Here is a 130,761-nt window from a genome sequence, read left to right on the forward strand (position 1 = left end):
TCCTTTCTGCCTAGTCACCCCCTGCCCGCCCCCGTCCCCACCTCCAGCCTACCAGGTTCTCCTTCCCATCTGCTAGAATGCACCAGGCATCTCCATTCTACTCAGGTCTGGGCAAACCCCGCCTTCAAGGGAATACCACTAGCCAGTTAAGTGATTAGAGATTCAGAATTAACGGTTTGCTGAATGAACACCTACTCTGGTCTAGGGACTTGGAAATTAACTAGAAACTAACTACATTCAGATTCTCAAGGACAGCTCACCCCTGTTAAGTTTTTCAGCTGAGGAAGCTGAGACAGAAGGCGATTTACCCGGGTCATATGGCCAGTAAAATACAAAACTGAAGGGCTTCCCTGGTGGCGCAGTGGTTGAGAGTCTGCCTGCCAATGCAGGGGACATGGGTTCGAGCCCTGGTCTGGGAGGATCCCGCATGCTGCGGAGCGACTAGGCCCGTGAGCCACAGCTACTGAGCCTGCGCGTCTGGAGCCTGTGCTCCGCAGCGGGAGAGGCCACAACAGTGAGAGGCCCGCGCACCGCGACGAAGAGTGGCCCCCGCTTGCCACAGCTGGAGAAAGCCCTTGCACAGAAACGAAGACCAACACAGCCATAAATAGATAAATAAATAAAGTAAAAAGGGAGATGGGTCACACACACAAAAAAAATACAGAACTGGAATCCAAACTCAGATTTCCTGATCACAAGTTCACTGCTGCATCTCCCAGTGAGAGCTGATGTCTACCTAATGTTGCTGCGGGGGATGTGGGGGAATGGGGAGGGGCTAACCGGGAGAGGCCCCAGAACTGTGGGATCTCTTTGGATTTTACAACATAGTGACCACAGCACCCTGGAGACAATGCCCACTCCACAGTCTAACCAGTGGTGTCAAATTTGCCACGCAGCCCCATCTGTAAAGGTTTAAAACTCCATACCTATGTTAACTAAGAAATTGTACATAATTTTTTAAATCAATTCACTAATATCTTACATCCCAACAAACTCTAAAGTCAAGAAGCACTGTGAACAAACTGGACGGAGGTCCCTATTTCAAATCAATAATTTTTATTTTGAGCCAACTTGTCAGATTTCATAAAATCATTATTTTTAAGCTCATACTATACCCACAGAACTCACACCAAAAGTGTCAGCTCTGCCAACTGTTGTTTACTCATATCTGCATTATTAGAATTTCAACCCAGGTTTCTTGGCAGAAATTTGTTAGGCCACTTTTCTCTGTTGAGGGTTGCATTCATTAAGACTAGACACAATAGGGCTTCCCTGGTGGCGCAGTGGTTGAGAGTCCGCCTGCCGATGCAGGGGACACGGGTTCGTGCCCCGGTCCGGGAAGATCCCACATGCCGCAGAGCGGCTGGGCCCGTGAGCCATGGCCGCTGAGCCTGCGCGTCCGGAGCCTGTGCTCCGCAACGGGAGAGGCCGCAACAGCGAGAGGCCCGCGTACCGCAAAAAAAAAAAAAAAAAAAAGACTAGACACAATAACTTATAAGTCCACTTAACTCACACAGACAAACTGCAACATGTTGGCATTCACTGCGAGTGAGTGAAGCAGTCCAGTGAAGGTGGCCTTCCTCCAGCTTTGCAGCTCCCGTCCTCCCATCTGGAAAGTCTCAATCTACACACAACCTCCTGACACACAGGGAAGGTGCAGCATCCAACCAAACATCAATTTCAATAGAGCTCAGTTTTCATATAAATTGGAGTCCTAATGTTTTCTTTATATACCTTTATATATGAGATGTCTTGGGCACCTGACTGGATCTGGGGATCTCAGACCAGAGAGAGTGCAGAGCATCCCACAGTGGCCATCGTAGGCTTGCCAGATTTAGCAAAGGAAAATACAGGGTGCCCAGTTAAATTGGAATTTCAGATAAACAACTTTTTTTTTTTTTACTGTAAGTATATCACAAATATCACACAGACTTACTTAGGCCAAAAAAACCCCTTTTTGTTGTTCATCTAAAGTCCAAATTTAACTAGGCATCCTGTATTTTATCCACTGAGCCTACAATCAGGGGAAGGTGTCAGGCAGTGGACTTGTTTGAGAACTCCAGCATGCAGCTCAGGCAGCTAACTACTCCAAGGCAGGCAAACCCTCTCCTTTGTGCCAGATAAGCTGTCGAGGCCTCCCCTTTCTAAGGGCATGCTAGCACAGTCCTGGGCACCAGGTGCAGAGTCATGAAGGAGAAAAGCAGTCCTTGCAGGGAGCTTACAGCCTAGCTGGGAATGAGGACAAGCTTCGGGGAGTCCATGCTGTTCCCAAACTTTGCGAAGTCATGCATTTTTACACTGAGAGGGTACATCATAACTTCCAGCTGATTATCAACGTGATCCTCACTCCCCAGTCAAGAGCCACTGACCTGAAGTTCATCCCAGCGCCCTTATCATTGCCTATTGAAGGATCACGTGACAAGGGTCTGTTTCCCACAGTGGGTGACAAAGTGTTTTCTCATCTGTAAAATCTGCCTTGCTAGAGAATGGACTTGAGGATATGGGGAGCGGGAAGGGTAAGCTCTGACAAAGCGAGAGAGAGGGATGGACATATATACGCTACCAAACGTAAAATAGATAGCTAGTGGGAAGCAGCCGCATAGCACAGGGAGATCAGCTCGGTGCTGCGTTGTGACCACCTGGAGGGGTGGGGTAGGGAGGGTGGGAGGGAGGGAGACGCAAGAGGGAAGAGATATGGGAACATATGTATATGTATAACTGATTCACTTTGTTGTAAAGCAGAAACTAACACACCATTGTAAAGCAATTATACTCCAATAAAGATGTAAAAAAAAAAATCTGCCTTGCTGCAATGGATGAATACATTTACATAAACCAGCATCTGGAGGCATTTTACGGCACTTGGTGAGGATCAGCATTTATGTTCCATCCTAACCCCCACCAGAGACCCCGGAAGTACCTCATGGTCATGGTGATTCGGCGCTTGGTCACCTCGGAGGCCAGGTCTCTGTAGGGGAGGTTAATGCTCTTGCCCATGGAGCCTTTCTCTGCCATGGCCTTGCACTCAGAGGATTTAGATTCACCGCACCTGTGAATCTAAAACAAAAGCACCAGCAAACATGCTTCAGGGGTTGGGACTGCTCTGCCTGGGTCCAACATGGCAGAGGACTTTTTTTTTGCAGAGGACTTTCACTGCCATGTTCTCAGTGGGTCCTCCTTACAGCCCACCACCCCCCCCATTCCCCAGTCCCACCCCTGTCACGAGGCAGACATTTTCTCATTCAAATACCTGCTGTGAGGTAAGAGCAAGGTCCTCCCCACCTTAGATAGAACAGGTATTATTAACCCAATCTTGTGATATGGAAACCAAGGGCAGCTATGGTTTCCCCCAGGGAACAGCTGGGGAAACGGAGGCCCAGAGAGGTGAACTGTCTCTCCCCAGGTTGCACAGCTGGGCCCTGTCGGTGCTGCTTCCCCTCTAACGAGTTCCACTTCCATGGAGCCCTTCTCTCATAGGGCTGTTTGGCATCACTGACACACGCAGAGCCGCCCTCTTCCTGGAGCACTTACCTTCTCAAGAACAGGAAAGGGACATAGGATTGACAAGGCTACTTATTCAGATATGCACCTGGCAGAGATACTGGAGGCTTGATATTGAGAAGAAAAATAACAGCAGTGGGACCTCTTTAGTGTCGGATGTAGGATATCCTTTTACAGTATTCTGTTTGGTAACCACAGTAACTCTGCAAGGTAAGTTATTATGATCCCCATTGAGCCAATGGGGAAACTGAGCAGCAGAGAAATTAGGTAGCTTCCCCAGGGGGCATAGATGTAGAATCTCAACCTACGTCTGCCTGGCTTCAAAGACTCCAGTACAGAGTCAAGTGACCCTCCAGTTCTGCCTCGGTGCCAAGCCATTTCCAAAGGAGTAAGGGATGAGTCTTCATTCCTGGATACCTGGTCACACTTACGGGGTGACATGGCCGTTCTCAGAACGTGAGTTGCAATGGCCTGAGCTCGCCAGCCTGGTCTGCTGGCTGGAAAGGTTTGTTCTTAGGAGGAAGCCCAAATGACTCACCTTTTGATTCCAGATCAGCTCAGGATATGACCCTTTCCACACCTCAGCTCATGGTCTTTGAAGAAATGCCCTCATTCTGTGCAGCCTCTGTTCCCACACGTCAGTTACTCCACCGTCTCAGAGAAGGAAAAGTCTAAAACCACCACTACTGCCGCCAACTGCCTCCCAGACTTTTTTAATCCTCCTGTAGTCAATCTCTCTCAAGAGCTTGAGTTAATTGATTGATTTTTGCCCTTCAAAGGTAGCAGCTGGGACTTTCCTGGTGGTACAGTGGTTAAGGCTCTGAGCTCCCAATGCAGGGGGCCTGGGTTCCATCCCTGGTCAGGGAACTAGATCACACATGCGTGCCGCAACTAAGAGTTCACATGCTGGAGCTCAGGAGATCGCGAGCTGCAACTAAGGAGTCCACCTGTTGCAACTAAGACCCAGTGCAACTAAATAAATAAATAAGTTAGCAGCTGACACAGATTTTCCCTGCAGAATTGACCTTGATGAGAAATCCCCAAAGATGTTGCGGGGGGGGGAGATGGGTCTTGAGCGCAAAGCAGGGCAAGAGCCTTGGGCGACATGAGCAACGAGGAAGCACACAAAGAGGCTGGAAAGCATGACCTGTTACTACTGACTACATTTAAAAAGCTAATTCATGTACAGCCATCCTCCCAGCAGCATCATAACAATTGATCCCACTCCTTCCTGATGACTCAGCACTTCTGCTGAGGCGGCAGGTGCTTTGACTTTGAAATAAAAGGTATTGACTGATTTCATGACTTTCACTTTTGAGATGGATAATCTTGGGCAAGTAATTTAACTTCTATAAGCCTCGGTTTTCCTACCCGTAAAAGAGGAGTAATACTCATAGCAGTACTATTCACAATAGCCAAGATATGAAAACAACCTAAATGTCCGTCGACAGACGAATGGATAAAGAAGAAGATGTGGTGTACACACACACACACACACAAATACACACAATGGAATACTACTCAGCCATAGAAAAGAATGAAATAATGCCATTTGCAGCAACATGGATGGACTTAGAGATTATCATACTAAGTCAGTCAGAACGAAAAAGACAAATACCATATGATATCGCTTACATGTGGAATCTAAACTATGACACAAATGAACCTATCTATGAAACAGAAACAGACTCACAGACATAGAGAACAGACTTGTGGTTGCCAGTGAAGGGGGAGTGGGGGAGGGATGGAGTGGGAGTTTGGGATTAGCAGATGCAAACCATTATATATAGAATGGATAAAAAACAGGGTCCTACTGTATAGCACAGGGAACTATATTCAATATCCTGTGATAAACCATAATGGAAAAGAATTTTTAAAGAATGTATATATATATATATATAATTGAATCACTTTGCTGTACAGCAGAAATTAACACAACATTGTAAATCAATTATACTTCAATTACAAAAAGAAGTAATAATCTCTACAAGGGCAGTTGTGAGGATTGAGAAAATATTTGCAAAAATCCTTAATTTAACCTTTTTTGGGCTTTTAAAATGTTTAAATTCGTGTTTATATACACATACACACACACATATATATATACATATATATACATTTAGCCCAGGATGAATATGAATATGTGTGTGTACTGCCCTTGATGTAATAACATGAATGTAAGCCTTTTCCTCACAAACTCAATTATATACTTTTTGAAAGTAGAAGCCCTATTTTTTTTAAATTAATTTATTTTATTTATTTATTTTTGGCTGTGTTGGGTCTTCATTGCTGCGTGCAGGCTTTCTCTAGTTGTGGTGAGCGGGGGCTACTCTTTGTTGCAATGCACGAGCTTCTCATGGGGGTGGCTTGTCTTGTTGCAGAGCACGAGTTCTAGGCACGTGGGCTCAGCAGTTGTGGCTTGCAGGCTCTAGAGCGCAGGCTCAGTAGCTGTGGCGCATGGGCTTAGTTGTTACGCGTCACGTGGATCTTCTCGGACCAGGGCTTGAACCCATGCCCCCTGAATTGGCAGGCAGATTTTTAACTACTGTGCCACCAGGGAAGCCCAGGAGCCCTATTTTTTCCCTCCCTCCTAACCCAGGCTTGGCACAGTGTTGAGTTCCTAGTGGGAACCCAACAATTACTTAAATTAAATCGGAAACTGCAATAGCATTGTTGTTCCCATCTGTCTCCTTTAGCCATGTGATTACCAAAGTCTAACATAATCAAATTTCTCTATTGTGTTTGAATATGTCAGAAACAATTATTGGTTTGTTTGGTGGTGTTTTGGCCCAACGACTTTGGAGAACGAAGTCTGAGCTCTTAAGTAGGAACCCTTGGGAAGTTTGCTGTCGTCAGATATATCTGAATGATTAACAGCAATACAAACCTGGAAAAACCCCTACCTCCTATACTAGCCATCCTTTATGATATTCCATACAAATCTAAAACATGTTTCTGAACCCTGACATCCAAACGTGAAGTTGACACTTCAGATGTGTAAGAAGAAGCCCTGGTAATAGAGCAGTTTGGCGGTAAGAGAGTCTGTATTTCTCTCCATTAACTATAATGAAATCACATTAGAAATTAGCTGCTACTTGTGAGATAACGTGTTAAAGCTGGGGTTCACGAGGGGCAGGACCAGAATAAAGACACAGAGGTAGAGAATGGACTTGAGGACACGGGGAGGGGCAGGGTGAGCTGGGACTACGTGAGAGAGTAGCACTGACATATATACACTACCAAATGTAAAATAGCTAGCTAGTGGGAAGCAGCCGCATAACACAGGGAGATCAGCTCGGTGCTTTGTGACCACCTAGAGGGGTGGGATAGGAAGGGTGGGAGGGAGACGCAAGAGAGAGGGGATATGGGGATATATGTATGCATATAGCTGATTCACTTTGTTATACAGCAGAAACTAACACAACATTGTAAAGCAATTACACTCCAATAAAGATGTTAAAAAAAAAAAAGCTGGGCTTCAAAACATGGTCTACCTAACACCCAAGTTCACATATTTAATGACTGCGGTTTTCCACTCACAAAATAGAATAAAATGAAAACATGTATTCTCTAAAAAACAATAGAAAACTATACAACTACCAATATTACTAATTTTACAATAGGGGAACTGAAACTTCTCTCTTAGGCTCTCTCAGCTATGTGGAACAAAGACCAAGGGATAGGGATTGTTGGGAGGATATGCAGGCAAAAGAGGGACAGGAATCCTCCTGGAAGAACAGGATGGGTCACCCTGCTGTGCCTCCCAGGAAGACTTGAACTGGGAAAGCCAAAGTGGAGACACCTCTAGGGACTATATTATCTTGCCATCCCTACAGCTACAAAAATTTATGGCTCTAGCACTCTACCCTGAACGGGATTCAGTTATTCTCAATCTCTGCAAGATGTATAAGCCGGGTATAATTTTTATAGGCATAGATGCCTAGCTGAGGTAACAGGATAATTAGCACTAACACAGGTGTGTGAGTACCTCAAGTCTACTCTCAGCTCCCTTGACCCCCTCTCTAGTCTGCATTTGCTTGGCTGAGTGCCAACCTAAGTTACATTCACCTCTCTACCCCTTGACACTACAACACACACCTTGATGACTACTCACTTGAAATTCATGACTACAAACTTCAACTGGGTACTTATCTCAGGCCTAGAAACCTTCTCATCTCTTCCCAAACCTCCAACCCTTCTTCCTAATTCTCATTTTCAGCTGAGGAAAACAGACAATCAAGAGAACTTCCACAAGTACCCACCACCCACCCATCTACCCACCTTCCAGCTTTTGCGCCATATTGTTTACCTCTTCTCCCGTTACTATCGATGCCTTTTCAGAGACCAACGCTTGCACTCGGACACCTGACCCCATCCTCTCTCATCCACATCAGGTCTTCACTCCAGTAATCCTCTCCTCTTGAATATCAAATGTCCCCTCTCTACTGGATCTTTCCCATCAGTGTTCAAACATTATTTCTCCCATCTTAAAACTCTGTCTTGAATCCAGTTTTCCCCACCGCAAAACAAGTCAACAAAAATTTCTTGAAGGAGAGTTGTTTGTATTCATTGTCTCCAATTGCTTTCCTTCCATCCTCTATCAAATCCACGCCAGTGGTGAATTACCAAAACATCGTTCCTCTCACTCAGCCATCAGTAGTGTTTGAAACAGTAAATCACTCCCTCCCCCTTGAAACATTTCCTCATTGGCTTCCAGGACACCACACGTCTCCTGCCCCAACCTCACTGGTTACTCTTTCTTAGTTCCCTTTGCTTGTTTCTTTTCATCTTCCTAAACTCTTAACATTAGAGCATCCAAGGCTCGGTCCTTGAATCTCTTCTCTACTCTCATTTCTCTGTTGATCTCATTTAGTCACATCATTAAATTCCATCTCTAGGATGATGACATCCTGTCTGTCTCTCCAGATCTCTCTCCTGAACTACAGACTGATACATCAACTGTCCACTTGACATCTCCATTTTACTAATAAACACTTAACTCAAAACGCCTAAGAATGAACTCTTGATCAACTCCTTCAAACCTGCTCTACCTGCTGTCTTCCCCATTTCTGCTAATGGCAACCCCATCCATTCAGCTGCTTGAGCCTCAAATCTAGAAGTCATCTTTGTCTTATATCTCTCTCTCTCTCAAACTCACATTCAGTCCATCAACAGATGGATTTTGAGCTCAACTTTTCAAGTTATATCCAGAATCCAGCCACTTCTCACCACCCTCACTGTTACCTGCCCTTGTCTGCAACTCATCATTATCCTTGGCATGAATAATTGCAAAAGCCTCCTAACTGGCCTGCCTGTTTTCATCCTTGTCCCTCCTTCAACACACAGCCAGAGCAATCCTTTAAAAATATGTCATGTTTCTCCTCTGCTCCAAACCCTCCAATGGCTTTCCATTTTTACTCAGAGTAAAAGCCAAAAACCCTTGCAATGGCCTTCAGAGCTTATTACAATTTGCCTCCTTCCCTCACTCCCAATTTCTCTGACCTCGACAATTGTTACTCTCCCTTTTTCTCACTCTGGCTTCCTCGTGTTCCTGAACACCCAGGGACACTCCCTCTTCAAGCCAGGCTTTGCACTTGCTGTTGCCTCTGCCTGGAACACGCGGCCCCAAATATCTACATACCTTGTTTCCTCTGTTCCTTCAAGTCTTTGTTCAATTTTGCCTGCACAGTGATGCCTTCCTCGTGTACTCCACTTAAAATATAGAAAAAAACCACAGGTTTTTGCCTGCTATACTCCCTGCTGTATCTCAACACCTGAAACAACATCCAGCGCATCGTAGCTGATGCTGTGGCACGTCATCCAGATCCTCTTTCTGGCTGAGGCACTCATTTCCCCAGATGCTAGGAGTGTTGGTGGCTGATGGCTTTCAGGTGAGTCCCTCTCCAGGCATTGCTTTCAGCTGAAGACAGTTGCCTCAGCCCCTCCCCTAGAGACAAATGATAGACCTCATCCAATGACTGACGAGTGTAGGGGTATGAATGCCCAGACCCATCCTACCTCAGGAGCTGCCTATAGAATCAACCGAGGCCTTTGTTGTAATTATTGATACATCGCAATTCAGCTTCTCTCTCCCATGGCTACTGATGCAGAGGGCACTCCCCCAATGAGCTTCCTGCACATAAATCTACATTTCAGTGTGTTTCCCAGGAAACTCAATCTAGCACAGCGGGTGCCAGCAGTGGTCTAAGGAAGACGACTCTAAAAAGAGATTTTGGCTGTGGGTTACCAGGCAAAGAGAACCTTATCACTGATGGTATGTGGAGCATTAGCAGTCCCTGGCAAGCTGTAATGGCCAGTGGTTAAAATTTTCATTGATGTGCAAGAGGGAGGGAATACGGGGATATAGGTATACATATAGCTGATTCACTTTGTTATACAGCAGAAACTAACAACATTGTAAAGCAATTATATTCCAAAAATTTTTTTTCATTGATGGTGAATTGGGATGGGATTGTGTTGGAAGAGGATGAACTGGAAGGTCTAATATCTCAAGCTTTTGAGAGGCTCAGGGGAAGAACCAATTATAAGTACGATGCCTCTTTCTGAGAAAGATGATGAAAGATTGGGGTCATTAATCAGCAGTTGAAGGTGAAGTGAGAAAGTCAGAGGCCTCTTAGGCAACAGCTTAGTTTCTGCAGCCAAAGGACAGAAGACGTTGAGGATAAGGCTGAGGACGTAATTATAAAAGTAGCATTCCATGGGCTTCCCTGGTGGCGCAGTGGTGGAGAGTCCGCCTGCCGATGCAGGGGACACGGGTTCGTGCCCCGGTCCGGGAGGATCCCACATGCCGCGGAGCGGCTGGGCCCGTGAGCCATGGCCGCTGAGCCTGCGCGTCCGGAGCCTGTGCTCCATGGTGGGAGAGGCCACGACAGTGACAGGCCAGTGTACCGCAAAAAAAAAAAAAAAAAAAGTAGTATTACAGAGGAGGCTGACTTCTTAGTTCCAGCAAGGCTGGGAAAAAACAGGATCCTGAGACTTGGGATGAAGAAAATCCTCAGAGGGCTTCCCTGGTGGCGCAGTGGTTAAGAATCTGTCTTCCAATGCAGAGGACACAGGTTTGAGCCCTGGTCTGGGAAGATCCCACATGCCACGGACCAACTAAGCACGTGCACCACAACTACTGAGCCTGTGCTCTAGAGCCCGCGAGCCACAACTACTGAGCCCACATGCCGCAACTACTGAAGTCCGAGCACCTAGAGCCTGTGCTCTGTAACAAGAGAAGCCACTGCAATGAGAAGTCCGGGCACCGTAACAAAGAGTAGCCCGCTCTCGCCGCAACTAGAGAAAGCCTGCACGCAGCAACGAAGACCCAACGCAGCCAAAAATAAATAAGTAAATTTATAAGAAAATCCTCAGGGCCTGCCGAGATGGTTTAGTCCTCCCTATTGGAGACTAGCACTCCTCTTGATTAAAGATGCTGCAGAGGCCTCTGTGTTGTAGGGTAACACACACACCCTTCAGGATCTCCATTCTGGCTGCCAGACCAATACCTAGAGTCAAGTCACCACATAGCCTGCCAGGAAACTGCTAAGGGACCAAAGGGACTATAGGAAGAAACAGCTACAGCACTCGGCTAACCTGTACCAGCTGGGCCTGGTATTAATCTACATTTGAGACCGGATCCTGTGAATGCCGGCTCAAGGGGGGTTTAGGAGAGCTCTGTCCTGCGATACATGTTTTAACTCCCCAGCAAGGGCCCTGGGAGACAGTGCTCACCGGCTGCTATGATGGCTCTTGGAAGCTGGCAGTAAGAGATGGCCCATGTCAAATGAAGTACAAATTCCAGGATGGATGGTGGAAGGTAACACAAGGCTCAGAGAAATGGGCATTCTAGACTGGATATACTGTGTAGGGCAGAAAACCCAGTTGAGTAGGCTCTGGGGATGCACATGGCGGACATTCCCTTTACCAAAGGAACAAAGAATGTATTGCACAAAAGGGCTCCAGTGTCATTAGGAAGCCCAGGGGTGGCTGTCCTCTGTAGGCAAGGGCTGACAGTGGGAGATGCTATGACTGGAATTGGCCTCACGTATAGCAGCAAGCATAATAGATACTAAAATAAGAGAGGTCAGGTGGTTAAAGATCAGGAACAGGTGGATAATGTTATCATAACCAGCAGCAAAACCAGAGTGGCAGCTGGGTGGTTTGGCCCCCACACAACTATAGAAGTGGTTCATAGAACACAGCCTTCCCAGGAATGGTGAAGAGTCAGCAAGTATTGCTCAGTTTCTACAATCAAATCAGTGCTGGATGATGAGGCCGAGGGCAGCCACCTTAATAACCCACAGTCACTAAAAGAGAAATCAGGAATTTCCCTGTTGGTCCAGTGGTTAAGACTCCATCTTCCCAATGCAGGGCACACGGGTTCGATCCCTGATCATGCATGCTGCACAGAGTGGCCAAAAAAAGAAATGAATTACGTACAAATCAATAAATAAAAGAGAAATCAAGTTCTAGGAGGAGGTCCTTGCAATACCCTGGTCGAGTGTATGATAATGATTCCTCATGGGGATCTAGGGCCATTTACCCAAGTAACCATACACTGGGAATTACCTACACATTTCGAAGATTTTTGGATGCAGGATTCAAGTTGCCGTTGATATTTAAAGTGCCAGCATGGTCCTTCTGTTAGAGTTGGGAACACATGGAGTCCAGGGATAGAGTCCTGGCCCAGGTTTGAATCACAGTGAGTCCACTGGGTCCAGGACCTACCCAGTGGTCCTTTCCACATGCTTTCCATATGCTTTTTATGATTGGAACAGACGTACTTGGAAGTCGGCAGTCCTCTCCCATTGTGCCTGGGCCTGAGGTAGGAGCTGTTGTTGTGGGAAATACTAAGTTGCTAAATGAAAGTCTCTGAAACTGTCTCCTCCCAGTCAATATAGTAAATCAAATATCTTGTGCTGGGTGGTTATCGCCCTGATGGGTACCACCCTTAGAAATCTAAAGGGCGCAGAGATACTGGCTCCCATAATATCCCCATTTAATTCGCTCCTCTGGCCCTCTACAATAAACCAGACTGAAGATTACTGCAAACTCAACCCAGCTGTAGCCCTAACGGTCGCTGCTGAGTCAAGTAATACATTTGTTAGAGCAGGTCGATGTGGGTCTGCCCCATCAGTGAAGTTTTTAGGGATCCAGAGATCTGGGGTCATGCCGTTCCATCACCTCCAAATTAAAGGACAAAATATTGCACCTTACACCTCTCACAAAAGCACAATTGTTGGATTCTGAGGCAGCATATTCCATACTTGGGAGTACTGAGTGACATGAAAGTCTGCCAAACTTGAGCAGGTTCTAGAGCAGGAAAGGCCTCTGCAGGTACAGACAGTGAGGCAAGTGTACTCACTTGCCACTTGGTTGATGACTGACTAGAAGACCCCATCAAAGGTACTGATGACGGGAAAAAGAGCTCTGTGGCAAGATACAGTAGGAAAATTACAATGCAAGACCATCTGCAATGGAGTTTTATGTATACAAGGCTCCTGGGAGAAACAGAACACCTGACCTCAGGACGTGAAGTGAGCAAATGGCCAGGACTGTTCATCTTGAGCAGCTCTGTTAGGCCCTCAGGGTCGTACGTTGAGCAGGCCCAGCAGCAATCTATCATAAGCTATGTATCTAGAACTGGCATAAGTAGGGCCCATGCTACAAGCAGGTGGCCCAGACCCCCATATCTTTCATTAATATCGCACAGCACCTCTCCCTCAGATCATCCCTACGTTTGCATGAAGTGTCCCTTATGGTCAGCCTAGAAAGAAGGGGAAAACTCAGGTTTGGTCCCGTCAATCTAATACGTGGATGCAAGCCAAAACTGGATGGCTGCTGTGCTGTACCTCTTGTTAGTCGTGGCCCTAAATGATAGGGACAAGGGAAAATTGTCCCAGTAGAGTTTTGGGCAATTCATCTGGCCATTTACTCTGTGTGGAAAGAGAAGGGGCCCAAGCCAAGAATATCTGCAAACTCATGAGCAATGGGAGAAGACTTGGCTTGTTGGTCAGGAGCTTGGAAGGAAAAATGACTGGAAGACCATCCAACCCTTTGGTGACTGGAACTGACCCATTCTGTATATGGGTTTGCCTTCACTGCCTGCAGGACCTCAACTGGCACCATCAGAGAGCTTACAGAATGTGTGTTCTCCCCTCAAGGGTTCCTACCTCTCTTTGAACAAAGGAGCCCACCTTACCTCAAAGGAGATGTGGCAATGGACGCATAACCATAGAGTCCACTGTCCTATTGCATACTGTACCACCTAGAAGCTGCCACCCCGATAGTGCAATGGAATGGCCTTTTGAAGATACAATTGAGGCACCATCTTGGAGATAATACCTGCAAAGAATGCATGGGAGAAATATGCCAACATGAAAATAGCAAAGGAATGAATCAGCAGTTTGCAGATGTAAAGAGAAATATAAAGAGAAAATGTGCCAATGGAAACAGTTGAAATGTTCTGATAATTACCCACAATTTCCATATGCTAGGTCCACTGCCCACTCTTATCACAGACACCATTGAATTTATTTATTTATTCAGAAAATTCCTCAATATTTATTTTTATTTTTTAAAATTATTTAATTAATTGTCTGTGTTGGGTCTTTGTTGCTGTGCACGGGCTTCCTCTAGTTGTGGCAAGTGCAGGCTACTCTTCGTTGCGATGCACGGGCTTCTCATTGTGGTGGCTTCTCCTGTTGCACAGCACGGGCTCTAGGCACACGGGCTTCAGTAGTTGTGGTGCACGGGCTCAGTAGTTGTGGCTCGCAGGCTCCAGAGCGCAGTCTCAGTAGTTGTGGCACACGGGCTTAGTTGCTCCGTGGCATGTGGCATCTTCTCAGACCAGGGCTCAAACCCGTGTCCCCTGCATTGGCAGGTGGATTCTTAACCACTGCGCCACCAGGGAAGTCCCTCCTCAATATTTATTAAAGGAAGCACGGTATGAAATAATTCTTGAGTAAAGGGGGAAATACAACCTGAAATTCCTGTTGTTGTTGTTTTTTTAATTGGGGTATAGTTATTTTACAATGTTGTGTTAGTTTCTTCTGTAGAGCAAAGTGGAGTTCCCTGTGCTATACGGCAGGTTCTCATTAGTTATCTATTTTATACATATTAGTGTATATATATTAGTCCCAATCTCACAATTCATCCCACTCCCCCTTTCCCCCCTTGGTGTCCATACGTTTGTTCTCTACATCCGTGTCTCTATTTCTGCCTTGCAAACCAGTTCATCTGTACCATTTTTCTAGATTCCACAAATGTGCATTAATATAGAATATTTTTCTCTTTCTGACTTACTTCACTCTGCATGACAGTCTCTAGGTCCATCCACGTCTCTACAAATGACCCAATTTTGTTCCTCTTTATGGCTAATATTCCAGTGTATATATGTACCACATCTTCTTTATCCATTCGTCTGTCAGAGGACATTTAGGTTGCTTCCATGACCTGGCTATTGTAAATTGTGCTGCAATGAACATTGGGGTGTCTGTGTATTTTTGAATTATGGTTTTCTCTGGGTATATGCCCAGTAGTGGGATTGCTGGGTCATATGGTAATTCTATATTTTGTTTTTTTAAAGGAACTTCCATACCGTTCTCCATAGCGGCTGTATCAATTTGCATTCCCAGCAACAGTGCAAGAGTGTTCCATTTTCTCCACACCCTCTCCAGCATTTACTGCGCGTAGATTTTTTAATGATGGCCATTCTGACCAGTGTGAGGTGGTACCTCACTGTAGTTTTGATTTACATTTCTGTAATAATTAGTGCTGTTGAGCATCTTTTCATGTGCCTCTTATCCATCTGTATGTCTTCTTTGGAGAAATGTCTATTTAGATCTTCTGCCCATTTTTTGATTAGGTTGTTTGTTTTTTTGATATTGAGCTGCATGAGCTCTTTGTATATTTTGGAGATTAATCCTTTGTCCATTGATTAATTTGCAAATATTTTCTCCTATTCTGAGGGTTGTCTTTTCGTCTTGTTTATGGTTTCCTTTGCTGTGCAAAAGCTTTTAAGTTTCATTAGGCCCCATTTGTTTATTTTTGGTTTTATTTCCATTACTCTAGTAGGTGGGTCAAAAAAGATCTTGCTGTGATTTATGTCCAAGAGTGTTCTTCCTATGTTTTCCTATAAGAGGCAATTTTTTCCTCTGCATTTGTTTTTCCTCTGCAATTTTTGGGAATAGTTTCAGAAGGATAGGTGTTAACTCTTCTCTAAATGTTTGATGGAATTCACCTATGAAGCCATCTGGTCCTGGACTTTTGCTTGTTGCAAGCTTTTAAATTACTGATTCAACTTCAGTACTTGTAATTGGTCTGAACATACTTTCTGTCTCTTCATGGTTCAGTCTTGGGAGACTGTACCTTTCTACGAATTTGTCCATTTCTTCTAGGTTGTCCATTTTATTGGCATATATTTGCTTGTAGTAGTCTCTTAAGATCCTTTGTATTTCTGTGGTGTTGGTTGTGATGTCTCCTTTTGGATTTGTTTTTATAGGTCTTTTTTTCCTCCTTTCTTCTTTTGTTCTCTTCTCTTGTGATTTGATGATTATCTTTAGTGTTATGTTTGGATTCCTTTTTCTTTTTTTGTGTGTATATCTATTATAGATTTTTGTTTTGCTTTTACCATGAGGTTCTTGTATAGCAGTCTATATATATATGCACTTGTTTTAAGTTGCTGATCTCTTAATTTCAACTCCATTTTAGATACCCTGCATTTATACTCCCATCTCCTCATAATTACTGTTTTTGGTATATTTTCCATCTAATTGTTCTGTGTATCCCTTAATTGCTTACTGTGGATACAAGTGATTTTTACTACTTTTGTCTTTTAACCTCCCTGCTAGCTTTGTGTGTGGATGATTTCCTACCTTTACTGTGTTTGCCTTTACTAGTGAGCTTTTCCTTTTTGTAATTTTCTTGTTTCTAATTGTGGCCTTTTTTTTTTTCCACCTAGAGAAATTCCTTTAGCATTTGTTGTAAAGCTGGTTTGGTGGTGCTGAATTCTCTTAGCTTTTGCTTGTCTGTAGAGCTTTTGATTTCTCCATCAAATTTGAACGGCAGCCTTTCTGGGTAGAGTATTCTGGTCATAGGTTTTTCTCTTTTGTCACTTTATCATGCCACTCCCTTCTGGCCTGTAGAGTTTCTGCTGAAAAATCAGCTGATAACCTTATGAGAATTCCCATGTATGTTATTTCTTTTCCCTTGTTGCTTTTAATATTCTCTCTTTAATTTTCGTCATTTTGATTACAATGTGTCTTGGTGTGTTCTAATGTGGGTTAATCCAGTATGGGACTCCCTGCACTCTCTGGACTTGGGTGAGTGTTTCCTTTCCCACATTAGGGAAGTTTTCAACTGTTATCTCTTCGAGTATTTTCTCAGGCTCTTTCTCTCTCTCTTCTCCTTCTGGGACCCCTACAATGTGAAGATTAGTGCATTTGGTGTTGTCCCAGCAGTCTCTTAAACTGTCCTTATTTCTTTTCATTCTTTTTTCTTTATTCTGTTCAGTGGCAGTGATTCCCACTACTGTCTTCCAGCTCACTGATCAGTTCTTATGCTTCATTTAGTCTACTATTGATTCCTTACAGTGTATTTTTCATTTCAGTTATTGTATTCTTCAATTGTTTTTTTGTTCTTTATATTTTCTAATTCTTTGTTAAAAACTTTTATTTCTCACTCTGTGCATCCATTCTTCTCCTGAGTTACTTGACCATCTTAACGATCATTACTCAACTCTTTCTCAGGTGGATTACCTACCTCCACATCACTTAGTTCTTCTTCTAGGGTTTATCTTGTTCCTTCATCTGAAACATATTCTGCTGTTACTTCATTTTGTCTAAATTGCTACTCGCATTTTTATGTATGTGGTAGGTTAGTTACATTTCTCGACCTTGGAGAAGTGGCCCTCTGTAGGGGACATCCTATGTGTCCCAGCAGTGCACTCCCTTATTACCACCCAAGGGCCAAGGGCCAGCTGGTCCCAGGGTAGGGTCTGGCCTGCGTTTGCCGACTCTGTCTGCAGGCCGCAGAACTGTAGTTTTCTTGCTTCTGTTTGTCCCCTGGTGGGTGGGGCTGGTCTAGAGGCTTGTGCAGGCTTCCTGGTGGGAGGGGCCTCTATTGCCCCTTGGTGGATGGTGCTGGGTCTTGGTCTTCTAGAGATGGTGGGCAGAGCCATGTCTAAGGACGTGTGTAGAGGTGGCTGTGCTCACGAAGACTTTAGGCAGCCTGTCTGCTGACGGGTGGGGCCGTGTTCCTGCCCTGATGGTTGGTTGGCCTGAGGCATCCCAACACTGAAGCCTACAGGCTGTTGGGTGGGGCCAGGTCTTGGTTCCAAAATGACAGCCTCCAGGAGAGCTCACACGGATGAATCCTCCCTGATATGTCTGCCACCAGTGTCTATGTCCCCAGGGTGAGCCACAGCTGCCCCCCACCTCCCCAAGAGACCCTCCAAGACCAGCAGGCAGGTCCAACCCAGGCTCCTATTGAATTATTGCTTTTGCCCTTGGTCCCAGTGCACGTGAGAATTTATGTGCACCCTTTAAGAGTGAAGTCTGTATTTCCCACAATCCTATGGAGCTCCTGCAATCAAGCCCTGCTGGCCTTCAAATCCAGATACTCTGGAGGCTCCTCTTCCCAGTGCCAGACTCCTGGGCTGGGGAGCCTGATGTGGGGCTCAGAACTCTCCCTCCTATGAGAGAACCTCTGTAATATAATTATTCTCCAGTTTGTGGGTCACCCACCTCGGGGGTATGGATTTGATTGTATCGTCAGTCTGCCCCTCCTACTGGTCTCCTTGTGGTTCCTTCTTTATGTCTTTAGTTGTAGAAGATCTTTTCTGGAAGGTTTTAGTCTTTTTCAGTGATGGTCGTTCTGCAGACTGTTGTGATTTTGGTCTGCTCGTGAGAGGAGGTGAACTTAGGGTCCTTCTACTCTGCCATCTTGGCAGCTCTTCTATAACTTATCTAGTTCTGGAGGCTGAGGTCAGGGTACCAGCGTGGTCAGGTAAGTGTCCTCTTCTGAGATGCAGACTTATTTTATGCTCACATAGTGGAAGGGCTAGAAATTCCAGTTTTCTGAAGAGCACAGATACTAGTTTAGATTAAGCTATGTGGATTTAGCAAGGCATGAATCACTTTATTGCAACCTGCCAATCACCAGGCATAGTGTGTGTGGATGTATATATATTTTATTTCATTTAATCAAAACCTGTGAGGAAGACTGAATCATTTCCATTTTAGAGCTGGAGAAACACACATAAGAGTTGTGATTTTCTTAGTAACTTCAAGTCCAGTGCTTTCATAGCAGTTCAGCTCAGTAGTTAAGAGCTTGTGCTTTGAGAATCAGAGACTTCCTGGACCAAATCCTGGCTCCTACACTTACTGCATATCCTTGGGCAAGTTATCTATGCCTCATTCTCCTCAAGTATAAATGAGAATAAAAATACCTTTTAAGGGTATTGGGAGGCATCAGTTGATACATGGTAATTAGGACAGTCCCTGGCACACTGGCATTTTCTGTTTCCTACTTTTATGCAGACATAGCAGGAGGACTAAGGAAGAAGCTAGTTTTGGACACGTGTGGCCAGAGAGTGTTACTCTTTGTGTTACCACTTTTCCCTGTGTTCTCTGGTCAAAACGTACTTGGGAGAAGCCTTTGTACTATGGATGTGGATGGGAACTTTAGGAGTATGAGCATGGTCTGGCACTGGTGGCTAGGTCCTGTCCCTTCAGTAACCTAAACCACCAGGGAAGTACCACTACTGTTTGGTCACACTGTCTCTTAAACTGTGAGCTTCTTGGAGGGTGGAATCATGCCTTTGGCTTTAAACATTTAGGACCTAGCAAGGATGATGCTTCCCATGTGTTAGGTGCTGCACAAATGTTTCTGGAATAAATAGGAGTGCCCGTGTGCCTTTCTCTATGGTTAGGAATAGGATTGCTTTATGTGGGAGGCCTACTTGGCCAGGAGGGTTAAAACAAAACTCAAGCACCTGAACTATGCCCTGATTCTGGGCTGCTGAGGAAAAAAAGGTGGTAATGTCTATGAGAATTGTTTTTCCCCCATGAGGCTTTAAGCTGGATATAAAATTCTGGTAACTGAGTTGTGTAAGAGGGAACTTTATAACATCCATTTCTATTCCCAGGTTATAGAAATTCAAGACCCAATCAACCCCCCCAGTGGGTATCAGCTTCTGTGGGAAGTGTGGCTTTACTCTTGGTACAATCGTCTTTTTGGCTTCTCATATTAAAGAGTTTGAGAGGGCAGCTCCCCTCTGGAATCAATTAACCTTATTCATGTTAATGCTTGTGTTTTGTAGCAGATGAATCCCTTGGCCAAAATTTTCAAGTAAAACTGCTTCAGTTGAACAGTATGTGTACTTGCAATTTGAAAACCACAACCCTAAGTCAGTAAACCATGTATCATTCCACACCTAACAGTGTGAAATTAACTGAAATTGAACACTTCCAAATCTAACCCCAGAGGGCCAAGATACATCTGTCCATCCTTTTTCTGTCCCTCTACATCATCCTTGAACCTGAACCTAAATTCATCTGGAACCTCAGGCCTGATTAATGAAATTTCCTCACTCTAATTCTCCACTGAATATTAACTCATTTAGGGACTCCCTTTTCATCTCAGATGAACAAATCGTTGACTTCGCTTTTTCTGCTCAGAAACCAGTAAGACCAGAATTTACATATAATTCTACTACTTACTACCTAGTGTATCAAGAAATGGTAAGAAACAAGACCAGATTAGTATTACCTAAATACTTTTAGAAGGTTTTAATCATACTTAGAAGTTAAGCAGTATGGATATATGGCAGGGGAAGGGAGAGATTGACTGGAAGAAGACGGCTTGAGGGACCCAGGAAATAGAGGTCAGGTATCAGTGATGGCAACCTGAAAGACCTCAAGCTACCACTAGACTATGTTGAGGTAAGAACTGTCTTCTATATTCCCAGCACCTGACACATACGTAGTTGATACTTGACTCCTTGCCTAATTATAACAGAGCCTCATCGCTTGCTTAAACTCTCCAGTGCAAGTAAAATTTCCTTCTCCTTTGGTATGATATTTCCCTGTCCAGGGAAATGTGTGTTTTTGACAATAATTCTTTGGAGTAATTCCATGTTGGAATATGGAGTTAAGTTGGTGAATCTTACCCAAACTTTTTAAACCATTCCTCGATAACAGCCTACTAGCAATGGGCATTAGTCAATATGTGTTGTCTATATTGCTTGATATCTACCAATTTTCACTGTAAAAAATTCCTGTCAAATTAGGTGTGGAAAAAACTGATGGAAAGTATCTGTAAAAATTCAAAGAAATTCTGTATTCGCCATATGTAAAAGACTCTGGCAGACATGTCAAAGAAACGGCATAGGCTTTGTCAAAAGGTTGGATGGAAAATAAATGTACACCTAAAATCATGCAATTAAAGTATCCATATTTTCTGATTTCCCACTCTAAACAGCCCCCAGTTAAGAAAGATAGATCTGAGGGCTTCTATTAAGAATCTAAGTGATGCCATGTCACGGTCACCCTACCACAGAAATAAGCTTTTACCTATTATAACTCAAGAAAGGCTGAAAATCAATAGCACTCTTGGCTTAACATCTGTTGCCACCATCTTCTGGATATTCTAGGAAAACCAGTCACTGATTTGAGCACCAACAGCAGACCCAGCCCTACACCTGAGGGTGTGAGGACCAGCACACAGAGGAAGGAAAGGGGCCAAGGAACCATTTCCCTTTGGCAACGTAAAAGAAACATGCAAATGCTAAGATAGCCAGTGTAACATTAAGATATCTTTGTCTAGTTCTTTTGTTTCATTTCACAAGCAGAAATTTTATGGCTCAAGTTTCTTAAAGCACCTAAAGTAGAATTAAGATGCTTTTCACAAATAGGTCAACTGTGGTTAACTGCTGACTATGATTGGAATGGAAAAGTGAAAACACTGAAAATGCCAAGAAGCAATGAAATATGATACAGTGGCAGCATAAAAAAAATCACTGATGGGGACTTCCCTGGTGGTCCAATGGTTAAGAATCCGCCTTCCAACACAGGGGATGCGGGTTCAATCCCTGATCGGGGAACTAAGATCCCACATGCCACAGGGCAACTATGCCTGCACGCTGCAACTACTGAACCCGTGCACCACAACTACAGAGCCCATGTGCTCTTTAGCCCACGTGTCACAACTAGAGAGAAGCCCGCGTGCTGCAACTAAGAGACCAGACGCAGCCAAAAAATAAAAATAAATATTAAAAAATAAAATGGATTATTTGCCTTAAAAAAAATCACCGATGACCTGTTAGAAAAGACATACCTCATATATTTAGGTTCTGACCATCTACTCTCAACTTTTTTAAACCTATGATATACTCTGATCCTACCTTCTACATCTTGCCCCCAACCAAGAGTATGTTGGAGATTTGCTTTCTGTAATTTATACTGTGAAAGCAAGTAAATTGAATGCCTTTTCAGACTATACTCATCTCATTCCCCAACATAGCCCCTGATCATTTTTCTATCATAGAGCACAATTTGTATTAACTAAGGACAAAATCATGCCCCTTCCCCCTTACCAGAAGGGCTGAAGGGGCAGAAGGTTATGTGACCAAGTCTACTGTCAACCACTAACTGCAACATCTTTTGGGTTATTGTGTCCTATGTTGGAGAAGCCAGAGATAAGATTTATATGACCAAACTGTGGAGAAGCACTTATACAAATATCTTTCTTTCATTGGCTATACTTTCATTGTCATTTTTTCCACTGTAGATCCTAGCTAATAAAGGGCCTAAGGTATTAATGGTTTCAAATTAACACAACCAACTGAACAGCACATACTTGGTGGCTTGTAAGTGAAGACGGTGCAAACTATACAGCTGGTTGGTCACTCTGTAAGTCCTAGAAGTCCTAAAATTTAGGAGGACTGAACTTAAGGATGAGAATATGAAAGAGTGGTAATGGAAGTGAGTGAGAAGGCACATATGTGAAGCAGTGACTACAGCATTTTGGTAGAGGCTTGTGTTCCCAGCCTTCTCCATCATACCAAATTAGAGCACATTTAGAGAAAAACCTGAGACTGGAAAGCGTGGACATCAAGGTAGGGTTTATTAGTACTTGCATATTTTCAATGTTTAAGAATCACAGCATCTATGAGTAAAGAAGGCACACAGGTTATTAGTAACTGAATTTACTAGTTTTCCTAAAGCTGGATCTGGAAGCCACACGTTCTGGATACAGGATTTTAGGCAATTGAAATCCCTCAGTACTTCACTTCACAAATTGAGTGAATGATAAAACAAACTCCCTTACTGTCTGCTTGTGTGGGTGATAATGGCTATGAATGTGCTAGCAAAAATAAGAAAAATACAAATATAAGTACTGAGATCTATTTTGGGTCCTTCCATTTCCAGCCAGAAGCATGACGGTTCTATTTTCTACATTCAGCACTTTGCATCATCAAGAAAGACTTCTCTTCTCCTCCTCCTTGGCAGACTGCTTTCAACAGGAGTATGGCTACCTTGAGAACAGGAGCCATAAACATTATCCTCTGAAACAATCTTTACTTTGATTGAATAAGCTTTATAGTTTTTGAAAGTTAGAAATCAAGTCTTGGGATGATGACTTTTTTCCTAGAGCATAATGTAGTCTTGATCACTCTTTTTGGTATGTGACAAGCCTTCTTGCTTCAGATTTTAGGAATGGATAAGAAGCTCCAAGACTCATTATTTAGAGAATACTTTATTAGTTTCTGTAATCAAACCCATGTAGATAAGACCTTACATATTTAATACAGTGCGTTACCCCTGTACAAATGGAAAAAATTATGTTTAATGTTTCTAGACCAATATGGCTGTTGATTTCTGTACAATGCCAACCCAACACGGTACAACTGGGATACTTCTCCAAAGTTGACAGCACAGCTAAAGTTTCCAAAAATTCAAATTATATATATATGTATATATATATAGATAGATTTATTTATTTATATAAAAAGACCAATAGCAGTATGTTATGCATCAGTAGCAGCAACAGCTTTTCCAGGTTCTGCAGTCATCTGAACAAAATTAGAGAGACATCCAGCGCACTCCATTAAAAAAAAAAGTAAAAAACAAAACCTCAGAAAACAGCAAATTCTGTTACTGTTGTGGTACCTGGCACCATTTTTTTTTTTTTAATTAGCTTCTCAATTATCATCTGGAAAGAAAACATTCTAGAATAACGTCATTAAAAACAGATCTGATAAAGCACGGTCACTACTACGTATCATAAAGCAGGTACAAGATATTTTACATTCACAGAGGTATGATACAGTACGGTCCTACATCTATAATACTAGAGGATATAATTAAAAAGGCATTATTTGAGACTTGATTCTACTTTTCCAGCAGAGGGCCCAAAGGATGGTTATAACACAGCTCTGGTGCAGAAATGCACCTTCTTAGATAGGATTTCCTTTCTTTAGTGGCACAGTTCTAGGTACTCACTGATCTTCATGAACATCAGCTAAAAACCGTTTTAAAAAATAAAAAAAACTACTGGATTCATACAAAGATGACTGAGTAGAGGCAAGCAAGATTCAACCTAACTAGTATTTGACCAACTCTGTTGTATCTGAACCGTAAGAGCTCCACGGAAGAAAGAAAACGCCAAGTAGCACATCAAACCTTTGGGCCACAACCAAAACACAGCATCTTTTCAAACAGAAGCAGTAGCCAAACACTGCCCACCTGGATATGTTCAAGGATGCTGAGGACAATATTTCATCATCTGCTCACTCATTCAGGAAGAAGGGGACATCAGTTACTGTACTTTGATTGTATTCAACTCAATCACCACGTTACAAAAATAGCAAGCTGCCATAATAAAAAATAAGGCTCCTCTATCCAGCACCAGTTATCTTCTGTTCTTCACCACCAAGCCTATAAATGCTATAACCATATCCAAAGAACATAACGGAGCAAAGAAACCACATCTGATGTCTTAGCTAGGATCATTGCATTGTTCAGGCTGAGCTATTCCTCTGTGATGTTACTGCCCTCATATTTCTGGTGTTTCATCTAACCATAAGGATTTTAGTTCTAAATTATATGCACTCAAGGAATGTGTGCACGTATTCGTATATAAATTTCTGACTGAAGATGCATGGCCATCAACAGAGTGCATGTTATATAGTAGGTGCAAGCTGGCAAAGCCTCATTTTTACTGGTGCAGCAGCTGTGTGTCAGTGTAAATTGCTCCTATGTCCCTTGTGCACCTCCAAGCTCTGGACAGGATAATGTCAGAGACCATTTTACCCCTTTGGCTGCTGGCATTATCTGACTTCATCCTCCCTCTTTCCCCTCTCCCTTCCCCCAACCCCCTGCAACAGCCCACAGCCTTTAGGATTTTGTTTCTTCGGTTTTGATTGCCTGAGGTTTGATTGGTCCAGTTCTAACAGGTTTGGTGGCTATGGTGGGTGCAGGGGGTGGCTTTTCTTCTACTTTTTCCTGACAGACACCAGGAGGGTCGGTCAGTGTTTCAGGAGGTTTACTTGAATCACTGTCCACTTTCTGGGCTTTGCCTCCTATCTGTTTGTTCTGTTGCTGTTCAGAGAAGAACCGCTGCGTGGACTGAAGAACCTCTGCTCTCTGCTTTGCCTTAAAAAATGAGAAACAACAACTGAAAATGCTACAGTATTACCAAAGCTTGTCAATCAAGCTCAGTTCAAATTCTTTTACCAATCACAAATCAGTTTTCCCCATGTTGGTTTGGCCCCAAAGTACCTCACTGATCTTTTGGCTTTTAATGGATAGATTTCTTCCTGTTTTTGAAAACATTCCATGTGATTTTAAAAAATAATAAAAAAAAATATAAAAAGAACAGGACCACCTCCCACCATCTTTTCAAAGTTTGCCCTTTTATAAAATAATAAAATAGAAATTGTTGTTGGTTTGTATCTTTTCTGGAACAAAGCTTATTGATATTAAATTTTATTTAGGGAGGCTGCTTGCAAATTTGAAAACATATATGTAATACTTAAAACTTCTAGTTATCAATATGTGGTCTACAATAAAATGAAAAGGAAGCACTTATATTGTGGCATTACCAACACCTAGGACCAAATGTCTTGTGGCTGAGTCCTCTTCCCACAGCTCTCTTCTGCAGGGGAAGAGCATCAGAAATTAGTAACTACAACTTCACTTGATCACTAAGTTCTGATAGCTCCTACCATATTCTGAGCTGGTAAAATAATTTCCTAGTTTTATTGACTCTGCCCCCACAGAATATACTTACGTCAATCTGTAAATTATACCATTGTATAACATACACAATTAAAACTAAAGTTTCTACGCCTCTTGCATATAACAAAAGCCCTTCATGTTCTATAGGTAACCTGTACTATATTCAAAGATCTGAAGCAATTTTCATGAAATCTGTATCCTTCCCCAGCCCATTCATTATTAAGCTCCAATGTCATTTCCAACATGGGGATGTATGAAAATCAAGTGCCAAGAAGGCAAGAGAACTGGAAACCAAGGCCAAATGGTTTCCAAAGATTTCTACACATACTAGTATTTTTAATAGTTATGAATGGATGGAAATCCTAGGCACATAGCCTATTTAAAAATGGATAACATTTAAGAAGCATTTCACTGCAGGGCAGTCTTTAAATTTGATTACTCAGCATCAGAAACAAGGGATATCCACCCAGAAAGAAACTTTACTCAGTCAACCGAATTTTCTAACAGGATTGTCACAAACATGTTTCTAATTCAGAGTAAAGCATTTACTATGGACATTTCCCATTTGAAAGCAGTAAGCTTTTCTTTGTTCTTGTCTGACCTGATATATAAAGTGACAAAATTGGCAAAATTATTAAGACCTCTGAAGTTAAGTGTAGAAACAGAAATAAACTGATTCAGCTAGCTGTACAGGCAGACAGGTAAGGTTTATGCTATAAAAACTGTCCCCACACAGACTCCTAAAGGCACCCTTCTGCATTAGCAAACCTCAAGTTTATCAGCGCCTTTTATCACGAAGGATCCCAAAGTGCTTTTTGAGTTCTTCATCTACAACTATACAATCTGTTGTGGAATATGGCTGCCTCAGGTGGCAGGCAAAAAAAAGGGTATGAAACCAGTTTGAGAAGAAAACTATACTTGGATGACTCATGAAGGAAGAAAAATCAAGATAGGTAAATGCCTCACTCATTCCAGAGTTTTCACATAACCATGATTTATATCTTGGGATGGGGGGGATGGGGGTGGGGGTGGAAAGGGAGGAAAAAAAAAAAGAAAATGGGGAAGCCTATAATTATTCATATTACTTATTTGCTCTTCCAAAATATGTAGTAGCTAAACTTAGATCTCCCTCAAATATTTATTTTGTAAGCAATTCATTTGGCCACAGAGTTTAAAATGTTAACTTGTTTGCTGGCTATAGCTGCAAAAAACAAAAAACAACAAAAACATTAAAAAAAAGAAAGAAAAAAGTGTGGGGAGGGTAGGGAGAAAAAAAAGAAATTAAAAAAGGGGGGCGGGGTAGGATGAATAAAAGTAGTTAGTTTGGTTAAAAGTCTGCTAAGACAATGAATGCCTGGATATGCAGTTACGGGTCCAGAGGCATCTTAAGACATGGTTCAGAGATAGATTCTTGCTCTGTTGGCTGTTAACACTGTACTAACCTTCATGTCTTGTTCAGCCTTCAACGCAGCCTGGGCCTGATTACCTCTGACTCCAGATAGTGATCCACAAGGACCCCTGGCTACATGTGGCAAACGAGCATGGCTCATGAGGCCTGTGGTCAGCGGAGGAGGCATCTGACTGGCCAGTGCCATTGGTGGCCTCTGAACAGGCGCTGGGAAGGTGTTAGTATGTGGGGCTCTTACCAATGGAGGGACCAGGTTAGGCTGAGAGAGAATCTGAGTGAAAAAAACAAAACATACAACATTGAACTGTTAAAAAAAGAAAAAATTTGCCAACTAGACCAGGTTGGCTTATCCCAGAGTAAATCTGTGCCCATTCTGTCAGTGAAAGGAAGTGTATGGGTTTGTGCCATTCTATTATAAGGACCAAGAACAAATGGGCCATGCTTGGAGAATCTAACAGAAAAATTAGACAAAGCATGCTATGGCACTTCAGTTGGTTCTAGCATTTCAGCTACAAATTCTGAAGGGGAGACAGAAAGGCTATTAATTAGGATATCTTTAAAAAAAGATATAACTGCAGAAAAGGCACATACCTATACCAAATATAATCTGAAGATAAATGAAAATAATACTAATTCAACAAATATATGAGAGTGCTTATTAACTTTCGTTAGTCCTTCCATATGATTAGCAAAGGGAAGCCAACATTTTTACACATACAATAGAACACCTTTTTGAATTTCCAGCTCAACTACATATAGTTATCTTAAAAAACCAAAAACCAACCCCCCAACCCCCCAACTTTAAAACTAGAAAACGTTAAGCACTGGGACCCTTCTCTGAAAAGTCATCTTCAAAAAGATAAAAGGATCAGGACTGAAATGAATGATCAGAGCTGTGTGGGGAATCTTTTGACTATATTTCAATTGTCTGCTTTAGAACTATATGGTTACTACTTGTGTCTAGCTAAAAATTGTAGAGAATATATCTGAATGTCATAAATTCACTAAAAACTGTTTCTAAACTGGTTATAATACGGCAAGATTATTAAATCAGAGAATTAGCCAGGTTAGCAATCATCTGCAAGTAAATAATACTCATTTCTCACTTATATCTGCCCACCTGGGGTGCAAACTGTGTAGGAAAAGGTTGTGTCATTCTCACAGTGGCAGGGGCTGACTGGAACTGCTTCTGATAGACAATGCTGTTCATTTTGCTGGACTGGCTGTTCGGACTTGTGGAAGTAGCCCTTGGAAAGAAGCCATCACTGGTCAGTACGGTAGTGCCACATAAATGATGCTGTTAGATTTTTAGAGACATTGCTCTTGGTAGATTCATCATACTTGGTAGTTGATGCAAATTTACGAAGGTGAGTTATCAAACATTATGGTGGTAATGAAGAGACACTGGAGGTGCAGATGTGAGAAAGCACACTAGCTAGATTTTCCCTGGGTTAAATTTTTTTTTCTTAAAATAGAGTACAGCAAATACATTCTTAAAAATTTAATAGCTTAACATTTTGGTAAAACTATCAGAATGTCTTATACTTACTATAGGAAAAGTGGCATTAAGTATCTAACAAACAAATGGTGCTCAGTTATTCGGATATTCTATAAGCAAATTTAAAGGCCCATTTTACCGGAAAGGACTAGACGTTGGTGTGGTGCTTCTACCGCTGATTGGAGGTGTGCCTGGTTTTATATCAATGCCACTTCCAAAGGCTTTTAGTTCCATTTCAGACATCTGAGAAAGAGCATAAAGTAAACTTAATATTTCTGCAATTCCATAAACTAAAGTGCTGTGTTTAGTATTCTATATATGATAATTTCATCTGGCAAAGTGCAAAGAACCTTAGTACAAAATTCCTCCACAAAATTTATGAATTCTTTGTTATTAGGTAAAAACCAGAGGGGACCAAACACATTAACAGAGAGTAGTAAAAAATAAGTATATTGAGTTTGACATTTCTTGGAGGGTGGTAAAAACTGATGCATTTTATTTTTATATACTACACAGATGCATATCTAAACTCATGGCCTTAAATTCTCAAAGAAACTGTGTAAATTTCTCTTCACTTACTTTTCCTGTGGTTGCGATCATGCTGTGCTGTGTTCCAGCAGGGATTAATCCCCTGAAAGGCTGGCTTACTTGTGCAGGACGACTCATGCTCTGGGCCTGCGCTTGTGGGGTGGTATGCTGTAATGGGGGCTGAAGAGTCTGAGGCAGGGCAATTAAAGGCTGCCCGGTGGATCCAAAATTAGGCAAGGAAAGCTGGGAGGCTGGTAAAGGTACTGTAACCTAGAAAATAAGCAAACAGAAACTGTAACAATTTGCTTAGACCTGTTGTATATCCCTTTTACTATATATTATACATGACTCTTCAAATACTTTTGAGTAATGTTTTAAACAGAATACTTCAATCTATTACTATATTTCACATATAAATAGTTTGCTTAGTGACTATCTCCATTCTTTTATTAAATGTGCAACAATAAAACAGATTAGCAGTAGAGAAACTATACATATAAAATAATTATGACTATCTTTGAATTAACCCATAGTACATGCCTAATAACCACAAAATACAATAAAATTATGAATATACAATTTAAGAAAGCAGTTACAACTTTCATTTTTATAACAGACATTTTTATACTGTTTTCAGGTGTGGTCAAAATGAGCTTTGACAAAAAAATAGTCTTTCAGTTTTCATACAAATAATATTTAATTTGAACGTCAATGTGGTGATATTTTTTGAATTCTCACCCCTTAAAATAGCCACCAAAAATAGTTATGAGAAAATGACTAATGGCTTGCCTCTCTCCTCCAGCCCTCTACCAACTTTCAAAGAGTAAGCTGATTAATGACATTGCCAGAGGAGATAGTTTCATAAAAATATACATTTTTCACTGAAAATTATTATTACATTCATATACTTAAGAAATGTGTTTGTCATTTTTACTGTCATAACTCTGCCACACAGTCCTATGTATTATATTAACCGGTGTGGTGGTCTTCAGGGTCTTCCTTCACCTCTAGCACGAATGGGTAAAGCATTTATCACACTTACATGTAACTGCATATCCTGGACAATGGTTTTCAAATTTTTACATTTGTGGAATCTTTTGTTAAAATAAATGATTACACAGAAATCCATTTTAAAAAGAGGTAAAAAGCATAATGGATTGAAGTGGGGGTGAGAAGAGGAGTGGTATAGGACTGAAACATGTCCCACTACTAGTGGACCCCATGGAATTCCGAGACATCTCAGAGAGAAGTCTGAAACCACTGCACCACTTCCCCATCTTGGTTCTATTTAAATTCCCCAACAATAACAAAAGCAACAGCAACAGCAGCAACAACAACAATAATAGTAAAGAAAATTGAGGAAATTTACCATGCCATAGTTTACCTGCTGGAGAGCACTTGGTGACTGGGCAGTGTTATAAAAATTTGTCTGACCAGGCTGTTGTACTTGTCCAGAATAAAGATTTGAGGCCTGGGTAAGATTCGCTCTAGCCTAGAAAATATTTTGTAAGAAGTAAGATTGAAATATTTTTCAATTCAGATATCAAGAGCATGACTTCAAAGTAATCTCTCTTAAGAATTTTAGCATTAGATAGAAAGGAAGATCTTGTTTTTTCCACTGCGCCATTTAACATTTTTTCTTTCAAAACTGTTTTCTTAAATAATTTGCTACATAGGAATACAAAGACAGTGCATGATTCTAGCTCCTGCCTTACCTGGAGAAGATGTGTATCAATCAGTTGGGAACCCCCTAGTCCTGATGCCTGACCCAGCTGATGTTCATACAGTATAGGAATAGGCTGAGTATTTGAAGTTTGCTGAAAGGCAAGACCCGACTGTGCCTTGGCAAGTTCCTGGTGTTGGACAGCTGGGAAGTTGTGGATGGCAGTACCAGAAAGTACCACAGATGGCTGGGATAGACTGCTTTGCATGAAGGCTGGCTGAGATCTACAGAAGTATTAAAGAGAAAAGGCTTGTGTTAGAAGTTAATTCTATCTGGAATCTTAAGAATGAGTATCTCAAATGACCAAATACTCTAATCAGCACAGTTAAAGAGGCAGAGTGTGTCTAAAGCACTTGTTTCAAGATTTAGAGCCCTGTATACAGCAAAGCTCCTCATGTAAAAGTTCTGGGAAAAGGCTTGCTCTTCCTGAGGAAATGGTAAGATTTCCTTCTCTTTAACAATGAGAATAATTCTCTTTTCCTGTGTTCATTAGCTAGCTCAGAACCAAATCTGCTATTTTTCTCTTTGGTATGGCATTCTATTCAAATTTATAGACCCAATAGTTCTGACTTTCGTTATTTGTATTTCATTACTTCCACATATATGTGTGTGTATATACATACATACATATACATGTATATATATTTTTCCTCTAAGAGGTCTCAAGACCTCTATGGAATGAAGCAGAGTAGTAGTTAGCAACAGGATTACCCACAAAATTTTGTTTTGTTAATTGAGGTATAAGGGACTTATAACATTACACTAGTTTCGGGTGTACAACATAATGATTTGGTATTTGTATATATGCAAAATGATCACAATGAGTCTAGTTAACATCTGTCACCACACAGTTACACATTTTTTTTTCCTTGTGATGAGAACTTTCTAAGATCTGTTCTCTTAGCAATGTTCAGATATGCAACACACTATTATGGTCAAAGGGTATAAACCTCCCATTATAAAATAAGTCATGGGGATGTAATGTACAGCATGGTGACTATAGTTAATAATACTGTACTGCACATTTGAAAGGTTTCAAAAAAAATACAATGCTGAAATCTAACCTCAGACTGCCCTATTATTTCTGGGATGGAGGTGTCCAATCTTTACACATGTGACAGGAACAAAACCCATTAAGCAGGAGCACTAGTCTAGGGTCACAAGTATTCTTTACAATGTCCACTTATAATCTGTTTCAAATATAAAATGTAAAACATAAGCATACTGTTAAAACTACCCCGGTCCTGGCAGAAATTAATTCAAGGATTCCCTGTTAATAAACACTATGCTAGTTACGTTCAGAACAAGAAACAGCAGAATGATGCGGTAGGGATACAAACAACTACTTTCAAAGTTGAAACTGGTGCCTTCCAAGTACCCATTTGCCACAATTACATATACAGCTTATATTTCTATTGAACAGGTCTGGTCTTAAAAAGTACATCTTCTGGGGCTTCCCTGGTGGCACAGTGGTTGGGAGTCCGCCTGCCAATGCAGGGGGACATGGGTTCGTGCCCCGGTCTGGGAAGATCCCACATGCCGTGGAGCGGCTGGGCCCGTGAGCCATGGCTGCTGAGCCTGCGCGTCCGGAGCCTGTGCTCCGCAACGGGAGGGGCCCCAACAGTAAGAGGCCCACGTACTGGAAAAAAAAAAAAAAAAAAAAAGTACATCTTCCAAGGCAATTGTTAAAATGGGGGTTACAAATACAGAATTGCATTGCTAATCCATCTCCCATGGCTATGGAAGACATTACTATTAATTACTAAACTCTTTTTAACAGAGCTGAAAAGTTGCAAACTTTTCAACAATGTTTCAAACAGCCAGTACCAATTAAAAGGAGATTAGTTCTGAGATTAAATCTATTTGCTATTTCTAAATCTACTGAAGTTTTAAAATTTTAATTTTTTTTAAAAAAATAAATTTATTTATTTATTTTTGGCTGTGTTGGGTCTTCGTTTCCGTGCGAGGGCTTTCTCCAGTTGCGGAGAGCAGGGGCCACTCTTCATCGCGGTGCACGGGCCTCTCACTGTCACAGCCTCTCCCGTTGCGGAGCACAGGCTCCAGACGCGCAGGCTCAGTAGTTGTGGTTCACAGGCTTAGTTGCTCCACGACATGTGGGATCTTCCCAGACCAGGGCTCGAACCCACGTCCCCTGCACTGACAGGCAGATTCTCAACCACTGCGCCACCAGGGAAGCCTTAAAATTTTAATTTTTACCACAAATTTCAAGATAACCTCAAATTTAATAACATGAAAGGGACTGCCTACAATTCCAGTTGGGGTAAATAATTTTACTTGTAGTGAGAGAGAATTTCTTGGAATAACCAAACCCAAACTGTCATACTATACCATTACTCTGGTATGACAGAATAATACCAGAAAATAAAACATACTATATAATTATACAGATGTACTAAATTCTACTGAATAATCTTTAATAAAAAATGAAGTGAGAGCCACATTTATTAAGTTTACTAATAACTCCGTTCCTTTGAGAAAGTTTGATTAGCTGAGCCTAGCTTCTTTAGGAGTAAAACGTGATCTGAAAGAAATGAGCTGTATCAATTGATGCCAAGTTTAATCTATAAAGTATGGAAATTCTACCTGAACCACTTTAAATGCAAAATTCCAAAAGGAAATGCCTAGTTTTGCAACCTTCTTTACAGTAAATGTCCTGAAAAGATTTTTTTTTTTAAAATATTTACTTATATATTTATTTGGTTGCACCAGGTCTTAGTTGCAGAAGGCAGGCTCCTTATTTGCAGCTCATGGGCTCCTTAGTTGCGGCAGGCGGGCTCCTTAGTTGTGTCATGCGAACTCTTAGTTGCAGCATGCATGTGGAATCTACCTCCCTGACCAGGGATTGAACCCGGGCCCCTGCACTGGGAGCGTGGAGTCTTATCCACTGCGCCACCAGGGAAGTCCCTTATTTTTCTTTTTGATGGTTTAGGGCCATTACCATGAGTATCAATGACAGGTATACCATGATGATGACTGAGTTATGCCATGATCACTGCTGTCATTCAACTCTTACCCCACCCTTCCACTCTCATTAAGTTGGAGATGAGAGACACCTGGGTTAAATCCAGGCTCTGCCACTTATTTGCAGTGTAACATTAGGATAAAATACCAAAGAATCCAAAAACAAAACAAAAAAAACCCCCACAACTTCTTCGAATGTCAAATGGGGATGACTTAATCTACCTTATATGGTTTTGTGAAAACTAAATAAGTTAGTGTATGTAAAGGGCTGAATAACTATCATATATAAAAAAGTTCAATAAAGATCAGTTTTCATTGCTTGCTTAACTGCAAAGATAACTTACAGTAGTGAATCTTTCAAAACAATGGTTTCTTCTACATTACAGAGCATCACCACTCATCACCACTACTTCTATTCTTTGACACTCTACTCTCTTGCTTTTATTATATTTCACCTTGGCCTCTGCCCCCTTACATACTGTAATGATATCTGCCATGCCTCAGCTCTTACACAGAGCAGGTCTGGATTTAGAGTTGTTAGCAGCGAGATGGCACTCAAACTTTCAGGTCCTTTAGTAGCTATTTTCTGTGATTTCTAATTGTTATAGGACTGCTGTTAGCCTCTTCTTCAAGACGCTTTGACGATTCATTTTGTTCAATAAAGACTGACAGAAATTACCTGAGGCTGAAGTTCATGACACATACTCAACACAATTATTTAATGTAGTTTATAAGAGGGTCACTGAGTTTTGGAGGGGAAGGAGGGAGTAGAAAGGATATGGCAAGAAGGCTCAGCAATTACATTGTTTCCAACATCACAGACATAATTTTAAAGCTTTTACCTATATGGTTGAAGTGAAGAACTGAATAGTTCCTGAGCCTGGGAAACAGCAGGTCCAGCACCCAAACTTAGCTGGGCTTGATGCTGCCCTTGCAGTGGTGCATAAATAGGGATTGGAATCTGCTGAACTGAAGTTGGCTGCAATGCAATGAAAAAAACAATATATGAACACCATATACACAAATGACAACACCTGGAAAATAAACATTCGAGATATGAAACAAAAGATTAATGCTATGTATCAGTTCCATTTTAAAACAAAATGTAAACATCTAAAATTTCTTTTCAATACATTACTAGTTCTACATTGAGCCCCCAAATACTATCACACCACAAAATGCAAAGAAACAAATATAGAATGGAAGAAGCCTGTGATACTTACCTGAGAGAGGCCTGGTTGGAAGCCTTGTTGCTGAGCCAAGGATGGTGGAGCCAATCGTGCATGTTGGGTATTGAATAAATGACTTGTGTCCATATAGAAAGCTGGGATTTGAGCTACAGATTGGCAGGAAAAACAAGCAGCAATGAGTGTCTAAACTTCAGAATTTTCCAAATAGTAACAGAAAACCCAAAAAGCGGATTTCAAATAAAGTGAGCCCTCTGAAAATTAATACAGCCAAGGAAAAACTAGAAATGTGGAAAGATACAAATGCAAAAAGATGTAAAACTTCTTTCAGACAGGTATATGCAAAAGTAAAACAATGAAACTCTAGAACTTGTGAAGGCAGACGAAAATAGACACTCTCATACAGTGCCGCTACTGGAGTATAAACTAGTAAAATTTTACATAATCCACTAAAACTGAACCTACCTGTTTACCAGCAAATCCACTCCAATTTTAAATCTACCAACTAGAATTTAGCAAAATATTTCAAAAGAATTGACATTTAATAATTGAAAGAATTTGGTATAGATTCTTAACAGATTTCTTCTCTATGTTTATACTCACTACTTTATATTATGCTGTTTCTATATAATAGTATGTTTGGGAGAACTTCCCATGTTGTTTTTAATTTATTATCATTATAAACAATACTGCAATGAATGAACACCCTGATACATATATCTCTGATTAATAAGTAAGTTTACCAGTACAATAAGATTCCCAACTATGAAACTGCTACTACAGTGACTATGTACACATAAAATATTCTGAGATACTTTTCTAAAAGAATTCTGCCAATTCATATGCTCACTAGCAATGTACTTTTTTTTATTATTATTTTTAATTTTTTTTGCGGTACGCGGGCCTCTTACTGTTGTGGCCTCTCCCGTTGCAGAGCACAGGCTCCGGACCTGCAGGCTCAGCGGCCATGGCTCACGGGCCCAGCCGCTCTGCGGCATGTGGGATCTTCCCGGACCGGGGCACAAACCCGTGTCCCCTGCATCGGCAGGCGGACTCTCAACCACTGCGCCACCAGGGAAGCCCAGCAATGTACTTTTAAGAGCCTATTAATAATACCTGTGGATCCTTATCGATAGTGGGTATTAAATATGCTGGGTATTATCAATCTTCCTAATATTTCCCACATGGAAAGACAAAAAATAGCCTCACTGTCCTTTTACTTTGAATTTAAATCATTAGTGAGCTTGAATATTTTTCAATTGCTTATTTACTATTTAACTCAGATTAACATTGTGACATTTAGTAGGACAAGTTACCCCCTGCCAATAAATATTTTTTTCTCTTCTTTGCTGTTCTTAGGTTTATTCTTCCTCATGAACTTTATCATCAATTTGTCAGGTTTCAGATAACAAACTCCGGTTATGTGTAGAGGGTTGGTTCTAGGACCACCCCCCAGATACCAAAACCTGCAAATGTAAAATGGGGTATATCATTTGCATATAACCTAAGCACATCCTCTCATATACTTTATTTTTTAATTATTTCCAATTTGTTTATTTATTTTTGGCTGCACTGGGTCTTTGTTGCTGCACGCAGGCTTTCTCTAGTTGCAGTGAGCAGGGGCTACTCTTTGTTGTGGTGCGTGGGCTTCTCATTGCAGTGGCTTCTCTTGTCGCGGAGCACGGGTTCTAGGCGCATGGGCTCTAGAGCACAGGCTCAGTAGTTGTGGCACACGGGCTTCGTTGTTCCGCGGCATGTGGGATCTTCCTGGACCAGGGCAGGCAGATTCTTAACCACTGTGCCACCAGGGAAGTCCCCTCTCATATACTTTAAATCATCTCTAGATTACTTATAATACCTAATACAATGTTAGTGCTGTGTAAATAGTTACCTGTGTGCAGAAAATACAAGTTTTGTTTTTTAGAACTCTGTGAACATTTTTTTCGAATTACTTTCAATCCACAGTTGGTTAAATCATAGACTCGGAATCCATGGATATAGACTGTACTGGACACTAATATGTCTATTATATATGTAACATATGTGTAAGAAACAATTGCCACACACCCCAGAATGCTTGCCAAGGAGAGACAGCACTCAATTCTATGAGGAAACAAATTTGCAAAGCAGATCAAAAAATATTTAAACTTGAAAGGTAAGGGAAGAGAGAAAAAAAAGCATTAAAACGTCTTCATTTTCTAAATTCCTTATATTCAAACATCTTACCTGCTGCAGACTGAGACACATAGACTTGTGGACTCTGTTGCTGCTGGGCAATAAGGGAAGGCATACAGCTTAACTGTGAAAAATGACTTGCAGAAGGCAGGCTGCTTGTCTGTAATTGTTGGGGTTTCACTTTACAAATATTAGGAGGGTCTGACGTGGTTGTAGATTTTGTACTTAAAGAAGAGGTAGTATATGTACCAGCTCCTACATTCGGGGGAGGGATAAAATAAGGGTGAAATGTAGCATATTTTAAAGTACCACTGATGTTCACAGTAAACTCAAGCACCAACCAGAAACTGGAAAATTAATATTTATGCCCACTGTGTACTTATTAAGCGCTTATATACGGTACCTCAGACCAAAAGTGGATATGAGGGGGCTTGTAAAAGGAAGACACATTTATCAGATGCAAATAAGACTATAAAATCTGGAGAAATATAAATACAAAATTAAAATGAGGAGAAAATTTAAAAATAAACTCACAAAATATGGAGGCTGAGAGCCTACAACATTGTTATAGTTTAGCCTCAAACTAATATTTAGTTTTTTAATCATCACAAAGGATAATCAAGAGCTTCATTCATTTATGGTGAGGCATAAATATTAGCACAAAATGGGCCTTGAGAGATCACAATTGCTCCTAAAAAGTCACATAAACTTAAGGTTAGAATTTTTTTCCTCTTTTTGGCAAAATACCTTAAGGATAATCTTTAGAACTTCATTTATTTATAAATAAATATTTGAACATCTATTAAAGGCCAGGCATAGACATAAAAACACAGAAGGATAAAGTGCCTTAAGAACAATTATTAATGTAATATAAAAATTTAATGTAAATTGCTCCTAAAAAGTCTATAAGACTATTCCTGTCTCTCCTTGTATATATACCAGCAAAAACTGGTATTTAGTAATACGTTAAAAACAAGACAAACTATTAATAATACTAGAGCAAATGACAATATAGGTATTTCATTCAAAAGTGTGATGTAGTAGTTATTATTATTTTCAGATATCAAATGATGTTCTAAGAGAGGACCAAGACTGAGGTACCTCTGTTCTTGCACTTGAATCTACCAGTAGGATGACTAGCCAAGAAGGTCCTTGTTAAAAGTTTATCCTAGTTGAGGGGAATGTGGGGAAACTAGACCCAAAGGAAAGGAAGTAGTTGGGTTCCAAAGAAAAAACTAGGAACCTCCCTAGTCCCTTTATTTCCTAATCTTCCTACCATACGCTCCTCCTGGTTCCTTTATAGCCTCACCCCCTATCCACCCAAGTAGTCTGGGGCCCAAGCTGGTAAGCATAATGAAGATGCCTTGGAAATGGGTGATGGGGAGTGCCTGAAAGGGTTTAAAGAGGGAAGAAGTACACTTGGAATACTCTCTTTGATTTGAATATCTGGGCTTGTCTTAATACATATATCTGATTCCAGATAATGTCAAAATAACTATAGTACAACCTCAGTCCTTTTGGTGCTTGAAAACAGCACAGAAAGCCAGAATACTGAAAATCATTACTGCATTCATTAAATGAGAACTAGCCAAAGCAAGTAAATTCTGTGTTGTATATATTTTACATGTATTGGAAAGGAGTTTCCCGACTGTTTTGGAAACATTAGAGAGTATCAGGAAAGCTTAAAACGAATTTCTATTTTCAGTAGAAGAAACATGGTTATACATATGGTAAAAGGGTATACGTTCTTAGAGTCAAATATTTCAGAAACATCTCTGGTTCTTTAAGAATGATAAAGCCCCATATGAAATATAGTTCAATGAAAGGATTACACACTAGAAAAACATTTAAGAAAGAAAAACACCTTCTAACTTGGGATGCTGATGGACTCTCCTTTAAAAAACAAAAACAAAAACAAAACCCCGAAACTAATGGATATCATTTACTCAAATAACACAGACTGGAAATTCTCTACCTGTAACTCTTCCCCAGAAAATATGTTAAACCAACAGACTTAGGCCAAGAGCTCCTTCAAATTAGATACAGATCACATAAAACTTAAAAGCTTTGTGATTTTGTGTTATTTCCGAGTTGGTCTAATTAGCTCTATGAGTTAAATAATAAAAGTTAAAAGGTGAAATTTATAGAAAAATTTAGAGGAACAAGACAGAAAATTTCCCACCAATTCCTTACCCGTATCTGTATTGGGAGTTGGGGTGGGAAGAAGAGAGGGTCAAGCGAAGTATTTTAGTAAGCCATCATTAAATATTTGCCAAATTAAAATTGGGAGAGGGCAAGAGAGGGGAGGGAGGGAAGAAGTTTATAAACCAGCTGATAATTATCTCATGTGCAATCTTCTGTCTTTTACAAATAATACTTTGAGGGATAGTAAACAGGAACAGATCATAAGAAACTTTAAATAATTTAAGATATTTAAAGAAAAGGTACCAGACCTCTACCTGATAGTGAAGTTGTGGGAGTGACTGAAGCAACAGGAATCTGAGGCATCGATGCACTTGAGAATGAATTGTAATTAGCAGTGCTTGGTCCACTGGCACTACTGCTGACTCCACTTGCGATTGGAGGTGCTGTGGAAGTTACTGGAGATCCCTTTTCCCTAACATTTGGAGAATTTTCCCATGCCTTACGTGCAGACTCCATCTGCAACCAAATGAACATTTTTTAAAGCCAAAAAAAAAAAAAGAAAAAAGAAAATCACTATGCTAACAAAACTAATACACATATATAAACAAATATATATACATAAATGTGTTCCAACTATAACCTTTCAAAAACCACATATAAAGATTAAGACCATAAGGCTTTCAAAGCTTTCACGTTCTCCTTTATCTCTACTCCTTTACTCAAATTGGAGGCAGTGGGCTTTAATTATGTCTCTATAGAGAACTTGTTGAAAGCTTTGGCAAACAGGTCAGTGAAATATAGTCACAGCTCTTGTATCATCTAAACCTGAGTCCCTATTCCTACCAGTCAATAAGGAAATGGAAATACCATGTCCCTTTAGGACTGACATAAGGCTCTGATTCTAGTAGGAAAGACACTAAAGGCCCTCCATTAAATAAATATCCATTCTCTCCAGTCTTTCTTTTTAAACCAACAGTTCTCAAATGGCAAGTGACAGGTACCTTTTGTTTGGCTGTTTTATGCTCACAGTGTTTTAAAAGGCAGTGTAACCAGACAGGTTTTAGGCTTGGGTACAGTAGAAACACTTCTTGTTTCACCTCCAGACCCCATCAAGCATTTTGGGTTCTGACTGCCACCATTTGTATTTGTGGCTGCTGGTTTTACCTGTAGGCTTAGTTTAATCTATCTAGAGCTATTCAACAGATAGACAAATGCAAGCCACATATAATTTTAAATTTTCTCGTAGCCACACTTTAAAAAATAAAAATAAAGAGGTAAAACTAATTTGGTAACATATGTTATTCAACCCAATATATCTACAATAATAATTAAAACCTATAATCAATACAAACATTGAGATGTTTTAATTAAAAAAATTAACATTTCAGATCCACCATCTATTTAATTTTAAACTTACAGCACACACCTCAACTTGGATTAGCCACATTCAAGTGCTCAATAACTACATGTGGCTTGTGGATACTGAACTGGAGAGCACAGATGTAGATCCTCAACTATCCTGAGGCTCCTTGAACAGGAAAGGAACAAATAGAGAGATTCTGAAGTTTTTAGTTCTAGTAGTCAAAATACTGAGCTGAGAGGAAAAATCTAAGATAACCTATAAAATTCAGCTGCAATGACTTACACCAGGGTACTTTTCACAAATAAGATTTAAAAATACCACTGTTGGGAAGTTTGTAGGTCTCTGAAGTACCAACTTTAAAAATTTCAACCTGATTTTAATTTTAAGTATTTGAGAAATATCACGTATCTCCCTACTTTCCTGTTAAAACACACACTATATATAATATAACCTCTTCTTGATGGCTAATATCATTACTACAAATGCAAAACACAGGACACTTTTAGGTTTGCTTGACTCTTTCCTTTTCCTCACAATCACCTTGCTGGTTTCAAATGTATTTTATTTTAAAACAAAAGTCTTAGAGGGTAAGAAACAAAAACAAAACACCCCCACACCACCACTTAGCAAGTTAGACAAAATGCAATTTGCTTGTACAATCTGAGATTTTATAGCTTAGAGCAATGTTATAGACTACAATGCCTTTACAACCAGTTTTGTTGTATGGGAAATACATAAATTATAGGTTATCAATCTTACATAATACTTAACCCATATATGGTGGTTTCATTTCATTTCTTAAGCAGCACGAAAATTTAGATTCTAATTTTGGAAATTCAAGGAAACTAAAAAGTATAATTACTTAACTACATTCATTTTTCCTTTTGGCAAGTATACTGTTGACAATACCCATATAATAGAAATTTCCATACTTCATAAATTACTCAAATAAAGGTGTCCAAAAAAAAGTGAAAATAAATAATTGACAAGGACCTACTGTATAGCACAGGGAACTCTACTCAACATTCTGTAATAACTTATATGGGAAAAGAATCTGAAAAAGAATGGATATATGTATAGGTATAACTGAATCACTTTGCTCTACACCCAAAACTAACAAAACATTGTAAATCAACTATACTCCAATATAAAATAAAAATTAAATTAAAAAAAAGTAAAAATAAACCAGAAAAAGCCTTAAGCTAATACAATTTAATTTAAATTTACTTTAATTCAAATGCATATTATTTCTTTTTGGGGTGTTAAAAACATTAAGTGAAAGGCAATGTGGAAAGGCTTTCTGAAGGATCAAAAACTAGCCTGAAGAATAATTAATGATGATATTGTATTTGCTTATGCGAAATGAGACTGCCTTAAGCAGAATAACGGTAAAAATCACGTAAGATATAGTATGAAACACAGGTTAAGACAGTCATTCAGGTGGAAAAACAACAAAAATGGCTGAGTAGGAACTGGCAGTAAACAGTAAGAACTGGGTAAAGATGGAGATGACACAAAGCAGAAGCGGTTGTCTTGTAAAATCTTATAGTCTCAAACTTGTATTTAAGCAGCTTCTTAAAAAGAAGTTGGGGATATTAAAAAAAAGTTGGGGGGGCAAGGGGACAAGTGGTCAGGAGGCTGGAGAATCAAACAGAAAGAGTCTAGAAATAAACACTGGTCACATTACTAAAAAAACTTAGTTACTCCCTCTCCTGAAGATCATCAAAAAGATTCACTTGCAACCAGTGTAGCATTAGAAAGCCCTGCTACAGTAGAGGATAAATACTTGCCCAGGTTATGAAACTAAACAAACAGCACCAAAGAGATAAATAAATGCAGTTAAAAAAAAAAAAATCCTCACTTAATTCCACATCTGTACTTTTTAACCACTGACTAATCTTGAGGTGAACAACTGATTTAAAATACTCTCAAATAACTCAATTGTAAAATAAAGTATTAGTAACATAGCTCAAAATTATAAGCATAATAGGAGATTAAAAAAAAAAGCCTAAACTTCTTGACATCAAAAAGCATGTGTTGTGTAAAACTCTTTTGGACCATTACTCAAAAATTATCCAACAAAAATCAAATCAAAATCACTTGTATTAATCAATTACATCTTCATAAAATATTCTTAATTACTATATTACATTCATTCAATTCACACATGACTTAGAGGAAAGACAGAAAATCAGCATTCTTACCATTATCAGTACTTAGGATAAAAAAACATGCAACACCAAGTTAGTTGTTTTCTACACAACTAATGTATCCAATAATTATTAAGATCTCTAAGAGGAACTCAGTACAAACATGAAATATAAAATGCTCTCCTGTACTTTTAAGACAAAATTCACAAGCATAATACGCCTCACTTTAAATATGAGGATATCAAGTCACTGCTATGTGGTATTAGAAACTAATACAATTTTAAGGTATAATTTGACATCATTTCTTCAGCTTAGCGTTGCTGCTTTTCACACAAAACTAGTAAAAATACCAAGAGTATTGTTAACTTATGTCCCCTTGCATGCAATAATCAAGGACCTTTAGAAATGGATGTAGTACATACCTTGAAGGTGAGGCTGAAAGTAGTGGGAGGAACTGAAGTTAGGCTGGAGCTCTGCTGTATAGTCTCCCTCTTAGGGAGGGGGAGGGTGTTGGGCAGGGGCACCTGAAAAGGTAGGCAACACATATTATAATCTAACTAAGTCTGCTACAAAAGCCCCATTAAAGATAATGCTAATGTATTCTAAGGTTATTTTCATCAGAGCCAAGAGGAATATTTGACTGCTTAGTTACACTGTATTTATAGTAACTGATAATTCTGGACATCTCAGATAAAAATTCTGAGAAGAAATACTATCTGCTTATTTATGCATAAATTGACAGAAAAAGAATCTGTCGCAAACATAAGGTAAAAACTCAAAGGTCATGCTTCCTATATTTTAATATATATACAAAACACCTGGGGGTGTTGTTAAATGCAGATTCTGATTCACTTGGCCTGGGGAAGGCCTGAAATTCTGCCTTTCAAACAAGCTCCCAGGTGATGCTGATGCTACTGGTCCCTGGACCATACGCTGTATAGCAAAGCTCTAAGTAATATAATTTCCACCATTTACAGGACCCACAGGTTCTATGAGAAGCATTTAACATGATAGGGTAAGTATAAGAAATTGTTCTCTTTACAGCAACCTAGTCAACTTATAACTAGATTCAAGAACAAAAGTAATGTTGAGAGGAAAATATATAGTATCACCCCCACCTCATGACACTAACCAAATTGCTTTGCTATAGTCAGACATGATTATGGCAAGTACTGTTAGAAACTTGAAGATACTAGAAATTCACTACTCATATCTCTTTTTTTCCTCTAAGTCTCTGGATCTTGAGAGTTTATTATGTACTACTATATGATTGATTTGTACTACTACATGATGGTTCAGTCAGTTGTTTAAACATAATGACTGAGTTGTTGGGGGTGGGTTTAAGATAATCACTTTGTGGTACTATGGACAATCTAATGGAGATTATTTTATAAATCTTTAAAATAGCTGTGCCATAATAATCAAAACACCACCTGCATTTAAATCTTCAAGACATTCAAGATTCAAAACAATTGTAATATAAGGTACTACAACCAATAAATATTAGCTAAGATCCTTAAAAAGTGCGTTAAGCCTCGGGAAATAAGGCTTTTTTTCAGTTTAATTTTAATTTTTAATTTTTTGGCCACACCAGACGGCTTGTGGGATCCTAGTTCCCCAACCAGGGATCAAACCCGTGCTCCCTGCAATGGAAGTGAAGAGTCCCAACCACTGGACCACCAGGGAATTCCCCAGTTTAATTTTTAAAAAGACAAAAGTTCTATGCATAAAATGGAGCCCCCAGACTAATGAATTAGAAAGGGACATTTCAAAAGGTCCTAAAATTTTTTCCCATGTAGGACGTTTGTTTTTAACACTACGTTAAGCTCAGAATCACCACCAAACTTGGCACAAATAAGCAACACTGTGAAATCATTCCAAACTTATCACCTTTTATAATGCTCCCTGACCCAAACTGATCTTGTTTTCAAACACACTCTGGATACACTTTTAAAAATCAAATATAAACTATTTACTTAAACACAAGACTGGGTGTCTTCCCTTCAGTAGTCCTCTGTGTACAAGTCACTATGTTAATTAGCCTTGCAGATTAGACAGAAACCATTAAAATGCTCATATGGATATTTTCAATGAGTTTTAAGGGTTCTAAGAATAATGATCTTCCCTTCCATATTCATATTTTATAAATTGTATTTTTAGAAAAGAGTTGTTTGGCAGAAAGCATCATATACTTTCTGGAAAAGGTAACATACTCTACATTTTTCTAAAGTGAGAAAAGACAGCATGATTCAAGTATAATTAAACCTTACTGAAATGTTACTAATTCAATATTTGAGAATCCATGTAGTGACATCAGGAAGTAAACTGACAGAAAGTCTTTCTGCCCTTCCCAAGTTTTCTATTACTTCCTATAAGAAGTTAAATAAACCTTTCTCCAAAAGGTCAGGGGAAGAGGATTTGGCATATGAAGTGAAGCTTCATAACTAAGTTGGACAAATTACATTAATCAGCTCCAAAAGTGTTCTCTTATCACAAAGAGAAAATGTGTGTCTTCCTCCTTTCTCTCCTTTTTCCTTCAGCTGGGCTACAAAAGTTGGATTAAATGATCCCTAATGCATCTCACCTAAAAGTCTATATACCTGATGCCAGAGAGAAAAACAGAAAACATGGGAAAGACATTGTAATAAAAGATAATTGAGATTTTTATTCTAAAATAATAGAGTTAAAGCTTTTTAAGAGATCTTTAAATATATCTGTAAAGGTTATTTTTTTAAAAGAAGCCTTTGTTTAATATAGAAGGCTATATTTAAAAAAGAGACCAGATGAATTTCCACCATACCTGCTCTCCAAAACAAGAGCCATACACGTAACTTCTAAAATGCTCTTCTTCTTCCATGGGAGGTTACCTAACTTTTTTTTGGCTCACAATTTTTCACCTGTCAGTTAGTGAACTAGGCCAAATACTGGACTGTACTGGTTTTTAACAGAGTCTTGAATTATAACATGGTTGCTTTGGGATACTAGAGCTAAATTTACATAACTTACTGTCATCTTTTAACACATTTTTGAATGGAGACATATTACGGCCACAGGTGTTAGTTTCTGCAAAAATCCCCTGGTCCATAATGTGTTAATAGAGCATTTAAGGCTATATGAAGATATACATTATAGCTCAATCTTCACAAGAGGAATGAAGTTGTTAACGTTCAGTATAATTTTTTAAATTCAAAAAGAAACACATAAATCTTTGGTAATAATCTAATTGTCTTTTTAAGTGAAATGACCTTTCACTGCATTATAAAAAGGTGTCATTTAAGAACAAAATTACCAACCAAATAAATGCTGAATCTGTAGAATGTGAAAGCTAAGAACAAAAATTCTTACCAAACCAGGTTAATAGGATTAGTACTTATGAAACCAAGCCTCAGCATCACAAGCCTGTATATTAAACATAAAGCTGATGACTTTCAGGGGAAAAGCAACAACTCAGCTTTGACTATTTCCCCTAATTATATTACAGTGCTCCTAAATACAAACTTACTATCAACTTTTTCCCTGAGAAGGGTTAAATATTGGTTATAAAGTGTGTATTAGATAACAATAGCCAGGTTCCTATTCAAACTTGCCACATCTCAGGTTGATTACTTACATTATTAACCAAAGTATCCTCCATCTTTGCATTATTAGTAGCCACAGTGTTAGGCAGAGAGGAAGAAGGTGTAGTATAGTCTGTTACAGACTCCTGTGGAGTGGTAATAGAAAAAAATACGTTTTAAACTGAATTAAAGAGTCACTTTCTAATAACAGCCTAACAGTTGTAAATTTGTTTTGGAAGAAAGCAGGAGAGGAGAGCAGATCTTAAGACTCAAATCTTAAAGACCAAAAGTGGGATAAAACAAACATGGACCTACCACATTCCAACCACTGCTGGGGTCCTATACATTTAAAAAATATACTGTATAGTACTAGGAGGTTGTCAACAGTGTCAAATAGTTATTTCTATGGATTTCTAAAAGAACTCTGGGTGGTTCTTATACTCAATCTATAGCTTACTTTCAACTATTGATTTTTTATTTTCTTCAAAATAAAAAATGGATAAATGAATGTCAAGATCTTAGTTGTCACAATTAATTAGGTTTTAGGATAAACTCCTTGTTTATCATCATGAATCTCTTCTTTAAACATGGCAGAGTTAGGTCACACAAGCTTTTCACTTCTATGCACTGAGTTGTATGGCAATTAAAAAGAGAAAAATATTCAAGTAATATGAAAGATTCCATCTACCTTTCTTCTCCATGAATACATGTTCCAGAGTGAACACCAAATGGCAGATATAAATTTGCTACTCCCACAAGTGTCAGTCCCCATAAAGTCACTCAGTGTATCTTGCCTTAATGAGTATTTCTAAAGATATGCATCTTTCATTCAATGTAGTTCCTAAATGCAAGTCAACCATTCCTCTGGTGCTCAACCAATGAAACATGATCTGTTCCAACCCTGAAAGAAAACTGGCTATACTGGAGTTACTAAAAGTTTATCTTTTAGTTTATCTTTCCTGACTTCAGAATCTCACTAGTGTGCAAGATAGGAGGGGGGTCCACTGTAACTCCATTAACAAAATAAAAAGTAATATAGAGCAATTCTTTCAAAGTCTATAAACACGCTGAAAAGCATTCTAATCTTCGGTAAATATTTTTTCACTTTGAACTACTCAATAGTCCAGAATTAAGTTGCCATAGAAAAATAATTTACTGTAAGGAATTTCTTTAGATCACATATGCACACCATGAAATAAAATCTTCTCTGTAAGAAATAATAACCCTTATAAGCTATAGAATTATATGCCTCAAGAAAAAAAAAAGAAGTATTTTGTTGCTGCTTTCCCCATTCATTTTAGACGTGGTTTGCATCAACTGAACTGGTAATCACTGCACATTGCTTACCTTCACGTTAGTGCCATATTCTGGGGATGATACTGAGATCATTGTTCCTATTTCAGTAGACATTTCTGAAACTGCTTTGGTTTCCTTTGTTGCCACAGGATCTGTACTTCTGACTGTAGCAGGGCTTGATTTCTCTTGTCCTTCCGGCTCCACCTGTTGGGCATCTTTTACTTTTCTATTTTTTAATGAACGTTCCTTTCCAATAGGACCAGGTTTATGTTCTTTGTTTTCTACTGGACTCAAATCTGGAAGCTAAATTCAATGTTTATGACAAAAACACATCATGATCAAAGACATTCACTGAAAACTAATCCAATTTTGAAACTTATTTATTCTCCTTAAGTGTTAGTGGCTTTCATACAATTATATCTGGAACATGAACTATATTTACCTTCTGGGCTTTGATAGGGCCTGCCCGTGGCTGCTTCTGCCGTTGTTCTTTAGGTTCAGATATTTTGTCAGTAGTTTTTTCCGAAAGCACAGGAACAATTTCATTTTCACCCCCGTTTGAAGCTGGAGCACCAAACTGAATTGTGTCAATTCCAATTTCAACTCCACTTTCTTGACTATTCTTTGTTCCCTAGTAAGAGAACATTTAAAAACTTGCTTCAGATGTGAGAGAATGGCATGGACATGTATACACTACCAAATGTAAAACAGCTAGCTAGTAGTGGGAAGCAGCCACATAGCACAGGGAGATCAGCTCTGTGCTTTGTTACCATCTAGAGGGGTGGGATAGGGAGGGTGGGAGGGAGACGCAAGCGGGAGAAGGTATGGGGATATATGTTTATGTATAGCTGATTCACTTTGTTATACAGCAGAAACTAACACACCATTGTAAAGCAATTATACTCCAATAAAGATATTAAAAAAAAACCCTCTGGTTTTATAATGATAAAAACTTAAAAAAAAATACTTGCTTCAAAGCAGAGTTCAAATTTGACTGAATGATTTATGTAATAGCACACATTTTAAAAGTACAATAGAAGGTCTGAATCAATCTACATCCAGCTGAGATTAACTGACCTTGGTTTATGTTTTAGGAGAACACTCCCTTAACCCTACTGATCTGTATTAGAAAACAATGGATAAAATAAAAACTAGGACAAGACTTAAGTTTTAAAGTCCTGGCTTTAAGTGCCCTGGGTTGAAGGGCAAATCACAGCTTCAAGTTAAAACAAATGTAAAACATCATTTAAAACAAATGTAAAACAAATACAGAAAGGCACCACCAGCAAGAGATAAAGGAATGAATTAATGGAGGAGCAGAAAAAAGATAGGAATTCCAGTGTCACCCACTTCTGCTTTGAAAATAAAATGAATTAATATATATGAAAGTACTTCGTGATTGGTAATGGCATGCACACACATCAGAAATTCATTCATCAATTAAACTGCTAATTTATGTAATACCTTCTTTGTGCTAGGCGCTGATCCAGGCAGACACTACCAATCTAACTTGCATTATAATGGATGAAGAAAATAAACAACTAAAAAGTTAGATAAGGGATATGCAAAAATTAAAATATGGTTAAACCACTTAGAAAAAGGCCCTAGGAGGTCATACTGAAACTGAATCTAAACTATAGGATTAGTGGAAGGTGTTTCTGGCAGAGCAAACATCTAGTGTAAAGGTCAGGAATTAAAAAAAAAACAAAACACAAAAAACACAAAAAACAACTAGTGAGGCTGGAACACAGCAGGTATTAGGAACAGTGGCAGAAGATGGACAAGCAGAAGGTTAGATGACATGGGGTTTTGTAAGCCTGAGGATGTTTATAACAATGTCCCCCAGTGGACATTCAAAACCACAGACAGTACTCAAGAGTACACATACTGTGTTTTTTTCCCTATACACACATACTGATGATAAAGTTTAATTTACAAATTAAGCACAGTAAGAGAACATCCAAATTGCCAGTCACACTATTTTTGCGCTTTGGGGCCACTATTAAGTTACATAAGGGTTATGTGAACACAAGCACAGCAAAACGACCAACTTGATAACCAAGATGGCTACTAAATGACTAATGGGTGGGTGGGAACACTGGATTTCATGACGCTATTATTCAGAAGGGTGTGCGCAATTTAAAACTTATGAACTGTTTTTTCCTGTAATTTTCCATTTAATATTTTCAGGCTGTGGTTGACTGCAGTTAACTGAAACCACAAAAACTGTACTTAACCTTTTCATGGAAGAACAAACAAAAAGACAAAACTAGGGACAAAGTTAAACTTCAGGCCTTGGTCTTATAATCAAATCACTATTTCATATCATTTTTGCTAGCCCTGAATTAAGTGTGTCAATTACTGTGTAAGGTTATTGTTATACTTATCAGTATAACAATGTCAACAGTAGGAATAAGGCATGTCATCCAGATCTATTTTTAATATCTGAACATTCACTTTCAACTACAGACAAAGAGTACTGATATAACTTAGAATAAACATCTCTGTTTTAGTCAATGTTGAAATTTTCTAGTCAGTTCAATATAAATGTACAATTAATCTTAGAAGAGAGAATGGTGCAGTACTTAATAGCTGAAAGCTATTGATTTTATGTACAAAACAATTAAGAACTTATAAATAGTTAAATGAATAGGAAAATAGTTAATATAGTTAATGGGACTAGTTAAAATAGTTAATGGGACTTAGAGAACGTTAGACAATATTATATTCTTTGAAACAAAAAATGTCTATAAAATATAGATAAGACAAGGAGAGATGATAAAATCATTCTATCCAGAAAATATAAAGAACATAAAGAGGATGAAGAAAAATATGCATGAGAAAAATGAGATACCAACAAAATATCCTGGTGCTCCAAGAGGCTGAAGAAGAATGTAAGCATCCTTCTAGTATTATCAACTTGTAGTGGAATGTCTACAACAAAAATCTTGCAGCTGAGAGATTATGGTTCCTGTATTTTAATGTCAACTTAAAAACCTGGACCAAACATTTTAATAAAATTATTAAACCAGTACACTCATCCAAAACAAAAGAAACTTTCTACTCCATCCTTCTCATTAGTAATGAAAAATCAACTTTCTGTACAAGAAATGTTCTAATTAATCATAATGTCAAAACAAATAGGCAGAGGAAAAATGATTAAACTGGGCATCTCAGATACAGAATCCAGTGACTCTTAATTCTATTTTTACAAAGAGTTCTCTGTAGAACTTAAAAAAATCAAAACAGATGATGAGGCCTACTCCAGACCTAAGTCAGAAAGCTGAACTGGGGGTAGGGAACAACAGGAAGACTTCCCTGAAAGGAAAAAAGAAGAAAAACAAAATCTGTATCTTCCTTGACATTTCTCTGCTCCCCTTTAACGGCAAAACTACTCTAGGTTCTCTACACAGTCAGCCTTGCCTCAGCATCCATGGGCTCCACCGCCCCTGGATTAAAAAAACCAAAAAAACACCCGAGAAAGTTCCAAAAAGTGAAACTTGAATTTGCTGCAAACCGGCAACTATTTACATAGCATTTACATCGTATTAGGTATTACAAGTAATCTAGAGATAAATATATGCAAATACCGTGCCATTTTATACAAGAGACTTGAGTATCATTGGACTCTGGTATCTGTGGGGGATCTTAGAACCAATCCCGCTGCGATACTGAGGGACGACTGTACTCATCTTTTCTCCCATTTTCTCTTAAATTCACACTAACCAGGCTTTTGCACCAAGTGCTCCACCAACATTTTTTTTGTCAAAGTCACCAGTGATCTCCACATTGTTAATGCCAACTGTCAATTCTCAGGGTCTGTCTTACTTGACTTTCTAGCAGCATGTGACACACTTGATTTACCCCTCTTTAAACTCATCTTTCACTTGGATTCCAGGACACTTTTCTCATCACTTAGCTTCTCCATCTCTCGCAACTCCCTGAGTTGGGACTCGGTTTTTGTTTCTCTTCTCTTTTTCTAACTACTTTTAGAACTCATTCTCCCTTCGTGACCTCAACCAACGTCATCACTTAAGCACCATCTAATGACTTACAAATTTATGTAGTCAAACTAGACTATCTTCTCTGAACTACAAATTCTTTTTTTTTTTTTTTTGTGGTACGTGGGCCTCTCACTGCTGTGGCCTCTCCCACCGCAGAGCACAGGCTCCGGACGCACAGGCCCAGCGGCCATGGCCCACGGGCCCAGCCGCTCCGTGGCATGTGGGATCCTCCCGGACCGGGGCACGAACCAGTGTCCCCCGCATTGGCAGGCGGACTCCCAACCACTGTGCCACCAGGGAAGCCCTACAAATTCTTATATTCAACTACCTACTTGACATTTCCACTTAGATGTGTAATAAACATCTTAAATCTAACAAGTTCAAAACTGAATTCCCTGATCTTCTTCCCCAATGATGACTCATTTTACAGCTTCCCAATCTCAACTGATGGGAACTCTATCCCTTTTGTTGCTCAAGTCAAAAGCTTTGGAGATAACTGACTCCCTTTTCTCACATACCACATTTAATTCATCAGTAAATTTATGAGCCCTATCTTCAAATACCCAGAAACCAACCATTTCTGATCACTTTTAATGTCACTTTCCTGGTTTAAGCTATCATCATTTGATTATTGCAACAGCATCTTACCATCTATTCTTTGCTCCCACAGACTGTTCTTAACAGACTACTAAGAATAGTCTTTTAAAAAGTCAGATGCTGTCACTCTTTTTCTCAAAACTATCTACTGTCTTCCTACCATGCCCGAAGTCCCTACCAGATCCTCCACCTATTATCTTTCTAACCTCATCTGTTCTCTTTTCATCCCTTACTTCAATCCAGCCATATGGACCTCTTCAAACACACCAGGCATGCTCCTGTGTTAGGGTTTTGTATTTACTATTCTCTGAACCAGGAATTCACTTTTCCTCAGACAACTGAATAGCATGCTCTCTTACCTCCTTCAAGTCTTTAATTCAAGTGTCACCTAAGTAGCCTTTTCTGGCCACCCTATTTTAAGCTGTCTCCACACCGCCTGGGAAATTCCTTATACACCTTCCTTGCTTTTGCTTTTCTCCTCAGCACTGATCACCATTTAACATTCTATGTGTTATTTATTGTTGGTTCTCCCCAACTACAATGGAAGCCCCATGAGCACAGGGTTTTTATTCTGTTTTCACACCACCACCCACTTCTTCTAAGGCCACAGGTTAGGACAGTGCCTGATACCATCACAAGTGCTCAATAAATGTTTGTTCAATGAATGAAGAATTGCTGGCCTAAATAGTCAATTACCAATACTGCGTGTTTGAGAAATTACGTTAGAACAACTTCCCGGAAACTCTGCTTCTAGCTAACTATACTGATTATTCAAACGTGCATATCATTAAAAACATAGAACAGTCCAGAAAATAGTAATTGCACTTATACTCTCTGTGTCACAAAGCTAGAACTTTTAAAATGTTAACCTTAATATGTCTAAAGGTGAGAAGCAGCTTATAACTGTTGAGATTCAGTAGCATTAACATCACTTGGGAACTTATAAGAAATGTACTCAGGCCTTAGCCCAGAACTAATGAATCAGAAACTCTGGGCATGGGTCCCAGCAATCTACTTTAATAAGCTCTCCAGGTGATTCTGATGCATGCCAAAGTTTGAGAAACTGTTTTAAGGAAACTCTGCCACACTAACCCCACAAAATCCATTATTAAGTCTGTTCCTACCTCTGATGAAGTAGCTGATCCAAATGATGTTAGGGGCTTATTCCATGCACTGACTGAAGGTGGCTGTGGTGGACTAATGGGACCTACTGAGAAGGAGAAGCCACAGGAAATATGACCATTAAAATTTAGAGGCTAATAATCTTTAATCCATTTAACCCTTTCTTTTAATGGTAGCTAGATAATAAAACAATGACTTTTCACATGGTATATAATACTTAAAGAGATTCTTGCATACCAAAATAATCTCCTCCAAAACATTGTACCATTGTTTTATCAACAGAGTTGTGTCCATAAAATATGGCTGTTAAAAATATAACACACTTGTCTTAGAAACAAAGGTGTTAAGAAAGAAAGCTAAGAAAAGATTACTGTTACTGCTTCCTACTGAGGAAAAAGAAATGCCTAGGAAAAAACATACTGAGTATATAAATAAAATTGAAAACCCCCAATTCCCTTGCCATTTCCCACCCCTCACTTCCTGTTGCACACTTACATTTCTTAGAGATGTCATTCAACACAGCTGGTGGGGCCACCTTGTTATCCCATAATTCAGTTGTAAGAGTGCCATGTGACTGTGGGGTCTGGATGGGTTTTCCTGTGGCTACATAATCTGTGCCATTAGGTGTCTGAGCTGAAGGTAGTCTAATTGAAGGAGGTGGCTGTTTTGAAGACTGTGTTGTAGTCTGTAGTGGACTCTGGACTGGTTTGTGAGTCTGTCCCTGAGTCTGGGCTGGGGCAGTAGGGGCTGGGACTGAGACTTGGACTAGGGCAGGGGTTGGGGCTGGGGCTGGGATTGAGGCAGGGACAGTCGGGGCTGAGGTGGGGGCAGCTGGGGCTGAGGTGGCTGGAGGTGGAGCTGAAGCTGGTGATAGAGCTGAAGCAAGGATAGGAATTGAGGCTGAGGCAAGGATGGGGACAGAGGCTGGGGTGGAAGCGGAGGCAAGGATTGGGGTTGGAGCTGGAGCTGGAGAAGAGGCTGTGGCTGTAGTTGAGGTGGAGGCTGGAACTGGAGCTGAGGCTGAGGCTAAGGTTGGGAGTGGAGCTGAGGTGGAGGTAAAGACTGGGACTGCAGATGGGGCTGGAACTGGAGCCGAGGGCGATGCTAAAACTGGAGCTGGGGTTGAGGCTGGAACTGGAGCTGAGGTTGTGGCTGGACCTGGAGCTGAGGCTGAACCTGGAGCTGGAGCTGAGGCTAGAGCCAAAGCTGGAAGCTGTGCTTGCTGGGTTCCCGTAGCCTGTTTTTTGGCAAATCTTGGCGGGAGCTTAGAAGTCTGACTTCTTCCTTTTTCATTTGCATTCTTTTTATTCCAGACCTTAAAAAATTTGCAGGAATCATTTGTGTCAGTAACACAGCTGAAAGTAATAGTTCATAAATAGACATTCCAACAAAGCTATCTACTGCTAATTTAGCTCCTTTACTTTACAAAATAGCTACTTGATAGAATAAAAACATCAAGGTTGCCAATGAGATTTTAAATTACAAGATGCTATAGGGGAAAAAAAGACAAATATGTATTATATATTCTTGATATACAGGTCCACAATCTCTTTTCCACTATTCTTAAGTTAAAGAAATTAAGGAAATTCGCACTAAATTCATTTGGCAGCAAAATCTGACCCCACCTGACAAAAAATTACTGACTTCACTCAACTCATGTTTGCCACAGAAGCATTAATCCTGGGAGTGTTGCTAGGTATTATGCTATATAAAATACACACTAATGTATCTTCCTAAACAATAATAACAAATAAATGACTTCTGAAAATATCTAGTCCCAAGAATTATATTCAATTAAACTCAATATTACCAACCACATAGGATTTTTACAGTGTTTCCTGCTTTTAAGCCTCTCACCTGTTAGGGCTCTTTATCGCTATGACCTATGTGCTCTATTTATTTTTATCCTCTGTCAGCATTTAGTAAAATGGGTGTTGGGTTGATCTAAAGGAAATAATGTATCATGATTCATACTATGTATTTCAAAGAACTAATTTAGATTACAACAGAAACTTGTATAGGTCAAGAATCTGCAAGTTATTAGAGATCATGGCAGCTGTATTCATTAAGTTTCCAAGATGATTTAAAATTAACCCTAACTCTGCAATGAAGTATGATGGGGCAAACAAGATATATTTTGAAATAAAGTAAAGATGGTCTTCTCTAAGGCAAATGGTGAGCTAGTGATTACATTCTACTTAAAATTTACCTCATTCTGGTTAAAAAGTTTAAAGTTGTGAAAAATCAGGTCATTCTCAAAACTTGAATAATAACTGCAGCCCTGACCTTATAGGTGGATAGAAACCTTGACCATTTCCTAGTATATTTTGGGCAACAATCTAAATAACTAGTAACAAATTGAAACGCTATACCTGAATGATTTGTTCTTCTTTCTTTCGGCGTTCTTCATCCTGTAAACGTTTCTGTTGTTTTTTGGATACAACTTCAGTAAAACCATCATCATTCAAATTTGACTGGGGGTCTTCAACTACTGTTACTTCAGGATGGTCATCAATTATAACAACACCTACAGATATACAAAAAGATTTAAAATGATATTTTTTTGCAACTGAAGAGATAAATAGAAATGTTTAGTCCAGTAGTGATTAAAAAATAAAAGATATGGCAAAGATCTAGTTCTCATAACTCATAGTATATAACTCATTTCCCACACCATAAAATGGCCATTTAGCAGCAAAATTTGAAAAGATTTCATAGATATATGAAAAAATTTCATAAACAGGTTAAAAATAAAAGTCCTGAGACTATCTACTTTGAATGATATATTATACATCCTTTTTTCTTAAGCAATATAGTGGTAATGCCTTGTTTTTTAAAAGAAAAATCAAGGGCTTCCCTGGTGGCACAGTGGTTAAGAATCCGCCTGCCAATGCAGGGGACACAGGTTCGAGACCTGGTTCGGGAAGATCCCACATGCCGTGGAGCAACAAAGCCTGTGCTCCACAACTACTGAGCCTGCGCTCTAGAGCCTGTGAGCCACAGCTACTGAAGCCCGGGTGCCTAGAGCCCGTGCTCCGCAACAAGAGAAACCACCGCAGTGGGAAGCCCACGCACCACAACAGAGTAGCCCCCGCTCTCCGTAACTAGAGAAAGCCCGCGTGCAGCAACGAAGACCCAACGCAGCCAAAAATAAATAAATTTATAAAAAAAAAAAAAAAAAGAAAAATCAAAATTGTCTTATCGTAGTCAAATCACTTAACCTCTACCTCTCCCAGCCTCAAGATGTGTGCTGTGCTGTAAAGATCTACATAGTACTTTATCTCATTTGCATCTAACCATTCTAAGAGGTGGGTATTACTATTGTTTCCCCTTTTCAAAGGATGTAATAAGCTCTGAGAGGCTGATGTGCTAACAATGCGGTGTTGAACAACTAAGCTGGTCTTATGATTCTTAATGCCTCTAGTTTACGTAGACTATTGTCTATAATGTGGAGCTGTTAAAAACATGAAACACATGTTAAAGTTCCATGTGAATGTAAAGTGGCATAGATGTACATACATCATAATAACCCAGTGGAAGAATAATTCAAGATATACTTTCAACTCATTCTCTAACAATTATTCTGGCTATCTTGTTAAATTATTCTATATTCCAGTGAGTATAAGAAATCTAGATCCATTAACTAATACTTAGAAGAAAAATAAAAATAGTCCAGGTGATGTGATTTTGGGTTGTAGGCATAATGTTTGCACAATAAATATAAGAAAAGGGTGAGGCAATTCAAATAAATTATTTTAATTTTGCAAATATAAATATATAATATGTTCTGATCGGGAAACACATAATAAAAATAGATACTCGCTTGGGAATGATACATATACAATTCAGAATGGTGATAACTTGCAGGGCCTGGCAAGAGAATATGACCATGGAGTGGATCATAGGGAATCTACTGGCAAACAGTTCCTTTTAAATAGCTAAAAATTTGCATTTATAGAAACACTGACAGGGAAACAAAAAATAAATACTAAGACTGGCTTTCACTCTTTATAAACCTATTACTGTTACTGTTTTTCTAATAAAAGTTTAATTTCAAAGGAAAAAGCCAATTGATTCTGATTTATCTATGACGCTTCTACTTGTGTTCTAAATCCTTTAAGAAATTAACTGTGTATAACACAACACTGTAAAGCAATTATACTCCAATAAAGATGTCAAAAGAAAAAAAAAGAAATTAACTGTGTAAAATGGAGCATATGCTCATCTCAATGCAAGGTTTTAGTCCAACATTTCTAAGGATGTCATGCACTCCAGTATTTCAGACTTGTGAAGAGACCTCTTCATAATTCTAAATTCATCTCGGTTTTTCACTTAAACTAAAAAGTGTGTGTGTTTAAAGCTCATCTTCATAGTCATGCCATCACTCATTATTATTATTTTTTTTGCGGTACGCAGGCCTCTCACTTGTGGCCTCTCCCGCTGCGGGGCACAGGCTCCGGACGTGCAGGTTCAGCAGCCATGGCTCACGGGCCTAGCCGCTCCGCGGCATGTGGGATCCTCCCGGACCAGGGCACGAACCCGTGTCCCCTGCATCGGCAGGCGGACTCCCAACCACTGCGCCACCAGGGAAGCCCCATCACTCATTATTTTAATTTTCTTGCCTAAAAGCTCCGTTAGAAACCTTTTGAATAGTTCACTCAATTACATGAAGCATTTACGGACATGTGAACAATACTTTGTTCTCAACACCCTGTTCTTGCCTGGTGCTTTGCAACGTTTTGGGCTAATGGGACATTATTAGGAAGACCATTTTTAGGAAATTATAGAACATTTTTAGGAAAAGAACCTAAAGATGACTCTTAAAATTAACTTCAACAAGTTAAAACTAATAGCTCAATTTCCATTATCAATTCAGAAATAATTGACTTCTTACCTTTTTATATTGTGTTAATCCAATAATATAATACTTTGCAAAATTTCTACTCCAGAAGTTGTTTGGAAAAAGAGAGACTAGTAAACAAATATTTGAGAAATCTGCCATGTTCTGTGGACTTTTGTAATCTTCACTTATCATTTTCCAAATGTAGTGTTTAGATGGATGTTAATCTCTTCTCATGGACCACAATAAGATTAGCACCCAAGCTTCCTATGGATTTACTTTAATTGCTCTCTCTAAATCAGAACTTTCCAACTTTAGCAGTATTAACATTTTGAGCTAGCTGTCCTGTGCACGGTAGGATGTTTAGCAGCATTCCTGGCCTATACCCACTAAGATGTCAGCAGCATCCCACCAGTTTTGACACCAAAAATATCTCCAGAGATTGCCAAATGCAGAACCATTCCTGTTAAGAACCACAGTTCTAAAAATTCTTAAAACGCGCAATTAAGATAAGTTTATTTCTTTCCCACGTGAATCCTAAAATGGTAGTCTAGAATTAGCTCTCAAAAGTTTGCGTGCATCGGAATCACCTGGAGAACTTGTTAAAACACAGATTGCTTCACACTCCAAGGGTTTCTAATCCAGCAGGTCTGGGGTAGGGCCCAAGATTCTGTATTTCTCACAAATTTCCAGGTGATGTTGATGGTCTGAGGAACACGCTTTGAGAACCACTGGTCTAGAAATAATAATGCCAAAGTCCTGGGCCCAAATCAAATTTAGTATGTATAAATAAGTATTAACTAGATGAAAGAAAACTCTCATCTACATCTCTAATACTGATATAACAAAAGTACCTAACCCAAGTTTCCCATTACTACTATCTGGTCTTAACTTAGTAAATCTCTCAATCTTATTCAGTATTTCCAGCTTAAGTCTCATCTGAATGAATGGCAAATAGCACATTTTTACATGTATCAATATAAGTGTCTACTCAAGGAATCTCCTTGTTAACTTCTTCATCAAATATTTCCTTCTTGCTGTGTTATCCTTCACATTTGATATCCTATCACTCTATGGCTTTCTGAAAGCATTTATCCATAGCAACACTACCTCCCATCCTATTATTTATTCTCTATTTATCGTATCTTAGATGCCAATTTTATCAAGGTCATAACTCACTGAGGTTAATATTTCTTTCCTTTCAGACACAGAATATGTACAGATATAACTAAGCATCTTCACATTTGGTTTTCTGTGCTTCCCCACACCTGCTTAGTGGTTAATTTCCTCCTTTTTTTTTTTTTAAAGAAGAACAGTGAAACTCTGTGGATTACCTTTAACAAGAATTTTATCAAGCACTCAAGCCTATGCTAAAAGCTGGTGTTATTTCAGTTAAAGCTATATCAGTTGGTGATTCATAACCAGTCTCTATCTCTACCTTGAAGTCCAACTCTTTCTTTTTTGATGACTTCTTTATTTACAGTATCTATTTAAATGTAACAAATAGATAAACAGATAGATATATAAAAGGGACCTGAGACGCACTTGCATAGTTGTTGAGATCAAACTGTGATAGTGCATCCACTTTCTCTTTGGGTTTTTTAGGGCCTGGTTTGGGCTCTTCTCTTTTTTTCCCAGTAGAATCTTTGGAGTTCTTTTGTCCTGTACCATTAGGGGCTCCTTCCTGGTGGTGTGCAGAGCTGCCATTGACAGGATCAGCACCAGCTGTGCCTGCCGACTGGTCATCAAATGGCCTATAAAATAATAATTTGAGATTTTATTACTACCTCTACATATCCGAACAAAAGAAAAATGCTCTCAGTGGCAGTTTCTAAAGTTCAATCTAAGAAGAAATAACAGTGGGATAGAAGACCCTAACTCTAAAACCAACAAGCTTTAGTGACTTTGGTTGGGTACAACTTCACTAAGATGGAGCTTCCCAGTAAAGGAGATAAGACAAGCTCCTTAGGATTCTTTCCAGCAATTAAATTCTAGAATTCTAATTATCCTCTGAAGGTTCTTATCGTGTCTATTCTTACTGTGTCTATCATGTGATAAATGAGCTATCAACATTGTTTATAGCAGAAAATTTCTGTGATCCAAGCTAGTCCAAAGTATTCACTAGTGGATCTTCTCCACAAGAGGGCAGCATATCAAAATTTCTTTTTAAAGAATTCTATGCTTACACTACAAGTATGTTTTTTTTTAAAAGTTCAATCAGATTTATATACATGTAAACATTTTAAAAACCAGTTTTAATATGGAAACGATTCACGTCACAAAACCAAAGGTATTTCTACAGGGTGTTTTTTTTACCTAAGAGATTCTTTTCTTGGGTTCATTTTATAAAAACTTCATGAAAATACACCATGAAAAATGGCCTTACCAATTCATTTCCAGCTCAGTCTATAGTATTACTCAAGATAAAAGCTTAACAAGAGCCTGACAAAAAGCATGACCTCAAACAGGTGAAGAATGAATTCATTTCTTCTAAATGGGACTCTTGCAAAACATTCATTTCACTACAGCCAATAACTGCTATTTCTGCAGGTTCAAAGTTGTTATCATCTACATAGCACAAAAGTCTTGCTAAGTAGTTGAGATCTACAGTGCACACAAATCTGATCAATTTTTCCCTTGAGTATTATTACTTGAAATTCTAATAGTTTGGTTACAGTCAACAACTATTGATACATTGTTATTTTAACTTATATGTTATCCTATTCTTTTGACTTTTAAAGGGAGATTTAAATTCTGTGTTAAGCAGGTACTCAAACACAACTGGTAGTATTATTTCCCTGGAACTTCTTCTAACTTATCAGAAAGCAAAAACATTTTCGCTGACTGGTATAGTAACCTGAAATGCTAAGTGTCAGTAACTAACCAATGCAGATTAAGATACTTTGCCTGAATAAATTTCCTACCAGCTCAGGCTGCAAATCTGGGAATTGGTTTTTAAAAAAAAGAACAAACGGGCAGGCCATAATAATAGTTGCTTACTATATACCAGGTGTTACATTAAGTGTTCCACAAATATCATGTCACTAAATCTTCACACATTTTTATAAGTACTATTACTTTCTCCCCCTTTTACTGCTGAGGAAGCAGAGTTTATACCACTAGTAAACACCAGAGCCTAGATTTAAAACTAGGAATAACGCTACTTTATAATGTTTCCTAATACTAAACATAATAATTTACTATAACCAACATTTTAATATTTAAAAAAACAGACCAAGTTTAGCATAGCTGACAAAAATTCTTTTAAAAACACCACCAATGACATGGTATTTATGTTACTGGTGGCCTTGGTGGTTGGGCAGGACTTTGCTTTCTAGGCCTCTCTCTAAGCTGGATCATTTATTGTAGGTTTGCAACTTGAGTGAGGAATATAATTTATCCTTAAGTTTCAACATTCACTCTCTAGAAACCAGTACAGAGTGACTGTATATGGTTACAACATATTAATTTAAGTCCCAGAGGACACCTGTAAGCACCAGTTTTCCAAAGGGAAACCAAGAAATAAAGGCAGGCTGCTCATCATCAGTAAGATGATTTACCAAATGGAAGACACTGTATAGGTCCTGCCCTAGGTGTGTAGATTTTCCCAAACCTACAAATTCCTAACAGGACTCTTTTGAGAAATGTAACGTAACAACAGGCAGACTCCTGAGACACACTAACCTCTTTCTCAAGCACCCTTACACTTTTAGAATAGAAAAAAATTCTAGGAGAAGAATGTCTTGGCCCTCTATAGACTAGTTCCTTTGCACAGTTCAACCAAGAAGTATACTTTTAGCTTCGCTAAAGGTGCAAAAGTAGGGAATTCCCTGGTGGTCCAGTGGTTAGGACTCTGTGCTTTCACTGCCAAGGGCCCAGGTTCAATCCCTGGTCAGGGAACTAAGATCCCACAAGCCACATGGCGGCCAAAAAAAAAAAAGAGAAGGTGCATAATTAATTATATCTAACACAAAATACTCACCCTCGTTTTCCACTTTTTGATGGTGGGCCACTTCTTCTTTCATTCCTAGGACCTGAGAAATTCCTTCCGGATTTGGGTGGACCATTGTTGCCACGCCGATTCTGGCGATCTACGCCAGGTCTCTGACTAGAAAAACTTCTCTTTGCTATTTCCCTTTTTGGAGGTAAAACATTCTCTCCAGCCTTTACAACCACTTGTGCATTCAAATCAGCATTTTTTTTTTCATCCCTTTCGCGCCTCTCATTGAAATCACTGCTTTCAGAAGCTGTTTCCCATTCTTCATTTGCCTGATCTGAAGAGTTCTGATTAGATAAGTCTGGTGTCTTATTCCCAGAAACATCCCCAGCAGTATTAACTGGTTCTTGAACCACATTACTAACTGTGCCATTTGTGGGCACTGCCACCTCATTGGTTTTTGAAGCAGCCTCCCTCTCTCTTAGCCGTCTAAATCGGGGAGGTTTATCTTGCCTCGGTGGTCGGGTAGGACGCTGCCTTCGGGGCCTCTCTCTAGCTGGGTCAAATTTTCGCTCAAATTTTGGAGGCCGTTTATCTGCTGGCATAGGAATAAACTGCTCATGTCTTCTTGGTGGCTCTCCATCATCTGGTTTAGGAGCTTCTGCCTGCCTTGGGTTCCACTGATTGTCCCGATAAGCAGGTCTTCGTAAAGTGGAAGGGCGTGACGGGCGACCTCCAGGATCCCTTCCACCACGTCTGAATGTTCCCCCTCTGCCTCGCCTTGTAGGCTCTCCTTTAGGAAGGAAGCCTGGTTTAGATTTATCATCATCCCTTACAAAAGGTTTTTCTAGAGGTCTATTATCTATTCGGACATGATTTTCAGGCTTGAAAGAAGATGGAGGCTTTACAGGTTTTTTGTTTTCAGACCGTTCCTCTCTTTTGGGAAGTTTACCTTTGCTTAAACTATCCTTGTCACTTGCACTTTCATGAACTTCACTGTCTGTGTCAGTCTCTGAACCTCGCTGTCTTCTTCTTTTGGGAACTACTTCAAAATCAGAGCTCTCACTTCGTGTTTCACTTTCTTCTCGCTGTCTGAGGGGCCCTGGAGGCACATGCTCTGCTCGTGGCTTACTGTCTCTATACTGAGGATAGTCTCGAGTGTGTCCTCTACCACCCCGGCCACGCCCTCCATAAGAGCCTCTATAGCTTCGCCCTCTGGAGTAATATTCACCTCGGCCTCGACCTCTGTACCCTTGATCTGGAAACCAATCTCTATCTCTAGCTTCTTTCCAATAGGCCCTAGGGGGTAAAGTTGATTCTTTCTTAGCTGTTGGTCTTAAATCTGGTCGAGACCTCTCTGTAACAAGGTCTTTGCTGATGACTTTCTCAGGTTGCTTTTCTTCCTTGACTGTTGGTGCTGTGACAGTTTGCTGGTTTACAGTTTTAGCTGCAGGCTCTACCTCAACACTACTTACAGGTTCCAAAGGCTTCTCAGTATCCTGAGGTGGCTTTTGCACCAAAGTTGAAGGTGAAGTTTCTACTGAAGGAAATTTCTCTGGTTCTGGTTGAGGTGGCAGTGGAACCGACTGTGGCTGAAGCGGTGCCACAGGTGGTGGGGGTGGAGGAAGAGGCTCTTTCTTTTCTGTCTTTTCAGGTTTTGCCATTTTTTCGATGACCTTTTCTCCCTTTTCTCCTTCTTTCTCCTTCCTTTGCTCTCGTTCTTCTTTCATATCTCTAAGTATAGGTTTTTTAATAGGACCTGATCTTCTCACAGGCCTATCATTACCTTCTTCTCTTCTGTTGGAGCTAGGCCTTGGGCCCCAACGAGTTTCCGATTTAGATTTATACAGTTTTTCAGGTTTTGGTCCTTCAGAAGATCGTATAAAGCCCTCTTTCTTTGGTTTTTCCTCTGACCTTTCTGCTGGTTCTTTTGAATCAATGCATCTGCTAGTTACTTTAGGAATGCTTGCAGATGGCTCATTTCTCTGCTCCTCTGATTTTTGAGTATGGTTAGATCCATGGGAAACACTTCTTTTCCGGGCAGGCTGACTTTCTCCAGCTGAAATTCGCTCTTCTTGAATGGATACAGTCTTTTGATCAGGTACATCAAAACAAGCAGGCTGATTATTTGTGTCAGTATGATGAGGTCTAATGTCTTCCACTGATCTGCTTAAAAACTTCTGTACTTCTGTCTCACTTGATTCTCTGACAAAGTCTGCTTTTGGATGAGCCTCTAACTGACTATGTTCTACTGGATAAGCAGCAGTTATCTGTTCCTGATCCAATGGGGCTTCAGGCCTATGATAAGGAGAATTCAAAGAAATAACAGCCATGAAGGCAAAAATCTTTCTCACAGGTACATGTACCGCAAAATAACCCCTCTAATTTAAAAAGAAAAAAATGGATCCTTATCATAAAGAGCTTTATGTCTCTATAAAAAGTTTAGTGCAACATTATTCATAATAGCCAACAGATAGAAACAACCTAAATGCCTACCGACAGATGAATGGCTTAAGAAAATGTGGTAAATGCATACAATAGAATGTTGTTTAGTATTAAAAAAAGAAAGAAAATCCTGCTATATGCTATGTCATGGATGAGGACATTACACTAAGTGAAATAAACCAGTCACAGAAGGAAAAATGCTGCATGATTCCACTTATATATACTATATAATGTAATCAAACTCATCCACACAGAAGGTGATTGCCAGGGACTAAGAGGAAGGCGGAAATGAGTATGATTAAATGGGTAAAAAATTTCAGTTGTGCAAGATTAAAAAGTTCTAGAGATCTGTTGTACAACATTATGCTTATACTACACACTTAAAATTTTGATAGGAGGGCAGATATGCTATGTTTCTACCCCCACAATTAAAAACAAATGAAGCTCATTCCTTAAGAGGAAGTTTAGACCATGCTGATGTGAATTTTTAATACCGAAACTAGTCATTTCCACTTATAACGAGAGCGCACTAGAGTAGGTCCATCTTTCCCACTGAATCAGAATTTTAGAACACCATAACATACTCCTTAAAAGGGCAGAAGTTCTAACTTCATGATTATAAACTGTTAGAGATCACCAACTGTCTGACACTTCAAAGTAACTCTATAAATTAGTGTTTGTCCTTAACTCAGCCTTAGAAAACTTCCATAAGATATCGATAATTAAATGTCTACCATATTTCTCGTTAGTGGAAGAACTACATCCACACTTTAGCCACATTACATGTCAAGTACCTAATCAACAGCAGAATCTTGCCAATTTTAACATCCACCACTGAATTTCAGCATTTAACTAAGTGTACAGAACTACGTTATAAAATGCCCTAATCAATACAGAAATGCCAGAAAAAGGAAAATACGTCCTAGAATGAAATAAGGCATACTAAAATGGGAGAAAATCACATCGGTGGCTCAGTCCTAAATCAGAAAGATCTTCAGAGAGACTACACAGTTTTCGTTTCCCCACAATATTCTATTGGTCTACTAATAATTTTAATAATTACCTTATATCCTCAGGTTCTTCTGTTGCCTTGGGAGTGGTGGCCTGCTGAGGCTCAGTATGAGGATAGGGATCTGACCCCCACATCATACGAGGCTCAGAGAGGGAAATTGCATGATCTCTTGCAGAGCGAGCTATATGTTCAAATGACTCAGAGCTGCTCGGTGACCCTTCCATCTGGTCTCTTCTCATTAATGGCTTAGGAGGAATCATTCCTATACAAAAGATCAGAAAAAGATTGGGGGGTGGAGGTAGGAGAACGAAGGAAACAAAATCATTATAGAAGTAGAATCTACATTATTACTTAATTACTATTTGGACATTCTATATTTAAAACAAAGAAATACTTTTGGCAAGTAAAACTGTTTAATTCAAAAAAATAATCAGTGAAAATTATATTGAGTTTTTCTGTGAATGAGATTTTTATCGTTGCTTTTAAATAGATTTAAAAATTGAGGAAGCAAAGCAAGCAAAACCATAAGAACAGCCTATTTTACTTTAAAGGAAAGAAAAGATAATGCCTATAAAAATCAGATAACAAGCACCGTGACTCTACGCATGTTAAACATTATGAGAATTACACCAAGTGATAAATTTTCAGAAAAACATTTTCTATAGAAAATCCCATTAATCTAGTTTAGTTGATCAATATGCTATAAATTATGCCTCTTAAATTTAAAATTTACAGTGTAAATTTTAAAATAAAGATGTGATTCTTGATCATATTTTTGTCACCTCTAAATTTTCCTCTAGACTGTCTTGGTACTGGATTATCTGGATTTATTCTGATAAAGACTGCTATTTTATCTGTTTTTAGCTAAACTATTAGGAAATCCAAGTGTTAGGCTGGCAAATGATAGAGAAAATTGAAAAGCTGTAATATATAATATATGGACAAAATTCAAATGCTGAAACACCTGAAGGAATAAAAACAATGTAGCGAATAACAGATATTATAACTAAGATAGCAATTTTCCACCTGAAAATTTTAAAATAGTATTTGCAAGAGAGAAAATATATTTTCCCTTTGGTCTTACCACACTGCTGGTACAGTACCTGGCATTTAACTACTCTGTGCTGAGAGAAGACACATAACTTTATGATTAAAAAGTTCTATTTAAGTTCTTACTAGATTATAACTCTCAAAGGAATTAAGACTAAAAACGTGGGGAAAATGAAAAACTTTGAACTTGCAAAACTGCAAGTGAGCCATGAGACAATGCCAACTTAAACTTACCAGGATGAATGGGTGGAATATCCATAGCAGGTCTACCTGATATCATTCGCGGGTCCATGTATGACTGCATCATGAGCCACCTTGGATCAAAACCCATAGAAGCCAAATGCTGAGGGTGAGGCTGCATGGCCTGGTAAAGAGGTCTGTGTGGTGGTGGAGGGACAGCACCACTGGATGGCTGTGAAGGAACCGTTTGTGGAAGTACACCTTGCTGCTGCTGCTGCTGCCACTGCTGCTGTTTCATCTGTTCCTAAAAAAAGCAGGACCCTACATCTGAGACTTTAGTTCCATGTGATAAATTAATATAATCAATCAGAAAACAGGCTTTTTTGAAACCTTGAGGGAAAAGAATTCCAAACACATGTGACAGTGAGAGGTGGCAAGACAAAAGAACAAAGAATAAGTTATGACATTTTGCCTTACATGTGACTTAAGCAACTAATCACTCATTAATTATACTGCAGAAACCACTTCCTAGAAAGGAAGATGGTTTCTATAAATGAGGCAGATGGAAAAAAGGAACGACACAGAAGTTTCACAGTAAAGCCCTTATCAACAAACTTTTACTAATTTAAAAGGAGGAAATTTTTCAGGGAAAATTTGTATGCTTTGTGTATTTTGAGTTTTATGTCAAATTATTTCTTATACTACTGAACAATAAACCTTTTTAATCACACATACAAGATAAAATGTTTTTATTGTTACCTGCTGCCGCTGGAATCGTGGTGGTAAAGACTTCTGAAACTGTTTAAAATAGCCAGATAATATAGCAGGCCGAGGCTGAGACCCTGATTCTGGTTCTGTTTCATGTGCTGCTTGTGTGGTCTCTTTTTCACTGCGACTGTTATCTTGTCTACTGAAAACTGGGTCATCCTCTGCCCAAAGAAAAGGTGAAAGATAATTATACTCATCAATGACACTTGACAAATACATGTTGTTTGTACTGGAGTGAAATAATTAGATTGATATATTTAAAAAGTTAACAAGGAAGAAAGCATCCTTACTCTAAAACACTTTTGTATTTTAATATTGGTAACCATCAATGAGGTAACATTAGATTAACAAAACCCTAGACTTTCTCAAAGCTGGATTCTTAAGACAGAAATCACATGCCCAAATGCTTTACCATACAAATGTCTGTATTTGATATTTTGTGATAATAAACCATTTCAAATAAGACCTATTTTGCACTTTCACTAAATATTAACACTACTGTCAAAATTTACTTGGGGTTCTCTAGGACTTAGGTGAAAACACAAATGGCCTATAAATACTTAAAATAGAACACACTGGTTTACTTAAAAATTTTTTTGATCAGGGGATGTTATCTATAAGAAAACTAATGAATCTAAGTCTGATGACAACAGTGATCACCAGCTATCTTCAAATATATAAATCATTATTCTGTGATATATCTGAAGATAGATGGTGATCACTCTGTTGTCATCAGAGTTTAAAATCATTATTTTATGTAAAGGGTATCAATTATGATACACAAGAAGGAGAATCATACACATCCCCCCCACACAAGAAAAGTTCTCATCCCAAAGAAAACCAGAGCCATATATACATTCTAGAGAATGCCATTTGTCAGAACTACAAAGCCACGCATATTATAAATTCTTTTCTCAGATAATTTGGGGTGGATTTTAATGGGAAAGCTAATGTAATGCCAATGGTAAAATGATGCAGTAAAGAATCACAAATCACATTTTGTCTGTATTACATTCAATATTAAAAATGCTAAAAAAATAAAATATTAGAGAGAAAAGAGAGCCAAGTAGGTGCAACATTTAAAAATGAAATGGGTACATCTCATGATAAACCCAGCTAAAATTAAACTGCCACCAGAAGACATATAAAATGTGAATGAAAATAAAAGTGTCACTAAATAACGATTATTAAAAACAAAAGCATAATTAATTAAGTATATATAGTGGCTGCTGATGGTTAAATTAATTAATCAGGGTCATTACATGTATTCACTGGCAGAACTAGGACTAAAATGAATTTCCTTATTTCTAATCCATGGTCCTTTCTCATTAACTGTGAATGAGATTCCCTAAGGTTGTTCTCTTTCAGAATTCATCAATTTTAAAGTATACAAATGTTTTTCATTTCTGTGGTGAGAAATTTTACTTTACCTTTTTTAAGTGTTTTGAGCAAAGTGCTTAAGATATATTAATAAAAGCCCATTATCAATATCAACTTATCTCTAGACTGCTTAATATAAAAATTTGTGAAATCTGGTAACTAAACAAATAATCCACATGGGCTGTATCTTATTTTTTTAAAACAATTAAGATAAAACACTCTTACTCTTTTTATAGTTACATTAAGGACCAAGTTTGAAGGTAATCCAGAATATAGATAAAAACTTAAAGCAAAACTTTAAACAGCTTTATAACTTCAAGCAGCAGGGTCTTATAGAAAGAGCATGGGTTTTGAGGTAAAAAAAATTTCAGTATTTCCGTAACAGAAAATATACTGAAATAAAACTATTTCTATTTTAAATCACTGTTAACTCAAGCTATTCATTAAGACTGAATTTTACAGCAAGTTTGGAGCAAAGTTTTATTAATTAGAGTTTATAAGCTAAGTTGGGAAAGAACAAAAAAGCTGATTATAGCTAGCAAAGGCTTTGGGTTTTTTTGGGCAGCGCTGTGTGGCTTGCAGGACCTTAGCTCCCCAATCAGGGGTTGAACCCATGCCCCCTGAGGTAGAAGCGCAGATTCTTAACCACTGGACTGCCAGGGAAGTCCAGCAAAGGCTCTTTTCAAAAAGCATAATTACTGTCTGGTAAGCATATAAATGACCTATGGAAGTTTTTCTATTCCCACTGGTAGAAAAACAAATATGAAATTATGAAATTATGAAATTATGAACTGAGTACAGTCATTTAATTATGACAATCCAAAATTCCCATTAACCTCTATTCAACTTAAGTTTTAGAGGTATTAACACATGTGAACAAATGAGATTTTATTTAGTAGTTAAATGTCTTGGAATCAGAAAAGAGTAGAAGAATCAGCATCTCTTAACTATGAAGCTAATATAATTTTGCAGACAAAATAGAATTAAAGGTCATCTAACTATATGGTATCTACAATAAACTCACTTTAGATCCAAATATGTAAATAAATTGAAAATGAAAAGATGGACAAAGATAGTCCATGGAAACAGTAACCAAAAGAGAGCAGGGTGGCTACACTAACATGAGACAAAATTGACTTTATTTTTTATTTTTTTGTGGTACACGGGCCTCTCACTGTTGTGGCCTCTCCCGTTGTGGAGCACAGGCTCCGGACGTGCAGGCTCAGCGGCCATGGCGCACAGGCCCAGCCGCTCCACGGCATGTGGGATCTTCCCGGACCGGGGCACGAACCTGTGTGCCCTGCATCGGCATGCGGACTCTCAACCACTGTGCCACCAGGGAAGCCCCAAAATTGACTTTAAATCAAAGAAGTTTTACAAGAGATAAAGTCATTAAATACTAATAAAAGGTTCAATACTGCAAGATACAACAATTATAAAACACTTATACACCTAGTAACAGACCATCAAAATGTATGAGGCAAAATACTGACAGAATTAAGGGGATAAGTAGTTGCACATTAATCGTCAGAGGCTTAGGTCTTCCCTGGCGGTTCAGTGGTTAAGAATCCACCTGCCAGTGCAGGGGACACAGCTTCGAGCCCTGGTCCAGGAAGATCCCGCATGCTGCAGAGCAACTAAGCCCATGTGTCACAACTACTGAGCCTGCGCTCTAGAGCCCGTGAACCACAACTACTGAGCCCATGTGCCTAGAGCCTGTGCTCCACAACAAGAGAAGCCATCACAGTGAGAAGCCTGCACACTGCAACGAAGAGTACCCACAAGCTTGCTGCAACTAGAGAAAGCCCGTGTGCAGCAACGAAGACCCAATGCAACCAAAAATAAACAAATAAATGTATATATATAAAAAAATAGTGGCTTCAACATTCCAATCCCAATAATGGCTAAAATAGCCACACAGAAGATAAATAAGGAAAAAGAGGACTTAATAAACCAACTAGATCCAACAGACATATACAGAACACTCTACCCAAAAACAGCATACACATTTTTCTCGAGGGACATTTCCAAGACAGATCACATTAGGCCACAAATCAACTCTCAAGAGTTAAAAAGATAGACATCACATAAAATATTTTCTCTAACCACAATGGAATGAAGTTAGAAATCACCAGAAGTAAACCTGAACAATTCACAAATCTGTGGAAATTAAACAATACACTCTTTAACAGCCAAAAGATCAAAAAAGAAAGTGCAAGGGAAATTGGAAAACACCTATGAGATGAATGAAAACAAAAGCACAACATACCAAAACTTCTGGGATGCAGCAAAAGCAAAGCAAAGAGGGAAATTTATAGCTATAAATGCTTACATTAAAAAACAGGAAAGCTCTCAAATCAGTAACCTAGAGTTACGACTTAAGGAATGAGAATAAGAAGAACAAACTAAACCAAAGGTTACTAGAAGGAAATAAAAAATCACAGCAGAGATCAAGAAAATAAGAGAATAGAAAAATAGAGAAAAATCAATGAAAACAAAAGTTAGCTCGTTGACAAGATCAACAAAATTGACAAATCTTTAGCTGGGGTGGGGAGGGGGTGAACTAAGGAAAAAAGAAAACTCAAATTACTAAAATTAGAAGTGAAAATGCGGACAATATTACCAATTCTACAGAAATAAAAAGGATTATGAGAGAATTATGGACAATTGTACACCAACAAACTGGATAACCTAGATGAAATGTACAAATTCCTAAAAACAAAAAATCTACCAAGACTAAGTCACAAAGAAATAGAAAATGTGAATAGACTTTTAACTAGTAAGGAGACTGACTTGGTAATCAAAATTCGCACGACAAAGAAAAGCCCTGGACCTGATGGCTTCACTGGCGAATTCCACCAAACATTTAAACAAATAACATCAATTATTCTCAAACTTTTCCAAAAAATTGAAGAGGGAACACTTCCTAACTCATTTACAAGGCCAGCATCACCTTGATACCAAAGCCAAACAAGAACACTACAAGAAAACTACAGACAAATATCTCTTATGAACACTGATGCAAAAATTCTCGACACAATACTAGAAAACAGAATTTAGCAGTATACTGAAAGTGTTATACACCGTTTACCAAGTGGGATATATTCCTGGGATGCAAGGATGGTTTAACATACAAAAATCGATCAATATATTATACACTGACAGAATGAAGGGAAAATAACACATGATCATCACAATTAACACAGACAAGGATTCGACAAAATTCAACACATTTTTATGATAAAAATACTCAAACTAGGAACAGAAGGAAACTACCTCAACAGAATAAAATCCACTTATGAGAAACCCACAACTAATACCACACTCAATGTTGACAGACAAAGCTTTTTTTGTAGGATCAGGAACAAGACAAGGGTGCCTCCTTTTGCCACTTTTATTCAACTTAGTACTGGATAATTTTGAGGGATTCAACACTGCAGTGGAGGAAGTAACTGCAGATGTGGTGGAAACAACAAGAGAACTAGAATTAGAAGTGGAGCCTGAGATATGGCGGAATTGCTGCAATATTACAATAAAACTTGAATGGATAAGGAGCTGCTTCCAATAGATGAGCAAAGAAAGTGGTTTCTTGAGATGGAATCTACTCCTAGTGAAGATGCTGTGAAGCCTGTTGAAATGACAACCAAGGATTTAGAACATTATTACATAAACTTAGTTGGTGAAGCACTGCCAGGGTTTGAGAGGATTGACTCCAATTTTGAAAGAAGATCTACTGTGGATAAATGCTATCAAACAGAACGGATGTTACAAAGAAATCATTTGTGAAAGGAAGAGTCAATCGATGTGGCAAACTTCACTGTTGTCTTATTTTAAGACATTGCCACAGCGCCCCCACCTCAGCACCCTGATCAGTCAGCAGCCATCAACACTGAGGCAAGACCCTCCCTCAACCCCACAGCAAAAAGATCATGGCTCACTGAAGGCTCATTGATGGTTAGCATTTTTAGCAATAAAGTATTTTTAAGTTAAGGTATGTACATACAGCACATATATATTTTTAGACAGAATGCTACTGCACACTTAACAGTCTACAGAATAGTGTAAACATAACTTTTATATGCACTGGGAAACCAAAAAATTCATGTGACTTGCTTTATTGCCATATCTGCTTTATTGCAATGGTCTGGTACCTAACCTGCAACATCTCTGAGGTATGCCTGTGCTCAAAATAAATGAAAGCAGTGTCCCAAAGAGATATCTGTACACTCACAGTCACATCAGTGTTATTTAAAATAGGTAAAACATGGAATCAACCCAAGTGTCCATCAACAGATTGGGTAAGCAAAATGTGGTGTGTGTGTGTATTTATATGATGATTAGTAGCCTTAAAAAGGAAGGAAATTCTGTAATATGCTACAGTGGACGAAACTTAAGGACATTATGCTAAGCAAAAAAAGCCAGTTACAATAAGACAAATACTGTATGATTCCACTTAGATGAGGTACTGAGAATAGTCAAACTCACACAGAAAGAAAGCAGAATCACCATCCAGGGAGGGGCTGGGGAGAGTTACTGTTTAATGGATACAGAATTTCAATTTAAGAAGATGAAAAGAGGGGCTTCCCTGGTGGCGCAGTGGTTGAGAGTCCGCCTGCCGATGCAGGGGACACGGGTTCGTGCCCCGGTCCGGGAAGATCCCACATGCTGTGGAGCGGCTGGGCCCGTGAGCCATGGCCGCTGAGCCTGCGCTCCACAACAGGAGAGGCCACAACAGTGAGAGGCCCGCGTACCGCAAAAAAAAAAAAAAAAAGATGAAAAGAGTTCTCGAGATGGATGGTAGTGATGGTTCATTATGAATGTTTCTAATACCACTGAACTGTACGCCTAAAAATGGTTAAGATGCTAAACTTTATGTTACATGTATTTTATCATAATAAAAAAAATTACAGAAAAAAACATTTTAAAGTATCCAATAAAATTCAACCTTATCCAAAAAACACTAATCACTTTTATTCGGATTACATATTTTAAAAATACAAAAATATCCAATATCCACATGTAACATGAAGCCTTTTGTAAAGCTTATATAAAGACAAACAAGACTATCATACCTTTGTTACAGCTGTTTTCACTTTCTGGTTTTTCTACCATAGGCTCTAAAGTAGGTTCTTTGTGTTCAATTTTTTCCTCCACTTTCTCCCTTTCTTTCTTCTCCAACTCACATTCCTTTTCCTGTTCTTTCATCTTTTGCAGTTCTTTTTCCTTTTCTTGCTGCCGTTCTAGTTCTTTCTCTTTTTCTTGCTTTCTTTCCTTCTCCATTTCTCTCTGTATTTCCTGCTCTCGCTCCAGTTCTTTTTCCTTCTCCTGTTGCCTTTCCCTTTCTTTTTCCCGCTCCTTCTCTCGCTCCCATTCTTGTTCTTTTTCAAGTTCTTTCTCACGTTCCCGTTCCTTTTCTCGTTCTTTTTCTCGCTCCCTTTCTCTAATTTCCTCTGGAGAGGGTTGTTTGTCCACTATACCAAGCTTTTCGTCTAATCGTTTAAGCTTCTCTGCACATGCTGCTTTCCTTTGCTCTTCCATTCTTCGCTCTTCCTCTTCACGCCGTTTACGAGCACGTTCCACTGCTGCAGAAAGTTCTGACTGTTGTCTTCTTCTTTGCTTCCATATTTCATCTTCATCCGGGACCTGTTGCTTAGGGGGGAAAGGGCCTGGTCTTCCAGGTACTGCCTGTCGGTCTGGAGGAGGATGCTGAAACATTAAGATAAATTATCAGATGAGTATGACAACAAAGGATATATCATAGACACGGAGCAGGAGCAAAATTCTCCAGTGTGTCAGAAATTTTCCTGAAAAACATACACATTAAAATGTAAACAAGTAACAATGTGGGGAAAATAGTAAATCTAGTTAATTTTCGAGAATAATTAATCCAGCCATCTAATAAATATTTACTGAGTGTGTACCTATTTACTGTGCCAGACATTACTGCTCACTCAGTATTTGTTGAATAAAATTAGAAATTGTCACAACATGAATTTAATCTAAATTTAGAGACAAAGGAAATTTAGAATGTGAGTGTTTTAGCAGGAACTTCCAGAGATGGAATGCCTAAAGAGGGAGAAAAGAAGTCCATAAAGATGCAACACGGCACCACATGAGCCCTGAGAAGACTGAGATACAGTTACAAGGAAAGAGCACACAGTCAAAGATGCTAAGTGAAGGACATGGAGACATTGCTGCTGCTGACATGCCAAAGGAGAGGAAATTCTTAAAAAGCAGCTTGGGTAGAGAGAATTCTATCTTTAAACTGAAAGATCCAGAAAGGCGTATCTAGATCCCGTGGTGGAGAATGGGAGGATGACCTGAGAGGCTGAGTTTTAATGATTTAATTTTCAACTAATGTGTTCTAAAACAATTACTACAAAGCCTAAAAATGCCAGCAACTTTGCAAAGACAAGCAGGATGAAAAAAAGCACATGAAGAGCTGCAATATCAAGGAACTAAAAAATTTGTTTAAAAAATATTGATTTTGGAGACTTCTGTGGTGGCGCAGCAGCTAAGAATCCGCCTGTCAATGCAGGGGACACGGGTTTGAGCCCTGGTCTGGGAAGATCCCACATGCCATGGAGTAACTAAGCCCATGCGCCACAGCTACTGAGCTTGCGCTCTAGAGCCCACATGCCGCAACTATGAGCCCACACACCGCAACTACTGAAGTGCACGTGCTCTAGGGCCCACGTGCCACAACTACTGAGTCCATGTGCTGTAACTACTGAAGCCTGAGCACCTAGAGCCCGTTCTCCACAACAAGAGAAGCCACCGCAATGAGAAGCCCGTGCTCATCGACGCAGCCAAAAAAAAGATTTTTAATAGTATTAGTGTGAAGAAACCTTAAAAGCCATTAGTCAGAATCCCTACAAAAGAGAAAACAATGATATGGTGAAAACACTGGACTGAATACAAAACAAAAAACCGAAACAAACCATGAATCCAGACTACCATTTACTAACAGTGCTGTCTTAGGCAAACCGTTTAATCTCTCTGGTATTTAGTTACTTCATCTATAGCTTGAAAGACAAGCTGCAAAAACAAAGTAATTATATAAACACACCTAATTTACACTAAACTCACAGAGTAAGCATTTTTTAAAAAGCAACTTCACTGAAGTATAATTTACATAAAATGTGATATATATATTTTAACTGTATAGTTTGATGAGTTTGGACAAATGATAAACTTAGGTAACTACTGCCCCAATCAACATATAGAGCATTTTCATCAGTCCTCTGCCTGCATCCCTGACCTCAAGCAACCAGCAATCTAATTCTGGCAGTATAGAGTAGATCCGCCTTTCCTAAAATTTCACAAAAATGGATACATCAAGTTATATTCTGTTTTGTATCTGGCTTCTTGCATTCAGGGTAATGGTTCTGAGGTCACTGTGTGTAGCAGGAGTTTACTCCATTCTATTGCTGCATAGTATGGCATCATAGGCATATTGTTTCATCTGTGGATGAACATACGGATTGCTTCTAGTTTTTTTTGTTGTTGTTTTGTTTTTTTGCAGTACGCGGGCCTCTCACTGTTGTGGCCTCTCCAGTTGCGGAGCACAGGCTCCAGACGCGCAGGCTCAGCGGCCATGGCTCACGGGCCTAGCCGCCCCGCGGCATGTGGGATCTTCCCGGACCGGGGCATGAACCTGTGTCCCCTGCATCGGCAGGCGGACTCTCAACCACTGCGCCACCAGGGAAGCCCGCTTCTAGTTTTTTTTTAAATAGAAATAAGACAGCTATGGTCATTCATGCCTAAGTCTTTGTGTAAATGTATGTTTTCATTCCTCTTAGATGAATACCTAAGAGTGGAACTGCCAAGTCATATAGTAACTATGTGTTTCACTTTATAAGAAACTGCCAAACTGTTTTCCAAAGTGATTACAAGGTTTTACAGCTCCACGAGCAATATATGAGGGTGTCACCTGCTCTGCATCCTCCCCAATATTTGGTGTCATCAGCCTTTTAAATTCTGGATGTGTAACAAAATTTCAATGTGGTTTTACTTTCCATTTTCCTGCTGACTAAAGATATTGAACATCTTTTCATGTGCTTATTGGCCATCTGTATACCTTATTTTATGAAGTGAATGTCCAAATCATTTTGTTGGACTTTTTGTCTTATTATTGACTTGTAAGGGCTTTTAAATACACACACACCCCCCCATACAAGTTCTTCATCAGATGTATTAATATTTTTCCTGTGATATCTTTTCTTTGCCTTAGAGATGTATTTCAAAGTCCAACTGATCGATTTCCTTTTTCTTTCTAATTCTTGCATTTTTTGTCTTATCTAAGACATTTTTGTTGGCCCAAGTTCATAAAGACTTTCTTCTACATTTTCTGCTAGATGTTTTAGTTTTAGCTTCTATGTGTATAGAAATACTACAAAGAGCATTCAGTGGTTAAAAGGAAAATGACTGGTGGAGATGACAGTGATGGTGATGGTATGTGCACTGTCATTGTACAGTGATCAGGGAAGCCTGTGCATTGTTAACACCTGAGCAAAGAACTCGATCACAGCAAGAACCTCGGAAAGAGTCTTCTGGTTAGAGGCAACAGCAAATAAAATGTCTTGAGGGTAAAATTAAAACAAGAGCAATAAAGCTTGTGTGGTAAGAACAGAGAGGGAGAAAAGTAGATGAAATCAGAAAAGGAGACAGAAACTTTAAAGACCATGAAAAGAACCTGAGCAAGGAATAACTGACCTAGTGTATGTATGTATATGTGTGTGTGTGTGTGTGTGTGTGTGTGTGTGTGTGTGTGTGTGTGTGTGTGTGTGTGTATGTAAAACATATACATGTAATATAAAATATATAAATATATACATATTTAAAGTTGTATCTGCTATAGGAGAATTCGGGGTGGACGAAGTGGGTGAGAAGGCAGCAAGACAGGAAAACAAGACGACCTGTTAAGTCCAAATGAAATATATCTGGTGGCAGCAAGTACTCAGTATAGGAATATATTCTAAAGGTAGAGGTGACAATTTGCTGATAGATTAGGTTGGATGTAAGGTAAAAAAGAAGAAAGATTTAAGAGTGACTTCCATGTTTTAACCTCAGCAATGTCGTTATCTAAGATAGGGAAGACAGTAGCCGAACTGCCTAAGTGTGGGTGGGGGTTGTTATGGTTTGGACTATTAACTGTCAGATATCTACCAGAGACCCAAGTGGAAATGCTGAGCCGATTGTTGAATACATGACTTTCGAAGTCAGGATAGAGCTTTAAGGGCTCAAGATACTTACTGAGTGCCATCAGATGATCCCCCAGGGAAAGAATATAGTTAGAAAAAGAAATGAGAACACAGCCCTGAGCCCTCCGACACCCAAAGGTTTAAGTATAGGAGGTCCAAAAGGAATATAAATTTTAAAAAGAGAACAAAACAGTATGATGTCTCAAAAGCAAGTTTTCAAAAAGTTTTAAGAAGGATGGAGGGATGAAAAGATTAACTATGTCAACTGCTGCTGAGATTAAGTAAATGAATACAAGAGAACTGTATTTGGCAAGATGCAACAGTCATTACTAACCTTGATACTAACAGTTTCAAAGGTATAGTGGGGAGATGAAAGCATAACTTGAGAGGGTTAATGAGAGACAAAGTGAAGCCAGTAAGTGTAAACAGCTCACTAAAACAATTTTGCCATGAAGGGGAACAGAGATACAGGTAGGAAACTGGGGAAATGGAGTGTAGTGGGAGTTAAAGAAGGGTTGGTGTTTAAAACTTTTTTTTAAAGATGAGAGAGAATATTACTGGTAACCGATAGAAGATGGGATCCAGAGAACAAGTAGAAGGGTCGTCCTCAGGAGCAAGGGCAACAGGAAAGAAGTCAGACCAGGAAGGGTACTCAAATGGGAAGAAGAGCTGCTTCTTATTTTCTTAGAAAAATTAGGAATATGCTTATCAGCTGAGAAGGAAGAGGGACAGGCTAAAGAGGAAGACATGCAGGAGCTACAAGGTTAAAGTCAACAACTGTTTCATAAAAATTATAAATAAGAAACAGAGGACGTTTCCATTAAAACAAATAGGGCGAATAATACACACAGGCCATTAACAAGCATTTAGTTAAAATTTACCTGCTGTGCAAGCAACTTTGGAGGTGGTGGCAAGTGTGAAGATGGTCCACGTTCCTATTATAAAGAAAAGGATTTTTACAAAGTAAGATAAAAAATATCTACTTGAAATATTTCTGACTGCAATGTTTTCCAGTGAGACCAAAAGACTGCAAAAAGTAAAACATCTTTATCCTTTTCTCTTTTTAAATAAAAGTACATCAGTCTCTACAAAATAACTTTATGTTCTATACAATCACTCAGCCACTTTAATTAAGGTTACAATCTCAAATTAACTTTGTTAAGAGTAGAATCTTAGTGTACAAATTCTAGAATTTTAGCCCAGGTAATCTGGCTGTGAAGAAGTATGCCTCTAATTTCAAATTTTTATTCACATAAACCCAATATTTTTTCTAACGGCAAACTAAACCTTTCAAATTTATATAAGGAAAAGAAACATCTAAAACATTGGAAACAGATATATATAGACTATTCACTTGTTATTATACATATCAGTGTCACACGCATGCAAATCAAAACATCAAGATATGGTCTATATTTTTCTATTCTTTTATCATTCCCCATTATGCCAGTAAGTTAAAAGTCACACAAAACACAGATTTTATTTAAAAATTACTTTAAAAATCCTTCTTTTCCAGAATTCACAAATTTATTTTCCAATGGCTAACCAATGCCTTAAGAATAAAATTCAAACCTCTTGTATAGCATACAAGACTTAACAACTACTAGTTCTTACATAGCTTTCTTACTCCTCTCCCATGTCAAACTGTTGGGGACTTCTTGATTAGGCCATGCTTTACTATACTTCTCTACCCTGAACATGTTCCCACTGCTTGGAATCACCCTCTTCCCTCTGTTTACTGGCTAATTCCTGCTTCAAGTATCAAGTCTTTTGCGAAATGTTTTACATAGAATTTTCTAAGAACTATGTGCACCCTATCACGGCACTGTCAGCTACTTACTTTTACCTCCCTGAAGGCACCGATTCCTCCATCTGTTTGGTATGAATTCAACAAATACATGCTGAGTATACTATGAATTACTTAAGTAGGCTCTCTGGAAGATAGCCCTGTTAAATTCTCACTTTGCAGTGCAGTTCTTGCTACATCTTTGAGGTAGGATCAAGTGTATCTGTTGCCCACATACTTCCCCCTTTTTAACAACATTCTTCAAAATGGCTCAGACTACATAGATTTCTCTACTCCCTAGTGTGATTTCCCTACTCAGATAACATACAATTTCACACATGAATACTAACTAGGATTTACAAAGCATTCAGTAAACTATAAAGCACTTCAGTTATGTTAGTTTGGAAAAACAATTTATCCCTCCACTCTGACATGCCCAAGCTGCTCTAAGAAGGAAGAGTGAAACTTTAGTTTCTACTTGATAATTTTAGCTACTGCGTTGATAATTCCTGTTGGTATGCAATAAAATTAGGTCTAGAGCTATTTAAGAAAAAATATATAGTTCCCATTTCCTAGGTCTTTTTCCAACTAACTCTATGATTATGATTAATTCATCCTTGTCACTTGTCTGCAGTGACAAGAATCTCCATGAGTCCAACAAACCTGATTAAGTGGAGGTCCTTTCCCATAGGGACCTTTTGCTACTGATGGGTGGGCAGGTATCTGAGAAGATGACTTAGTGTTGAAAACTTCATCTGCTTCTTTTCGGTTTTCAGTGTTTACAGAGGCTTTTGAACCTTGATCCTCACTGAAGAATCAAAATCCAGGTGAAATAAAAAATAGAGTGGACAGAATGTACCATAAGTAAATGCATTTTCTCAACGTAAAAAAGACATTATTTCCATACAATTTCAGGGGGAAAATGTATCATGGAATGAGATGGTGTTGTAACCTAGCAGTGCTAATTTATTCATTCAAGAAATATATGCTATATATCTATAATGTGATGGGGCCTGGGCTTGGCCAGATTATCACCACAAGATACAAGATGCGATATAGTACTTATCAAATACGGACACTCACACTTGACACACAATATGATTCCATCATTTTCTATTACCCCCACCCAAAACTCTCATCTGAACACAACTAATATTCCAGATAATTAATTAATTAATGTATTCTAATTTGTTCTGATTTAATGGAAAAGAGAAATCAAACTACAGTATTTTAGTAGGCATCTCACAACTGATCACGAAACAGCAGTGTATTATAACACTATGGCTGAAAAATTATACCAATATGTGCACGCAAACTCCTGTTTATCTTAAGAGCCCAATTTTTATGTTACATAACCCATATATTCCTGACTCTGATGCCCCTATATTCCAGAAAAAAAGAGAAAAAGCTCCTATTTTCAAAGACCTTATTGCTCCTTGCTAAGTTTAAAAAATCAAAGACTTGAAGCAGCTGTTGTAACCCAAGTAATTTTTCTCCAATTTTATAAATATGGATCAGGTCAAGTAAGTAAAAAGTTTTAAATGGTCCCAAATACGGTTTCTCAAAATATTTCCAATTAGATGGCAAGCATCTAAATAGCTTCTCTTTAAAAATACGTATTTTCTTTAGAAACATCAAACTCTTAATTCCTTGATTATCTGTACTTTTAAAATTTGGCTCATTAATCGCCTTCCCACTCAGTAAAACTCCTTGGAGTAGAATGTAGAAATTCTATAAGCGGGGAACAAATACCTGTTAATGAAACCTCTCTGCGTAAATGGCTCATGTCACATCAACAAATTCATACTATTATTAGTAAGAGATATCACAACTTACCTGTTGTTTTCTTTAGGACTACTGCTTCCCTGCTCATCATCATCACTGAAATTCAGCTGTTCTGTATAATCTACTTCCATCTGAGCACCTATTAAATTAAGGAGAACTCAGATTGACTGTTTCAAAGCATCTAAAAACTAAAAGTGCTTAATCTTGCCTCTTACCTGCCCAACCTTCATCAGCTTCAGCATCTAGGTTATCAAATTTATCAAGCTCCTTCAGTTCTGATGCACTAAGGATGGAGGGGCGTTCAGGCTCAGAGGCCCATGAAGGAGGTGGGCCTCTTCCTCGAAGGCCTCTAACCAGTGACAGGTTATGAGAGAAAAGGATACTAAGTTTTAATGATACTAAATTAGGAAAATATTAAAAGATTGGAATTTAGTTCATTTCAATTCAGCGTTAGTTTTCTATACCGTGATATACAAAATATTTTGCACCTGACATGTATGAAGAGATTATAAAATTAACAAAGAAATTTAAGACAATACATAATTATATTTCTTATGCAGATATTTAATAGCAAAGTTTTCAAACATCTAAAATAAAACAAATATATGTTAAAGGATGATACGGCTAAGACTAATACTAATCTCAAAATACACTAAGCAAAAAAAAGAGAGAATGGGGGTTAACAACATCATGGAAGGAAGAAGGAGTAAACAAGTGCCATCCATTTTTGGGGCCACAATTTTCAGTTTTTAGAATTTTATGTCAGCTGATTTAAAGTTTTAGAAGAATAAAGTATTTTTGTTCTGTCTTACAAAAGTTAGCCAATTACTTGTTAATGGCAAATGCACCTTGAGGACAGAAAAATAAATCCCCATAATCCACTCAACCTCCAGAAAATCTTAACAAGTATACATATACCCTGCAAACTTTAATCATTTAATAGTCTTACTTGTTTGTTTCAGTTAAAGAAGGTGGAAACCTCATGGGACCATGTAAAGGAGGATAGGCCATCCTTGGATACTGCTGAAACATCTGTATAAAAGAAACAAAAATTGATAAAATCTAGCTACCCAGTTATTTTTTTTAAAAAAAGATCACCCTGACTAAGCCTGAAATTATAATTTATAGAAATGATTAAAATAAACAGTACTGTCAATAACTAATTTTATCTACTGGTATAGATGATCATTCACCCTCAATAACAAGCCATTTAAATATCTACTGCCTCCACCAAGTCATTACAAATACAGGTAATAACTAGGACACACCTTATTAAGAACTTCTGTTATCCCATTAAAATTACATAAAAATGACTGTGTACTGAAATGAAAAAGTAAAAACGACGACATGCATGCACCCAGAAAACTTCAGTTTCTTAACCAAGTTCAAATATCAATACTTGAAATGATATAATGTGAGACCTCATCCTAATGCAAGAGTAGATTTGCAGATTTGCTGATAAAGAGGAACTCAGTTCAGATAAAAGGATAGTCCATAACCCAACAGAGTTGAAGGAGGAAGTGGGTAGGGAGCTAATTGAGAGATTTTCTATGGGTGGGGCATAGGTGGATTCTGAGTCATTACACAGATAGTAATTATATACAGAGGCCCAAAGATGATGCTCTCCACGGGAACTTGGCTTTGAGAATCTGACTTTAGGAGAATTCTAAGATTATGAAGACAAATAATAACACCAAAGGATTCATCCTATGATTTGGAAGGGAAGAAGTGTCAAGGAGTGCTTGATTATTTACTATTTGCTGATATCCAGGTTAAATTATGTTTAAAAAAATGAAATTGTATTATCTTAAATACATAATTTATATCCTGAAATAGTTTAGTTTTTCTTTAAAAAAAACTGATGAGGGAATTACTTTATACTAGAAGAAAGGCTATGTTTATATGATTGTGCTGTGTAAATAAGAAATTTCTAAGCAGGGTTGGAGCAAAAGTTAATTAAGATAAGCAACAGCTGAAACACAACAGGAGACGCTTTTTGTTTGGGGAGCACTGGAGAATTTTCGGTTGCATCACACTTTACACTGAAATTAGCAAATACAATATTGGAGGCAAATGTTCATAGGATAAGTTGCATTAGATCTTTCTGATTATTTAGGCATAGATATTAATTTCATGTGGTATTAATAAATGTTTGAAATTTAGGAATTTGCCACAAAAACTGCATAAACAGGGGACTCCCCTGGTGGTGCAGTGGTTAAGAATCCGCCTGCCAATGCAGGGGACACGAGTTTGATTCCTAGTCCTGGAAGATCCCACATGCCATGGAGCAACTAAGCCCATCTGCCACAACTACTGAGCCTGCACTAGAGTTGCATACACCCCAACTTTTTAGAGCCTGTGAGCCACAACTACTGAAGCCTGCGTGCCCTAGAGCCCGCAAGCCGCAACTACTGAATCCCATGCACTCTAGGGCCCACGTGCCGCAACTACTGAAGCCTGTGCCTAGAGCCTGTGCTCCGCAACAAGCAGTGGTTAAGAATCCGCCTGCCAATGCAGGACACATGGGTTTGATTCCTAGTCTTGGAAGATCCCACATGCCACAGAGCAACTAAGCCGTGCGCCACAACCACTGAGCCTGCACTAGAGTTGCATACACCCCAACTTTTTAGAGCCTGCGAGCCACAACTACTGAAGCCTGCGTGCCCTAGAGCCCGTACGCTGCAACTACTGAGCCTGCATGCCGCAACTACTGAAGCCCATGTGCTCTAGGACCTGCATGCCGCAACTACTGAAGCCCACACGCCTAGAGCCTGTGCTCCGCAACGAGAAGCCACCCAATTAGAAGCCCACACACTGCAACAAAGAGTAGCCCATGCTCGCGCAACTAGAGAAAGCCTGCGCGTAGCAACGAAGACCCAACACAGCCAGAAAAAAAAAAAAATGCAGAAACAACTATAAGTTCTCAACACATAATAATGGTGTTTTAAATGTTTTTGTTTAGTGAAACATTTTATTTGAATAAACTCATTGATGAAATTGGGAACAAAGCTCACTTGGTCTCCCCTCTTACCTTCCCCCTTATCCCATTCCACCCCTACGCCCGGAAATTCAGGCAGGGGTCCTTGGAAGCACAATTTGAAAAATCTTAGGAGACAAGTATTTGGATGCAAATCATTATTCAAGGTCAGGTTAGCACATAAGACTGTTTTATCATACACCCCAAATTTCTAAGAAAATATTTAACAAGTAATTGTATTTAATAATTTATTTCCCTCTACCTTAGAATGGTTAAGTAATAATGATACAAAGAAAAAATAGAAAATATGGTTGGACCTTGACTACTTAGGAGTTAAGTCATAAGAAAAATAAATGTATGAACTAGATGGTTCTTTCCTTTGAGATTAATGGTTTTCTCAAAAAATGTAAAGTTATTTACTTGAGCACATGTAACTTGCCATATAATTTCACAGTAGACTGAGAGCAAACGAATGAATGAGGGCACCAAATCTAACTACTGATTTATAGGAAATATGGGGGTCAAAAGTATATATATATGTGTGTGAGTGTATATGTATGTGTGTGTGTATATATATATATTTATTTTTTAAATTTCCCCTGCCCAAGAAGCAACCACTATTAAGTTTTGTTTCTTTTTTCTTTTTTTCTTTTTGGCTGCACCGTGTGGCATGCAGGATCTTAGTTCCCTGACCAGGGATCGAACCCGTGCCTGTATTGTGAGTATGGAGTCTTAACCACTGGACCGCCAGGGAATTCCCCTCAGAAGTATATATTAAATGAAACTACAAAGATAGAATCAGCAAAATCCAGACTATGAGAAACTGTACAGGAAAACAAATAAATTGTAATAGGTATGCTCCAAAGAAAACAAGCGATAAAGGAAAAGAGGTACCCATAGGTAAGAAGATTACTAAGAAAAATATAAACCATCTCAAGAATAGATGTTACCTGGATCCTAATTATGAGATAATCAGGGAAACTAGAATATTGACTTGGTATTTTAAAAAGAATTTTCAGGGACTTCCCTGGTGGCACAGTGGTTAAGAATCCACCTGCCAATGCAGGGGACACGGGTTCGATCCCTGGTCCAAGAAGATCCCACATGCCGCGGAGCAATTAAGCCTGTGTGCCACAATTACTGAGCCTGCGCTCTAGAGCCTGCAAGCCACAACTACTGAGTTCACATGCCACAACTACTGAGCTCACATGCCGCAACTACTGAAGCCCGCAAGCCTAGAGCCTGTGTTCCACAATAAGAGAAGCCACTGCAATGAGAAGCTCATGCACCTCAACAAAGAGTAGCTCCCGCTCACCACAACTAGAGAAAGCCCGCACGCAGCAACGAAGACCCCACGCAGCCAAAAAAAAAAAAAAAAATTAAATAAATAAATAAATAAGAATTTCTTTTTAGGTGTGGTAATGGTACTGTTACCAAGCACTGTGAATGTTCCCCTAGTCTTTATCTTTTAAAATATAACCTAAAATATATATGGATGAGATGATATATCTAGGATTTTAGTAATCCCAGGTGGTGAGAAACAGGTAAAAAAGATGGACCACAAATCGATAACCACTGAAGAAAGCTCACGCTTTCTTTTATCATTTCTATTTTTGAATGTTAAAAATATTCCATTATAAAAAGATTTTTTTTAAAAATTCAAGGTATACTAATAAAAACTTTAGAACTAAAGCAGGTATTAACCTTTTCTTGTGCCATGAACAATCCCTCTGGCAGTCTGATAAATCTTACGGACCTCTTCTCACAGAAATGTTTTTAAATGTATAATTAAAAACACAGTATTACTACGGAAACAATTATACTAAAATTCTGTTACCACAATATTTAAAAAACAAATTTGTGATACAGTAATGTATGTGCTTCATTAAATAACACTAATAACTATTTTGAAGGAATGCTGAGTATAAACAATATTTGCAATACCTAAAAACAATGTAATGTGATATGAAAATACCTATGATCCCTAAGGATAAAACATGGGTACTACTGATACTTTCTGTGATTTGATTCCTAAATTCATAATCAAAGAAAATTTTAATTTTTAGTTAGATGTTAATGAAAATAAAGACTTCAACTTTTTCCCATTCCAATTCTTTCCTTGGAATCCAGATCAAAAACCTCTTATTTAACCACTTGCTGATTCAACAATACTCACGTAAGAAGGCATCATAGCTCTGTATTGGGAAGCAAGGGCAGGCTGTTGTCCATTCAGTTTAGCCTGTGGAGGACCACAAGCTATCCTCTTTTCCACCACTTTGAGGATATCATTTTGCTCTGATGTTCCAGCTGTGCTTTCATCCTGGCCAGACTTTTCATCTTGGTCAGATGTTAAAGGCGAACTAGCAGATTTACCACCATCTCTCCAACAAGCAACATCTGGTATGAAGAGAGAGAAAAAATAAGAAAAAAATCTGAAAATGGAACAGAGTGAAACCAAACTAGGCACATTTCAAGAGAAGTTAAGCAAGTAAGCATAGTGAAGGAATAGTGAAAGTCTAATCTAGGCTGTACTAGAAATTTAGACTTTGAAGGTGTTTAGGTAGTCAAGAGCAGTGGCTTCCAAAGCAGAGAGGATGTACCTCAGAGCAGTGGTCCCCAACCTTTTTGCCACCAGGGACCGGTTTCATGGAAGACAATTTTTCCACGAACGTGGGGAGGGGGGTAATGGTTCAGGTGGTAATGCGAGTGATGGGGAGCGAGTGATGGGAGATGAAGCTTCCTCACTCGCCAGCCGCTCACCTCCTGCTGTGTGGCCTGGTTCCTAACAGGCTGTGGACTGGTACTGGTCTGCAGCCCAAGGGTTGGGGACCCCTGCCTCAGAGGGTACCACCAAAAGCAAATACTGGGGTCAGGGAAGAAAATATTAGAACTTCCCTATTAAGCTTCACCAATTTTTGATACAGAGATTAAAATCACTGTTATACCTGAGGTGTCCTGAAGAAGGGCAGAGGGAGTTCCATAACCCAGAAGGATTGACAGTGATGCATGCTCTCATTCGTTTTCAGTCTACTATTGCTAGTTACATGTGCCCAAGTGAGCAGATTTAGTGACTGCATTACCTGATTCAACTACACTTAACCAAATAAAAGAGATAAATGGTTTTACAAGGAAATCTTGTTTGGTTCGAATGGTCTCTACCTCCTGCTATTCACACCCTGTGTAGTCCCCTCTCAGCAGTGTACCAGGATTGGTCTGTGTAACCTGTAGAATAAGGCAGGAGTGTTGGCTGTCTTCTCTGAGAACAGGCCATGTATGAAAGCCTAGGGGTTCCATCTCGGGTGAGAGATGTCTGTCTGTCCCTCCTTATTTTTCCTAGGGAAATCCGTTGTGAGCCGCCCACATACAAATGAGCCACCATAAGAGAGCTTAAAACAGCAGCCCTAGTCAAGTCAGCATCAGATGACAGTTTCACTGCAATTCTGTTGACAGAGAACCAAAAAGACCTGAGCTAGAACCCCCAGCTAAGTGGCTCCCAGATTCCTGACCCTCAGATACTGTGTGAAATGGTAAGCCCAGCTCAGTTTGTCTTTTTAAGCTGCCAAATTTGTTACACAGCAACAGGTAACTGGTGAAAAGAAACTAAACAAGAGAACAGTGGAGCTGACACATCTATTCCTAATACAAACTCATCAACAGCATTACAGTAATTAAAAATAAAAATTAAACAAGGTGATTTACCCAGACCTGGCAAGAAATGAGCCAAAGAGATAGAAAATGTATTAGGTTATCAAAAACATGGATTTGTAATCATTACTGTAAATAGGAACTTGTACATGGTACAGGGTTCTTTGAGATATTTGGTGACAACACTATGAATCCAATATAATTAATAAGATGTTTTAAAATCTCTCAAAGATTTTATATTTCTATTTTTAGTTTCTGCTTTATAATGTACATAATACGAGTATCTCTTACTATCCAAATTGACTGGTTCCTTGGTTTGATTTCAGAATATTAACAGAAAGCAAACGAATGGATATAAATTATAAACAAATATTTGCATATTGGGGATGTGTGCTAAAAAATTTTACTATTGTAAAAATGACCAAATATTCATGTGCAAACAAGTCACCTAGGCATCTTGTTAAAATGCTGACTTTTGATTTAGTAGGTTGGGTGTGAGGCCCAAGACATATACTTCCAACAAGTTCTCAAGTTAAACTGATGCTGTTCATGTAAAAACCATACTTGAGTGGCAAGCAACTACAGTTACTATCTGCCTTTTCAAACTAGGTGAGTCATCATACATACAACAATAGCAGACAGGAGGTTATATCACAAGATAAAACACAAATATAATCTCATTCTGTATTTTTATTAAACAGAAAGTATTCTTACTTGGTGGGCGTAAACTGGGTCCAGGTCCATAGCTGTCATCAATTGATTCTTTTTCTTTTTTTTCTTGATCCCCAGCTGCCTGCAGGCTGGGAAATTCTTGCTGAAAATGACTATTCACCTGGATTCCTATGGATATTTTTTAAAAAACATTACATGTAACTTTTATACTGAAGATAATTCAAAAACCCTCCCAGGATAGAGCTGTCTTTTTTTGATAATTTATTCCACATTTCAACGATGACTGTTTGTATCCATAAAACTTTTAAATTTATCTAGAATTAGAATCCCTTGGAAAGTTAATGAACAGCCATGAAGAAATAAAAATCTAAGAAAGGAATCTGCCAGACATTGTTCCAGTGGACTCATTAAAGATAATGAAGAAAGTAAGGAGAATTTCACTTCTGTTTCTCTTTTATTATGACTCCTTTCATTTTCAACATAAGTAAAATTCCTTTACTAATAAATAACTCTAAGAATCAGTTCAAATAATATTGCTAGAATTTATGAATCAACACAAGTATCATGGTGAGACTAAAATGCTTCATTTTAATTTATTGCGGAGATACTGATTGCACCTCACTATTCACTCATTCACCTATCTACCTACCTGCCCGCCTATTTATTTTTATACTTCCATAAATTTAAAAGAGCTGATTTTATTAGCTTGAGGGCCCAGATGGGTTTTTCCATACAATGTTTTATAGATATGTTTTGCAAGTGGGAAAATTAAGTTTTGTTGGGGATTCCAATCATTTCTAGTAGGGAGGAAAGTATTACAGCTACTGTGCTTTATGGTTACTCTCTAGGTCTACTCTACCACGGAAATCGTGAACAGCATATTTGAAACAAAAGAGGTTTAGGGGCACAGATGGAAAATAATATGGTTTCTAGCAATCAACATAACGTCTGGGTACTTTTATGTCTCAGAGCTGAAGGCACAAGATTTTTTCTGGTCATGTAGGGTAAAGACAGGGTAATGTGGGGCACAAGGTACCTTAAAGACTCCTTCTTTAATCCCTATTATTGGCTCATACATGGCTCTTAACACTGAAACTTAAGTAGCCCAAGAGAATTTTTACAAGACCCTTTTTTTCAGGGCCTGATAATATCTTTTGACAGTGTTCTCTACCCCTGCCAAAACACCATAATTCGCCCCTTACCTCCTGCATGGCTGTTCAGTAACTATCAAACCTAACCAGTTTCCCCAGCTAATGTCCACTTACCATCTCCTTGCCCACCTTGCTTGTTACTGGCCCATGATTTGGGAGCAGGTGCTACTTCTGGGGGAGCTGCAACCCCAGGTTTTGGTTGTGCTGGTGGAACTTCTGGTGCTCTTAAAAAAAATATGAATCCATTATTTCAGATATTATATGTTTAAATAAAATAAATATTGCATTTAAGCTAAATCTGTATACAAATTATTTTGGCTACATATTTACTCAGATGCACGCCACCATGTTTTCCCTCTGCAACATTCCTTTAAATTTTGTCCCCTTTCATTTCTACCCATGAATAACCCAAGGAGATAACAGCTTTGTTTTTAACTTTGGAAAGAAAAGGGGAGGAAGGGAGGGAGGGAGGAGGGGAAGAAGGAAGGAAGGAAAGAAGAGAAAGAAAGAAAGAAAGAAAGATAAAAAAGAAGCACTCATTACTGAACATAGCTACCAAAAATTTGCTTTGAAGAAGTGAACATTTATAATTAGGAATAACATTATAGTCATACATACAGTCTGGATTGGTGGGATTAACCAGGGGCTAAGGCTAAGCAAGCTCTCCATTTGGCAGTCAACAGTTTCACCACTGTACATATTACTGTTAATCAAAAGAGGTAACAGCAACCTGCCTGATGCATCCCCACAAGTAAAAGGTGTTTTAAAGGGGTCTACAGTTTTATTCAACTCTTGTAATGAGTTAAGGCTTAAAAATGAAAAAGGCAGTTAACAGGCTTAAGAAATGCAATATATTTCTGGTATACTTGGACCTAAAACTGACTTGCTACTATAAAATAATTCTATAACAACTAAGAAGTAGAGAACAATAAGTCTTTAGTAAGCTTCACCCAAGCAGTTGTATTTATTATATAAAGCTCCCCAAACCAGAATATAGAAATTTAGTAACAGATATAGGCAAAAAGCATTAAGTACTCATGTTCTTGTCTTATTTTTAAAAACTACCACTACTTAGACTGGTCATTTAATAAACCAAGAGCCCTGAATAATCCATGACACAGAATGCTAAGTATTTATTGAATGAATGATGATTAAGCGGGATATTACTAATTCCACGCCAGCTTTCTTGTGAATTCTTTATTCATTCAAATAATATTACCTGAGCACCTATGATGTGCATCAGGTATAGTTTCAATGAATCAGGCAGACAGAAGCTCTTAGCTTCATGAAAAGTAGTTAACAGAATCAACTCTTAAATCATTTTAGAAAGAGAATGCCTGATTTGGTGAAGATGGGATAGGAGGGAGCCCGACAGTGTATGATACAAGGAAAACTGTGATTAGCAATTCTGTCAACTGTTCTACCCTGACACATAAAAATACTGCCACTAAACCCACGCATAGGAAAAATTACACAAAAGTTGACTATATAAAACACTAAAGTTGATTATATAAAAAAGGGCATAGCACAACACCTAGCACGTAACGAACTCAAACATAAGTTCCCACAAAGAAAGGGGAATGATTTCATTCTTTAACAGACTTTGACTCACTTTTCTTCTTCGTGTTGCTCTTGTTTTGATGCCCATCCTGTGCCATCTTTAGGTACGATGTTCACATTAGGATCATTGCCTTTGTTTTCCGCTTTGAGACTTGGGAGGTTAGCAGGTGGAGGCATACGCCGTGAAATACCAACTTTTCCAAGACTCTGCAATCCATGTCGAGCTGCAACTAAAGATCAGTAACATCAACTTTCTTAGTAACTATTTTATTCTTAAAACAAAATAAAAAGACAAGAGGAATTAACGGAATCTTGAATTATTATTTTCTATTTTAAAATGAAAAAATTAAAACTAAGCCACAAACCTGCAACATAACCCAACGTAGAAATTATATTAAAATTAACTATCAAGCCACTGAACAGATGCTTTTAAAATTCTAATAACTGGGACTTCCCTGGCAGTCCGGTGGTTAAGACTCCACGCTTCTGGGCTTCCCTGGTGGCGCAGTGGTTAAGAATCCACCTGCCGATGCACGGGACACGGGTTCAAGCCCTGGTCCAGGAAGATCCCACATGCCGCGGAGCAACTAAGCCCATGAGCTACAACTACTGAGCCCATGCACCACAACTACTGAAGCCCGCACACCTAGAGCCCATGCTCTGCAACAAGAGAAGCCACCGCAATGAGAAGCCTGGGAACCACAATGAAGAGTAGCCCCCGCTCGCCACAACTAGAGAAAGCCCGCGTGCAGCAACAAAGACCCAAGGCAGCCAAAAATAAATAAATAAATAGAGTATACAGAAAATAAATAAAATAGAACATACATTAAAAAAAGAAAATTCTAACAACTGAACCCTATAAACTACAAAAAAGAAAACACTGACCATGCTGTTTTTTAATTTTTCCAGGGAATCGATTTTAAACTCGAAACTTCGTATGTTAAATAAACATGATATGAAACAGACTCACAGACATAGAGGACAGACTCATGGTTGCCAAGGGGGAGGGGAGTGGGGGGGGTGAACTGGGAGTTTGGGGTTAGCAGATGCAAACTATTAAATACAGAATGGATAAACAACAAGGTCCTACTGTATTCAATATCCTGTGATAAACCATAATGGAAAATAATATGAAAAGATTGTATGTATACGTATAATGGAATCACTTTTCTGTACCACAGAAATTAACACTACTGTAAATCAACTATACTTGAATAAATTTTAGAAAAGAAGAAATATGCTACCTTTATGTACATAATGAACACTGTTAATGCACCATACAGCTATCATGTGTACATGGTCCAGTTTTCACTCTTCACTGTAAACACTGGGTTCAAGGTATTAAAAAACAAAACAAAACTAAGAACCACAGGACTCTCTACTCCATAACTAAAAGTGGTAGAATAAATCCACTAATATTTATGCCTATTAATCTCATTGACCAAGTCTCCCTTTTGGAACCACATAGTTTTATTTATTTTCTGATGACAACAAACAGGAAAAAAAACATATTTTATAACATTTATAAATTTTCAACTTAAAAAAATTCATATCCCTTCAAAGATGTGTACGTATATAAAAAGCCCAATGTAAACAGGGCTGCATTAACATATGTTTGCCCTAGATCCTAATAGCAATAGCTCTAGTGTGTCATTTATAGTAATAAAACAAAACCATGAAAACTATAAAAAATATAAATGCCACTTGATTTTACTCACCTGTGGTTTTCTGAGTTTCTAATGATTTACCCTTGTAAGTATTAAATAAACTGAGTGTCGCATACTTTTTCCCATCCTTTGCTTTTGTGTTCTGGCCTGACTTCTCCGACATTTCAGTGGAAACTCATCGAGTCCAGAACGTCCTGCCACACCCCTTAAAACCAGTCTTTAAGATGCACATAAGAAAGAAAAACAAGGAGGAAAACTTTAGAATTAGTTTACTGAATGCTGTTAGTAAATTCAAATGTTCACAGAAATTCTGAAAAATAAAAACATGAGAAATTAAGTCAATCTTCAATAACTCACATCAACAATAATTTCAAGAGCCTGTTTAATACTGTAAAATTCCAACAACCAAAATGTGAGAAAATTAATCAAAATAAACTTCCATGTGCTTGGTGAGTATATTGTTTATGATTTGTAACCATTTAAGTACACTATAGAGAATAAGGGTTTCAATCCATACTGAGATGAACAGTTCAAATACAGTGAATCTATGGATAATGTCTTTCTATTTAATAAACAAATATCATTCAACTTAATAGGGTTGAGATGACTGGCATGATCAGCTTACACATACGGAATCCAAACATGACAGAAGGATAACATCGTTTCCCTATAAACTGCATGCCTGTGTTTTCAGGCAGTATGTGTCTAACAAAGATCTATTAGTTTAACAGTTTAGAACAGAAAGAACATTCTATTTTCTCGATGTTCTGCAAAGGGTAGAATACTTCTTTATAAACCCCAAGTACATAAAAACAATATTCTATTTCATGGCTATGGAGTAAGTGTTCAAGAAATGGTGTACACTTGTCAAAACAAATCTCTGTGTATATAAGAAGTTATTAGAAGTACATAGTATTTTAATGAACATTCATATACAAAGAGAATGTTAATCTTTGGAACTCATGTACCCAATTAAAAACTAGTTTAATAATAAACAGGGCAAAAGACACAAATTAGCTCTCATACTATTTTCCTTCAATTTAATGAGGTGTACATTATCAACCTTAGGAGTTGGATTTTTTCTGTTTGTTTTGTTTATTTTGTTTTCAGGGTGGACGTAGGACAGGAGGCGGTGAATTCTATCAATAAACCATCAACAGCTAAAAGCATGGGAGCTAAAGATAACACAGAGTAGTATATAATGCAAAAAGCATTCAAAGTCAAGGAATGCCTGTGTAGACCCTACCATCATAAAAATCTTTTTATGTACTGGTTTTACATTTGTCAATTGCAGAATAAGCATCACCTGCAGAGACGTGATTTTATATTCATATCACCTGCCACAATATTTATGGCGTTCCATAAAATTTATCAATAATTTTCACATCTGTTATCTCATTTCAGTCTAGTAACTTTATGATACAGTTAGTATTCTGATTTTACAGATAAGGAAACTGATGTTCACAGGTAAACAAGATTGGATTTGAAATCAAGGCTTCTGTGTCAGTCCATTTACACCATGCCGCCTCCTCCCCATGTAACTGTAATCACTTAGCTTCTCCAAGTATACATTTACGATAGACCATCTTTCCTTGAAATAAATTGTGAAAACGACTCACCTGAAACCAAAAGAACTACATTAATGAATATAAGATGGCTTACAATCATATGTGGCAGAATGTATATAACTAATTTTATCCCAAGGGTGCTAACGATGACGGTGTGAAGAGAGCTATCTATATACTCCGAGAATCTATCCTGTTGACATATTTTCACCAATAACATGGTCAAAGATATACAGGAAGAATATTCAGCTCCAGTGACAAAAGAGGACAGTGCATATTCATTAGACGACAAAACTAAGATTCAAGGAGATCTTTCTTCAGGTGAAAAAAAAGTAACTGACATATAATAAAAAGTCAACTTGTTCTTTCACCCTCATCTGATGGCAATTTTAACACCTAAGAATCCTCAAACCCCTCTTAACACTACAACTACTCATGCAGCACTCTTAGTGGAGACCCTAACGTGCCTACATCATAAACAACGCAACGTTAAGAAAGAAACTCCTTAAACTTCCTAGGGGCAAACCTACAAGCCCACCAGCATCTACATCCATCTTTCCTAAGGGTTTCCTTTCCTTCACCTACTGTTACAGTGGTTCTCAGCATCATCTAGAAACTTGTTAGAAATGCAAATTCTCAGGCTCCAACCCATACCTACTGAATCAAACTAAGGAAGGGGTCAACCACTGTGCCTTAGAAAGCCCTCCCAGTGATTCTGAAAAACACAAAAGTTCAAGATTCACTGACTTACTACAAACAAATATATGCTAAGCAGTGGTCGGTCCTTAACTCTTGCCACACATTAAAATCACCTGGGGATTTAAAACATACCAGTTTGCGACTTCCCTGGTGGTACAGTGGTTAAGGATCTGCCTGCCAATGCAGGCGACACAGGTTCGAGCCCTGGTCTGGGAATATCCCACATGCCGTGGAGCAACTAGGCCCGTGTGCCACAACTACTAAACCTGCGCTCTAGAGCCTGTGAGCCACAACTACTGAGCCTGCATGCCACAACTACTGAAGTCTGTGCGCCTAGAGCCCATACTCTGCAACAAAGAGAAGCCACTGCAATGAGAAGCCTGTGCACCACATCGAAGAGTAGCCCCTGCTTACTGCAACTAGAGAAAGCCTGCGTGCAGCAAGGAAGACCCAATGCAGCCAAAAATAAATAATTTATTAAAAAAAAAAGTTTCTAGGCATGTGAGGTGGGATCTGATCATCAATCCTTATTTTGAAAATGCTCCTCAGTCAATTCTAATATGTAAGCAGTCTTCAGAACCACTGCAATAAAGGAAGTGTATCTTTCCTCCCATTCCATCTAAGGCCAATCCTTCCTTCTGTGCTACCCATCCTGTCCTCACCTTCTTTCTCCTTCTAAATTCATCTCTGTAGGAAATCTCATCCAATTCTAAGGCTTCAACTACCAACCGATCATGCCAAATTTATATCTCCAGCCCAGAACTCTGTGTTCCTACATAATTCTACTTCCTGTTTACATTTCTCCTTTGTTTTGAATAAAGTTTCCACTTTACCTACAACACAGGCATGTATTTCACATTAAACGTTTCAGAAGCAAACCTACCGAATATTCACAAATCACGAGAGGAAAACTGTAGTTAAAAATATTAAGTTGAGAGTCAACAGGGAAAATATCTCAACATTTGACAAAATGCAAATGTTATGTAAGAAGTCAACAAATTGAAGAAAAAAACTTGCAGAAACCCAAACATTAATGCTATATGAACAAACAATTCACTATAGAGAAATACCACTAAGCAAATGTATTAAAATGTTCAATTTTATAAGTAAACAAAATTAACAAGATAGGGCAGTTCAGCTTGTCCATAGGCTTACACAAGGAAAACAAAGTTAACATAACACAATTTAACCATAGGGTGACAGAATATCTAATTCAACTCAGCCATCACAAAACGTTAGAGCCTGGAAATAATCACAAAATGAACCTTAATTTTCCTACTTGAGTTAAATAAACTAAAAAATTTCCTTTAAATTCTAAGAATTTTCCAAATACAAAAAAAAAATTCCTGTAAATATATAATAAAATTCAAGTTTGAGTAGTTCTTTTTAAGATTCAAAATTCTGTACAAAGTTTCTCCTTCCCCTATTAATAAACTACTGCCTATATGGTATGCCCTTCAGTACATGCTCTTTCACCAAACAGATTAACAAAATACATACTGGGTATATTCTGACGTAAGAAATATGGCCAGAGAGTCAGCTTCTCAGGCCATTAGAATAGAGAATAAATTTATTCTTTCATATCCTATGAGCCTCTCCAGTATAAAACCCAAGAAGGCTTTATAGTACCTACTACCCCCCTCCAAAAGTAAATCATAAATACATGATTGAAGCTAGTACAAATGCATTCAAAAGATAATTCAATCAAAGATAAGAACAAACTATCACAATGTACCTATTTCTATAAAAGATCATGCATTTCTAAAGACAAAGAATTTACAGCCATAAACAATAAGACTGGATAAATCAGAAAAGCCAATTGCACTCTAATGGTTTGCCAGTTATATGCGGGCACTTTCAGCAATCCCACCCCTGGGCCTATATGCAGAGAAATCTCTAATATGAAAAGATACATGCACCCCACCCCTATGTTCACAGCAGTACTATTTACAATAGCCAAGACATGGAAGCAACCTAAATGTCCATCGACAGATGAATGGATAAAGATGTGGTATGTATCACAATGGAATACTACTCAGTCATAAAAAAGAATGAAATAATGCCATTTGCAGCTACATGGATGGACCTGGAGATTATCATACTAAGTGAAATCAGAAAGAGAAAGACATATACCATATGATATCACTTATATGTAGAATCTAAAATGATACAAATGAACTTATTTACAAAACAGAAACAGACTCAAACATAGAGAACAAACTTGTGGTTTTACGAAAGGGGTAAGAGGGGTGGAGAGGGATAGACTAGGAGTTTGGGATGAGCAGATACAAACTACTATATATAAAATAGATAAACAACAAGGTCCTACTGTATAGCACAGGGAACTAATAAACCATAATGGAAAAGAGTAGGAAGAAGAATTTATATATATATATATATAAAACCTGAATCACTTCATACACATGCATATGTAATGTGTTTATATATACTGTCCAGTGCAGGTAGGTGTGTGTAATTTTACTTATATATAAATAAAACAAGAACTTAAGATACTGAATTGATGTGATCCCTAACAGAGAGGAAAGAAATGAAGTGAGCCCTATGGTTTCCTGAGCTTACTGCCTGGAGAGCTCCCAGGTCATGGCACTGAGAAGGGAACTCAGAATAGAATCCAAGTGGAGGCTGGGAGACTCCCTAAGTTGAAGAAATGAAGCTGGGCATTCAGGATGACCAAGGTAGCTAGGATATAACACTGGAAAGAAGAGAGGTATACAAAGAGAAAATGCTACAGATCTGCAGAGGATCTGTTCCCCCTTGTGTATTCAGCAGAGTATCAATATGTACGTGTGTGAGGAAACCACCCAAAGCCAGGAAAGAACCATCTGAAATAATCAGAGGGAACAGTGCCTGTTGCTCAGGAAGGACTGGGAATAGCACCAATTCTCACATGCTAGACTTTAAATCACACTGTTTCTGGTAACTGAGTCCCAAGCAAATCTAAAGAATGTTTATTTTAAAAATGGAAAAATATCCAGCATCCAAGAAGGCAAAATCCACACTGAACAATTTAATTAAAAACTACGTAGGCAAAGAAGCAGGAAAATATGAACCTTATTGAAGAGATGAATCAATCAACTGAAACCAATCTAGCTGACCCAGGTATCAGAATTAGTGGACAAAAATGTTAAGTTATTTTATATAACTGCATTCTATATGTTCAACAAGTAAAAAGATTAAATACAGAGACATGAAAGATAAGCCCTGAGACAGAGTTAGACAGCCTAATCTATGTGTAACTAGAGTCGCTCAAGGAGGTGGGGTGAAAGAAAAAATAATGGCCAGAATCTTACAAAATCTGATGAAAACTATAAATACAGATGCAAAAGACTCAACGAAGTCCAAGCATAAGAAATATGAACTAAACCATACCAAAGCACATCATAATAAAATTGTTCAAAACTAATGATAAAGAGAAAATCTGAAAAGCAATAAGAGAAACAAGCATAAGAGTTAGAGCAGAGGGAAATAATTCCCTGGCGGCCAGTGGTTAGGACTCTACATTTTCACTGCCAAGGGTGCGGGTTCAATCCCTGGTTTAAACTAAGAGGTTTAAAAAAAAAAAAAAAAAATTTGAGCAGAATCCTTGTTGGAAACCATGCAAGTGAGAAAATGTTGCAGCCACATACTTAGAAAGAAAAAACTGATAACATAGAATTCCATATCCAGCAAAAATACTTTCAAAAATGACCAACAAGAGTTTCTCAGCCTTAAGAAAGATGAAATAATTCATCATTAGCAGATCTACACTCTAAGAAATGTTAAGTCCTTCAAACAGGAGAAAGAAAAAAAAAAGTTACCAGACAGAAGGCTGGATCTACAGAAAAGAATGAACAGCACCAGAAATGGAACTAAGTAAGAAATGTGTGAAAAACACTTTTTTATTATTTAAATATCTTTATCCCAGGAATGCAGAGGTGGTTTAACCTTCAAAACTCAATAGAGGGCTCCCTGGTGGCGCAGTGGTTGAGAGTCCGCCTGCTGACGCAGGGGACATGGGTTCGTGCCCCGGTCCAGGAAGATCCCACATGCCACGGAGTGGCTGGGCCCGTGAGCCATGGCCGCTGAGCCTGCTCATCTGGAGCCTGTGCTCCGCAGTGGGAGAGGCCACAGTTCACCATATAGTAAACTAAAACAAACACACAATTATCTCAATATATGCAGAAAAAGTATCTCACAAAACACAACACCCATTCTTGATAAAATCTTCTCAGGAAATTAAGACTCAGCCTGATAAAGGGCATCTACTACAACCTATTTTAAAAAAATAGTCTACTAATAAAAAACAAAAATCTATAGTAACATCATACTTAATGGTAAAAGACTGAATGCTTAACCCATGCTCTAAAGAACAAAGAAAGGCTATCAACTCTCACCACTTCTGTTCAACACTGTCCTAGAATTTCTAAGCCAGTGCAGTAAGACAAGGTGGGGGGGGAAGGAAGTCAGATGGGGAAGGATGAAATAAAACTGTCTATTTGCTGACATGATCATATACGTAGAAAATCTAAGTCTAAAAAAAGCTACTAGAACTAAGAAGAGAGTTAAGCAAGGTTGTATACAAGATCAACATATAAAAATCAATTATATCAGTGCATAGTAGCAACGAACAATCAGAAACTTAAGTACAACTTATAACAGCAATTAAAACTAGGAAATACTTAGGGATGTATCTGACAAAAATTGTGCAATATTTGTATACTGAAAACTACAAAACACTAAAGAAGACCTAGATAAATGGAGATAGGCCATATCTGTGGGTCAAAAGACCCAATAATAAGATGTCAATTCTTGCCAAGTTTATCTGCAGATTCAAAGCAATCCCAAACAAAACCTCAGAGGGAGTTTTTCTACGATAAGCAAAAGAATTTTAAAAAGAAAAATAATGTTGGAGGGCCAATGTCACCTGATTTATAAAGACATAAAGCAGCAATGAAGACACTGTAATAACAGTGTAAAACAGATCAACAGAACAGAATACAGAAAGATATACAAAACTTGGGACTTCCCTGGTGGTCCAGTGGATGAGATTCCGTGCCCCCAATGCAGGGGGCCCAGGGTTCCATCCCTGTTCAGGGAACTAGATCCCACATGCCACAACAAAGATCCCACATGCCGCAACTAAGACCTAGTGCAGCTAGCTAGCTGAATGAATGAATGAATACAAAACTCAATGCAAAATGGACCATAGCAAAGGGTACAAACTTGCAGTTAGAAGATGGGGTAAGTTCTGGAGAGCTAATGTACAGTATTATGATTATGGCCAACAACACTGTATATGTATTTCGAAGCCGCTAAGATCTTTTTTTTAAAACATCTTTATTGGAGTATAATTGCTTTAAAATGGTGTGTTAGTTTCTGCTTTATAACAAAGTGAACCAGCTATACATATACATATATCCCCATATCTCCTCCCTCTTGCGTCTCCCTCCCACCCTCCCTATCCCACCCCTCTAGGTGGTCACAAAGCTCCGAGCTGATCTCCCTGTGCTATGTGGCTGCTTCCCACTAGCCATCTATTTTATATTTGGTAGTATATGTAAGTCCACGCCACTCTCACTTCGTCCCAGCTTACCCTTCCCCCTTCCGATGTCCTCAAGTCCACTCTCTACGTCTGCGTCTTTATTCCTATCCCACCTCTAAGTTCTTCAGAACCTTTTTATTTTAGATTCCATATATATGTTAGCATATGGTATTTGTTTTTCTCTTTCTTACTTCCCTCTGTATGATAGTCTCTAGGTCCATCCACCTCACTACAAATAACTCAATTTCGTTTCTTTCTGTGGCTGAGTAATATTCCATTGTATATATGTGCCACATCTTTATCCATTCATCTGTGGATGGACACTTAGGTTGCTTCCATGACCTGGCTATTGTAAACGGAACTTCAATGAACACTGTGGTACACGACTCTTTTTGAATTATGGTTTTCTCAGGGTATATGCCCAGTAGTGGGATTGCTGGGTCGTATGGTAGTTCTATTTTTAGCTTTTTAAGGAACCTCCATACTGTTCTCCATAGTGGCTGAATCAATTTACATTGCCCCCAACAGTGCAAGAGGGTTCACTTTTCTCCACACCCTCTCCAGCATTTACTGTTTGTAGATTTTTCGAGCTAAGATCTTAAATGATAATTATGCACGTGATGTGTGGAGGTTTAAGCTAATGCTTAACCTCCACACATCACGTGCATAATTGATCACACTGCAATAAATAAATGCACAAAAATACACCTTAAACTTATATGACATCATATGTTAAAAATATCTCAAATTTTTTAAAAACGACCACAGACAAAAGGTAAAACCTGAAACTATAAAAACTTCTAGAGAAACCATAGGAGAAAATCTTTGTGACCCTGGGTTAAATATAAAGACTTCTTAGATAGTACACTAAAAACACAATTCATAGGGAATTCCCGGGCAGTCCAGTGGTTAGGACTCAGAGCTTTCACTGCCAAAGGCGTGGGTTCAGTCCCTGGCTGGGGAACTAAGATCCTGCAAGCCGCATGCGGTGGGGGTGGGGGCGGGGCTCAGAATCCATAAAAGATGAAATTTTTAAACTAGACTTTTGCCTTTTGAAAGTTCTCACGGTTGACAATGAAAACACAAGCTACTGTCTGGGAAAAAACATCTGCAGATCATGTATCTGACGAAATACTTTTATCCAGAATATGTACAAAACTCTCAGAACTCAATAATAAAACACATGACCCAATTATTTTTAAAGGGCACAGGATGTGACACTTCACCAGACATACACAAGTGGCAAATAAACACGTGTAAAGATATTCAGCATTTCAGCACCATTAGTATTTGGGAAATGCAAATTTAGACCACAGTAAGATAACTCCATACTTCTACTGTATTGGCTAAAACTACGGAATAATTATACCAAGTGTCGACAAGGATGTGGAAGAAGTGGAACTCTCATAGCCTGCTCGTGGGAATGTAAAATGGTATAACCACTTGGGAAAACAGTTTGGCAGCTTCTTTAAAAGGAAAAAACATCCCCAAACCGTATAATCCCAATTCCATTCCCAATGTTTATACAAGAAAATGAAAACATATGTCCATATGAAGACTCAGACTTGTACTCTGGTTCATAGTTTTATTTGTAATAGGCAAGCACTGGAAACAACCCAACTGTTCACAAACAGGTTACTGGATAACCATATTGTGGTATATACATAAATGGAACGAATACCCAAGTAATAAAAAAGAATGAACTACTGATAAATGTAACAACATGGATAAATCTCAAAGTCATTATGGTGAAGGAAAGAAGCTAGACTCCCAACATATACACTATATACTGAATTCAACTGTGGATGAAAAATGTTGCCTCCCATATCAGTAAACAAAGGATGTTGCCGCAGGCCAACAAGCCAGTAGCTACAGCAGCCACCGCCAACTGTGCACCCTGAGGGGATCCAGGGTGGAGAAAAAGGAGGATACTGGTCCTAGAGAGTTAAGGTGCATATCAAAGGAATGATTTCAATAAGCCCAGACCCTTGCATCTTCCCATACTAGAAAAGAGCTAAATTCATTAACTTGAGACTTCTGGTTTTCTTTAATTAACCTTAACCTTTTTTGATGTTCCAACTGCCTGGGTTTTGTTGCAAAACTTCTATATATCCTGGCTCCTCCCTTACCTCTCTGGACTAGTCCCTAGGAGCTAACTGAAAGGCTAACTTCCAGGCTTAAGTCTTCAGTTTTGTCCGCCAAATAAAACGTAATTCTCAACTTTTAGGTTGTGCTTTTTTTTCAGTCGACACTACAAAATGCAAATGATCTATGGTACAGGAAGCAGATCAGTGATTGCCTATGGATAGGAACTGGGAGGAACAGAAGGAAATTTTTCTTGATATGTTCATTATCTTGACTGTGGTAAGAGTTTCATGATGTGTATATGCAAAGCATCAAATAGTATACTTTAAGTACGTGCAGTTTATTTTATGTCAATAAAAAATATTTTTAAAAAGATCAAGGACCCCCAGATTCCAAGCAAACAAGAGGGATTAGAAATGAAGTTATTACAGATATTTACACAAATTTATTGTAAGTGGAGTGTAGAATGCAAGGTATGATATTGTGATTTATAAGAAAATTATACTTGGTCTTCATCCCCACTCCTGACACAGGGCTAAAACCCTTGGAATTTCCTAAATAATAGGAGATAAAGGTATCTTTTGTTATTCATAACAAGCCCCTTACAACCACACCTGAGGATAAGTTAGTGTAGTGACTCCAGGAAGGCCTCTAGGGGTGAGGGCTGGTTGCCAGGGGAATCAACCAAGTGATTAGAGGGCTGGCACTTTCAACACCATCCTCCTCTCCTCCAGGGTAGGGAGAGGAGCTGGAGGTTGAATTAATCACCATTGGCCAAAGATTTAATTATGGCCAAAGATTTAATTATTCATGCCTCCATTAAGGCTGGGAGCACTTCCAGGAGGATGGAGTTCCATAAACTACACAGGGACAAAAACTCATGTGCTTGGGACTCTTCTGGACCTTGCCCTGTACATCTTTTCATTCACTCCCATACTTTAATATTTTTGTAATAAACCAGTAATCTAGTAAGTAAATTGTTTTCCTGAGTTCTGTGAACTGCTCTAGCAAATTAATCAAACATGATTTACAGCCAGCCAGCCAGTTAGCTAGCAGCATGGTTAACAATCGTAACAATCTGGACTTTCAACTGGCATCTGAAGTATTTGGGGGGACAGTCTTGTGGGACTGAGCCCTTATTAATCTCTGGGATATAATGCTATCTCTGGGTAGTTAGATCAGAATTGAGTTAAATTTCAGGACACCCTGATAGTGGCTGGAGAATCTAACTGCTTGGTGGGGGGAACCCCGCTCTCCACGTGGTGACCAGAAATGTCAGAAGTAAAGTAGAATATTAATATAGGAGCTATACAATAGTTTTTTTTTTTTGGTTTTTTTGGGCTGCATTTGGTCTTCGTTGCTGTGTGCGGGCTTTCTCTAGTTGAGGCGAGTGGGGGCTACTCTTTGCTGCAGTGCGTGAGCTTCTCATTCCGGTGGCTTCTCTTGCTGCGGAGCATGGGCTCTAGGTGTGCGGGCTTCAGCAGTTGGGGCTCGCAGGCTCAGTAGTTGTGGCTCGCAGGCTCCAGAGCGCAGGCTCAGCAGTTGTGGCACACAAGCTTAGTTGCTCCACGGCATGTGGGATCTTCTTGGACCAGGGATTGAACCCATGTCCCCTGAAATGGCAGGCGGATTCTTAACCACTGCCCCACCAGGGAAGTCCCTACAGTAGTGTTTTTCATTTGTACAAGGGAAGAGGGCAGGGATGGCAGGGAGGGAAACAGGCTGGCAAGATATGAAATTGGAGAAATCAGTAGCTCTGAGAAGGAATAATGAAGAACAATGTAATAATACAGCTCATACCAGAGCAGAAAAAAAAATGTCAGAACATAATAAACAAGGAATCAACAAACTGTTTTTGTTCCTGGGATTGATAAGAAAGTAGTTTAATATTCCTGTGGCTACAAAGTTAATAGACAAAACCAGAAATGTAGAAGAAAATCAACTGAAAGTGAAAAACAAACACACCTCTTATCAAACCATAAAGCGCAGAATCATATAATTCAAAGGAATGCTCTTAAGGACTTTCATTACCAGACAAAACAATATGTTTTAAAAGTTACCCAAAAAAAAGCAGAAAAGAAAAATCAAATTAAAAAAAAAAACAATAATAACTACTGATAAATTCAAGAGCTGGCTCTTTTGGAAAAAATATATATAAATTAGCTGAATCACTCTAATTTTAAGTTAACACTAAGAATGAGAAAGATGATTTAAAATACACACATGAAGAGAAGGCTTTGAAATAAGGGTTTTCTAGGAAAACAGAAATTACCAGATTTGGCTCAAAATAAACAGGTAAAAACAATGGAAAAAAAAAGTTGTCCAAAAGCTGCCCACCCCCGAAGTGTCTGGCCCAGGTGATTTCACAAGGGAATTCTGACATTAAACAGAGACAATTCACATGCTATTTACAATGAACTAAAGGCAGGCTTTGGCAAACTAAGGCCTATGGCCAAATCCAGTCTGTGGTCTGTTTTGTAAGGCTTGGGTAGAGAGCTTAGAATGGTTTAGAACCCAGCAGCATAGCTTAAAACAAAGTCTAAGAATCTATCCTAAAAAAATACTAATGCGTGCAAAATACACATACACGTAAGGATATTCACTACAATATGGTATGTGATAAAATTTATTTATAATCTATGTCAGTCATTAAGTGATCCATATTTTGAAACATTTACTGAACACCTACTATGTATGCTATTCTGTGCACTGGAGATACAAGGGATAAGAATCTGCTCTCTCGGGTCTTACTTTCTAGTTTGGTGATTCAAATAATAGGTAAATAAAATCATTTCAGATGGTGACAAATGCCATAAATAAAACCAAACAGGGCAACATGAAAGGGTGGAAACTACTTTAGAAAGGGTGGAACTACTTTAGATAAGTTGATCACTAAAGGCATCTCTGAGGAGAGAGCTTCTGACTTGGATCTAAAGGGCAAACAGGCAGCTTCAAGGTTGAAGAAAAACCAAATGCAAAGGACCTCCGGCCCTGATATGCTAACCATGTTCAAAAAAGCTGGGGAAGCAGAAGCTAGTAAGAAAGGGACAGTTGAAGGAGAGAAAGAAGGTTGGATGAGGTGGGCCTATTAGGATTAAAAACTTTATCTTTGAAACAATGTGAAACCACTGAATTCTGAGCAAAGGCTTGTCTTTGTTTTAAAAATAGCATTCTGGGAGTTCCCTGGTGGCCTAGTGGTTAAGATTCTGGGCTTTCACTGTTGTGGCCCAGGTTCAATTCCTGGTCAGGGAACTGAGAACCCTCAAGCTGTGTGGCGTGGCCAAAAAAAAAAACTCATTTTTTATATTACTACCCTGTCTACTATGTACCTAAAAAAATCTAAATCATTAAGGGCTGAGGGTCAGTCTCCAAAATAAAGCTTTTTGAATAACACATCCCCTTTCTCTGTTTAAGGAAAGAGAAAGTAAACATCTCTCTAAATTCAAGGTTCTATAACTGAGCAATGCTGGTAAGAAACTAGCATTTTTTTCACTGAAATTAGATGTAGCAAAACATGCACCTACATTTTCCGAATTTTGAATAAATATATATTACCTTTTTTGACCAAAAAAAAAAAAAGTTAAGATGGAAGAAAGGAAGAAAAAAGAAAAAAAAAAAAAAAAGGAAGCCAGTGCTTTTAAAGTCAACAGACTTTCCAAAAGGTCCAAGGGAAATTTGGAAGGCAGAAGTTTACCATAATATAAACATCAACTTTTTGAAATGAAAGAATAACAAACAGTGGTAACAAAAAGATGGTTTTCATGAAAGGATAGGTATTGTAGGTGGAAAATTTGTGGGAAAAAAAATCTGTAAGAGATTTCCACATCAAGAGGAGATTAGGTACCACCTCTAAAATTCCATCAGTGCCAAAAATTGTAAGATTCTAAGGTGACTCACCTACGATTACAAAAGAATTAGAAGTATTTGATACCAAAAATATTAAGTGATATTTAAAATCTAGTATATTTGGGGGGGAGGGAGGAACCTCATACTCTTGAAAATCACCAATTTGCAAAATTCAATTAAATGACAGAATCATAATCTTTCTGGCCTCCATGGGCTTCTATGTATCCAGCCTCTGTTTACCTCTTTCCTCCTTATTCTTATGGTGATTGTTTAGTTCCTCTGGGAAACACAGCACAATGTCCCACTCAAATTGTTAACATTAAAAAGAAACTGCAACCATTTCCAGATGAGCCTGCTGGACACATTCAACAAATGTTTTATTGAACAAATATAGGAAGAATATATACTAATAATAGTCAAGTATCACATACAAATATAAAAATAAAGAGCTTCTGTGTAAACCATTTTCACTGGTTTCTGTGACTGACATCTGCCTCATTTTTTTCTCCTATCCCTCTACATAAATGTTAGCTGCTTTTGTCAGCTCTCTTCTCTATGTGCTTACCTCTTTAGCCATCTCATCTACTGTTCACTGCTTCAGTAAGGATAATTCCCAACCAAATCCTTCCTTCAAGCTACAATCTTTAGACATTCATTTTTAATTGCGTATAGAACAAAACATCTTCACTTGAGTTTCTTGACAGAACTACACACTAAAAATGTTTAATTCCACCATCCACGCAAAAAAAATATTTACCCAGTGCCTACTAATCAGGCACTACTAGGAACAAATGAAAAAGAGACATGCCGATCTCATCAACTGAGTGGAGATTTGAGAAGGCTGGAAAAGATTTGCAAAGAACTGGGAGAAAAGACAGCCAACTAGTAAAACGAGGCATTGACAGGCAGCACTGAAACCTGAGTAGAAGCTGGAAACCAGGAATATACAGTATTCCCAAGCCTGTGCAGTTTGAAGACTGTTAACAATGTCCAGCAGCATGTCTAGAAGTAGGGAGTGGTGGGAGGCACAAAGCAGCTGGATCGAATAAGAAATTAGAGTTGCGCCAGGCAGGTGTAAAGAAAAGCAAGGGAGATGAGGATACTGCTAGGAGAATGGTTAGATTAACATTTCATGGAAGTCTAAATCAGAGACTGAAGTAAGACAAGCTGGAAAAAAATAAGGAGGAGAGGAGAAGGAACTGGAAATTTCCAAAAGATTGAATAAAAGCTCTTAACAGTAGTGATTACTGAATGCTTGCTGAGTCAAGCTTACTATGGATTGCTCTGTTCATTTAATAAAAACAGCAGGAGAAAATGTACTGAATGAAAAGTGGAGGCATAGGAGCTTGTGATTTGAATGTAACGTTTCAGGTAATGACAGCGTTTAGACCAAGACATTAAAGGTCAAGAACATATATGTGAGTGTGTGCATAGGTACATGTACACACAGAGAATGGTAAAACAAATACAGCAAACTATTAACAATCAGGGAATATGAATGAACGAATATGGAAATTCTCTGTATTATTTTTACAACATTTCTTTGAGATTAAGACTATCCAACCCCCAAAAAAGTCTAAAAGCTTATCTGCTTTCCCAAACATGTTCTTCCCAATTTCACCATAACCATTTTCCCTAACCTCTAGTTTAAAACCCTGAATAATCTTCTATATTTATTTCTCCCATTTCTAACATAAAGAGGGATCCAATGTCTATACATTCTAATTTTGTAATGTCTCTTGAAGCCAAATTTTTAAAATCTGAGCTCTAGAGATTTAGAATGTAAAAATATCAGACCGGAAATAAGAAGAGCTCAAAGCCCAAGTCACCAAAACTTACCAATGAAGAAACAACCTTAGAGAAGTAAAACTCATAAGGCTAGGAAGTGATGGAGCCAAGATTACTGTCAAAGCCAGTAACCAAGATAACCTCACCATATGAAAATCAGAACTCAATTTTCATTATAGAAGAGATAAGCATCAAACCTTTAAAATGCATAATAAATAACGTGTCATTTGAGGTTAAGAGATTTTAAAAGATTCAAGTTTTTCGTATCAAAACTTACTCTGGGGACTTCCCTGGTGGTGCAGTGGTTAAGAATCCTCCTGCCAATGCAGGGGACACGGGTTCAAGCCCTGGTCCGGGAAGATCCCACATGCCGCGGAGCAACTAAGCCAGTGTGCCACAACTACTGAGCCTATGCTCTAGAGCCCACCAGCCGCAACTACTGAGCCCACGTGCCACAACTTCTGAAGCCCGCGCACCTAGAGCCTGTGCTCCACAAGAAGAGAAGCCACCGCAATGAGAAGCCCGTGCACTGCAATGAAGAGTAGCCCCTGCTTGCTGCAACTAGAGAAAGCCCGTGAGCAGCAATGAAGACCCAACACAGGCAAAAAATTAATTAATTAAAAAAAAAACTTACTCCGTTACAATACAGAGTTGAATATCAAGGATAAAAAAATTAAAGCAACAAAACATAGTAATATCTCAATTAATGAATGTATTCCAACTGTTGTAGAAATATTATTTTGAAGTATAACAATGTAAAAAGCATAAAAATCAATGCATTATAGACTGTAAAAGGGGGGGTAAGGGGGGGTTACTATGAACTGACCTGTGTCCCCCCAAAATTCATATGTTGAAGCCCTAACTACCAATGTAATAGAAAGTATTTGGAGCTGGGACCTTTGGGAGGTAATTAGGGTTAAATGAAGTGATGAACTTGGGGCCTCATAATGGGATTAGTTCTCTTATAAGAGGAAGAGACATCAGAGCTCTACTCAGCCATGCGAGGACTCAGCTAGAAGGCATTCAGCCAAACCCGACTACACTGGCATCGTGATCTTGGACTTCCAGCCTTCAGAACTGTGAAAAATAACTTTGTTTTTTAAGCCACCTCGCCTGTGGTATTTTCTCATGGTAGCTAACAAAGATAGAGGGGATTGATGTATTAACTTCAGAAAACAGCATTTTATAACTCAAATTTTAACTAAATTTTCCATTTAAAATAAAAAGTCAAGACATTCACCACACTCCTCTGAGTTCCAGGTCAATCAGCATTCACAAAATATTACCTTTTTAAAAAAATTTTTTAAATTAATTTTTATTGGAGTATAGTTGATTTATAATGTAAAATATTACCTTTCTAAAAAGTTTACTTTTGACTAACTCCCCCCCCCGCAGTTTGACTTTAAACACATTAATCAAAGTACTAGTCTTTATACACTCCTCCTTAAATACAAATGAGGATCATATAATATTTGAGGCTGAAAATTATTTTATATTCAAGTAAGTCAATATGAAGTAATGTGACCAGAAAAACTAATATATTGGACCCTGTCCTTTTCAAAGCCTTTTGTCAAAAACTTGAATAAAGACCTGGAAAGTAGACACCACATATGACACAAACATCTGAAAGAGTAACAATGTGCTTAATGACTTTCTTAAGATTTAATGACTTTCTTGGAATGCTGGATAAAATTAAATTGGATTTAAGAATAAGTAGTGGGCTTCCCTGTTGGCGCAGTGGTTGAGAGTCCACCTGCCGATGCAGGGGACACGGGTTGGAGCCCCGGTCCGGGAAGATCCCACATGCCGCGGAGCGGCTGGGCCCGTGAGCCATGGCCACTGAGCCTGCGCATCCGGAACAGGCTCCGCAACAGGAGAGGCCACAACAGTGAGAGGCCCTCGTACCAAAAAAAAAGAATAGGTAGTTAGTCATAGCTCAAGAACTGAATTTCGTAAATACAAAATACAGACCCAGCCTGTTCATATAAAACAGGACAGTTAGTAACAGCTAGTAGTGTGACAGCACTGCTTTACAAAAATTGCTACTTTGATAGAAATCTAATGCACAAATCTAGAATTGTGACAGTTCTACTGAATCTTGTGTTTATCACATTGTTTAGAGCATTACGCTCAATTCTGGTCTTCATTAAGACAAACATTAAAAACAAACTAAATTGGATACAAAAGAAAAACTTCGTAACTGTTCAGTTTACCCATAGGTGGAAACAAGTTATATCTTAAACTCATTCTCTACTTTCACCATTAGCCAAGCAACCCGAAGAGCTGTGAAATGAAGTGATAAGTAATTTTCCTGAGGCACAAAATGCCACAATGCCATGAGGTATGTGAGAGAAGGATGCTTCTAGGAAATAAGCTTAGACATCTCTCCCTATCTCTCCTGCTGTCTCATCCCCAGAGTTTGTTTTGTTTTTTAGAGAAACAGTAACTCTCGTGAAGAGATACATAACTGTTTCTTTGTGGGGTAAAAAAGAGCTCTGAAAAGAAAGCCAAATCCTCGTGCAAATGATGGAAGCCAAGAGAAAGTGAAGAGGTTTGAATGCTATCATGGTGTTCAAATATTTGGAAATTTAGAAGATCTTAAAATGATTGTTAAAGGTTAACTACAGTGTCTTCCTGGGCACCAGATATGTTCAAGCAACAGCAAGATAAGCCTTTATCAAAAATATTTTAAAAGGTAACTTCTGCTTTGAGTGAGAGGTTGAACTGGTCAACTTCTAAGGTCACTTCCATTGCTAACTGTTATAATCACTTAGTTATTCAGAGTGACATAACACTATTTGCAGCAACATGGATGGACCTAGAGATTATCATACTAAGTGAAGTAAATCAGACAGAGAAAGACAAATATATGATATCACTTACATGTGAGATATCACTTACATGTGAGATATCACTTTCTGTGAGAAAGACTCACAGACATAGAAAACAAACATGGTTACCAACAAGGAAAGGGTGGGGGGATAAATTAGGAGTTTGGGATTAACACATACACACTACTATATATATAAGAGAAACAACAAGGATCTACTGTACAGCACAGGGAACTATATTCACCATCTTGTAATAACCCATAATGGAAAAAAATCTGAAAAAGAATGTATATATATGTGTATAACTGAGTCACTTTGCTATACACCTGAAACTAATACAACATTGTAAATCAACCACACTTCAATAAAAAATAAATTAAAAAAATAAAGTTAGAGTGACATCCAATATTTTTAAGATCTGCTATTATAATAGTAAAGCTAAGAATATCACCACGTTGACTGCCTCTACTACAAATAGCACTACAGCAAAAGCATTAAAAATTGTTATTTTTAAAAACAAAGTGTAATACCAATAAATCTGTTGCAATTTTAATCAAAATGGTAGAAGGGCTCAGACTGTTCTTTGAAACTGAAATATGTGAATTAAGTTTCTGGGGCCAAGAAAGCCTTATCAGAAAAGAAATGTAGCTATCAAATCTTCTGTATTATAAATTACTATCCCAGCAAAGTAAAGCTGCGTGTCTATCACTTACTCTATAAGGTGACTGCCAGAGCACTCTTTTGGACAACTTGTAGTATTTTAAAACTGTTCATATTACACAATTACTTCTCTTACAACAGATTCAGTTTAAATCCCAGCTCTAACATTTAGTAACTACATGTTTTTATAGCATAATTGTGGCATACACATATTTATGGCATAAGCATTTCCACAGTCATTAAATATAATCCTGAATTTTTATTTCCTCATCTGTTGGCTATATCTTCTAGTCTGCTGTGAGATTTAAGTGGGTATAAAGCTGTCAGATGGTGTCTGGTACTTAATAATGAGCTTAATAAACAGTAATAACATTTTCAAAACTTATACATAGTAAATAAAAACTAATGCATAAATAAGTTCTTAGTCAACTTTATTTTTTGAAAGGCAAGTATGTTGGATTTTATGGGAGAAAAAGAGAAGCATTCTGTTGCTCATCCAACATGATGCTCATCCAACATCATGAATTATTCTAAACCTTTCATATAACTAAAGGGCTGCCTTTAAGGGTTGGAATTGTAAGTTTAAATTTTTAAGTGTAGAGAATGGGTTAGCATCCCTCCCCACCAAGCACTGGCTCTATTCCTCTACCATTAAAATGATCTGTCTTGAGACATGTTAACCTACCCATCTCTTTCTCCTACTTTCTACTTTCATTTTTTTCCATGTTTTCAAATTTGTCATAAATATAACTATACAACCAAAGAAATTTATTTATTTAATTTTTGGTCAGGTCAGGAAATCAAGCAATCAGCACATATAAGCTATTCTTGACTTTTCAATCCTTACTCAATAGCTCTTTCTTCATCAGGAGAGATATTTTGTGTCTCCAAAATGTCAGAAGACTCTGATTCTACAGTTGGGAGATATTTCATCTTTCTACATTCTGTATCCTAATTGTGGTGTGGGCTACATGTAACTACACATATCAAAAAATCCAATTTTTCTTAATCAAAATTATAACACTTATACAGCAATATAACCAACCTTCCACATCTCTGTCAAAAGGCTTATTTCAATAACATCCTTTCCCTGCTTTTAAAATAAAATTTCTCTACCTGTCCCATTTCAGAAGTAATTCTTCATATTATGATCAATTAAAATCTACAAAGTTTAAACCTAACATTAAAAACAGTTACTTAGGGCTTCCCTGGTGGCACAGTGGTTGAGAGTCCGCCTACTGATGCAGGGGACACAGGTTCGTGCCCCGGTCCGGGAGGATCCCACATGCCGCATAGCGGCTGGGCCTGTGAGCCATGGCCGCTGGGCCTGCACGTCCGGAGCCTGTGCTCCGCGACAGGAGAGGCCACAGCAGTGAGAGGCCCGCGTACTGCAAAAACAGCAACAATGACAACAACAAAAAAAAAAACCCAGTTACTTAAAAATACAGGCCAAGGGACTTCCCTGATGGCACAGTGGTTAAGAATCCACCTGCCTGGACCTAGAGTCTGTCATACAGAGTGAAGTAAGTCAGAAAGAGAAAAACAAATACCGTATGCTAACACATATATATGGAATCTAAGGAAAAAAAAAAAAAGGTCATGAAGAACCCAGGGGTAAGACGGGAATAAAGACACACCTACTAGAGAATGGACTTGAGGATATGGGAAGGGGGAAGGGTAAGCTGTGACAAAGTGAGAGAATGGCATGGACATATATACACTACCAAACGTAAAATAGATAGCTAGTGGGAAGCAGCCGCATGGCACAGGGAGATCAGCTCGGGGCTTTGTGACCACCTAGAGGGGTGGGATAGGGAGGTTGGGAGGGAGGGAGACGCAAGAGGGAAGAGATATGGGAACATATGTATATGTATAACTGATTCACTTTGTTATAAAGCAGAAACTAACACACTGTTGTAAAGCAATTATACTCCAATAAAGATGTTTAAAAAAAAAAAAAGAAATCCACCTGTCAATGCAGGGGACACGGGTTTGATCCCTGGTCCGGGAACATCCCACATTCTGCGGAGCAACTAAGCCCGTATGCCACAACTACTGAGCCTGCGCTCTAGAGCCCATGAGCCACAGCTACTGAGCCCTCGTGCCACAACTACTGAAGCCCACGCACCTAGAGCCTGTGCTCCACAACAAGAGAAGCCACTGCAATGAGAAGCCCGCGCACCACAACGAAGAGCCTCCCGCTCGCCACAACTAGAGAAAGCCCGCACGCAGCAATGAAGACCCAACACAGCCCAAAAAAAAAGTTCAAACATCAAAATAAATAACATTAAAAGAATATATACAAATATAGGCCAAGCAACAACAGTCATATTGCCAAAAATGTAAATTGTAATTGCAACTGAAAAAGTATAAAGTGGTTTTTTGAAGATTAAAATGTTAAGTATAGTTTTATTCATATATTCTCTTTCCTCTTTGAAAGCTGATAATCTACATATGATATTTTAATAAACATTATTTGTTTCCAAATTACTAGAAACACTTAATAAGTTACAATGCCCATCTTTAAAATACACTGGATAAACTGGAATTCTGTACCTGCTGTTGGGCAACTACTTAACCCATTTTCATAATAAGTTCTAAGCTTTCTGTTCCTAGTGACCATTTCTCCAGTCTCCCAAATGTTTTTGATGTTGTTCTAAACATATCCTTAATATGTCTCCTTAAGGAGCACTGGCCTCCACAGGGCCTTTGTGCAAATAGAAAAACACACCCTCTGGGAAGATACAGGTACTCATCTTGGTGAGAGGGCTGATGTCTTGTGAGGGAGAAGAGAAGTGGAGGCACAATTTCTGCTGGAGGCCTAGCCAGGGCACAGGACTCTGAAAGCAGATCAAGGGCTAGATTTCAGTCCTTGTTGCCTCCTTCAGCCAGGCATCTTTGTGCAGTGCACAAATGGTACAACCATATACAGCAGCCCTGCACTTTCAGATTATTCATTAGGAAAGGAGGAGGAAGATCGATTATTAACCTCCCTAGACACCCATTCTCTAACTACATATGCACCATGAGGAGATCTTCCAATCTCGTTGAGAACCTATCCTCCAGTAATTCAACTTTCTACTTTTCACGTGTCCCTTTTGTTTTAAATGTGGTTAAGACTCATGTGATATCAAAGAATATTAAACTCAAAAAGTATAAGAAATACATTTAATGTGATCTTTGTAACAATCCTCTAAGATAGGAGAAACCGATATTATCCTTATTTTCCAGATGAATAGTGTATCCACAACTTGAAGAAGCCAAGTCACTTGCCCCCAAGTGACAAAAGGATTAACCCCAGATTTTCAAACTCCTAGTCCAGAGCTCATTTTGAGTATTCAACACACCTAAAAATCAAGAGGTCTCACTACTTATTCCTCCTGCTTATAACCTTTCAGCCTCATTAATTGACTTAAATTCTCTTAGGGTCACCAAGGATCACTCAAGCCAAATCCAAGAGCCCTATCTCACATATTTTTCTGAACTCTGCTACATTTGGCTGTCACAATCCTATTTTAGAGATTTTCCTTTTCCACCCTGATTTCTGTAGTGACTTCTTTCTTAAGTTATTCATTCTTGTTCTCCTTCTCTTGTCATAGATTATCTTAGACATCCTGTTACATTTCTCTGTCTAAATAAACCCACTCCACTTTGCAGTTCATCCTGGAAATGGTTGTCCCAAGTATGTAGTTAAGGCTCTAATTTATATCTCTACTCCTGTAATGCTGCCATTTCCTGTTTGATGAATCTATTCTATTTTTAGGCTTTCATCACTTCTGGCCTTCATTAATTCCAACTGCTGCCTGATCCTATGCAGTATTCATTTCTTATAGCAGTTATGTCCCAAAGGGTAGGATACAAATGAGTACTGATGGTATATTAGATGATTTTAAGTAGTCCATAGAGGAATATTTAAAATTACATGTTTAACACATGTTGGGGGTAAAAAACTCTAACACCAAATAATCACATAAATTTTTCTTTTAAACTCACTTAATTAAAAGATAGAAGCTAAATTAAACAAAAATATTGACAGATGGTTTGAAGATAAAGCAAAAATTGTGAATGACTAAAGTTTGAGAAACACTGGCCACTGGGAAATCCATGTAGTATAGAAGTTAAGCACTCAGGCTCTGGGTCAAGAATCTGAATCTCACCTACTAGCTAAGTAACTTTGAACAAATTACTACATCTCTTTAAATCCAGTTTTCTAGTTGTGTAATGGGAATAAAATAATCCACATTCTAGGCTTATTGTATGGAATGAAAGAGATAAACCTCAAAGTGTTCTTAGCTCAGTGCCTGGCATGGTAAGTGCTCACTAAATATTAATAATTACAATTATTCTTAGTCCCTCCTGGCCATCATGCCTTTACTTGTAACCAACTGGGCACTCGACCTATACTATGGACAATTTTCCATATATGAATTTTCTGCCCCAAATTTCCATTACCTGTCTGTATATCTTTATTTTTATATTCTGGTATGAATCCAAAGATCACATGATAACTTTTAATATTAATCCTTAAGACTGTGAACATCTTGGCAGTACGAACCAAAAGCCATTTTCCTCTCATGCACTGTGCCTTACAAAATTAAAAGAATCTGTAATGTTTGTTGAATAAATCTAAAAATTAGTAAGGATAATCTAATGCAAAGAAATCTCACAATGTACAGAAGATAAACACAAACTATTTGAAAGCATCTGATACTATTCTAATAGGTAAATAAAGGGGGAAAAATGACCGGGGTATTCTTTTGCTCCACTAAGGCATTTGTCAGTTGAACCTTAGTTGTGGGTCTAATCTTTCTGTTTCCTAATCTCATTTATTCAATAACATATAATAAACTCTAGATACATGCCAACCACTGTACAAAGTGATAAGACACGGAACAGTCTAGTAAAGGAAAACAGACTAATATCAGAAGGCAGACAAGAAACAGAAAACTACTATATAATGTTATGTAAATAATGCCCAGTATTGGGGCTTCCCTGGTTGGCGCAGTGGTTTAGAATATGCCTGCCAATGCAGGGGACACGGGTTCAAGCCCTAGTCCGGGAAGATCCCACATGCCGCGGAGCAACTAAGCCGCCCGTGTGCCACAACTACTGAGCCTGTGCTCTAGAGCCCGCGAGCCACAACTACTGAGCCCGCATGCCACAACTACTGAAGCCCACGTGCCCAGAGCCCATGCTCTGCAACAAGAGAAGCCACCACAATGAGAAGCCTGTGCATCGCGACGAAGAGTAGCCCCCGCTCGCCGCAACTAGAGAAAGCCCATGCTCAGCAACAAAGACCCAACGTAGCCAAAAATAAATAAATTAAAAAAAAAAACTCAATAGTGTTTTTTTTTTAATACTAGATGTGCTTCACAAATGCTGATTATGTCCTGCTCTTCTTTAATGTAGAGCACCTAGCAGCACCACACATGGGTGAGTATATTACATTAACAGTAATAATTCCACTGCTATCTTGTGTTCAACTCTAGGTATAGGCTAACCACATAAAAGTTTCTGTCAACTAGACAACTGTTGAAACTCAGTAATAGCCATTGTTCTGATTTGCCAGAAAATATGTGCACACAAAGCCCCCAAAATGTGACAGGCATTCTGTCAATCTAGAGCAAAATAATGACTAGAAATATAACTGGCAAAAAGGTCAGACTACATTTAGCCTTTGGGGAAGGGGGGAGGACACACATACAATAAAAACTTTACTGAAATCACCCTCTCTAGAGAACACTTTTACCCCCAAAGATGTCCTGACTGATGCATCAATGGCATTATTGAGAATTTTTAAATGTTATGACTCAAAACTAACTTATTAATTCTCAAGACTTCGAAGCAACAGTTAACACAGACTGAGACAAGCTTTCATTGTGTCAGCCTATTCATAAGATGACAAGGCTCGCTTTACTGAGAGTATATTAGTCATAACTCAGGCAGACACAACTTTTGGATCTCCTTCATGGTAAGAATAGGGTTCTATACCAGTTTGTGTCAACATTTTATGAATGATCAATTCGTGCCTTACACAAATATGGCATAAATAGCATCTGAAAAACGAGTTCCTCAACTGAATTACAAACTGAAGTGGTGTTTGGGGGCTGGGGGAAGAAGGAAAGCACTTGGAGGGAGAGGAGGACATAAAATAATCTTCAAAGACATTTTACCATAAGGATGGTGGGGTGGGGTAGGGGTAGAGGGGAGACAGGGACTTTGAATGAGGCAGAACTTCTGTATTTTCAGCTATGCCCAATATACTGATCACAGTGGTACTGACTCTAGAACATGAAGAAATCTTTAAGAAACAAAACCCAATATATAAGTGTAAAAAAAAAGATATTTAAGTCCAAAAAAGCCTTTAAAAAAAAAAAAAAGGAAAACTATTTCTTAAGTTCCCAAAGGTATACTCCATTCTGAGAATACGCAGGTTACCCACTGATTGGAAGAAGAGTATTTTCTTCTACCAGTATTCTGTCATTCTCCTTCCACTACTAGTTGACCTTTTACTATGTACTGAGCACAGTAATAAGCTCTTTACATACATTATCTGTGATAAACCTACAGCAAGCCTTTGAAGGAGTTACTACTATTATCATCTCCATTTTACAGATGAGGAAATATTTTATCAATAATATAGACCAGATATCAAAATTTAAAACTTATCTGTCATACCACAGCATTTGAGTTTTACTCGACTGGCTTTTCTATCCCCAGAGTAGCTATAATGTATTTTTTACACCTTGGAACACTTTAACCTTCACATGCAACCATGTTTCTATACTAAGTCAAGGAAAACAAAAACTAGGTTAATAATGCTGTATCTTATTTAGGTCCTATAGTTCGCAAAATTACAAGAAACAGGGAGGCAGTTTGACAGCTTAGAGCATCCCCTTTGCGTTTAGACAACCTGGGTTTGAATCTATACAGCACCATTAATAACTGCCGTGTGACCTTGGTCAAACTACTTTAATTTCTCAGATTTCATTTCCTCATCTGTAAAATGGGGATGATGATAGTACCTCCCTCAAAGGCTTGCTGTAGGATTAACAAAGAGAATGTCTGTAAAGAGCTTATTTATGTGCTCAGTACATGGTAAAAGGTCAACTAGTGGAGGGAAAACAGCCACATACCGAAACACAAAAGTAAAAGTAAAAAGTCTATATTCTGAAAATTCCATTATGGAAAAGGAGAGAATTACTCGTTGACTATATGCTAGAAACTCAAATTCAACCTATTCCTTTTTTTAGGGGATCAATGCATTTGAAGTGAACCAGAAAAGATGCTGCAGTGCATTTATGACACACACCTAAAAATGGCTCCAGTCTGAGCAGCATCTTAATTACCAACAGAGGAGGTTAATCTACTTCTAACAAATGCTGGAGTTGGCCTTAGTGGGCGTTTAAGTATCACCCTATCATTTTTATTTGCGGGAATAAGCTATCAAGCATTTAATCAAAAATCCCGATTCTTCTGGGGGCATTCCAAATGAAAATCTTACAGCACAGGTGCCTACTGTACAATTCTAAGTACCCTGGCGAGGTATGAATCTATGGACATAGGCTGAAGATCGGTCAATGCGGAAATCCGGCTAGCCTTAGAAGCCAGCAAACATCAGACATGTCGGAAACCTCAAAAGAATCTCAGATCAAGTCAAAACATATACACATCCCTTTAAAGGAATTAGACACGTTCCTCTCAAGGGAAGGAAGAATTTATCAGTGCTCCTATTGGCCCCCTATGCCCTTTTCTTCAAGCCCTAAAGTGGGGCCTTTACCGTAACACCAACACTAATGCTACCTCAAAGAGAGAAAGCTGCGGAGTGAGATTCACCAAGCAGGTTAGGGGATGCAGAGGCCTAGGGTGAGAAAAGACTATCCGAACCCGCCTCTGGAGTTGGGGAAGCACGTTCCTAGCGGAAGTAGGACTGGTCCTCATTCCCCGAAGAGCCTCTCACCGAGCCCGGCCTTTAACCCGGTCTCTCCCGCACACTACTCATTGCAATTTTCACCCTCACTAAACATGAAGAAGAGGTAGGCATTAAAGAGCCTAGATGAGCCTCTGAGTTGTTTGGGGGGACACATACCCACACTAGGAAAAGGGACCGCGCACCCGCCTATCCCGCGGGAAGGAAACTCCCTTCCCTTACCCGGCAACGCGCGTAATCCCCCTACAGGGCCTGAGTGGGAGGAGGTCGACGGGTCCGGAACTCCCGCTGCAGACCACATGGGGCGGGTCTGACTCCGGTTTTTCCCGCTCCCCAAGCAGGAGGCCGAGGCTCCCCCAGAAGCAGAGATGATGGTAGCCAAAGAGAAAAAGAGGATGCCCGGACCCAAGGCCCTCTCCACGCGGCTCCCTCGTCTCTGGGCGCCAGGGTCGGGGTGCGCTCCCACGCCCCGGGCCGCCCCACGCCAGCCCTCCCGGATAGGGCCCGCTTTGATCGCAGCTCCTACGCCCTCGCTTTCCTTACCGGCCAGGATGAGTGTCAAGCTGAGTGTGTCTGCGCGCTTCGAGGGGCTCCGCAGAGCTCTGATAGGGGGAAGGGGAAGGGGAAACTAGGGGTAGGGGTCGGCTGGAAGGACCCCGGGCCCCAGAGAGCCGAAGCTGCGGATGGACAAACCACCAAAGCACTTTCGCTCCTTCTCGAGAGGGAACTAGCAAGCGAGAAAAAGAAGCAAGATGGCGGCTAGCCAGCCCCTACGTACGACGTCATACGGCGGCGTACGTAAGGCAAATCCCCGCAAGACCGCCCCCCGGCGCAGAGACGGCCGGATCACGTGAGGTCTCCGTGACGACCCAACCTCGACGGAAGGAGACGGCGCCGCTTGCTGGACCGAGGGAGTTCCTGCGATCAGAGCTCAAGATGCAGGGTGAAGATTTCGCCTGAGATCTCTCCAGGAACTCTTAGAGACCTCAATTACAGGTTGTTATGCCTCACGGAAGTGAGCACTCTTGTAGGTGCTGGATAGTTGTGTGAATTGGTTAAAACAACACTTTGGCAGTGTGTATCAAAATAAAACTATGCATAATCTTTAACCTTGGTATGTGGCAGTATCGGTATTTTCTAGAAATGTACATATACAATACTCAGTATTCATAATACCAAAACCTGTTTGTTAATAAAGATACAGAGATAAATGCATTATGTTACACCAATATTATGGAATATTTGGAAGCCATTAAATTCAGGACAAGGGAATGCTTAAGCCATAATACGCTTATGCCATAAATATGCTATTAAAAACACACATATATGCTTAGTCATAGAAAAAAGAAAAAGACTTTAAAATGTACTCTGGGGCTTCCCTGGTGGCGCAGTGGTTGATGTGGCCGATGCAGGGGAGGCGGGTTCGTGACCCGGTCCGGGAAGATCCCACATGCCGCAGAGCGGCTGGTCCCGTGAGCCGTGGCCGCTGAGCCTGTCCGTCCGGAGCCTGTGCTCCACAATGGGAGAGGCCACAACAGTGAGAGGCCCGCATACCGCAAAAAAAAAAAAGTACTCTGAAATGTTTATAATGCTAAACACTTTAACAATAGTTTTCTTAGAGCCATCAGATGTTTAAAAATATTTTATGCATGGCTTTCTGTAATTTCCAGATTTTACAATCAGAAAAATTTTTGTGAGTGATAAAATTGTTATGAGAAACAAATGATAAATGTGTGTATACATATATAGTGCATACATGTGTGTATATAGTGTGCATGCTTATGTAAATATATATAGCATTGAGTTTAAGATACAAAAAGGATTACATATTTTTTAGGCTTTAAAATAAGACTCAAACAGGTATGAATGAACAGTTCTGCTAATTAATTACTATGTAGTATGGATAAGTTAACATCTCAAATTCAGTTTTCTCATTTTGTAAAATGGAGATAATAACACCTACTTCTCAAGTTTGTGTTATTGACTCACCAAATATTTATTGAGCACCTACTATATGTGCTAGGTACTGGGATACAAAGGTAAAGAAAAGTTAAGATCTTGGTCCTAATGAAACAGTGTAGTGATGCAGATCACATAGTAGATTCGGATATGTGCAGTGAAGGAAACAAACAGGATATTAAGGTAAAGAATAACTGGGAGAAAAAGGGAGAGAAAAGAAGGTCAGGAAGGAAGGAAAGACGGAGGGAAGGAAGGAAGGGAAACAGGAAGGAAGAAAAGAATAACCAGGAAGACAGTCACTCCAGATTTACTTTATGTGGTCAGTGAGTACCTTTCTGAGAAGGTGCCATTTAAACTGGGACCTAAGTGATAAGAGTAGGGACCTACTCAGCAATGCATAGAGTAGGTGGAAAAGTGCTCTGGACCAAATGAACTGCAATTACAAGTGCCCTGATTTGGGAAAGAGCTTGGAATGTTCTAGGAACTAGGAGGAGTCTGTCTGGAGCTTAGTTAAGAGAGAGTGGCACAAGATGAAACTAAAAGGAGAGACAAGGGCTAGGCTTAGAGGGGCCTTGGAGGACAGGGTAAGGAGTTCAGAATGTCTTCCAGGTACAGTGAAAAGTCATTGGAAGATTTTAAGAAGGGGAGTCACATGGTCTGATTTTCCATTTTAAGGAGCTCACCATTACTGCTGAGTGAAGAGTGTGAAGAATGGATTAAAGGGAGGTGAGAATAGAAGCAAGGAGCCCCACTAGGCAGTAATGAAGTAATTACAGTAGTGAAGAATGATAGTAGCTTGGAGTAGGATAAGAGGCTGTGGGATGGAGAGAAGTAGACAGGTTTGGTATATATTTTTAGAGCTAGAATATATTTGCTTGTGGGAGATGATCACTTCTAAGTGAGGGGAAGGTGTGAAGAAGAGAGAAGAATCAATGATGACGTAGATTTAGGGACTTCCCTGGCAGTCCAGTGGTTAAGACTCTGCACTTCCACTGCAGGGGGCACAGGTTCCATCTCTGGTCAGGGACCTAAGATCCTGCATGCTGCACAATGCGGCCAAAAATTAAAAAGAAACAACGATGACATAGGTTTATGGCTTGAACAATTGGGTGGATGACAGTGACATTTATAGAGACCATGGGGATGGGAGAGGGAAGGAAAGAAGTTTGGTTGGTGGAGCAATAAAAATTAAATATTAAAAAGAAAAAATTGAGAACAATTAGATTTTAGGCATGTTAAATTTGAGGTGTTCACATAGTGTCCAACTGTAGATAAAGTATGCAGTTGACATGGATGTCTTGGGCTCAGAGGGAAGGTTGGGGTTGGAGATAGAGATTTGGGCTTCATAGACATGTTTCATATGTACTTCACGTGTTTCAAGCAGTGGGAAGAGATAAGATAACTCAGAGAGAAACAAAAGAATAAAGGGCCAGACCTAAAGAACAACAACATTTGGAGGTTAGGTGGAGGTGGAGGATTAAGCAAAGAACACTGAGCAGATGCCAGAGAACTGGAAAACCCAAGAGGATGATGTCACAGAAGCCAAGAGAGGAGAGTATTGTAAGAAAGTGTGAGCAATCGACTATGTTAAATGCTGCTGAGAGGTCAAGTCTTATGAAGAAGGAGCCAGAAGTGTCCATTGTATTTGGCAACATGGAGGTTACTGGTATCTTTACAAGAATTTTTGGTGGAGCAGTGAGGTCAGAAAGCCATACGGTAGTGAGCTAAAAATGAGATAGATGTTGAGAAAGTGGAGACTATAGATAAACCATTCTTTCCAGAACTTGAACTCTGTCATGACAGAGAAAGAAAGTAGTGGCTGGAGAGATGTGGAGTAAAGAGAGACATTTTAAAACATTGGAGACAATAGATCATGTTTGTATGATAATAGGAATAATCCAGAAGAGGGAAGAGGTGGCAATTATGTAATAGAGAGAGGGAAACTAAAAGAGAGAAATCCATGAGAAGGGGTGAAGAGGTGAGTCCCGAGCACTGATGGAGGAGAAGATAGTTGCAGCTCTAGGGACAATTGATGATTTGATGGTGGGAGCATAAGGGAAGTCCCATTGATGGCTTCTATTTTCTCAGCGAAGTAGGGAGCAAAGTAATCTGATGAGAGGGCTTGGTATGTAGGAGTTTGAGGAGAAGGAGATTCAAAAGTTACCTCAGAGAGTGAAAAAGTAAACCTAGTGTGAGGAAGAGTAGGATTCGCATGATCTGCTGAGAGCATTTTTTGAAGTTGTGATTATGGATCTAAAATATGCCATTCAGTTTATTCATATGATTTCTCCAGCAATGTTAGCTCTTTGGTACAGCTACAGAAAAGATAGAAAGATTCACCCATGCTGAGTTTTACCAGGCAGTGTAACATAGGGAGGCAAGGATATCTGTAAGTGAGGGACTGTAATGATAATACTGTGTTTAAACATATGGTGGATGTGTAGTAGATGGTAACTTGTGTCCACTTTATAAATTGTTTATGGTATATTTTATATCCAAAGGTTACCTACCACCTGTGCTGGTCTGAGCTGTCTTCTATACCACTGTGGTCATGAAATTGTCACTGTAGCAATGTTGGAATAAATAAAATAATAAAGAGAGGTAAATCACAGGCACTCAACCCCCACCCCATTGATAATCAATAGTCTTTTGAAATGGAAAAGCTTGGCTGATATAGGGTCATTGCCAGCGAAAGGCCTGCTGACTGTCCCCAGGCAGACAGGGAAGCATAACTTTGGTGAATTTTCCAAAATACTCTAGGATGTTGTCTAGAGTATTTTAGAACAGAAATATCTTTCATTAGCAATGTAGAACAGCTCCGGCCATCAGATGAACTTACCTTAACAGAGGTCACAAGACTGGTGTATACAGCTAGAATAGTTATTAATTTCCAAGAGCTGTAATTTATATACCTGAATACTCAAGATTGCAAAGCCAGTGCATTTTCTATGTAGACAAACCTACTCAGGAAACCAAAGGCATTAACAGAAGGTTGCTTGATGAGCACAGGTTCAGAACTAGTGGAGTTGTGTGTACAGACACTTCTTGATTCATGTAACTCCATGACAGGACTGTTTTGTCCCAGAGATAGAAATACTCAGTTTCCAATGGTTGCAACTTTGTACATTGATCTCCAATATAGTTGGGGCATCCTGCTGCACTGTTGATTTGGGCTTCTTCTCTCCTGACAGCATTTGGATGGGCATTGACCCTAAAGTGACCCTGTATGCTCTTTTCTCTGTTTCCATGGCTACCCAAACCTCTTAACAATATTCTTCATTAAAAGTCAAGTTACAATCAAGTCAGGCCAGTTTGTGGTTTTTTTTTGTTTGTTTGTTTGTTTTTTGCGGTATGTGGGCCTCTCACTGTTGTGGCCTCTCCAGTTGTAGAGCACAGGCTCCGGACATGCAGGCTCAGCGGCCATGGCTCATGGGCTCAGCCGCTCGGCAGCATGTGGGATCTTCCCAGACCGGGGCACGAACCCCTGCATCGGCAGGCGGACTCTCAACCACTGCGCCACCAGGGAAGCCCCAGTTTGTGTTTTAAAGGTGACTTTGCCTACTTCTGCTCATATGCATTGTATATAATCTTAAAGTTTAGCTTCCAGGAAGCAGTCGTATTATCCTTATTTCCAATATCTTGGGGAAAATCTGACTGCAATCTCTAGATATTGGTACAGTGTTCAAAGCCAAATAATACTCTTTAAAAATTTTATTTTGTTTTGGATTATTTGCGTCTCTCCTAACACCCTTTTAGTGTAGATAAATTTGTCATAACAAAAATGTTTTCATGACAGTTTGAATGAAAACTTGCATTTAATTTCCAGTTCTGCTTTTTAAACATTAATTTTAGGTTAACATCATATTGCCAATTGATATATGAAATAGGGCAACCTAGTTTCTTACTGAAAACAAATTGATTCTCCAAACAGTATGACCTACTTTGTTTGTGATTGCCCAGGCTTATTTGCTAGAGGTTTTATTGTTTCTACCCTTCTCATTGGGATTGATTCTATAAACCCATAGGTACTGAACATTTATGGGGTATGAGGTGAAAAACAAAAGAACCAATGAAGGTATCATTCTTCATTAGTAATAGTGTTTCTTAAATATTTATGTGCACATGACAATTTTGGTTTCCTTTCACCAATGGCCCAGCAAATCTTAATTAGTAAAATTGTGAAATATTATGAGCCTGTTATAATGAAAACCATAATACCCAAATACTGTATGAAAATGTAATCTCATTATATAAACCTCAACAGATATTGTAATTTTGCTAATAAAGAAAACATATTGCTAGTGCTTTGAAAAATTACCTTTTGCCAACTTGTAAGATGTTATATACTAAATATATTACTATATATGTTATATAAAAATATATGTAAAGGATAAAGATTTTCATTATTTATCAGACTATTATTAATTTGCTCAGCAACCCCTTTTTATAATGGAATAAAAGGTACATTTTTGGCTAAAAGTGTTCATTTATCACAAGTCATATGTCAAAGAAATTTGAATTAAGTGGAGTCTACTGTCCACCCAAAATTTCCCCACAATTTTCTTAGCTAAGAGGAGAAACTAAGTTCTTGGAGCAGTGGATTTAAATCAAGAGGGTATAATGTCATTAATGAACAGAGAATATCATGGAGAAGAAAGGAGGGGAAGAGGAAGGAACTAGAGGAAAGAGACTTACTGGTTCACAGTTTTGCCTTAGGCTGGAAGTTACAAGTCAGGTAGTGAGTAATGATAAAGGGCACAGATCCAGAGACCAATAGGAAAGGGAGTGGGTCTAGGGAATGCAGAATAGAAAAGATTACAAAGGAAACTAGGCAGGTGGTAATTGAAGATACAGAAAAGGTGATTTCTTAATGTTTTAGGGCAGATAATAGAAAATTGATATATTGCTGATGGATGTAAATACAGTACTCAATTATTACCTCTAAAGTTGTAACTTTGGCTGCTGCCTGTAGCATTTCTCAAAGTATAAGTCATTTTTAATTTTTTTGCTGCCCAACCAATTGTATATAAAATGTAAAAGTGAAGCCACCAATTCAAATCATTTATTGCTACATAGTAATTAAGAGAAGTAAGGTTGTAGTACATTTCCCTTTTTTTAAAAAATCTATATATAGTGTCCATCAACAGATGAATGGATAAAGAAGATGTGGCACATATATACAATGGAATATTACTTAGCCATAAAAAGGAACGAAACTGAGTTATTTGTAGTGAGGTGGATGGACCTAGAGACTGTCGTACAGAGTGAGGTAAGTCAGAAAGAGAAAAACAAATACCATATGCTAACACATATATATGGAATCTAAAAAAAAAAAGAAAATGGTCAGAAGAACCTAGGGGCAAGATGAAAATAAAGATGCAGACCTACTAGAGAATGGACTTGAGGATACGGGGAGGGGGAAGGGTAAGTTGGGACAAAGTGAGAGAGTGGCATGGACATATATACACTACCAAACATAAAATAGATAGCTAGTGGGAAGCAGCCGCATAGCACAGGGAGATCAGCTCAGGGCTTTGTGACCACCTAGAAGGGTGGGATAGGGAGGGTGGGAGGGAGGGAGGTGTAATAGGAAAGAGATATGGGGACATATGTATAGGTATAACTGATTCAGTTTGTTATAAAGCAGAAACTCACACACCATTATAAAGCAATTATACTCTAATAAAGATGTTAAAAAAATTATATATATATGTATATATATATATATGCTTTCTCAGATTCTTTTCCATTATAGGTCATTACAAGATATTGAATATAGTTCCCCGTGCAATACGTAGGACCTTGTTGTTTATCTATTTTATTTAAAGTAGTGTGTATCTGTTAATCCCAAGCTCCTAATTTATCCCTCCCCCATCACTTCTCCTTTGGTAACCATGTTTGTTTTCTGTGTCTGTGAGTCCGTTTCTGTTTTGTAAATAAGTTCATTTTTATCATTTTTGGAAGATTTTTTTGATTCCACATATAAGTGAATTCATATGATATTTGTCTTTCTCCGTCTGACTTATTTCACTTAGTATGATAATCTCTAGGTCCATCCATGTTGCTGTAAATGGCATTATTTCATGATAGTACATTTCTTTGTTAGCACTGGGATTAGGTATTTTGAATAACTTTCAGGCTTCTATTGGAAAATAGAATTTCATGTGTTACAGAGTATCGGTAGTTCACACCCAGTTCAGATTTTATTTCTTTGTATTCTCCATTTTTATTTCTGCTGGGGTTAATTAAACAGTTATTTCAGAAATATTTCTTTGAGTTGCTGAGAGTATCAGTGAGATAATTGCTTCAAATGGGAATTAATAGTAAGCACAATACTCAAGGGATTGGACCATTGTTAACTTTATAGGGCACTGTCTTGATAGGAAGAAAAGAAAAGAGGAATAGTGATTGAAAGAGAATTGAGAAAAAGCTTCTCAAAGTATTTAACAGCCTGGGTAAATTGCAGTGAAATGAAACTCTTCAATATTCATTATTACCTGTATGAGATTTTTAATTGGAAAGTGTTAATCATGATTAATAAAATAGTACCACCTATTAGGCTACATGTTACCAGGCCACCTGCCCAACCTTGGAAAATGCTGGGATAATGAATCATCTCAGTTTGCATGAGACTTTTGTGGTGTTAGTACTGAAGGTCCCATGATCCAAAAAACTTCTCAGTCCAGGGCAAAGTGGGATTGCTGGTCACCCTATGCTGGCTGCAATGAAGTGGAGCCATAGATCTTAGTTCTAAAGTTCTTCCACATTAAAATCTCCTTTTGATCTCTACAATCTGCCTGAGAAGATGCCCTTTCTGGAGACCACTAACAGGAAGGGAGCCTTTTCTGATGCCAGAGAAGGTTCTTTTAATCTTGAGGGGTTAGCCAGGCTGCAGCAAACCAAGAAGTTAGGCCTTAGGAGCCCCTGGCAGCAACTGAACACATCAGTTCTGTGGTTCTCACTGGACTGTTAGTGCTGCATTAACTTCTTCTACACTGTTATAGCTGCAAATTATCACGTGCTTGCTGGCCAGCACTGTTCTGGGTCCTTTACACATATCATTTTACGTGGCAAATTGCAATGCGGATCATAAAACTGGGCTCAAAAAGGATAAGGGGCTTGCTTTAAGCTCACAATGCTAATCGGTGCTAGAGTTGGTGTTTTGAACTTAGGTCTAACTTCAAAGCTGATGCAGTCTGGAAGGTTCTTTGCATACTTTCTCTGACCCTTCACTCAAGGACTGTATCTCTTCATCAGTTGCTCTGTGACCTTCAGGTACAGTGACTGATGCTGTTAACTAGATCTGGCTCTTTTCTTGCTGGTAGAGTGTTATGCTGCATGACCATTGCTGGTGAAATCTCCCTCAACTCAATGACAGAAGGTGATTTAAAGTGATTCTTTAAAAAGCACAGAAAGAATAAGCATGAACAAATACTATCCATTGTTAAAAGATTAACACCAAAAGCAAGAAATACAGTTGCTTAAAATCATTAAGTAATAAATCATCAGTAATTTGGTCTGATACAATTAAAAACACTAAAGTAACTAGATTACTGATTTAGAGTGAAATCCCCAGTCACTCTCCTTAAAATTCGAATTGAATCAACAATTCAGCAATGCATTAATTATCCAACTTTATCAATGTTATGAAATGAGGAGGTAGTGAGAAAGTATTTACGCTTACGTGGTACCATGCAAATATAAGTTCTAGTTATTTGCTTAACATTTTGACCTTTATCTAAAGTCGAAGAATGAAAGAAAATTTGGGCTCAAGATTTTTATTATTGCTTTTTGTTCAGCACCCAGATTTGCAAAAGGTAAGTTTTTTCTAGGAACGGTGGAAGAAAAAAACAATGAGCAACAGCCTGTTGCCTGTTCTCTAGCAGTGCGACTTCTGGGCTGGTCAGCCAGCCCATGGTACTAGTTAAGGGTTTAAGGGCTTTTTAGGATGAAGTGCATTGTTTACAAATCATAACTATTGTTGCCTTGTATTAGAAGAAAATTTCCTTAAATCAGCCTAGAGGGGACTTCCCTGGTGGTCCAGTGGTTAAGACTCCACACTTCCACTGCAGGGGGCGACGGGTTGATCCTTGGTCAGGGAAGTTCTGCATGCCGTGAGGTGTGCCCCCCCCAAAAAAAAAAATCAGCCCAGAGGGAATTTTGCTTTAAAGAATTGGCATCAGTCTTGCTAATAAGTATTGCATAGAACTTTATTAGGTCACAGAGATGACCTAATGTCAGGGGAAGAATTTACCTTTTTTGAAGTGGATCGCAGAAAATAAATGGAATGGGAATTCTTTTTTTTTTTTTTTTTT

At 38.7% G+C, this 130,761-nt stretch overlaps 2 protein-coding genes across 14 annotated transcripts in view; both read right to left on the minus strand.

Moving 5' to 3' along the window:
* LOC114897857 (myocilin opposite strand protein-like) overlaps positions 1-3,015 on the minus strand; it is a 3,530-nt gene extending 515 nt beyond the window's left edge. The window contains exon 1 of the mRNA XM_029226921.1: positions 2,921-3,015. Coding sequence (XP_029082754.1) covers positions 2,921-3,015 — 95 coding nt within the window. The remainder of the gene's footprint in view (positions 1-2,920) is intronic.
* A 20,231-nt stretch (positions 3,016-23,246) lies between these two features.
* Positions 23,247-121,295, minus strand: PRRC2C (proline rich coiled-coil 2C). 13 transcript variants are annotated; one of them, XM_029230976.1, is made up of 36 exons: positions 121,031-121,241; positions 93,593-93,758; positions 91,927-92,104; positions 90,429-90,538; positions 89,206-89,331; positions 87,023-87,243; positions 82,819-82,901; positions 82,085-82,218; positions 81,921-82,008; positions 80,748-80,892; positions 79,180-79,233; positions 74,168-74,801; positions 67,707-67,876; positions 67,002-67,251; positions 65,769-65,979; positions 62,306-64,558; positions 59,869-60,077; positions 55,856-56,010; positions 53,979-54,798; positions 53,486-53,571; positions 48,203-48,391; positions 47,812-48,063; positions 46,518-46,610; positions 43,330-43,431; positions 39,709-39,910; positions 37,301-37,504; positions 35,111-35,223; positions 34,730-34,866; positions 30,898-31,129; positions 30,552-30,674; positions 29,234-29,452; positions 28,794-28,897; positions 28,277-28,403; positions 27,191-27,427; positions 25,613-25,665; positions 23,247-25,163 (listed from the first exon to the last, which is right to left on the minus strand). In XM_029230976.1, exons 2-36 carry the CDS (start codon positions 93,702-93,704, stop codon positions 25,091-25,093), a joined length of 8,499 nt encoding a protein of 2,832 aa, XP_029086809.1. In that variant the 5' UTR covers positions 93,705-93,758; positions 121,031-121,241; the 3' UTR covers positions 23,247-25,090. The 13 variants fall into 13 exon arrangements, with proteins under 13 accessions (XP_029086809.1, XP_029086803.1, XP_029086807.1 ...); XM_029230970.1 differs by lacking the exon at positions 25,613-25,665 and having other exon boundaries at positions 91,927-92,098; positions 121,031-121,295; XM_029230974.1 differs by lacking the exon at positions 25,613-25,665 and having other exon boundaries at positions 90,444-90,538; positions 91,927-92,098; positions 121,031-121,258.
* Positions 121,296-130,761: the final 9,466 nt, after the last annotated feature.

The sequence above is a fragment of the Monodon monoceros genome, unplaced genomic scaffold, assembly GCF_005190385.1.
Source record: "Monodon monoceros isolate NGI ecotype Baffin Bay Population unplaced genomic scaffold, NGI_Narwhal_1 Super_Scaffold_18, whole genome shotgun sequence".
NCBI lineage: Eukaryota > Metazoa > Chordata > Mammalia > Artiodactyla > Monodontidae > Monodon > Monodon monoceros.

Excerpts from the sequence above, each read along its gene's own strand:
- PRRC2C (XM_029230968.1), bottom strand. The coding sequence starts at position 93,704 with ATGTCGGAGAAGTCAGGCCAGAACACAAAAGCAAAGGATGGGAAAAAG. Across the intron at positions 87,244-89,205 it reads ACCCAGTTTACGCCCACCAA|ATGTTGCTTGTTGGAGAGAT; the intron begins GTAAGAATACTT and ends TCTTCATACCAG. Across the intron at positions 56,011-59,868 it reads TGATCTCAACAACTATGCAA|GTGTTGTTATAATTGATGAC; the intron begins GTGCGTCTCAGG and ends GTATATCTGTAG.